General features: G+C 31.8%; 12 protein-coding genes and 1 long non-coding RNA gene across 26 annotated transcripts; 7 read left to right on the top strand and 6 right to left on the bottom strand.

The window, feature by feature from the left end:
- Nucleotides 1-533: 533 nt before the first annotated feature.
- On the top strand, nt 534-4,570 carry LOC126847468 (zinc finger protein 330 homolog). Its single transcript, XM_050587719.1, has 8 exons — nt 534-654; nt 714-860; nt 1,057-1,076; nt 1,783-1,933; nt 2,758-2,989; nt 3,057-3,224; nt 4,190-4,297; nt 4,367-4,570. Exons 2-8 carry the CDS (start codon nt 741-743, stop codon nt 4,498-4,500), a joined length of 933 nt encoding a protein of 310 aa, XP_050443676.1. The 5' UTR covers nt 534-654; nt 714-740; the 3' UTR covers nt 4,501-4,570.
- A 2,053-nt stretch (nt 4,571-6,623) lies between these two features.
- LOC126843929 (uncharacterized) lies at nt 6,624-9,954 on the top strand. Its single transcript, XM_050581741.1, has 4 exons — nt 6,624-6,821; nt 7,435-7,557; nt 8,055-8,296; nt 8,703-9,954. Exons 1-4 carry the CDS (start codon nt 6,729-6,731, stop codon nt 9,136-9,138), a joined length of 894 nt encoding a protein of 297 aa, XP_050437698.1. The 5' UTR covers nt 6,624-6,728; the 3' UTR covers nt 9,139-9,954.
- A 614-nt stretch (nt 9,955-10,568) lies between these two features.
- On the top strand, nt 10,569-18,083 carry LOC126847452 (BUB3-interacting and GLEBS motif-containing protein ZNF207-like). Its single transcript, XM_050587682.1, has 10 exons — nt 10,569-10,908; nt 11,355-11,481; nt 12,490-12,625; nt 13,646-13,793; nt 13,856-13,955; nt 15,429-15,523; nt 15,589-15,673; nt 15,735-16,040; nt 16,719-16,929; nt 17,973-18,083. The coding sequence occupies exons 1-10, from the start codon at nt 10,868-10,870 to the stop codon at nt 18,077-18,079; spliced, it is 1,356 nt and encodes a 451-aa protein (XP_050443639.1). The 5' UTR covers nt 10,569-10,867; the 3' UTR covers nt 18,080-18,083.
- Nucleotides 18,084-18,146: 63 nt separating this feature from the next.
- Nucleotides 18,147-19,180, top strand: LOC126847453 (uncharacterized). The gene is made up of 2 exons (XR_007687066.1): nt 18,147-18,466; nt 18,605-19,180. It is a non-coding gene; the product is annotated as an uncharacterized LOC126847453 (long non-coding RNA).
- A 4,329-nt stretch (nt 19,181-23,509) lies between these two features.
- Nucleotides 23,510-30,030, bottom strand: LOC126847451 (putative inorganic phosphate cotransporter). 4 transcript variants are annotated; one of them, XM_050587681.1, is made up of 8 exons: nt 29,849-30,029; nt 27,085-27,218; nt 26,320-26,550; nt 25,514-25,822; nt 24,688-24,837; nt 24,210-24,584; nt 23,888-23,906; nt 23,510-23,818 (listed from the first exon to the last, which is right to left on the bottom strand). In XM_050587681.1, exons 1-8 carry the CDS (start codon nt 29,877-29,879, stop codon nt 23,742-23,744), a joined length of 1,326 nt encoding a protein of 441 aa, XP_050443638.1. In that variant the 5' UTR covers nt 29,880-30,029; the 3' UTR covers nt 23,510-23,741. The 4 variants fall into 4 exon arrangements, with proteins under 4 accessions (XP_050443638.1, XP_050443635.1, XP_050443634.1 ...); XM_050587678.1 differs by having other exon boundaries at nt 23,510-23,906; nt 24,688-24,834; nt 29,849-30,030; XM_050587677.1 differs by having other exon boundaries at nt 23,510-23,906; nt 29,849-30,023.
- Nucleotides 30,031-31,533: 1,503 nt separating this feature from the next.
- LOC126847450 (putative inorganic phosphate cotransporter) lies at nt 31,534-38,056 on the bottom strand. 3 transcript variants are annotated; one of them, XM_050587675.1, is made up of 8 exons: nt 37,730-38,052; nt 37,616-37,657; nt 35,032-35,165; nt 33,524-33,754; nt 32,561-32,869; nt 32,341-32,490; nt 31,872-32,249; nt 31,534-31,792 (listed from the first exon to the last, which is right to left on the bottom strand). In XM_050587675.1, exons 2-8 carry the CDS (start codon nt 37,647-37,649, stop codon nt 31,628-31,630), a joined length of 1,401 nt encoding a protein of 466 aa, XP_050443632.1. In that variant the 5' UTR covers nt 37,650-37,657; nt 37,730-38,052; the 3' UTR covers nt 31,534-31,627. The 3 variants fall into 3 exon arrangements, with proteins under 3 accessions (XP_050443632.1, XP_050443633.1, XP_050443631.1); XM_050587676.1 differs by lacking the exon at nt 35,032-35,165 and having other exon boundaries at nt 37,730-38,056; XM_050587674.1 differs by lacking the exons at nt 37,616-37,657; nt 37,730-38,052 and adding an exon at nt 35,531-36,005.
- Nucleotides 38,057-38,353: 297 nt separating this feature from the next.
- On the bottom strand, nt 38,354-42,911 carry LOC126841584 (cytochrome b5-related protein-like). Its single transcript, XM_050578170.1, has 5 exons — nt 41,707-42,911; nt 40,426-40,823; nt 40,161-40,349; nt 39,896-40,099; nt 38,354-39,199 (listed from the first exon to the last, which is right to left on the bottom strand). The coding sequence occupies exons 1-5, from the start codon at nt 41,908-41,910 to the stop codon at nt 38,902-38,904; spliced, it is 1,293 nt and encodes a 430-aa protein (XP_050434127.1). The 5' UTR covers nt 41,911-42,911; the 3' UTR covers nt 38,354-38,901.
- Nucleotides 42,912-44,173: 1,262 nt separating this feature from the next.
- Nucleotides 44,174-50,000, bottom strand: LOC126845112 (cytochrome b5-related protein-like). 3 transcript variants are annotated; one of them, XM_050583673.1, is made up of 7 exons: nt 49,794-50,000; nt 47,185-47,359; nt 46,898-47,112; nt 45,600-45,997; nt 45,318-45,506; nt 44,879-45,082; nt 44,174-44,660 (listed from the first exon to the last, which is right to left on the bottom strand). In XM_050583673.1, the coding sequence occupies exons 2-7, from the start codon at nt 47,258-47,260 to the stop codon at nt 44,363-44,365; spliced, it is 1,380 nt and encodes a 459-aa protein (XP_050439630.1). In that variant the 5' UTR covers nt 47,261-47,359; nt 49,794-50,000; the 3' UTR covers nt 44,174-44,362. The 3 variants fall into 3 exon arrangements, with proteins under 3 accessions (XP_050439630.1, XP_050439634.1, XP_050439639.1); XM_050583677.1 differs by lacking the exon at nt 47,185-47,359; XM_050583682.1 differs by lacking the exons at nt 47,185-47,359; nt 49,794-50,000 and adding an exon at nt 49,222-49,731.
- Nucleotides 50,001-54,147: 4,147 nt separating this feature from the next.
- LOC126838462 (glycogen debranching enzyme) lies at nt 54,148-65,292 on the top strand. 6 transcript variants are annotated; one of them, XM_050572923.1, is made up of 25 exons: nt 54,148-54,521; nt 55,337-55,414; nt 55,503-55,604; nt 55,686-55,766; nt 55,847-55,960; nt 56,053-56,142; nt 57,479-57,582; nt 57,708-57,939; nt 58,003-58,186; nt 58,417-58,551; nt 58,621-58,839; nt 59,072-59,316; nt 59,389-59,601; nt 60,278-60,460; nt 60,529-60,658; nt 60,784-60,907; nt 61,169-61,434; nt 61,506-61,849; nt 62,065-63,003; nt 63,067-63,283; nt 63,356-63,719; nt 64,056-64,273; nt 64,350-64,535; nt 64,600-64,818; nt 64,904-65,292. In XM_050572923.1, exons 1-25 carry the CDS (start codon nt 54,496-54,498, stop codon nt 64,931-64,933), a joined length of 5,043 nt encoding a protein of 1,680 aa, XP_050428880.1. In that variant the 5' UTR covers nt 54,148-54,495; the 3' UTR covers nt 64,934-65,292. The 6 variants fall into 6 exon arrangements, with proteins under 6 accessions (XP_050428880.1, XP_050428887.1, XP_050428896.1 ...); XM_050572930.1 differs by lacking the exon at nt 56,053-56,142; XM_050572939.1 differs by lacking the exons at nt 55,337-55,414; nt 55,503-55,604; nt 55,686-55,766; nt 55,847-55,960; nt 56,053-56,142 and having other exon boundaries at nt 54,151-54,521.
- Nucleotides 65,293-66,436: 1,144 nt separating this feature from the next.
- Nucleotides 66,437-71,873, top strand: LOC126838518 (serine/threonine-protein kinase STK11-like). Of its 2 annotated transcripts, XM_050573012.1 has the most exons (7): nt 66,438-67,047; nt 67,710-67,883; nt 67,977-68,109; nt 69,111-69,247; nt 69,331-69,516; nt 69,592-69,752; nt 70,016-71,871. In XM_050573012.1, exons 1-7 carry the CDS (start codon nt 66,701-66,703, stop codon nt 70,132-70,134), a joined length of 1,257 nt encoding a protein of 418 aa, XP_050428969.1. In that variant the 5' UTR covers nt 66,438-66,700; the 3' UTR covers nt 70,135-71,871. The 2 variants fall into 2 exon arrangements, with proteins under 2 accessions (XP_050428978.1, XP_050428969.1); XM_050573021.1 differs by lacking the exon at nt 67,710-67,883 and having other exon boundaries at nt 66,437-67,047; nt 70,016-71,873.
- Nucleotides 71,874-73,864: 1,991 nt separating this feature from the next.
- Nucleotides 73,865-80,895, bottom strand: LOC126838507 (esterase E4-like). The gene is made up of 8 exons (XM_050573002.1): nt 80,581-80,895; nt 77,979-78,113; nt 77,338-77,686; nt 75,877-76,067; nt 74,738-75,079; nt 74,518-74,674; nt 74,301-74,427; nt 73,865-74,218 (listed from the first exon to the last, which is right to left on the bottom strand). Exons 1-8 carry the CDS (start codon nt 80,776-80,778, stop codon nt 74,011-74,013), a joined length of 1,707 nt encoding a protein of 568 aa, XP_050428959.1. The 5' UTR covers nt 80,779-80,895; the 3' UTR covers nt 73,865-74,010.
- A 171-nt stretch (nt 80,896-81,066) lies between these two features.
- LOC126838497 (venom carboxylesterase-6-like) lies at nt 81,067-86,424 on the top strand. Its single transcript, XM_050572990.1, has 11 exons — nt 81,067-81,293; nt 81,907-82,301; nt 82,409-82,546; nt 82,606-82,768; nt 83,450-83,635; nt 83,975-84,165; nt 84,226-84,394; nt 84,486-84,670; nt 84,753-84,903; nt 84,965-85,091; nt 85,968-86,424. The coding sequence occupies exons 2-11, from the start codon at nt 82,089-82,091 to the stop codon at nt 86,200-86,202; spliced, it is 1,758 nt and encodes a 585-aa protein (XP_050428947.1). The 5' UTR covers nt 81,067-81,293; nt 81,907-82,088; the 3' UTR covers nt 86,203-86,424.
- Nucleotides 86,425-87,386: 962 nt separating this feature from the next.
- On the bottom strand, nt 87,387-111,679 carry LOC126838489 (uncharacterized). The gene is made up of 12 exons (XM_050572979.1): nt 111,155-111,679; nt 93,835-93,990; nt 93,558-93,756; nt 92,975-93,101; nt 92,677-92,884; nt 90,465-90,685; nt 90,193-90,397; nt 89,928-90,112; nt 89,655-89,850; nt 88,991-89,206; nt 88,572-88,802; nt 87,387-88,487 (listed from the first exon to the last, which is right to left on the bottom strand). Exons 1-12 carry the CDS (start codon nt 111,300-111,302, stop codon nt 88,333-88,335), a joined length of 2,247 nt encoding a protein of 748 aa, XP_050428936.1. The 5' UTR covers nt 111,303-111,679; the 3' UTR covers nt 87,387-88,332.
- Between the last annotated feature and the right edge of the window lie 10,217 nt (nt 111,680-121,896).

The following is a 121,896-nucleotide window of genomic DNA, read 5'->3' as shown; positions in this document are numbered from 1 at the left end:
AAAAAAAAAAAAACTATATTGAGAAATTAACCGTTATGTTATATTTAATCCTAAAAAATAAAAATGCCTATATAAATTTGAAAAAATTATGTAAATCTACTGCTTTGAGTAAGAAGTAAAAGCGATCCTGGTAAAAGCATTAAGACTTGGTAAATAATTTTAGATACGAAATTGGAAAATAAACCACTAATTGTCATGTTAATTATTTTAGTTCTGAAATTAAAAATACTAAATAATACTTAATTCTATGAATTTGATATTATTTTTTTCAGTATTAATTAGTAAAAAGTACTTGGGAAGTTTGTTAACTATTCTAAAGACTATTGACATTTCTGGTTATCATTACATCATACATGTTATGTCATAAATGTAAAAAAAAATAATTCATTCAAATTTCAATTACATTTTCAAATATTTTTCTAGTTGGGGATTTATTTTTTAATTTTAACAAAATATTTCACACTCGTGTGCTTGGCCACACTGTAATTCTTATCAAAACCACTGATAATGTGATATCGTGACGTGAACTCGCCGACTGATAATAATTTAGATAAAGCACCTACTGGACAACACGAATCACAATTCACTTTTTAGAAGTGGAGACGTGACACAGTCCAGACGAATTCAGAGGTATTCTGTCAGTTATTTATCATTGTGAGTAATTTTTAAATAACATATTCATTAAGTTTCAAGTCTCATATCTTTGCTTACAGACCAGAAGACAAGAGTGTTGACTCAACATGCCGAAAAAAAAGACTGGACAGAGAAAGAAAGCAGAAAAAATGAGGTTACGACAAAAAGAGATCCGATCTGCAAAGGACAATCTGGCTTTGGCCAAACAGCCATGTAACGCGTCAATGGTAATTGAACAAACATAAATTATAGAACTTATTTACAGGCATTTAAAAAAAATTATACAATAGCTGTTAATTAATGAAATTATATTAATAGTACACAATAAACCATGTAGTTTAAAAACTACATGCTCATTATGAAAACATATATTTCATTTGTCTTACAAAGATTAATATTATTAATGTTATTTTTTTTTTCCAGGAGTGTGATAAATGCAAAAAGTAAGTTAATTTTCATGTTTTAATAAATTGGTGAAAATGTCCATAAAAAACCATTAGAGCATTGGTTGGAGCAACTTAAATGATTACCTTATATTATAGTTAGAACTTCGAATCTATTAAGTTTTGATTTATGTGATAGTAGTTAATTAATTAAAAAAATTGTGCTTACACAAACCCTATGAAAATGCTTATGACATTGTGTCATTTATATGGTACAAACAATTATTTTAAAATAGTGCCCCTTGTGCCAAACATAAAAAAACTAATTTTTATCTAAAATATCGGTATGTATTATCTGTTTCAGTCATTACAATTTTAAATTCCATTATATAATTCAACTAATCAATCAACAAAAACTTAATTAGGTATTATAAATGGTTTTTTTTATTTTTAAACTGTCAAGTGTCAACTGTCAACCTTGTATAAAAATGGATAAATTTAGTAATTCAATTTTTATTATGATTTAAAATGTTTTTTTAAATGGAACATATTACTTTTCAGTTTACTTATAATAGGTGCAATTTGTTGTATTTTTTATTTTTAGTCACACAATTACGCACACACATATTATTTAAAGTAGGATAGGACAAAATTAATTTATATACTTATTATACTATTTTAATATTGTATTCAGGAAGTTATGTAAAAATTTATGTATTTTACATTATACATTTTATATAAACATTTATACCTATATTTTTTCTAGAAAACAAAAAAATAGAGCCTTTTGTTATTTCTGCCAAAATTTACAACGTTTGCCTCAATGCGCTAGTTGTGGTAAAATAAAGTGCCTTATGAAATCCGGCGATTGTGTTGTCAAACATCCAGGAATATTTACTACTGGTATGGGTTTAGTGGTAAGTGAAATTAATTGAAAATAACAGTATTGACCTAATAATTTTTTAGTTTTGTTGAGAACATTTTTAACAAATTAAACAAATCACAGTTTATACATCAAACCTAGGAAAACCTCATTTAAATAGGAAATAACAAACAATAATTTTAAAACATTATAAAACAATTTATTATTTATATTTTCAACAAATAATATATTTAAATACATTATTTATTTGTTTTTTAAATTTGTTCAAATAATACGTTTGAAATTATTAATTGGATATTTTTTCAGTCAATACTAAAGTTGTATTTATTATTTGAGTTTTTACTTAAATAAAAAAATATTTTAATAATTTTTCTGGCTTGTATTTAAAAATAATTTATTTATTAATATTCCAGTCTTTAAAAATTTTACTTTATAAAAAATAACACATTTATGTGTATATTATAAATTATTTGGAACTAACTGATTTAAATTACCAATATAGTATATAAACGTTAATAAATTCAAATCATAACATTATTAAAATAAAAACTAAATTAGTCAAAATAATTATTAAAAATACATTATCATTTATTTAAAAAATAGAAAATAATTTATTATTGAGATTTTTTTTCATTTTGAAATCATTTTTTATTCAATTAATTCAAATAACTATTTATTTTTAAATAATTATTTGTGATTGTTTGTTTAGAAACAATACCTATTTTGCATAAAATATTTGTCAAATATAATAATCGTAATACAAAAATAAAATGTATTTATTTTTGGATTACTTAGATGGTATTTTAATTATAGTTTTTCTTTTATTATGGTAATAAAATCAAATTAACGTTTTTTTAGGGTGCTATATGTGATTTTTGTGAAGCGTGGGTTTGTCATGGCCGAAAATGCCTTACGACCCATGCATGTATCTGCCCGTTACAAGATGCCATATGTACAGAGTGTGAACGTGGAGTTTGGGATCATGGTGGTCGAATATTTATGTGTTCGTATTGTTCTGCCTATCTATGTGAGGACGATCAATTTGAACATCAAGCATCATGCCAAGTCTTAGAATCAGAAAATTACAAATGTATGTATATGTTTTATTTATAAAAGTTTCAAAATAAGTTTTAACTAAATTACGATAATTTTGTCAGGTCAATCTTGCAACAAACTAGGACAGTACAGTTGTTTGCGATGTAAGGTATGTTATTGCGATGAGCACATTAAGTGTAAACGTTTTAAGTATTCAGAAAAAGATCGCAATTATCCGTGTCCAAAGTGTTCTTATCCTACAGCCGAAGTCAGCGACTTATCATTGTCGTGTAAGTATTTACAAAAGGTCACTTTAATCAATAAATCTACATATTATATTTTCATAAACAATTTTTGGTTTAATGATAGGTTTTTTTTTTTTTTGAGGACTTTTTATAACTTTTAACTGTTTTCTCCATAATATAGTTGATGGCCATGAATCAGACATTTTTTTCCACACATAAATAAAATGGGAAAAGGTCAATAATTATTTTTTTTTTAGAGTGAAGGAAACTTCTTGCTAGGTTCATTGGACTTTCATTTTCAAAATTTAAATTCTAAATGTTGTAATGAATCTTAGAATATGACCAATTTTTACAAATATGCTAAACTCGTTTTTTTGTGGTTTTTGTTAATGCGATCAAAAATCAAAGTCCAATACAAACTGCATGAAGTCTTTTAAAAAAGAAAAAAACAATAATTTAAACCCGATTATTTTATGTGGCAGTGTCACATAAGTGAAGATAGGGAAGACGTAGATCCCATAAAAATATTTATGTAACACCTTCACATTTTCTATTGTTTATTTATTGAATTATAAATTTGAAAATACCAGACACAACAAACATGGGCATTACTTAAAAAACAATTCAAATTATTATTTAAAAAAATATATAGTGTATAATATATGTATATTTCAATAAAAATTAAAATATTAACGAAAGTAAAATAACAAAAAATTGTCAGAAATCCAATACTTGACAATAGTTCTAATCTTAACAACTTCAGAAAATATTTAATTTAAAATAGGCCGACTAAAAAAAAAATGTTCTTGCTTATTCCTTATTTTAGATCAATTTAATTAAAAAACAGTTTTTTCTATATAATACCCAAAAATTAAAAAAATATATGTTACATTAAATTAGCTGAGTTATTATACAATCTTAAAATACACAACTTATCTACTTTGTGTATGCATACAACTATACAAGTTGACTACAATCTAAATAGAAAATGTTACTTTCTATTTTTTCAGCTCGTAATCATAAATATGGTCGTCAGGCATATGAAGAAGATGATGATGATGAATCTTACTCTTATGCTGGTGGTTCAGCGTCACACCAGGGTTATAGTTACAACAAAGGTAATATTCAATTGTGTTCAAATTTTATGAATATTTAATTATTAGTTTGCTTATACTTTATTTACTTAGTCGAGTACAGTGATGGGGATGACGACGATGATGACGACTATTCATACGATGAAGATGATGATGAAGATGATGATGACGAAGATGACGATGAAGACGGTGATGATGAAGAAAATAAAGAAAAAGATAAAAAATAAATTTATGTTACGTAGGATAATTATTGATATAATAACTTTATCTATATAGAAATAAATGTTTGTTCCAAAAGCAGTGTATTAACTTTGGATATTAAATCTAATATACCTTTATGTTATCTACTTAATGTGTAGATCAGAACACAATGGTATAACTTTTTAGAATTCAAAATCATTATTAACATTTTGGCTCACTAATTATTTCTATGCTGACAACTGCAATTTGTCGGGTGTACTGTGTTTCGTTATAAAAAGAAAATTTAAGTTCTTAAGGGAACTGAAAGCGGACGGTTTTAGGGAGTTTTATATAGGCAATATTTATGAAAAAACGGTTTTAATAAGTTTTTACGATGTCTCTATAAAAAGGGGGCCCCCCTTACCAAGTACATATAAGGTATCACTTTTTAATATAAATCGTTAATTTCCTTTAAAACAATTATTATTTTAACAACATTTGGCTGATAGGTTTTTTGGGGGCGAGGAAAATGTTTTTTTTATTAAATATTAATTATTATTACTACCATTAAATAAAGTGAATGGTTAAAATAAACCATTATTCGTATACAACAATTTACAAGTTTTATTTAAACTAATTTTAGTCCGTGGTTACCACTAGGCATTAGTTTCTTAATTTGTGACTTGATAACAAAAATGGTCCAATTTAAAATCTGCTTAATGTTTTTGCTACAGAAGAGTGCCAGAGGAAGTTGTTATTGGCCAACTCAGTAAAAATCACGTGGATTTTATTTATTCTCATTGGACCATCACCGATGTTTACTCGAAGTTTGATATTTTAAATACGGTTATCTTGAACTTCGGCCTAGGCGTTTTTAACCGGCAAAACAATGATTTGCTAGCTTGGCCCATGTATGGCAGTTATGGTGGTCTAAGTGCGTTAATTGTAACGCCCGGGGCCAGAAAACGTGGTTTTGGAAAACTCATTGCTAAAGCTATTACTAAAGAAATGGGCGAAAAAGGCATCACTCCATATGCGTTCATAGACCACTACAACGTAGCGTCTCTCAAAATATTTAAAAGCATTGGGTACCTGGATGACATTTCAGATACAGTTCCGTATTTCCTAGTCGAAGAACCTGTTATGAATGATATGAGTCTCGGCGAACCATTGACAAAATTTGAACTTTAGTTTTCAAAAAGTGGAGATTTACCCTTCCTTTTACACACGGCAATACGATTCTATGATGTATTTTTAGCAGCCTTAAAAAAAAAATACTTTATACCCTTGTTGAATAATTAATAAAGTTGTCTTACCCCCCACCGATCTTAAAATGTACCGACATCATTAAACGACGGATCACGTGTTAAATTTTATTAATTATTTTGTTATACCCATGTTAATTTTGTATGTTATGAGAAATATATATACTTCATATTTCATAAAATATATTTGATATTATTTCATTATTTAAAAACGAAATAAGTGTACCTGTAAATACTTACATATTTTAGAATAAAAAAAATGAATTGTAAAATAATACTTAATGACATTTAAACGTACAATTATTTTTATTTGAAAGAAGCAATAAACTATAGTCGAAAATTACAGTATCTTTTTTTAATTACCACAGAAAAACTCGTAAAGGTTTTTTTTTTTATCAAATTTATCCAACTTTTGACACACGTAACATTTTTAGAATTCCTAAAACTCCGAAGCAGGAACCAGAATCATTGAAAATCGTAGCTTGTTTAAGGAAACAAAAAATCAAATAAACCTTTACACCTGGTTTATCCTGTTTCGACTCAGCTAAAATTAAATAATTTTCAGTTAAAAAGATTTAGCCATTAAGGGATCTCACAACTTTTAAAATTGATTATTGTCTGAGTAAAATTAAGAATATAATATAATTTTACATATTTATAACTGTTCATTCGGTTAATGTAACGCCCAATTTTGTTTGTAATAAAAAAACTAGGACGATTTACTACCGGTATCGTCAGGTATATAATAATAGAGGTTCAATTTAAAAAAATAAAAATTTTAATTATCTTCGTAATAGTTTAATTGCCTGCTGGTACTTGCTAAACGGAACCCACTCAACTTTCCGAAACATCGCTAAATAGATAATACTAATATTACACTTTATCTTCTCTGCTATTAAAACGAAACTAATCGTCCCGCCGTCATAATGCTCCTTTACTATTCGTAAATTGTGCATATTTTTTAAAATTATATTTCTTATATATTAGCTTCAGATCTAAACTAAAACATTATGGACTGCGATATTTTGGAAGAAATGCCCCAAGAAGCGATAGACTATTTCTGCGAACAAGTTCTAAAACGTGATTGGCCTAATAGTATCCTCGTATGTATGTTTTTTTTTTTTTAAGTGTTTAAAAGCTATACAGATTTTAACATAATATTGTTATGAGTTTATGACCTGTGTTACATACGGCGCTTTTATTTTTTTTTTTATAATTTAACAAGAGCTTTTTATAATTAAAATAGGTTATCACTTATCTAATTCATAGGTTTGTTTTATGTGAATATCATCATGCCAAGATTTCCTAAAATGAAAAAAACGTATATTGATGTTTTATTTTTTATACGCTATTTGGTCATATCGTCGGTAATATTAATTAATATTACCTAAATTTAAGTATAAAAATAAAGCAATATAGTTAATATAAGAGATTATATCCTCTATAAATTAAATGTATAGTTTATAAAGTAACTAATGTACCTATACATTAGCACTGACCTTCAGTTTTTAGCTTAGGTTCAACTAGATATTATATCCTTACTAAGTGCTGTTGGCTAGGGTGGGCCGCCAAATGTAAAATATTTAGTTATTTAATCAAATTTTGGTAAATGCAGCTATATTAATTTTTTTATGTTTTTAAATAACGGTCAATTTGTTTAAACTAATTAAATAAAATAAAAGGCAATATAATAAACATGGCAGTTTTTTTTTACAGGCCTACTACTTCATTAAAACAGGTTTGAAGTGGAATAATACAAATTCTGCTTCCACTTACAAACTATACTATCTATCCAACGATATAGAAAATGGTACATTTATTGGCATATATTCCCAGCCTGTAAGTACTTATCAACATACAGCTTTATAATTATAAAAGTTGTTTTAATTACTTATTTACTTCACGTGTCGCGGGAAAAATATTAACAATGCACCTGTGTGTATAATATCTATTTTTTTGAATTTAAAGGTGTTGATTGTTTAGTGACTAAAAAATTTACTTTTTAATTGATTTAAGGAGATGTAAATACATTATACAATATGTATCTATAAAAATAGGCTTATTTATGTACTCCAAACATGTATTTTCAGATTTTCCTCAGTTTAAGACAGTTCAAGGCTATTTGTTAGTGTATATATACATTCTTTTTTTGTAGTTTTAAAGCAAAACTTTCTGTGATATAACTAAAACTTAACAGTAAATAAGTATCAGTTTCAAGCCTAATGACACAGCTAGACGCCTTATTATGGGGTTTATTGGAAAATATCTCTTATATTAAACTTACTAAATTATACAGGTAATATACATTGAGCGCTAAAATAATATTTCTTATTTAGGACCAATACCCAGATGTCATCGTTGTGTATACTTGTCCAGGAAACGAAAAACAGTTTCAGAGAGTGTTGCGGAACACCAAATTTATCGACTGGCAAAAGAAACCTCTTTTTCAAGCAGTCTTGGAAAGAATAAGCGGTATTGTAGAATCGACAATTCAAGAGAAGGGTATGAAAAGCAGGATGTACGTTGATTGTGTACTAAAATGGATGCCAGCTGACGAAGCGGCTAAACTAGAAGTAAAGTAAGAAAAATATTTTTTTTGAATTTTCACATCTTATAGTGTGTCTACGACCTATAGGCTATATAATATAATTACTAATTATATCCATTTATTAACATATACCATAAATTTTCTTTGAAAACAATTATTATTTTAACAACATGTGGCTAATGAGACGGGGGTTGTAAGTGTACTTATAGAACTACTATCCTTATATAATTAAGAAATGATTATTCTTATACATTTTTACAAGTTTGAAATGCAATTTTAGTCTGCAGCTATAACTAGGCAGTAACGCCTACCTACATAATTTGTGACTCGCAAAGCGTTCAAACCTACTTTGGGCATTATGATTAAAACATAAAAATTACCACAACTTTGTCAAGCATCTTTCCAAAAAAGTATGTTTAATATTGTTATTTTACAGAGTACCAGAAGAAGTTTGTATTGGACAACTCAATAAAGATCACGTGGATTTTATTTATTCTCATTGGGGCCACAGCGATGTCTACTCCAAGTTTGATATTTGGGATACAATCATGTTGAACTTCGGCCTTGGAGTTTTCAATCGGCATAGTAATGATTTGCTTGCTTGGGCAATGAATGGAAGTTACGGTGGCTTAAGTACATTGATTGTAACACCTGAGAGCAGAAGGCGTGGTTTTGGCAAACTGATCGCTAAAGCTATTACTAAAGAAATGGGCAAAAGAGGCATAACTCCATACGCGATTATAGGCCAACTGAATATTACGTCTCTTGAAATATTTAAAAGTATCGGGTATGATACCATTTCTGAACCAGTAATATATTTTATTGTCGAAGAACCTAGAATGGACCACGGTATAGATTCAGCAAACCATTGACAAAATTAGAAATTGCGAAAAACGGATGCCAAAATTTTGAATTTCAATAATACTTCAACTAAAAGGACGTTACAAACCCGTAATTTGTTCGCGAAAATTAATTCTGCGGAGGGACACGTATGTGAGAGCGTAAATATGTAATTACACAGTGACCATATAAAATGTTTACAGTGGTTAGAGAAGAAGTTTATCTGTGCCGTATTGTTTTTAGTTTTTTGTTAACTTAAACACGATCAAATTTATTCATTCGTAAAGATTCCTTTTTTTTTCTTCATTTGTTTATAAAAAAATATTAAGTACATTATGATATCAAAAAATAATACGCTACGGCATAGATAAAGTTCTTCTCTATAAATTGTGTAAATTTGGTTTATCTACTGGCCTCGCATACTTTTCCCACGCAAAAGCAGTTTTGTTGGAGAATAAATTGTAATTTATCCTATGTATAAAATCTTCTTTGCTTATTTGAAACTGGTCTCAAAATTAATGCAGAATTTATAGTTTTTAACAGAAAAGAAAATTATAAACTGCTAATTATTGCTTTTTCAGTTATTAAGACTTTTGAAACAAAGTTTTTATTTGTGGTATATTAATGTAGAATGTAGAATAATATGAAAATAAAATTAAACAATTTGGATTTGATGGCGATAAATCCAAACACTGGCCCTAATCTAATCAGCAGAAATCTAAAAATAATAAATATATATTCCTATATTGTTATTCGGCACTGTCTACTGTTACAAATAGTCGAAAAACTATAAAATAATTTCGATAATTTTTTCGGGAAACTCATCATTAGCCAATCGCCAGAAATTGTAAATTATTTTCACTTAAACATGCAAAAAGTAAAAACTGACTTTAAAAATACATTATTTCAATTTTTGAATAATAATTTTAAAATAAGAAAAATTAAAATTAGACAACCATAACTAAAAACAAACATTAAAAAAGCAAGCACGTTCCGTCATTGCTAGTCGTTTAAAATTAGAGAATTTTGTTATATTTTATGTCCTCCGAGGACTCGAGAGAAGTCAAATATAAATACGGATGTCGAATATTTATACTACATATTATAATCTAGTCTTAAAAAACAGAAATTTTCGAACTTTAAGTCCGATTTCACAATTTTATACTTGCAAAGCAGTATCGACAACATAAACAGTGACTTCAATAAGTAATAACATATTGTTAAACGTTAAGTATTAATTATTAAATGTGTTACAACTTTATACTTATGTGATTAGTGATTACTGAATAAATGTGATTTCTATTTTCTTTAACGGCCTTATCAAAACAAATTTATCGGTTATCATTAATCATTTTCAAAGGATCATCCGTTCCATGGAACATAAACAGTGAGATTTTACCATTTCTTCCATGAGACCATTTCGTGTACGTCTTGGCCCGTCCTGCGTATTAGTGTGTGTGAGTAGGTATGACGTGTGTGCAGTGCGTGTAAACTATATTACCTTTAGCAAGATAGAAAAGTTTGCCTTCGATTTTTTTCCACTCAGTTGTGCGATAAAAATAGTAAATACTAAATACTACAAACACAATCAATCATTCACTCACCAAGTCGTAACGCGACGTTTGCCTTTCGTTCGACGCAATTAGTTCTTGGTCGTAATTGTATTTTTTTTATAATCGTTTTAATCGTGAGTGCTAAATATTGTTTGTTGTCAATTATCTTAGTGTCAGACGGACAGCACCGGACCTATACAATAATAATATGGGTCGCAAAAAGAAGAAGCAGTCTAAGCCATGGTGTTGGTATCCTTTTTTGAGTACACATTACGGTGCACAACCGTGAAATACCATTTATAATCTCTGATTTTTAACGTTTTATTTATGTCAAGTAGTAATCAAGTTTTTACATTACGTTCATTCAAATGCTTCGGTATTGATCTATTAATTGTCACTTGGCAACTGTAAAGTTTTTCTTTGGGTAGATATTCGGACAATTATGTTTGAACAGAAAATTGTATTTCACTTGACTAGGTATATCTGCTTGTGTATTTAATAACATTCAAAACATCATTAAATATGCTTTTAAAATGTTTTGTAAGGTTGCCAATATATAGCTGTTCTAAAATATATTTTTAAAGAGGGTAATACGAGTATGTGCTATCTTTAATGGGCTGAAATGTCTACTTCAAACTCGCTATCAAAAGTACATAATATGTTCCAAATGTAATTTTTCTTAACCGAGTTTTTAGGTATTGTAATCGAGAATTTGACGATGAAAAGATTCTAATTCAACATCAAAAAGCTAAACATTTCAAATGTCATATTTGTCATAAAAAGCTGTATACTGGTCCTGGACTGTCAATTCACTGCATGCAGGTATGTTATAGTATTTGTAATTTTAATACTTTGTATTTATTTCTACTAAGTTATGGCTAAATCCTTGACCAGTCGTGTACATATTATTTCCCCACTCTTGATGACTTAAGCTAGGTTAACACATGGTATGAACCACGATCGTGTTTTACGAACTTCTTAGTTGTGACTCACGAGCGTGTTTTCAAAAAGTGGCGCACGAATCAAGAAGATATTTAAACGGGAACAACATTTTTGTTATATTCCAAAGAAATATATGTTATTGTACACCACAATTGAGCTTTCACGACATGGTTTCCAACATGGTTTGATAATATACGAACCAGTCGTGACAAGATAGTGAATAATAATGCTACGATCGTGAAATACAAATTTTCTGTTTACTCAAACCAAGAGCCAAGCTTCCAAAATTCACAATAGTGTTTCACTCCCCATGTAAACCCAGCTTTAACCTTAACACGTTAAGCAATCCTAGTTCAATTATTTGGGAACCACTTAACCTGAAACCTCTGACAGTACCTATAACAGCTAATATGTTAACCTAACGGTAACCAACTCAACACTACACCCTTAAGGGGAAAATATCTAATCTAACCCAGGGACTAAAAGGACTCTGGTCTACAAGCGATCACTGATCTAATGAGTCCAAATCGAGATTAGGTATGTGGTTTTGCACTTATAATATTATTTAGATGATTGAAATGATATTAAGCATCATCCGTCTAGGTGGGGATTTTGTCGTAATAATTTTAATAATAAAAAGAAACCTGTCTAAGACTGAACATGTCGTATGAAGCAGTTTTCATCTTATTCAGTAAAATATACATGCAAAGCAGATAGGCAAAACCATACACAAATTCCGTTTTACATAGTTGATATATTGATGGCCGTTTTAGACTAACTCCATTATACTCCACAAATACTAACTCCATTGTACCTCTTAACTGCTTGAAATATTATTAAATGTATTATTAATTAATCATTAATGTTTATAAAAATATATTGTTATAGGTGCATAAGGAAACTATAGATAAAGTACCTAATGCTCTTTCACATCGTTCTAATATTGAAATTGAAATTTACGGAATGGAAGGCATTCCAGAAGAAGATATGAAAGAACATGAACGACAAAAATCTGGTGGCAAAGGTAATGCTGAGTTATAGGCTTATTTGTAAGGGCAGAATGTTTGAAATGGTGAACATAAGTGGTGCACGTCACCTGAGTTTAACTGTTTTTATCGCCACTTCATCCCGGTGACCACCCAGAATGTCACCAAACCACACGTGTTCTCACTTAACAAACAATAAAAAAGTTACAGTCTACTTAAAGCCTAACGTCTAAAATTATAAAACATGGAATATGCTTTAGCCTGCTGGCTCCTGAATAGTGACTATTTCTGATTTATAATCTTGCGATTTATGATAATAGTATAGTCTTAAATATATGTTCTGGCCAAACTTTTGCATGATGACGATGACTCGTTATTATTTCGATGGCATCTTTCATGTTATTATACGTTAAAAGTAAGCGCTCTACTTTAGTATCGCAATTTAGTGTCATTTTTGAGCTGGTGGGCCAAGGCTAAAGCATGTTTCATGCTAAAAGTTTTTCGTAGGTTTTATAATTCTTTTCTGTATCAGTGGTGTAGTAGTCATACAGTTGTAATAAGAGTGTAACGGTCATATTTAGTTGCCTGTTAATCAAAGTAAAGTGCTTTTAATGCATATTTGGAGGCAAGTGGTAACAGCCAACTAAATGTGACTGTTATAAGGGTATATACTCTGTTTATCTTTAAGACTATAATATTGGAAGTGGGTACACACAGCGTTTACCTTACGACTACACCAATAATTATTGATTAAACAAAACCTGGAGAACGAGTGCCTGAGTGGCTAAGGCGTTATTCTGTGTGGTGCTGACCTTTTCTAGTTCGACACTGAGCAAGAAATGGTTTGGTAAATAATAGCTGCCATCCCCCTCTATTAATAGACTGATGCCCTCTCCCTGATAGTGAATCTGCCAGGAAACCTCCTAAGTGATGGCCCTACATTGGCTGCTTCCAAAACATAACCTGGTTCAATAAGAACTTAATTTATAGAGCAATAAATTTTAATTTATATCTAGTAATTTAGCTTGTTTTTTCAATGAAATTGTTTGGCGTTATAGGAGCTCGATCAGATAGTGATGATGACAGTGGTCCTCCAACCAAGAAAAAGCCTGATTATTCAAGTGCTGCTGGTCCTTCTATCATGCCGTCTTATAACCCTATGATGAATCATATGCAGGGCATGGCTCCTCCTTACATGGGATCAAGGTATATATTTTTTTTATTACTTTGAACTTTATATTTAATACAAAGCTTTTTTTTTTTATTAGTATGCCAATGATGGGCCCTTCAGTTTCTGGTGGTCCGATGTCTTCAGGTCAGCCGGCTGGAATAGCAAATAAACCATTGTTTCCTAGTGCAGTGGCAATTGTGAGTATATTTCAGTTTTAAAATATTTGTATTTAACCCATTAGCGCCTAGCGTTGCCATATGGCAACATCCAATTTTTTCTAATTTTTAAGTACACAATTTTCTTTCTTTTTTTTTTTAATTCCATCAATTATTAAAAAAAAAACTCCGGCGTTAATGGGTTAAACAGCTTGTTATTTGATCTAATTGTAATTATTTTAGTTTAATGATTTCAAAACTTAATAAAAATAAATTTTCCTGGGAATGTTAAATATTATACAATGACGCTAATTGAGGCACCTAGAACACAAGGGTTATAAGTGACATTTTTACAAAATCTTAGTTAAGTCCACAGCTTAACTACAATTTATCCATTTTATTTGGTGGTAAAGATTTATAAGTGAATTATTCATTATTTGCTGCGATCTGGTAGCAAATCACCTAACCCCCAAATGAAAACGCCATAAGGATGTAAACTTTGAGCTTGATTTTCTCGTAACCAATAAAAAGTAGTTTATACCCCTTGTGTTCTAGGCGCCTCAATTTTTATTATTTTAATAGTTGAAGTTTAAATAATTTCCATGTACATAATATTATAACTTTTGGTTTATTCTTAATTATTTTGCATAGGTTTAAATATTAAATTATTTTAGGGCAATCATTTGTTTAAAACTGGAATAATGTTTGTTTTAAATTATACCTATGTTAGTCAACTATTCTTTGAGAAGTAACCATAATTTTGTATCACAATAAAATTTAGTTTGTTATAAAAACTTTCTGTTTACAAAGTAATAAAAGCTGTGTATATATGTAAAGAAGTAAAGTCGGAGCTGAATAAAAATTTGGATAATGAAATTTTCCTCTTGTATATCTCTAAACACAACATTTTTCTAAGATTAGAAAAATATAACTGTGAACTTAACATTATTACTATCATCGTTATCATCAAGCTTAACGGGTCTTTAGGCCCAACGCTGCCATCATAAGATGATGGTTTCTAGACAGATTCGCAGCTCGGAATGGGTCATCAGTCCGTCGCCAGAAAGGGGGATGGCGGTTCCTTTTCCCCGAACGATTACTCGCCCGGCAAACAGAGTGCCCGTTATGAGCACTAACACACCGGCGCCTTCCCACACGGCCACTCCTCCAACATTATTATAAAAAAAAACTAATATATAAAATGGATAATGAGGAATGAATAAGATCAAATGCTAATTCATTAAAGAACAATTTGTTTTAAATACTTTTTTTTGAAATCTATTTTTAACAAAACAGTAAACATGAACACTATTATTTATATCTCTACATTTATTTTCAGCATTGTTGTTTATAAAGTACAATAGTACTATATTGCTCCAAAAATGGTTTTCTGTGGCGCGACCTCTTAATTATAATAATTTATGATTATTTTTTTTCCATATAAAAGGAATATGTCTATTGATTTTATAGCTTTTATATGTATTGTCATTAAAAAGTTATAAACTTATTTTTTAGGCTAGCAATGCGTCAGATGCCCGTTCCAATAGTAATATGCTATCTGGTGGTCCAGTTAGCAGCCTGAATAAACCTTCATTTGCTGCATATCCAGGGTAAGATAATTAATTCTTTGAAAATATATTTTGACAAAAAGACACCTTATTTTTTGCATTTTTAGAAACGATGACTCGAAATCTAAATCTCTTATTGCTTCCACTGGATCATCAAGCAAAATTATTCACCCTGCTGAAGATATATCATTGGTAATTTTTGAAATTTTTATAATCTTAATAATTGTGTATTAATTACTATCACACATTTTAGGAGGAACATAAGGCTCGTTTTCCTAAGTATGTCTCTCATATACAGTCTGCTATACCTAATAACATTACCGAGCAGCATCAACTTGGAGCACCACTTATGTCACCTCATGGACAAATATCACCTCAAACTCATCAGCTGCAACAACAACAACAACAACAGCAGCAGCAGCAGCAACAACAACAACAACAACAACAACAACAACAACAACAGCAGCAGCAGCAGCAGCAGCAACAACAACAACACCATCATCAACAACAGCAGCAACAACACCATCAACAGCAGCATCAACAAGCTATTCAAAACGAGGTAAGATTAAAAATTACCTACGTTGAAAATGTATGTTACTAATTCCATAAAGAGGCAATCAACCTCTTTGAATATTTCAAGGCCCGTTAAAATTGCCCATTGACGGATGAAACTGCTTAAAATCATAAGGTAGATTTATTTAAATGGACTGATGTATTTGTAAGTACAAAAAAAACATGAATAACAGGGCTGAGGTTAATAGTTTTAGGTTTATAATCAATAATGTAGTCGTAAAGGTATATACTGTGTACCAGCCGCTTGTTTTATGTTCATCTACAATGTTACGAGTACACGCATACAAAGAATAGTGGTAGATGGTTACACAGGAGATACCTTGCAACTACACCACTTTTTATAATTTACTCTTTAGGTCTGTTTGTTTTTTATTTAGTTTATCATTATTTTATATTTTTACTGTTATCGAATTGTCTACAGTCGTGATTATATTTTTTACAAAAAAAAAAAGACACATATATGTATTAAGAAAAACAGGTACATAAAGTATATTCACTAGTGAATCAAAAGTGAGTAATTTTTCAGGTATTTTTGGTTAATATTTGCATCCGCTCGTGAAAACGTGTTCTGCTTTATTTATACAAATATACATTAGGTTAATATAGGTTACGTTAATTTGTAATTTACTAATATAGTATAGTAAATGTGAATGACGTTTTTTAGATGGAAAGGCAAGTAGCAGCTATGGCAGCAGTTATGCAACAGCAACAACAGCAACAGAGATTTTCCACACCAGTAATTTCAATGCCTAATATGATGCCTCAGCCACCAACTGTTTTTATGGCTCAACAAATGCCTCTTTTACGACCATCGTTAGGGGGCCTGCCTCCTCACGCAATGAGTATGCTCAGACCTCAAATGCCACTCCATCCAGGTGACAATAAACATTATATCCAATTTAGGGCTATTATTACAATGTCACAATAAATTTAATTTAGCTGTAGTGTACACCAGCACAACACACATTTTAAGAACTAGTTCATCATGTGCCGTTTTTGTGTCTAATGTTTTTTCATTGCGTTAAAAATTAAACACTATTATTATATTACTTTGAATAATAACAGCTTGAACTTATTTAAATTTTAACAATAAATTACTATAAAAGTAGTGTATTCTCTACTCTAAAAAAAGAAACTTTCTAATCAATTATAATAAAATTGTTTTATTATCATTTTACCTAATCTAACCTGCGATAAATTTATCTTGCGACAAATTATAAAATAATATATTGTTTAATAACATAACATTCAATCCTGGGAATTATTTAAAAAATGTTTTTATTTAAATAAAAATGTAATTAATTAATTTAAATGATACAATCAATTATTCAAAATAAAAATATATTTTAAATAAAAACTAAAATAACAAATACAATTTTATTTTTACAGTATAATAATAAATTTAAATAAAAGAAAAAATTGTGTAAAAAAAATATTTAAATTTAAAAATGTATAGTTGGTAAATAATTTATAAAATTCCTCCTAAAGATTTTTTCATACCGTACAAAATTAATTTAAAGTTATAGGTGCTTAGATTAAAGTGAAACAAACAGTAAGTGACCACTAAAAAAAAAAATTTAATTCATATCAAACCTATGTTAAAAACATATATTATGTTTTTTATAAACTATGGATTCTGGTTGCTAAGACTGTCAGTGGGTGCAAATCCTGCTAAAAATAGTCTTCTTTTAAGCAGTTATGCTAATTTGGGTGCTAATCCCAGATTTAGCTTAGTATAATTATAGTAATGACATTGCAATAACAAATTTTTAAAAAGCGGCCGCTAAAAATGTATTCTACTATAGTGGGAACTTAGTGTGACAGCATTGTAATAACACCCTTAGTATTCTAATTTGTAGTCATATAATTAATTTAGTTGTAATAAATGTAGAATTAAAAACTGTAATTTATGAAACAGGTTTGATGGTCAATGCTCCGATGGTCAATCCTTACGCACCGGGTGGTCCTATGGGCTTTCCGGGGGCTCAGATGTTGGCGCCAATGATGCATCCACGCTTCAGATGATCAGGTTTGTTGGGGGGCGTATTACTCGTGTACAACAACACACCCCCGACCCTTTTGTAAGTTGTTAATTTTTTTTTTTTTTTATTCAAACAAAAATAAATTGTGTATTTGATATTAAAAAAAAAAAAAAAATTAAAACCAATAATAGATACAAATAATTTCTAAATAGTATTAGGACTGTGTTACTACTACTTAAATTCAAAGTAAATTTTTAATTATTACTTTATTAAATAAAAAATAATTTACAGAAGTTTTTGATATCCCCAAGTATATAAAAAAAATAGTAACAATTATTGACACGTTTCTATTCACGCAGTTTTGTTTACAGAAAAAAAAAAAGAAAAATATTGAATAATAACTGAAACCCAGTTTCTGTGAAAAATCAGAGTAAGTCCTTTTATATTTTAAATGTTCTCAACCCCCGTTTTATTCTTTCTTTGAATTTATTTTTTTTCTTGATTTTTTTTTTTGTATATTCCCAAAAATAGTTTGGAACTAAATGTCACACGTACATTTTTTTTGTAGAACGTGTGTGGTAGTATTTATTAGTGTGACGTGGATTTCTTATAAACTGCGCTCGGCATAAAATGCACAGCCACTTTACTTTGTAAAAAAAAAAAAAGTTGAATGTGTTTTAATTGTTTATTATATAGTGTTATGTTGTGAGAATGAGTAAGTACTTAATGCTCATGTATACTGTATATGATAAAGTAAACTTTATGTTATTCTATATCTCTAAATAGCGTGTTTTTAGGTAAAAATGTAAAATGCCGACTGATATCTCAGATGACATGGCCCAGTTCTAAAATCTTCGGTATGTTTTGCATTTTTTTTTAAATACAATTATAAGCATAATGAATAAGGTTTCATTAATACTAACCAAATAGATTTAGCAAATTTATTATTATTGTAAAAAATTATATTACTCTAAATCATCTAACACAATTATCTATCATTACATTATTTTTATTGACTATGTATTAAGTACGTATGTATGATGTATAATTCAAGGTAAGAATAATATTATTTGTTTTATTATAATATAATAATATACAAAACGGTGCACAATATCAAATATTTTAACTAAGATATTTGATTAAACACTGTGCGTAATTCTTTTTTTTTTTTAAATAAATGTAAGCACATAATTGTGAAAAAAAACTGGTTCAATTATTTTATATCAAGTGATACCTCTAGAAAAATAGGTGAGTACCTAATTTTTTATTCTAAATGCATCTCAAAGTCGTGAACACATTTTAGAATGAAATTGATTTTACCTTAAATATTTTTCCTAAGAACAATTTGTAATCTACTACTTTTATACTCACTACTTTCTCATCGTAAATAAAAAAAGTCATACCACCTAGTTTATTAAAGTATGATTTATCTAAATATCTCTGGCTGCATTCTAATTCAAAAATAGTGTTTGGAACATTCACTAAAAAGATAAACTGTGATGCAAATTTTTCCAATTATATGACAGTATTTTTTAAAAAAAATTAATCATTAATTTAAGCAAAAAGTTTTTTTAAAATATAAAAAAAATCATTTTGAAAGAATTAATTTTATTCTGTGAGAATGAATGTTAAATAAATTATTTAAAAGTTGGAACTGAACTTATTCAGTGAAAAAGAAAGAATCCAAACACTATGCCAAAATGTAATGCTCGGCATAGTATATGATACTAATTTTAAATTATTGTTCAGTACTTGGGGCTAATCCTTGTATGATGAATTTATTTTACTTTCTATAAAGGACATTCTTAAGAAATTTATTGTCATTTTTCAACTATTACTGATTCATGTACTACCGAGCTCGTTGTCAGATATTGGTGTCCAAAGAAAATATTTGTTGACAGATATCATGTCATCCAAGTAACATATGAGGTACGCACACATGTATATAAATCAGGTATATGTATTGGTCTACTTAGTCCTATCGTCCAAATGTTCTACATTCGCCATCTGAGGTTGGTCGTTGTGGTCACAGCAAAGCTGTTGGACCCAAATCCGGGTCCCCTGTGTGCCCTCAGGCGAGGCAATCCCTCACAGCTGAACTGTTGGACTTGTGTTTGCAAGTCCCCTGTTCACCACAACAGGCGACACTTATATTAAAGTTTATATTAAATATACCAATATAATATGTAATCATAATATTACTATTATGTTTCGGATCTGTATACATATCATATATGTATCGTTTTAATGCAGTCAGCAATAGTAATGCATGTTATATGCGTTTTTTTTTTTTTGGGAAAAGCCGATTAAAATAATTTTATGTGGTTGTGGTATACATATATGAAAATACTCAATAAATCATAGCTTTGCACTCTACTTGGGCGTTAATTAACACTTCTTTTTTACTGTTTAAAAACTAAATATAAGTTTACTGTGTTTTAGGTTGGGCAACTTAAGGAGCGCTAAACGAATACAGTCTTTCTTGTATTTATTTATTGATTTGTTTTTTATTTTTATATTTAGTGCAAAAACAGAAAAATAATACAATATGATCATAGAAAAAAAAAATTTTAATATTATTTTTAGAAAAACTTGATTAAAATCATTTTTACCATAATATGCGTTCTGATATTAAATTGAACGTTTAATTTGTTGAATTATTTGCGTTTCTTTAATGCTATATATATCTTTTTTCGTCTCTCCTGGAAAGTAGTCATTATTTTACGACAATTGCGAATTAGGCCGTCGACATGTCCCATAAATTATTGTATATTGTAATTATAGAAGAAAAGGTCGTTAATGCAATAATATACCCTCCCCAAATATTTTCACTTGATGCAGATTATGGATTCACAGTATGCTGAATTTAAATAATTGAATCTAAAAAGAAATAAGTTTTTACATAAATTACGTGGAAGCAGTAAGGATCAACGATCAAAATTCTGTACTTGAAGGTGATTTTTGGATTAAAATATAACACAAAATGTATATTTACTCGTTTCATCACTACGTAATCTATTGGTTATAATAATAATACAATTATTTTTTAAAATGGGGAATTAACGAGTTGTATTATTTGGTACTTGCCAAATACGCATAAAAGTATATGTTATTTTTTTGGTATCGCCATAGAAGTGATGTATGAATAATGAATATGCTACGACCTACGGCTGATTTTAATATTACAAAGGTAATAATAACTGTACTAGGATACTAGGGCAAGGATTTTAATTTTGACCTTGGAATATTTTTATTTTATTATATTGTATGAATGGTTAATGATTGAATTTACTGTAATTTTATGAGTTTTAGGTAAGTCTTAACAGGACGTTATACACCCAATTGTCCAGCGTTAAAACATACCTAACTATGAAGAATGCATTTTATTTGCTCCTTGATAAGTTAAGAGCAATAATACTTTTAAGGAAACAAAAGATAACAAGATTTTGGTGATAATGTCATATCGTTTTTTTGATAAACCTAGCAAAGAAACCACATTTATTTTTAAAAGTACCAACTTTTTTTTTTTTTTTTAATTGTATATGACATTTGAGAAATGTTGTCATGTTTCGATATTATAATGGTGTTTTTGCTGTAAAACCACTATGGACCGTATAAAACGTAATCTGCGTAGCTAGTATGTTAAGATAAAAAAATATTTAATCGCTGTCAAGGACACTGTGATGTACTAAAAAAAACAGTCCTAAATTTTAAACTAATAATTATACATTACAGTTTAATCTTTAAATTAAAATTTTCAAAAAGATGCCTATACCTAATTTCTAAGTTCTAACTATTTTAGAACAGATCTTTTGATAACGTAGCTTTTCTCTTATTATATTTTGCCTCTCATTGCTTAAAATATACAAAGTTGACTGTAACATATTATACTGTTACTAAGGTGGATTTATGGACATCCATATTTTTTTTTTTTTTTGTATACTTAAATAAAGGCAGTAACCTATATTATGTAGTGGTGAGAATAAGTGTTATATTGTTATTACTACTACAAAGGGAACTGAGGAGGACAAATAGATTGAAGATTCAAAGTGCCAAATTAAAACGAAATTAGATTTTTCAATTGGTGATTATTAGAAATGATCGCAGCGCACTCTTATCCAAGTTCGTTAGACTTATTAGTAAATTCATTGACATAAAATAAAAATGAACTGAGTAGTATTCAACACAAGTCACAACTCAAGAATATTTTATTTCTTATTGCCATTTTTCGTGACGTAGGTTAATTTAAAAACACATCACATCTAATTTGGTATGTTTATTCTGTTAATAAGAAGTATCATTCAAACAAATACAAAAAAATAACAACAGTAGTATATTCAGTGGTCCTAATAGAAAGAGGGAAGCACTCTTAAAAATATTTTATCCTAATCTGGTCTCAGACTTTCTCTACGTTGTAATGCCGTTGTATTGTGTTTACTATTTTCAGCGTGGTAAGTACGTTTGAATAATTTCCAAAAATGTATTTCAAAGAGCATAGGCGGAGATTGGGGGGGGGGCTTAGCACCCCCAAAATTATCAATAGCCCCCCCCAATTATTTGATCACTTATCAAAGTAATAAATTCCTTAATTAAATGGAGTAAAAACTAAAATTATTTATAAGAATAAATTATGAAAATTATTTTAGTTCTAAAACGGCAAATCATTATAACAATGTTTTTAGTAATGTTATCATTTAATTTTAATTCAAGTGCTGAATAAAGTTATACATTTTTCAAAAAACGCAATAAATATTGATAAAATTCAAAAGGCTCTAACCCTAAATGTATTTCCCAGCTTATTCAAATTATTTCAAGTCGCCTTGTCTTTGCCAATTAGTTCAGCTACATGCGAACGCAGCTTTTTAGCTATGCGCAAAATTAAGACATGGTTACCTGACATGGTTGCAAGACAGGTTTAATAATTCATCCATATTATACATTGAAAACGATTTAAATATTGATGTAGAAAAAATTATTGATATATTTGGATCTAAGAATAGGCCTTAAAATAATATGTATTTACTTAAATAATATACAAATATTATATTATAATTATAATGTTTTTTATTTATACATTTGTAATGTTATATAGTATTATATATTAATAATTTAGGAGTGTAAATCCCTTGCTGGTCATTTTAGGTAGAAAAATGCTAGCCCCCCCAAAAAATTAATGAAATCTCCGCCTATGTCAAAGAGGCATTTTTTTATTCAATTTTTTCTTAATTTCATAACAGATCTCAAAATTCTTTATATTTCATATGGCAGCATTAGTTAGTATATATGTAAGTTATAAATTTCAAACATTTCTCCCTTTAATATTTTAGTTGGCTTCTAGTCAAAAATTTAGCTTAACATTTTATTTTAATACCTAATTTGAAAAATAAGATTATTCGAATAAAACATCTCCTCGAGTCGAAGCTCAAAAATATTTTAATAAATTTGTTATCGAATAATATTATTAGTGGTTTATTTGAATAGGCTATTATTTTTTCAACCAAATAATAATTTAGTCGACTAATTCCTAATTTTATCTATAGTGTAAATTAGGTAAATTGCTGTAATTTTATAATCCTGCTTAAAATGTATAATCATTTATGTATAGTTATTCAGTGTATAAATCTCAAAACAAGAGTTTTTGAATGTCTAATGGATAAAATTATCCATTAGTAATATGTTAGAACTAATAAATATATAATTAAAAATCACAGTATCGCGTTATCCTCTTCAGTTTTTTCTTCTTTCTGGTTCTCTGAAGTATAATTCCACGATTGCGTTTTGGCTGTCCCGAAAACAATATAGAATAAGTTGCCGGCAAAAAATACGATGGCCGAAATTAAAAACACTATACCCCATTGGTCTTTGTTGCTCTGAAAAAAATGTTTAACATTCATGTAGTTACAAATTATACGAGTACAATGCTAATACTCTTTATAACGAATTTAAAATTAAATTCTGGCGTTTATCTTAAGACTATATGTCTTGCTTTTATTAAATTAATGACTGCTTGAGTTTTGGATTTACATGTGGTAAAAATATGCTAAAGGTAATAATATGATCTCAATAGCCAATAATCAATATGGATAAGAAAAAAAGACTATTAATACAAATTTCCAATTTGTCATAATTTTGTTTAAAAACGGTGCTCGAATAAAATATGATTTAATCCTTACACTTTCTGTGACGATAAATCCTACTAGTAACGATCCGGCAATGGCTGTCAAATTTGCCAAACTGTTGGTTATGCCCATTAACGTGCCCGCAAAATTTGGTGCCAGATCCAAGTGATTGGACAGGAATCCGGTAAAAACGCCGCTGTTTAGAGTTAACGCGGCTGTCAACAGGAACATGGCTCCCGTAACAGACGTGTCAAACATATAGAGTGAAAACAGAGCCAATGCTCCGCCCCAGTGTGATATACTGTTCCACATTTTCCTTTGTACCGTGTTGGAAATACAATTTTTTTTGCTAATACAGTCACTTATCCAAGAAAAGACTAACATTGTCATCCATGTGGTCAAATACGGAAGTGCGGATAGGAAGCCGTTCTGTTGAAAGATAGCGAAAGAAATCCTGTATTATGTTTACAGTTCAGTGTATAATTTGCAATAATTTTGGTTTCTTACAGTTTTTATCAAAATGATCACTTACTGATTTTATGTCGAATTTTAAGACGAACCGCACGTACGAAGGCATGTCCATGACTAAAATCCAAAATCCCCAATTTTCAGCCAAATGTGCGATAAGAATCGCCCACACAGGTAATGACGTACATATTTTACGCCAAGGTGTTGGTATCTTCTAAAACAGTTAGAGAATTAATATAATTACCTTTATAATTGTTAAGAATTAACTGTTAAGACACTTTTATAAGAAAATTAGGGTTTTATAAATAACTTATTAAGTGAGTTTCGCCGACTTAATCAGACTTCGTCATAATTTTTAACGTCAATGGAGGAAAATAATCAAAATACCTTTTGTGATCATAACTGCATTTATGCCAAACTTCTAAACAGAGAGGCGAATTAATTCAAATATAAACATAAAAAAATTAGAGTATCATTTATTTTACTCTTTGGAACCTGATTTTTAGCTCCAATGTAATACTTATTCGAATAAACAATTAATTTTATTATTAAAATTTAATAAAATAATTCCTATTTTATTAAATGTTTTCATTATGCTAAATGCTAACTTAATTACTTAATTTAAAATGGTGAAATTCTAAAATTACAAGACATTTTTTTGATTATCTATTTTTCAATCCAATAATGCCTAACTTGACACTAATTAGTAACTACAAACCTATAGCTTGAAGATGATATGTCTAAACTACCTGTTCAATGAAGTGTAGGCCAAATCAACCTTATTCATAAGATTAATGAGATTCTAAATTCTAGTATAAAATTAGAAAAATAAGACTAGTAATTTTACACGTCATATATTTATAGGTATAGGTACATAAAAAGTTTCCTACCTTTGTACATGCAGTATTGCTTAGTGAACTCGTAATGTATTCTTTCTCTGCATCGCTAATAGTTTTATGTTCAGAAGGGCTACTGCAACCGTATATACACCAAACACATACCCACATAAGAGTAATGGCTCCAGAAACGTAAAATATCGATGGCCATCCTCCTACGCTTTCGACGAGGAACCCCGATATTGACAAAATCACTATCGAGCCAAATTGAATGCCGCTGAACACAAAAGAAAACATACGGCTTTTCTCGGACAAAGGCGCCCATTTTGACAGTAGAACATTCATCGAAGGATACAAAAACCCCTAAAAAATGTTAAATAACACTAGATAGGAATTTACAAACGTGTATACGTAGGTATATACGTATCTAGTTTATATATATGCCAGAAAATTGTGTACATATTTTAATTTAATTGTGAAAAACGTAAGCAGCTACTAGATTAGTAAAAGGAAAATTAATAGAAATATAACGTTATAATAAAAATTAACTACATAATGTATGATATGAAGTTGATATAAATAGTATAGGTAGTTAAATATAGATTGTACAATAATTATTGTACTACAAAAGATAAGTGTTAATATAAGAGATAAGTATTTCTTCAAGTATTTTTTCCTATATTTATTGCACTAACACACGAATGTACTTTATACGTTTATATAGAATGTACGAATTTACTATTCGGCGGACAACCCCCTTTTAAGTTTTAGCTGGCAGCTGCTGTTGATTTACAAAAAAAAATTATGGTTTAACAATACTCGATGAAATGGGCAATGTTAGTTACGATGATATTTTTTACCTGCGCCATTCCTTGAAGTACACGGCTTGCTATTACAGCAACGTATCCACCGTGTAATGCTACTGCTGGAGTGGCGAGTGTCATAACACCGTTAATGCCAATAGCGCCGGCCAATAACAATTTGGCACCGTATTTTTGACCCATGTGTCCAGCGAACACTTGAGTCACAAAATAGCCCCAGAAGAACGAACTTAGTATCACACTCTTTGTCTTTTCATTCCAATCAAACACCTAGAAAATTAAATTTAAAAAATAAACCATTTAGTGATTATTGTTAATTTACAAACTGAACGCTTTTTGTATATATTCAATACTCGCTTCCCAAATAAGGGTCGGGTGTCTCTCCAAGAATACTAGATGGCCAACTTCAAAACCCGTAAGTAGTTGCAAGAATCATATTCTTGCAACTACTCACAAATTAAAAATACCTAATTTTGTTCTGATTTTTACTATGCATCGACGGTCGAATAGCCTAATGAATAACGTTCATAGATAATTTCAATTAGATAGATCATTTTGGCATAGATATGTTTTTGGTCGCGGACGTCATCGTCACCAAATCGGTAATGTTTGATATAGATACGTATATTATAATAGTAAAGTTGTCTTTGAAAAGTAGATTTTCGAATTTGTTATTACTTATAATATTATACTGGTTTTTAGCGAAAGGGAGAGGAATAGGAAGAGTTAGGGACCCATTATTAACCTAACCTATGTGGAGGGACCGAGGATGAAGGCTACTCTAGTAACCCCTTTACTACTTACACTGAAATCCTTATTGGCATGTTGTTTGTCGGTCATTGCTACAATAGCCACAGCCATATTTGTTCTTAACGCATATCCGATTGACATGCAACAAAACATTAAACCCATTTGGGTGTGTCTTACTCCCCATTTTTCTAAAAAAAACAGTTTGGTGATGAATAGTCCAACATTATAGTCTTATATAGACCGGCGTTGTACACACTGGTACTGATTGTGAGTCATAACGTTAAAATAATAGATGTTTCGACACAATTTTGTATTTGTAAATGCATATATTATGTGTTCATAGTAGTTTTCTTATCATATCCTAAAGTACTCACTAATTTGAGTTTACAGAGTGATTTCTTCATAAATAAATCAGTAAGGTAATTTTAAAAGTATTGTGTACTGGTTGATTTGGATAGGACGACAATTATATATTTCCGTATCATCATTAATAATAAAAACGTTTTTTTGGCTTGTGGCTTAAAAAACTATCATGTGTTCTTGCTAAAAAGAAACAAGTAGGTATATGATAAATATAATTAATACGTTTCTGATTACATACATCTCTCTGTATTTAATTATAAAAAATAATATTACTATGATTATGATAGCAATAAAGAATACCAAATGTTGACAGTATTACTATAATTACAATAATATCTTTATTTTTATTTTTTTTTTTTATATGAAGGCACACAAATTGAAATTTGAATGGTACAAGTTACAGTTGAAGATTGGCGGTTGCTGACGAAGAGACTTCTAACGAATAGATACTAGTCTTGCACACTATCGTCAAGTTTTTCGTAAAATCATCAGCTGTCGTCCATAATATGTTTAAACTGTATTTTAGCAGTATTCATTAAATGGTATTACCAATATCAATTATCGACAAATGTTGGTACATTGATAAACAAAACATATTTATTTAATTAAAAAAAAATCAAGACTATTAAAAACTGATCATCTAATTATAATAAACATCGTAAAACATATATAGCTAATATTGTTTATCAAGCTTAAAGCCTACGACGGATCCTCTTAAGAAGAAAAAGTTTAGTGGGTGGTTAGATACCACTAAATAGTTCAAATTTGCCATTAAGAACATAACTTGGAATTCAGTACCAGCTTATTTATGAACCATATATTATAATATTACATACAATTTTGTAATAGTAATCTAATCTAGTCTTTTTGGTCTTTGAGAGGGTGGAGAGTTGAAACATTTTACTTTCACTTTAAAATTTTAAAAAGCCTCAAATTTGCTGCTTTGCTATAATTTTTCTAAAAATAGTGAGATTAATTAGAACATTTTATTTTGATTGTTGGTCCAGTAATGGCAAGGCGCTTAAAATATGTCCCTGCTAGGAAAACTAATTGTGTGGCACAATTTTAGGGTTGATAATTTTAAGTCATTTTGAGCCATAAGTTCTTGCGATACAGATTACTTTATACATCACTTTAACTGCTCATCTGTCAAAATTCAATTAGTTGGGTTTAATAGGGGTAAAATTAGATATAAATGTTAAATCATATGTTTGTGTATAAACTGTAAGACCACCAAAAAAGTGTATGAATTGGAAAAATATTAACATTTTTTTGAAATGAAAAGGTAGCTGTAAATTTTCGGAGTTGTTAAATGTACATTTTAATAACAAGAGTTTGTAAATAAAAACTTAAAACACTCGAATGGTTTGTATATACGCTTAGAAAAACAAAAAAGGAAATTCATAGGAAAGTAAAAAACAACGACCACAATAATCAAAATAGTTGAAATAATTATGTGTAAAAATAAGATAATTTTCCATTTAAATTTTTCCATAAAATTAGAAACCAGTTTTAAATTTATGTATTTTATGAAAAATTGCTCAGCTTTCTAAAAAAAAAATATTAGATAAATTCTCAAATATTGGTTAACACGAAAACACCAACTTGTTAGATTATAAACTAAAATTTAATAATTTTCTGTTACTAAAAAAAAAATCAATATTTTTTTCAGAAAGATGAGATTATGTTACAAAAGAAACGGATTTTTAACCATTTTTTTTTTTTGATGGCCAAAAATTATGAAAAAAAAAAGTAAAGAAAAAAAGTAAAAATACTTTATACGACTATACCTAAATTTTTGAAAAAAAAATGTTTAGAACATTCTTTTGTCGTAACATGCAGGGTAAGTTTTAAAAAAATTGGAGGGGGTGTTCCAAAAGTTCGTTCGTATTTGCGTTATGATATTTTCTATTTATAAACAAAACATACAATTTTGGCGCAACATTTTTGGCAGGTTTGTTCAATTTACAGAAAAGATTGTCACTCCCACACACAACTCCCCCATTCAACCGTACTTAATACTAATACAGTTTTAATATTTTTTTATATAGCAAGTATATCAAAACTAATATGTGTAGGGCCCAACATAATCTACTATTTTAGAGCTTTTAAATGTAAATACCTATTGCCAAGACGTACCCTCTGTAAGTTCCAGAATCCAGTTGTAAAAATTTAATCGTTAGATATTTAGCAGCTATAATAAACTTAATAGTTAGGCGCATGCTAATAATTTATAATATAGCGTAATAAATGTCCAAAAGTACAGCTAATTATAACAAAATTATGTCCTTTCTTGAATCAACGTTGCCACGCTAGTCTTAAAAAAAGTACACTTTTAAGGCAATTAAAACTATAAACATCTATGTAAAATATTATACAAAATTTTACTCTGAGACCTTTGAAGCTTTTATAAGAAATTATACAAATTAAAATTAAACTGTTTTTAATAGTTTACTTGTGTTTGAGGTCTGTTTGATGTTTTCCATTAGGTATATATTTATGGTGTATTTAAAATTGTAGACGGCGTAAATAAAATTGAAAAGAACTAATATTCCTTTTCAACTTCGTGTCGAAGATGAAATGAATGCATTATCATTAATACACAACTTAATACAATTTCCACCTCTTATTTTTTAATGAATGTTGTGTAATACTTTGTATTAGTTCATTATATTGTCCCAGATAATTGAAATCCGATCTATTGGATTAACATTTTATATTTAATGTCATAAAACTATAAGAACCACAACGCCTATGTTTTGAATGTAGATCAAGAGGCCTTGAAGGTTAATCGCTTCATCATGAGATTGTATTACATACAACTTAACTTTTCATGAGAACCATTAACAGTTTTTATATTTTTAAAATTACTGTAGTAATTGCTTTTAAATTATTAGAGTTGCTGTTTAATAATTTATATTATGTCACTAGCCAATAGGCCCTCGAATACTACCTTTTAGTTGATTGTTAATTTTACCTATGTTAATTGTAAAAAGTCACGTTATATTATTTGAGAAAAATGAGTCATAACTGAATATGCATATTTTTGAAGTTCAGTTTATCGTTATATTATCTATGCCCAAATTGGGCAGCCCAATTATTATTTTAACGCAAGTAATAATAATAGTAACAAATAACAGTCTTTAAAAAATTTAATTATCTACATAATTTATACATCACTGTATTTTAAATTATGCGATGCGTGAAGTTATTTAATCACCGAATTGTATTGTTATTTATACGATATCTATACACCAACAAATGATGTCGCCTACCCACCGAGTGATTGCTTTTACTATAAAAGTTATTAAGAAAAAACAGTTTATTCGTCAGATCATTACTACATTATAAAAATAAACAATTTTCTTGATTATGACGTGTAATAATTATTTACATAACATTAATAAAAAATATTATAAAAACATTTCTATCAAATCTTCGCGATATTTAGTATTATTTTTTGATAGCTGGTAATAATACTTTTTCTCTAGTACTTTGTTGGTTGTGTAATTCCATAACCGATAATGTACACAAAATATTGAAGAATACATTATGCTTAATTAGTAACTCAAGAAAAAATAATAAGCTATCTACATACGAGTATATTACTTCGGTAATTTTGGATTTTTTATGTTTTGAGTGATAGTATTTTATAGATGACTGACTCTAAGTAGGTATACACAAAGTATGTGTACAGAAGTCAGTTATATGCGCTGATGATGGTAACATTGCTACCGAAATACGTAACGCGGCAGCGCGCTGTAGAGTATTATTTTTACTCGCCATTTTTACATTTTACTATTTCTGACCATCTCATAATTTCTAATTTTTTAAAAATTTTAATAACTTTTTTGTGGTTAACGGGTTATTTAAATATTTCATTATTTTATTAATTTCTTATAATTACCACAAGTGCTTAAGTTTTTTCTAGAAGGTTTTCTTTATACTACAATCCACATTAATTTCCTTTTAATTATTTTTAATTTTTATTTATAAATTTTAAATAATTGTATTGCTTTATTTTATAACACCTAAAAATGTTGCTTTATTATTATAAATAATGAATATTCACATGGGTACAATTAAAACTACTTAGGTTTTTGATAAATCTAATTAAAATAAAAAGTAATAACAAGTAAGTTGTAAGACCATACAATTAAACAATTGTATTATTAATTACAAAATCTAAATGACTAATTTAAAAAGACTCATTAAATTACTTAGTAATATTCCATCATGATTTAGGGCTATCCTCTTTAGTGAGTTCCTTCGGTTGGTCGGTTATCGAATTATTCCATTGTTGGGTTTCAGCCGAACCGAATATAATGTAGAACAAATTTCCGACGAAGAAAACACCGCCTGATAGTAAAAATACAAGTCCCCATTGTTCTTTCGTGGGCTAACGAAAAAATGCATCGTTGTTATATTACTATAATTTTTTCTCGTTATTTATTCATTATGACTTATGAGCATCTTACATTATCTTTATCGACCATAAATCCGACAAGTAGTGGTCCCATAATGGACGTGACGTTTGCCAAACTGTTGGTAATGCCCATTAATGTCCCGGCAAAATTTGGTGCCAAATCTAAATGATTAGCTAAGAATCCCGAGTAAACTCCACTGTTCAGAGTCAACGCAGCTGTCAACAGAAACAAAACTTCCACGGTGGACGTATCGAACATGTACAGCGAAAATAAAGCCAATGCTCCACCCCAGTGTGCAACGGTGTTCCACATTTTCCTCTGCGCTGTGATCGTCATGTACTGACGTTTGTTGATGTAGTCGCTAATCCAAGAGATAGCTATAGTCATCAGCCACATGGTTAAGTATGGCAGTGCAGACAGAATTCCGTTCTATGCAACCATACATAATAGGATCTTTAATTATTAGACAATAATAATTATTCGCCATCGAAAAATTCAACTAAACAGACTGTTCTCTAACCGATTTTATATTAAACTTGAGAATTTCGTTGATGTAAGTAGGTGTGTTGTTCAGTAAAGTCCAAAAGCCCCAATTCTGACTGAAATGCGCGACAAGGATTGCCCACATGGGCACTGAAGTCACTATTTTGCCCCACGGAGTAGGTAGTTTCTACAATAATCGTAACAAATTTAGTATATACATGAGACATGACGCATTATTATTGGTAGATTGCAGTTACCTTTTTGGACATGGAGTTGCTCAACGAACTGGTGATGTACCGTTTTTCTTCTGCACTGATGGTCTTGTGTTCTGATGGGCTATTGACACCGTAAAAATACCAAACAAGTACCCACAACATTGACACGATACCAGTAAAGTAAAATATAGACGGCCAACCTCCAGGACTTCCAGCCAGCAAACCGGCCACTGGCAACATAATCAACGGTCCGAATATGATCCCACTAAATACAAACGAAAATATACGACTTTTCTCTGTCAACGGCGCCCATTTTGATAATAAAACGTTGATTGAAGGATATATAAACCCCTATAAAAACATACATGACAAAAACTATGAGGTACACTCTCGTTAACGGTGTAAGTATCATCATAGGCGTAGTTGAGACGGAGTTTGGGTGTATTTAGCACATGGTATTAAAATTAGTACCCCCCCCCCCCCAAAAAAAAACGTTGTTTCAGTTTTATACTATAGGAACAGTGAGGAAAGGAGATTTTCCAAAATTTTCAACTATATATATATATATACATATATACAGCTATGTAGTGTACAAATATTCCATATAGTACAAACAAAATAGAGTAAAAATGATTTAAACTGTTTATGGGCCAAATATATTATTAGAACATTGGGTATCACAATATTTTCGAATTATCTATTCTATACTTTGCAGTCTGGGATAATATAATAAAAGCCAGCACAGTGCAGGACAACTTATTAATTTCCGTTTTAAGCGTAGTTCATTCTAAAAAGGAAAATTAAGAAAAATTGTCCACTCCTTTTATGGTAAACTATAATTATGAAATACATATTATGAAAAAGGTGAACCTTAACTAAACCGAATAGTTTTGTTGAATGGAGCTTCAGTTAGACGAGGCTGGGATTTATTAAACTTGTAAAGTCTTCTCGCTTTAAGTCATTTTATTTGATGTCGTCATTAATTACTTATATGGGACTGCTCACCTGTGCCATTCCTTGGATCATTCGATTCGCACACATGGCTACTACACCGCCATGTATAGCCGCTGCAGGAGTTCCTAATGCTAAAATACCATTTACACCAATGGCTCCGGCCAAAAACAATTTAGGTCCATATTTTTCCGACATTTGTCCAGCGAACACTTGGGTAATCAAATAGCCCCAGAAGAACGAAGTCAGTACCATAGCTTGTGTTCGCTTATCCCAATCAAAAGTCTAGAAATAAAAACGAATTATTACATCTAAGTAGGTACGAGTGGTTGAGGTAACAACTTAATTAAATAATACATAAAAGGAAGCCACGTCGTGTTATTTATTTTTAAGTTTTATTGGTATGAAAAAACAATTTAATGGAAGTCTGCTTTTAGATTTCTTCCGAAAGCATAAATCATAATTATTGAATAACTTTCGTGCATATTTATTTTGTAAATAACATTACAATACATAATAAAATAAAAACTATTATAATTTGTTATGTGTAGATAATGTTAATATATTATGTAGTTATGAGAATAGCAACCACAAATTCTTGAATTTGCTTTAGTTACTGCATAATACTTATGTACTTTAGCGTTACTACTCCCACATTGACACATTAACACGTATAAATACAATACTTAAGCTAAGTAAGTTTAAAATTTAAATCGAACCAGAATAACGTGGTTAAATGTCGACGGTTAATAATTGTCATACAAATATCATTTGTTTTGATGTTTAATATACATTTTTTTTCTACATTATAGAATGTAAACTAAGGAAATCGGTTTATTAGTTAGAGTGATAACACGCACAAGGCTGTCAAAATCACAGTTTGAATAAATTTGCTGACATTTCCCAACTATATTCGCAATACTTAAACTTCGATGTATACATAGCACTCATGATATGCCAACGTAGTAGATATAGGCACTAAAAATTAAATCAAATACAGATGCAGCCAAACAATTATTATTACAATTTGAGTTTTACTTTTACCTCTTAACACTAATGTTCAATACTCTTATAACGGAATAAAATTAATTAGGAAGTATTATATTTATACTTATTTAATGGTGATATGAATATATTTTTTTAGACATTACTTATTCGTATTAATCTATATTGTACATACGCTATCTTCTGTTAAATTTGTTCGAAAATAAATTGTATTTTTAGTTAAAAGCAATATCTTAATTCCCTTCGGTAAACAACTGTCAATTTTAAGGTATATTTCATGTCACTACAATTTGTTTTGGCAATGTTATCTAGTATACTACTTTCTTACTTTTGAATGAAAAACACTTATTTAAAAACAGTATTAATACTTCAAAGATTTAAAATAGGTATGTAATTTTTTTTTTTTTTTTAGCAGTATACCATTTGTTTTGCTCGATCGGCGTAATAATTGTCTCGAGTCTTACCTCGAGGTGTTTTCTTTATGCACCAAATACCAATGGCGTGACGTCCTCTTCTCGTTATTACATTTTAAATTGTATTCGCAAATTATTACTTACAGTAAAGTCTTTGTTGGTGCCCGATTTGTCAGTCATGGCCACAATGGCCACCGCCAGGTTCATTCTTAACGCGTATGCGATCATCATGCATAAGAACATGAGAATAATTTGGGTATGCCGAACTCCCCATCGTTCTGCGAAATTTACAAAAATCGATAAGTCGTACATATTATGTTGGTCGTAGACTGCCGTTATCACGCAGCACAATACCGAGTAGTTATGTGATATTTTAAAGTTGAAATTGTTCCAAACGCCTAAGAAATTTACATATCAACTGTTGTGAAGTGTATGCCATTAGTGCATAAACGCCTACGATGTCCATGTTATGCTAATCCGAATGTATTGGGTTCTAACGGCTATTACAGTAGTTACAAAAACCAAACAATTCTAATGTACGCTATTGTCTTTTGAAAGAGTGTTAACAATTAATGTTAAAAATCATTAATAAAATATTTTCGGTTAAAGACACAGTAAGAAGGTGTTTGAAGTCTGTACGTACCAGTGGAAGATGTAAGCAAAACGACCTGGTCGGACATTTAAGATCTTGGATTCCAAATACAGTGGAGATTTAAATCATACATAGTATATTTGATAATTTAATATTTACTGTCCCGTAGTAAATTTCACTCAAATTGTAATAATATTTTACGATTTTCCACACGTAATTATTATTATCAACGTGCTATCAATGTTCGTCACTAGCTACAATTTCAATAAATAATCTTCAATAGGCTGTGATAGGTTGTCGGGTTTTTTATAGCTCATAATAGTAATACCGATAAAACGAATAACGATACCCCTAGTTGCTGATTATAATGGTTCTGATGTACACTGTTGTTTGCTTATAGATATTGCATGGTTTATTATTATAATTATATATTTTTAGTAGCCTGACTAGTGACTATATCTGTACTAGGAGCCTTAAATCCCCAAAAAGGCATAATTAGAATCCAGATTGTTTATTGAACATTTTTTTATATTTACTATTTAATTATTGAATCTATTTCTGTTTTTCTAATTTATTATTTTTATTTATTTATTATTATTAAACTAAAATAAATTATGCGAATTATTCATTCTTTGTTTTGATAAACTATTTGTATGGAACAAATTTATATAGTATACAAACAAGAAGAAGAACGAATTATTTTTTAAAAGAGTAAATAAATAGGAAGGAGGAAGGGAACCCACTCCTTCCTAAAAATAACGTTTACAATAATGCCTAATCTATAGTATTTAATTACTCTATTTAACGTGAATGACCAACCTAGATAACAGTTGTGAATTGGAATGATCGGGTTTTTAATCTAGATTTCAATAAAATGTAATTGGATCTAAATATTTATATAAATTAAAAAAAGAAAAATATATTTTTAAATAGGTTATGTTGTGGTTTTTTCAATAGAATATGTAACTCATTCCAATTCCTATTTTTCAAAATAAAAAGATATTACCCTTCATTTTACAATCAGCGACTTCAATCGTCATTTTTAATGGAATATACGGCCTCGCAATAGGTTTTATATAAGTATATATTATAATGTTAATCACTAATTGCATTAAATCGTAGATTATTGTAAAATTTACAATTCAAATGTTAAAACGTTAAACTTATTAAGTAGTTTTCTTATCGGGTTTTAGCTATTGTTTTAGTCACAGTTCCTAACAATAAAGTGGGAATTTACTGTATTTTTATGTCTTAAAGCTTACATTTTTCAAGTAGCCTAATATTGTCTACTTAAGTCTTCTTTTAGGTATTTTTGTTGTTCGTCACACCTATTACACATTTTGACCGCTTACAAAATGAGGTTTAACAGTTAACTTTTATTTATACATTTTAAAAGTTAAACTTTTATCTTCTCTTTTTACAAAAAAAAAAAATGATTATGTCAATAGTTTTATTTCATAACTGTTCTATGTATATTTTTAAAATACAGTTGTAATAAAAACTTGTTTACTACATTCAAAAAAAGTCCTATACATTTTTGCATCATTTATACATAGTCAAAACATTTAAATTGGTCTCAGTATCGAGTATAAATTGTTTTATGTACATTTTTTATAAAACTTTTGTGTCAAGGCTATTTTAATCATCTTCTATAACTGGAACTTTAGTATACAAGTTGTTAAACAAATGTTAAAATGTAATGTTGCGATCAAAATTTTTAACTGTTTTAAGCAATTGGGTCAATTTCTGAATAAATTACAAATTCTATACTTTGGATAACAAAAAATTGCAAATTGGTTACTAATATTAGCATAGATTTAATTTTGAAATTTGTTCTCTATGGTGCATTTGGTAACAATATGGTTTTACGGTACATTAATACCTTAAAACTTTTATTTTTTTTAATTGTATGATCATTGATCTGTAAATGTTATTTTCCACGCTCAGTATAAATAACGAATGTTCATAAGGAAAATATCAAATAAGAATTAAAGAAATTTAAGTAATTAATTATAATTTATATTGAGGTTGAAACCTTGAGTGAATACGCTATTGGTCGAACTTGGTAAAACAATCACAATTAGGTTATTTTATAAACTTTCGTTTTACTCAATTATTGTAAGATTAATTGTTTACTTGTATTTTCCGGTTGTTGTCCTTGATCGTCCATAATTTCGTCTGAGAAGAATGAAAAACATAAACTCTATATTATTATATACTAATAACACACAGCAAGCATAGATCGGTTACAGTAAAACAAATCGATTTCACATTAAATCTCTCAGGTAGGTACAACATCCATTTGTGATTTCCACTTCCCATTCACAGCTGCGGTGGCATTGCTCAACGGGTCATACGCAATAACACGGTATAAAAGCTATCGACTATTGTTGTTGTCATTTAGAAACTTGTGTTAACGTTAAAATTAATTTAGCATACAAATTAAGAAGCGATAGTTACAGTTAAGGCCAGTGTCTAATATCGACGTATTCTGTCTTCGAGTTTTGACTTATTTGTTCAAAAAACATTCCGGTTCAATGTTTATCGGACGAGCAGAGTTAAAAACGTGATTAACGCCTTAAAATAAAAAATACTGAGAATAACAGCAGCAGATAACTATCACACGTTTACGTAAAAAATATTTAATTATCAATTTTATATCAATTCGCAATATCTCATTAGGTAGCTAATCAATAAAATATTTTTGTTATTTTAATAGAAATCCGTTTCATACCTAATAATAGTAATAATCATAATCATTACAATTTTTAATAAAACCCAATCTAGAAAAATCATACACATAAAGCATTAAGTGCATTAAGTTGCATTAAGTGTATTATTTTTGTGGATTTGGTTTCATTAAAAATTATAAGATACGCTGGTTTTTATTTATAATAATCATGTTAATACTAATATGTTAGATAACATTTTACATTAGTAAACTTTTACATTTACCCTTCCGTTTCCTTACAGTGGGCAAGTCGAATACAAATATTGACTTTTCATCTAAACGAATAATTATTGTACATAATCTGGTACTGTAATAGAATAAAATAATATGTATAGTATGTTCAATAGTAAAATAGTTCACTCCATTCTCATCAAAATAGAGGAAACCAGAGTTCTCATCACCAACTATGCTCTGCCACCACTGTTCTGGCTTTCTATTATTATATTAAATACATATATTTTATAAGATACGATGATTATAATACGCAAAAGAAAAGTAAATTCATTATTTTAGAATATTTTATTTAAACTAACCACCAAAAAAAAAAAAAAAAGCCTTAACTCTTGTGTTACAATATCTCTATACTCATTTCAAGGTACTGTGTATAAGTTTCAAAATATAAGTAGTAAATTGAGTTATTGTGGAGGTTATAAAATTGATTGAAAACAGTTAAAAAATTTAATAAATTGTATTATTGAATTGAGATTTTAGATGTTTTAGCTTTTCTAGGATTTGTTCGAACCAACTGTTGAAATTGGCCACGTACATATTCTCCATACGTTCTTATCTTTAATTCTAGTCCAAATTCTTTACACGTTTCTTCAAAAACTTCTTGTATGTGGGGTAATAAACTATGGTCTAAACCCGGGAACAGATGATGCAATGAATGATCGCCAAAAGTTATCATCGAAATCACTACGCTGTTGCCGATTATTTGTCTTTCTGAACAAGAATTTATTTGGTGAAGTCCAAAGTCAATATCTTGTTGGCTGTAATAATCATATAATCATGTAATTAATAAATAATTGTCACTAATCCAACAGCATTGAAATAATTAGTGACGCAGAATGAACAAGAATTGTTTACGAGAAACATAAATAATTATTAAGAGGACGCCACACCGCCCATTTCAAGGAGTAAAGTATAGGCAATTTTTTGCAAAATCTTAATTTAAAGATTAAACTGCGATGTGTAATTATTAGTTCAATAATTAGGACTCTTTTTCAGGTAGTCAATTTTTTTTTCGGACTATCACAACATCTTTGACAGTGGTTAAAAAAAACGAATCTTAACTAAATAATAATCATAGACATTTTTCTCTTGCATATTTAAAATAATGAGAACTCTGTCTAGGTTCTCTCATAGGTTTTTTTTTAATATTATTAACCCAACATTCAGAATTTTTATTTTGATTCTGGCATTTTTAAACTTTTTTAGGGCTTGTATTTAAGGTAAAGTTTAAGGTTTCTAAGAAATACCGACGAGAGAACCAAGTTTTACTTCTTCTCTTTTTAACGAAATAAAAAAAAATTTCTGTCACCATTTCGCTTTGACTAACACACTTTTCATAAACACGTTTTAACGATTATTTTAAAGGGTATGACATCCTCTTAAGGCTTTCAGCAGAGTTTAACGCAATCGTGAACATTTTAGAGGTATAATGTGATCAATAATAAAGGTCTTACCTAATCTCATCCCCATCGTGGAAGTTGTCGGGGTGATGATGTGCTCCGTTGAATCCCAAAAAAACGAACACAGAACTCATTGTCATGATTACTAGAAGCCATATGGTCAACACGGAACCCAAAGACAAACCACCAGCTGACATCAGTACTATTGGAATGATGAAAGCTAGACAGTCGGCTTTTTCGTTGTTCAGGGTGATAGTTCTGAAATTGATAATATGAATGTATAATAGCTCTTATATAATGTACTGTCATTTGCATTTACCTTCCGATTATCAGGTAGATTGTAGAACAAGGGTAAAATAGAGGAGTTAGCTTTGAAAACCACAATACGTTCCAAGGCTTATCTTTGGTAGGATACCAATGAATAAAAGGATAAGGCAAAGCCATTTCAAGATCAAGAACTGTATTTGCATAACAGTGATGACTGACAGTATGTGATATTTTCCATTCTCTGAAGATAAAAAAAAAGAATTGTAAGTACACGTATTTAAAACTTATGAAGCATAATAAACAGGCAAAACGCTTACCTTACGGAGAACAAACCCAAATGGATGTAGTACATTCTCCAGTTGTCTTTAAGATGGGTGAAATTATGATTGGCCACTAAACCAAAGGCTAATGATACTCCAGTTAACAGTGCAATATAATAGCTATTTCTACGCGCAGATTCAACGCAAAGCAACAAAGCTAATAAAATAAAAGTGTCTACTACCAACTTAGACTTGAGTAAAACATTGCTGTGGTTTATGCTTGAAAGCTTTTTGGATACTCTCGATTTCAAAACTTTGTAAAAACCATCCGGTTTAAAAGTAAATGGTGACGTCCTAGGAGTACTTGCATTTCTAACATAAAATGTACGAAGCTTTTGGGTTGCTACGTCTCCTTTCAAATGATGCGTTTCAAATAACTCTGTGACGTCAACTCCCTATATTATATAATCACAAACTATAATTATAAAAAACTAATACGATTTGTTAATTGAATCGTATTTGAATAATAATCATGTGTACCGATTATCAGTTTGAAAAAGAAGAATAAACAATAACCTTTTTTAATTGTCATACTTGAATAACTTGAGTAATTGCTAATTTGTAGTTAGTAATTGAGTATATTTTTTTAATATAATTAGTAATTGACAAATTTATTGAATAATTCTTTTAAAAGTAATTTGTAATTTTAAATTTAAATATAATTTTTAAATGTATAGAAAATATGCACAAAACATTAGTGTCTATATGGTACAAAAAGTTCTTGAACAGATTTTGGTAAGGAACATTTTTGATAGGAGGACCCATAAAATACATGCAGTTTCATATAAATCCGCGGTCTAGTGATAACTAATTAAATTCATTTCAATGCCTCCTTCACAATTTGAAATTTTGACTATAACAAACGGTTTACTCAACTATTTGCGTTGTGTTAAAAAAAAATTATTTGGAAGGCCACTAAAACATATTTTCAAAATGTTCTTATGGCTATTGTTTGTGCATCGTTTATACACAAATAGGCACTTATTGCAAGTAATAAAGTTTGAATACAATTTTAATTTTAAGAAGATGTTACTATAAGTATTAAATCACATTTTTTGCGTCAAAAATAAAAAGATACTTAACACAAGAACAGTAACTAATAAAATAAATACCTCTAAATTTAATTATTAATTAGGAAAATAATATTTAAAGCCCGTTTAACGTTTTATAATTGATCAACTGTTTTTAAGTATTTTTTTTTTTACATAAATCAAATGTTGGTGTGAGATTTGAAACAAAAAATAGCATAAATTGTTTTTATATAACCTAGTTTACAACCTTTGTTATTTCCAACCATTGTGATCCTCCCGGGTGCTTAGGTATCCATTCTTGAAGATCGTACAGTCCATCATGAACTCTCCATAATCCTTCGGCACCATCTTCCTTACGGCGTGCATTTATCCAACCGTCCACCCTTTTGATATTTCTGTCAGTACTTGGCAAATTGTTCAATGACAGCCAACTGCTCGTTCTAGGGGCCATTGTACGATTTTTCGAAGAACAATAAGTTCTTGGTGATATTTATTTGTCAATTTGTGTAATAATACTAAAATGATGGAACTTCATTTATGTGCGTAAAATTAATATCCGACACTATCCATGTAAACAAAAAATTAACATACAAAAAAAACTACTATATAGGATGGGAGAGAACTTTAGGAAAGGTGTAACACAATTCCCTTTCGCCGTTTTTTACACGTTTTCGTCTGTTAATTTTTAAGGGGAAGGGGTTCACAGTAAAAGCTAGTCCAGTAGTCTCTATTGTTATTTTATCATAATTAATGGTAATTGTGTACTAGCGGACCCCCCTTCCCCATATTACCAGGCCCAGATTAGAACTTGAAGTATTACTCTTTGACCTCGCAGACTTTTGGACTTAGCAAACATCACAAAAATTACAATTGTTTTGTTATTTTGCTATTAAATATACTTCAGCCTTGTTTTTAATATATGTTGTTTTATACACGAAGGAGCATGCATAATTTGTATTATTATAAAGTGTTTTTATGAGTTACGTAGAAACAAAAAAATTGATACTCAACGTTTCATAGCCTTGCATGTTAGTTAGTTTTATTATTCAGAATATGTAAGCACATTACATAATTATTGTCATTACCCAAGCAGAAATTTACCAAGGGCGTAGTACTGCGCCAGTACTGACCAGTACGGGCGCGGTACTGGCATTCTGTACTGCGCCCGTACTGGCGTAACTCCTAAATGATAACGCTATTCTGTACTGACAGCCAGCACTGGGCCAGTACTGATAATCGGTACAGATTTTATGCTGGTATAATAATGGCGCAGTAATGGCACAGTGCTGGCATTATGAATAATATTATACTGGCAGAATAATAGCGCAGTACTGGCATTATAAATAATTTTATACTGGCAGAATAATAGCGCAGTACTGGCGCAGTAATGGCACAGTGCTGGCGTGTTATACATAAAATGTTGGTAGAATAATGGAGCAGTACTATATGTTTTAGGATTTAGGTTATAATTTATATAATAACATATATTTATTTATAATTTAAGCACTTACAAACCAGTTAATACAATTTTCCTTAAAAAGGTAAAAAACGTATTTATATTAAATTAATTATATTATGTATGTTACATTTTCCATGTATTACTAGTGACATAATTTATTTATTTATTATTATTGTATACGGGGTGGGCTCTTTTTACATTTATATAATATTATATATAATAATAAATATATATACATGCATATTTGTACATTAATGAAGAAAACATTAAACACACAATTCAACAGCAACTTATAAACTATAAACAAAACTTAACATATTTAACATAAAAAATTAGGCTTAAAAATTAAAATTAAAATTAGGATCCACATTGGCATTTGACATTAGCCGTCGTAATGGTTTATTTGCTAAATAATTAGTGGTGGCACGTGGGACGTAAAAAAGAGCATTAGTTCGAGATGAACGCTGAGGCACTTTAAAACAAAGTAGTGTGACAAGTGCAGACGATTAAACTTTACCATTCAACAACCCATCAATAAAACTAATACCAGTAGTGCGTCTCCGCTCGGCTAAGGAAGGTAGGCCAAGTAAATTAGCTACAGGGCTATAATCGTGCGGCGGACAAGGAATTTTAAGTAGGTAACTAGCAAAGCGCAAAAACTTAATAGTTTTTGTAATACCAGTACTTCACCAACACTCAGCCAACGTTTGGCACGAGTCTGCCGAACCCGGGCAAGCCAGTACTGTAGTTTTTGTAATGCCAGTACTGCGCCAGTAATGGCGTAACGTTGGCAGCCAGTACTGGCCAACCAGTACTGGGTCAGTACTAAGACAACGCTTGGGCCAGTACTACGTCAGTACGGGTCAGCCAACGGTGGGCAGCCAGTACTGGCGTAGTACTGCGCCCGTCGTTAATACTGGCATAGTACAGAAATTTCTGCTTGGGTAGTGTAAGTTTATAATTAACATAACTACCGTCATATTATCTATTACGTATGTGTTTTTGAATAAAATGTAAAACCACAGAATAGATGAAAGCAGAAAGGACACTTGACGGCCATGTTGAAAGGGCAGTTGTACGGTCGTTGTAGACCGTACAACTGCCCTTGAGGTCTGAGTAGTAAAAAATAATATTAAAAGCATCTTATTTTGGGAGATCGTAGTTGCAAAGTGAATAATAAAATTAATTTGATTTCTGATAACAAGTGTTGACATGTAGTAGATTATAACTGCTTTCTAAATTATGTTACTTCATATACAAATATATATATTTATGTATATTACACCAATACATCGTTATTATCAAAAGAAGCATTACTTTTAATAAAAAAAAATATCAAATTACGGTCAGCCTTAATTTTTAGTTTCCATTTAACTAGATAATTTATAAGTAATACATAATAACCAACAGACTATAGGTATAATACATAATGGAATAACAATGCCTAGTTAGCTGAGATTTTCGATCTTCTGGGTTTATTTGGGTTCATTCGGACTAACTGTTCAAACTGTCCACGGACATATTCTCCATAGGGCTTGGGCGTCAAATCTATTTCGAACTCTTTACAAGTTTCTTCAAAGACATCTTGTACGTGTGGTATCATACCGTGGTCTAAAGCTGGGAAAAGATGATGCAACGAATGATCGCCGAATGTAACCATCGAGATTAGCAAGCTGTTGCCGATTTCATGTCGTTCTGAGCAACAATCGGTTTGATGAATACCCCAATCAACGTCTTGCTCACTGTTAACAATATATATTATTAAAACATTTTTATTTATATTTTACGTATAACTTTGTGAAAAGAAGAAACTAGAAAGTGTACGTTTCAGAGTAAACTTCAGTTAAACAGGTAATTTATTACTTATCAATTATCATTGACGACAATATTTTTAAAACTATATCTTAGACATTATCCTTGTCGATAAATATGTAGTAGGAACAAATATTATAGGATTTACCTAACTTCGTCTCCGTCGTGGAAATTGTCGGGATGATGATGTGCCGCGTGGAATCCAATAAAGGTGAATACCATATTCATCGATGCTATTATCAACAGCCACATACACAACACAGAATTCAGGGATAAATTTCCGCTGAACATTAATATCATAGGGATAACGAAGGCCAGACAGTCCGCTTTGTCGTTGTTCAAGGTTATAGTTCTAAAATTAAGTTTTAAAAAAATTACCACTTATAAATTATATATATATATATATATATATATAATATACAGGGTGATTCAAGGGAAAGTGTGGCCTGTGCGGTGCTAAGCTCCCTGAGGCTCCGTCATACCAACATTTTTAGCCACTACAATATTAATGAGTAGTGACTTAGTTTCACATTCTCTAAACGGTACAATGGACACTTTTTCTCAATTACAACACTACTATGGCTTACCTTAGAACACTTAAATAGAATGTGATAAAAGGGTAAACTATAGGAGTTAGTTTTGAAAACCAAACCACATTCCATGGTTTATCTTTGGTAGGATACCAATGAAGAAAAGGATAAAGTAAAGTCATTTCAAGATCTTGAACCGTATTCGTATAAATGTGATGGCTGAGCACATGCGATATTCTCCATTCTCTGATAAAAATAAATAAAATGAATATTATATACGCAAGTTGATTACATAATATGTACATCTATTTAGATGTTAAGAACTAATAAAATCCCTACCGTATGGACATCAGACCCAGTTGAATATAATACATTCTCCAGTTATCTTTAAGGTGAGTAAAATTGTGACTGCCCACTAAACCCAATGCTAAGACGGTGCCGGCTAATACGGCAACAAAGTAGCTATTTCTTCGCCCAGCTTCGGCGCAAAGTAACATCGCTATCAAAATTAAAATGTCAACTACCAGTATCGTCTTTAGCTTAGAAGTGGTAGAGTTTGTGTAAGCAAGCTTTTTGGCCACTCTAGATTTTAAAACGTTGTAAAATCCATCAGGCTTAAAAGTAAATGGCGACATCCTGGGTGTATTTGCTTGTCGGACATAAAATTTGCGCAGTACTTGAGTGACTGCTTCACCATTTACGTGATATGATTCAAACAATTCCGTGACATCAGTGCCCTATTTAATGTAAGCATTTCATAAAAATCGTATAACTTAGGAAGAGCAAATTTGAAAATATTGAAAAAAACTACACTTATAAAGTTGGTCACAAAAAATGATGTTAAAAAGTTACAATACCAATAGTTAAGTGTTAAAGCTAAGGTGTTGTGGATTTTTAAACGGATTTGTTTTAGAATTTCTAATATAATAATTAATATATTATCTATAAACTAAGGAAATATAAGTTCTGAAACACAAACATGTTTGTACTGAAGAGCATAGAAAAAATAATTTTAGACCAAATCAAAAAGCAAGAAAGAATTTATTTTAGATAGATTTAAACTAAAACTTTAATTCTTATTAATCAGATATGAATTTGTTTACAGTTTTATAATTGTTAAATATTTTAACGTATTTCATTATGTTACTTTTTTTTAGATAATAAATCAACTATATTTTAGAAATAAATATATATTAGAAATGATTTCACTTAGTGAGTAGGGGCCCCGATTATTGTTTTGCACCTTGACCCAAAAATCTCTAGTTGCGGTACTGCAGGGGTATAAATAAGTAGATACAAAACATATATTAGCCTTTGACTAGACTGATAAAAAAGTATTAATTAAAAGAAAAAAAGTTCATCGTTTTATTTATAAATATTAAAAGATGATAACTAGTAATTTGGTTAATAAATTTTGTTTTTATAAATTATTCTTCTTAGAATAAAAAATCAAAATTACTATTTTACCACAAAATAAAGTCATTATCAAAATATTATTAGTAATTTTTTAACCAGTTTACTTTAAGAATTAAAAATGTACATTAATAAAGTAATATTATGTGTTTCATAAGTATGTTGGATATGCTTTTAAAGGCTTTTTGCAGTTTTTATTTTATTCAAAATTTATTTGTACATACTTTTGTTATTGTTAACCATTGTGGTCCTCCGGGATGTTTATGTATCCATTCATGTAGATCGTATAATCCATCGTGTACCCTCCATAGTCCTTCTGCACCCTCTTCTTTACGACGAGCATTTAACCAACTGTCCACTGATCTGGTATTTTTGTCGGTGCTTTGCAAATTGCTCCATGCCGGCCAACTGCTCGTTCTAGGAGCCATTAAAGATTTTTCTATGAATTTTAATTTAAATTAATTAAAACATATAGGTTTTGGAAATATACCTAGTTTGAAACAACACACACGATATTTATTTACGGTTGGTTTGAGTTGATATTTTCCACTTTCTAGGACTACAATTCTGTTTCTCGTGAAAAACATAATATTGTATAATTTAATGGGGCAACGATTTCGATTAAAATAAAAATCTGTTTGTGGAGATGATACTTTCGAGTAACTTAAATAATATGTGTTCTGTAACTTTAATAATATAATCAGTAAAAATAAAATTAAAATCATGTGTAAAATAGCATTCTATTACCCCAAAGGAATTGCAGGAATAAAAAAAAATCTTAATATCGTGACAGTTAAATTGTAACAAGATTATTAACGACTTAATTCTATACTCAATGACAATATGTAACACTATGTAATTTTCGAGGAAAACAGAAAATTAACTTTCAAATCAATTTAAACAAAACAAATCAAAAAATACATAATGAAATTTAATTAGTTTCTTAAAAATGACAGTCGTATCCTTCTGATTCTCACCACATAAATTATATTATAATTATCATGTTCATTGGTCCATAGACAAACATCCGTTCAAATATGATGGAGACAAATTTAAAAGGGCCTCTAATTTGTCTACAACACTGTTGAACTCTATTTTTGAAATATATTGTATAACAATGTCATTTTTATTATGAATTTACATCGTATTAATGTAAATAACTAATGCTTTAACTATTACATTAAAGTAGACAATCGGGATACGTACTATGATGATAGGTAGGTAGTATAAATTTACCCTAAAACAAGTTTAAATTATGAAAGCCCTCTTAGAACATAATACGTATGTATATGTTTTTGATCTTTAATATTGTCCTACAATTCACTTCTCAAATAATGCTAAAATGGGACTGTTTTCTATACTAGTGAGTTATCGAATGAAGTGATTCATTTATGAGAATACCACTGAACATACTGGTTTCTGACGTCTTTTCAAATGAGCACTAATGTGTACTTAAATGTAAAAACAAGCCAGTTGTTTTTATTAAAAAAACTAGTTTTTGTTTTCATGGTTTCAGAAAGGATTCCAAAAACCATATCTTTAACAAAATACATAATTACATTTATAATGAACAATATAATTTTTTTACACGTAGGTATTTTGGTTTTAACAATTTATATAATTTACAACAAGTTATAACAACCTTTATCATAATATATTTCAATCGAACTTAAATACAAAAACAAAGAATTTCAATTAAAATACTTTTAAAAAAACATTATAAATTTAATGTCAACGTCAATCATAATTTTGTTCTACTTCCCAATACTAAAATATTAATTGTCAATTTCGTTTGTTATTTTATTTTTTATAATAATTGTAGCATACTTTTTTTAAGAAATTTCAACGAGAAAGAGTCCTATTGCTGGTTAATAGTATTTATAGTATATTTGGATAGACAGTTTTAAATATTTTAGAAGAGGCAAATTTAATTGGAAAATTTGTATAAATGAGTTGCGTAACCACTCTGATATGATTAGGTTATAATCATTATAAATATAATATCTACTAAACATTTTATCATTATACATATTTTCGTTATAAATATTAGGTATATACTATTATACTTGATGACTAGGTAATTAATACAGTTTAGGCAAAATTGAAAAACATTTTTTACTTTTGGTGGAAACGATGATCTTCCAATTTTACATTTTTAGCGCCAAAAAAAATGATTCCCCATCGAGATAATATGATTGTCTAATTGACTAAACATTTTACAATTGAGTATAACTACTATTAAATTATCCTGTATTCAATTTTTTAATCCGTAGCGGTTAATTATATATCCATTATATATTAAAAATAAATCATTATTGAAAATTATTCATGGAAATGTTATATAGTGACTGTGTTATATAGTGGTAATATAAAAGCTGGGAATGTAAAATGTGATAATTGAAAAAAATGAGTTGCATAGCGCTGGAAAAGCCTAACCCACAGTTAAGCTTTTCTGGTGCTAGGCGCTTAAAATATTGTCAAAATAATAAAAAAACTCAGACACTTATATTTATATATTACGTACTTGTTAATCCCTAGGTTTACTTACCTAATATGTAATAGGTTCAGCAACAAACTAACAATTAACAGCCTAACGATTAAAAAAAATAGTTTTGTTGTTTAAATACCAAAAGATATATTACGATTGATTGAATAATATTAATTGTCGTTTATTCGTATTATTCAGAAAAGGAACAACTGCAGGCGCCGCAGTATATACAGACTGATTATTAAGTCCTGTTATTAACCAGCTATGTGTTGTCTAAGCATGGCCATGAAAATATACTCCACTACTCTTTTTTAATACCTTTTAGTAATCACTAGATGATAATGTTACTCGCTGTAGATACACAAAAACCGGTTCTGCACAGATTTAAAGTGCACATAAAAAATAAATTATTTATTGTCCATGAACATGTTCATGACCCATGACCTTTTTGCAAATTCTGCCTAAACAAAAAACAACTCACTGCCGCGACTAATTGGATTTCCGGATAATTATCACTTGACGATTTATTTTAATCAAACTTTCAATATCTCAATAAAAATAAATTCTTATAAATCATATAATAAAATATTGCATCAATAGAACATGTATTTAAATATAATACGAGTACCTACCTAGAGATGTATGTCTAGTATTCGGATTATTTCATCAGATGGTGGCGCAGATGATCTATTTTGTGTAGAACACATATAGCGTTAAGCCGGTTAATCGTAAAATTTTAAGTGTAATTGAATAGCAAGTTGTGCTAGTAAAATGATGTTAATATACACTGAATTCTGGAATAGGCGACCATTCCACACGTCATTGCCTTCCACTACTGTGCCAAGTGCACTGTACAAGTCTGTATGTGTGTAACACATAATGCCATTGTATTAAAACTTGGTAGGAGCAAACAAATATCTGCCAACGTATCTGACGTCATCGTGCCGGGTCGTCGTCCGTTGAATTAAACGCCGCTTTGTTTCATTTTGTCTTTTGCTCTTTTTGATAGCTCAAACTACACTGCATAATAAAATGTTCCTTCTTATTGTCGACAAAATATAAAGGACACAGGGGAAACAGGGTAGTAGTCCATTTATGACAATTTTTCAGGAGAGAAAAAAAAGTTAGTTTGAGCGTACAAATCTATGTATCAACCGTTTTTAAAGTTGACCCTACTGTAACCTTTTTTCATCAAATGGATTTTGACATTTAATAGTAGTGGGTAGCCCTAAGGTAACCCTTGTATGGTGCCCTTATATTAAAATTGAAAAAAATGGACTACTAACCTTCTTACCCTATGCCCTTCATATGCATTTTTAGCTTCTATGTGGAGCTAAGAAGGTATTGGTTTTACAATGCGTTTTCTATATTCACGTCTGGATCCACGACAACTCTTTAACCGTCGGACCGATTTCTCCACGAAACCAGATTTTATAGATAAGAAATCGTACCCAAAACGTATTTTATAAGACCAATAAATCCTTTTTCCTAGAAAGGGTGTAAAATATTTTTTATTTTAGTCGGATTTTAGGCTTAGGGTCTAAAGCGTTGAAAATGATTTTGTAACTTTCATTTTAGTAAATAGTTTCTAAAGACCTGTGATCTCTTCAGCCCCAATATCCTCCGCCCACCACTAGGCCCTGACCCAACTGTGTTTGTGTGTCTTTATTTATTGAATTGAGATCTGGTATTAAAATTATCATACGATTCCAACTTGATTTTTTTTGTTGATCTCTTTATATCTGAATATGATCTTATGCGATCTTATAGGTATGCGTCAGAGATTATTCATAAATCTGAAGAACTTTTTATCTGCAAAGTTATTAGTTGAAAAAACTACGTTGAAAACCAGATTTCAAATAATCAAAAACAAATTGTGTTAAATAATTATGAAAAGTGCATTAAAAAAATAGCAAACAATATTGTATTTTTTACTAGACAATATAAAGACGATTCATTAATACAAGAATACCTACTGAATCTAGACAAATATTAAGGCCAGATTTGCCAGTATACAAAATATCACATACACTAAAACCCGTTTATAATGACATTGAAAAGGTAAACGTTTAAATCGTTATGTTGTACTAAACAATTTTCAACGAAAATATTCTAATAATTATTGTAATTTAATTGCTCTATAAGTATTAATAAATGTAACAAAACAGTTTAATAAATAAATTATATAACCGTATAATATTTTAATCGTAAAATACACCGTATAACAATGTTTTGCAATACAATACAAAATACGGTAGAAATAAATTAGGCGTATAGTAACAAAATACCATTTATTGCTAGAATTTTATTACGTAAATCATATAGAGTAATATTATACATAATATAAAATTGTATGTTTGGCCAATATCATACATAACTATTCTATTATTTGATTTCAAATTACAACCCTAGTCAAAACATACTTTGACAAAAAACAGTTAACCACAAGCAATTCATACAAATTCAGTTTGTCAAATATGAATTCCTAGGTCAAATTGGACTTCATCGTGGAGTAATTGTCAAAATAAAATATATCGATGGAATAGTGCCCAAGTGCCAATGCCTGTGATATGGTATTCATATTAGATTAATTTTGTACTATTGTATAAAAATGTAAAAAGCGAAAGAGAATGCCAAGTAAATTTAACCTCGCCAAACGGTTTATCAAAGAATATAACACACAAATTCCAGTATGAAAATTATATTCGAAAATATAATAGTAATATATATTTATTATTTATTTTCTTGATTAAGCTGAAAGGGAATTTATGTGCTGAAAATTGGCTACATAAGCGTTGGTTTAAAATGCGTTATTATTTTTTTAATTCGTAATATGTAATCAGGACACTTCTTCTGCAAATGTACATATTTTATGAATGTGTTGAAACTTTCGCGGATTGAAATATCACATGAATGATTTTCGGCTATATCCGTAAATCATTCATGTGATACATATTTTATGTCAATAACCTTGATAAATAATTAATTATAATGACCTTATAAAATAATATTTTAAAAGATTATTCATTATATGTTATACCTTATATTAATACAGTTGAACTTCTGTTACTATCACGGAATAAATTTATGTCGGGAATGAATGATCAAAAAACTATTTATTTATTTTTATAAAATTAAGCTTATTTTCTAATAAGTAAACACAAAATCACTTTTGCAAATAGCATACATTTTAATTGCCTAAAATAAAACAACCCCTCATATGATGTTAAAAAAAATTGCTTAATTATTTTTATGTTCAATTTGGTTCAGTGGTTCAATACTCAAATATTTTCTTAAAACAGGTAGATGAGGTTGTAAGCTATCACAAGTTTGTTGTTATGTACAAACTGATATAATACCTTTATGGTACTATTTTATTATTGTAAAAACTATTTGTCAATAAAACATTTGCTATCTATTTGCAAACAGCAAAGATATAATTACATTACAATTTGGCATAAGTAACATATTATTATACTATTGTGCGATTTGTAATTTGAAAAGAAAAACAAATAAATTATGTTTATTTTAAGGTTTTTCACGAACTATACTAAATTACATAATATGACAATCGCAAATTTAATTCACATATCAATTTATAAATACTTTAACCTTCACAGATATTAACAAAACAATTTAAAGTGTAATGTAAATGTTGCAAAATAAAAATATATTTCAGCTATTATGACGATTGTTTCGCTACTACAGTAATTTCGGATTTCCAACCAGGTATTTTAGGGTTTGACATAACTATAACTGTAAAAGTGAAAATATCTATAATATACATACATCAATCAATCTGTGGCAATGTTCAGCGTAATACCGTTTTTTTACGGTGATCTATTTATTATTTACAATATTAGAATTCGCACACACCTTTTCTTTTCAATTGATGTTGTAACTAAATAAACATGGATGATAGTGTAATGGTATATTGGCCAGTTATCAGGCGCAAACTTTTTATATTATAAAGGTATTTTTATCAGATTTTCTTTGATCGGTTTTTAGAATTAATAGTATAATAATTATAAGTTATTTTTTATACACAAAATAAAAGAAAATGAGAAATTTCTGAAATTTCTAATTAGAAAATTCTGACTTTGGTTTTGTTAGCTATTTACAACTTTGGAGCGATTTAAAAATAAAATTTACGATTAGACCAGATTCGGATCTAGAGGGGAAAAAATCCCAAAATAAATAAATGGATTTTGATTGTTCTGCAGAAATTGTATTGTACAGTGCTATTATAAAAAAGCTAATCTATATATTTATCACTTTATCTAGATAAAAATGTATTTAAACGTTTAACTCTGTATATATTAGTATACTTCTTAAATTTTGTATAATAACAATATGAAAAAACAATTTTCTTATTAAACCCTATGAGATATTGAGTGGATCACCCTGAAAACATGAAACTTGCACAGTTAAAGTTCTAATTAAGTATATTTTAACCATATTTAAAAAAAAAAAAAAAATTATTTTTTAACCCTGGGAAATTTTTTTTAATTTTTTAATTTTTCAAAAACTGTTTTTGGGGTCAAAAAGTTAAAAAAAAAACAAATATTTTGTTTGTTTACAATTTAAGTTATATTAATCTATATAAAATCTATTCTATTCAAAAAATAGATTTGATTTTTGAAAATTAGTGTTTTTCTTATAGTTTTGTTACTATTCTTGTCACATGTGGCGAAATGTGTAAACAGCATACAAACGTCAGTTGCAAAAAAAGGTTACAGGACCACGTGAGCACCGATTAATAAGCAGCCAGCGCAAAGTGCGAACTGATGATTATAATGACTAAACAAGACTATTATAATTTATAGTGTGAACTCATATTGTGAAAAACATAATAAGAAGTGGGGTGTTATGTCGAACACACTTTATACGACGACGGTCACTATAGTAATCACCGTATAATGTATATGATTTAAAGATACAGCTATTGTTGTTACTATCAGTTATCATTTATCAATGCAGGTATTTCGCCTTTTTGGTTTTCCATCATCAAGTTTTCAACCGTTATCCAAACTCCAATGTCCGTTACTGGTCGACCGATCACCGTGACCATTTATAAATTATCATTATTATTAGAAATTCAATTTACATAATAATCGTGTGCGTGTGTGTTTGTGTGTATTTTTCTTTTAGTTATTTAACTTGTTTTTTTCCGATTTTAACGTCTACGTATCACACGTGATTTTAGTTTGTTTTTTATTTAGTAATAACCGCAGTTTTAAGCCATATCTATTAATAACTTATTGTATAATAAGCGGTGTAATACGTAAGGAAACAGTGCTTTAAAAAATAATTGCTGTTTTAAGTATTTCCGGGATGGGCGGACAGGCCACCAAATTACCGTAAGCTACAAAATAAAGTATTATTATACCATAATTTCATATCGACTGCCCCAACGCATCTCGTTTTTTGAAACTTTTCAGGATGAGCCAAACGAAAATTTGGATACATGTTATAACATGTATCTAAATTTTTCAAACTGGTATGTTAAAAAACAGAATAAGAATTTAAATTTGAATGTTTGTTTGGTTCATCCTGAAAAGTTGCAAAAAACGAGATACGACCCTTTTCGTCGGGGCAGTCGACATATTATAATATTAGCAAAAGTATGTTTACTAAACGCTTCATTCGAACTAAAACGATTTTTTGTTGAACATTAAAAAAAAAAAAATTGATTTCATTAAAAAAAAGTTTCATTAGATGTATTTGATAAATATGTTTACATTGCCGACGATGAGCAATTTCCTCCAATTTATTCGTATTCGATTGTAACATTTTTATAAAATTATAAGTAAAGAATAGTTTTAATTTTAGTTTAATCCGTTTTAATAGCATCAAGGTAAAACATACTAATGTTTGACATACGTTAAATTTATTCAAAATGTACTCTAAAATCTAAATTTAAAAATATAGTAATTATTATTGATTTTAAATGTCTATTTCGCTGATTTATGTATGTTAAATGCCTTTAATACCTTAAATTAACACGTTAAATGTTTTGAAATATTATATCTGAAAACTTTTTTGGACATATTGTTGGTTATAATAAAGTATCGATGTGATTGCGCTATGAATTTAAGTACTGAAACTATTTTAGGCGACTAATGTAATTTTCCTTTGGTATTTTCAATTATACCTTTTAAATAATTCGTTTTAGACCGTCGTCTCCATTGCCAAAACACGATGCTCTCAAAAAAAAATCTACAGAAAAAGAAAAAACAGAAAACAAATCTAAGTTAGTGTTTTTGTTTGGTTTTTCTACACTCGTTCTCAAATAAAATATCACGCGTTAATATAATACATAAATGTGGATTTTTTTTTAGACCTGCTGGGTCTTCGGCCACAACCCCTAAACAAGCGGAGTGCAAGAAAGAGCTTTCTGACAAACGACTTCCGGTCCCTTTAGAACTTGTCGAAAACAAAGTGTGAGTCGTTTAATGACCTCGGTATCGCGATTAATTAAAAAATATTAATATTTCTTTGTGGAAATTCGCAAATTTCTATAGGTCGTCTTCGGTGACGCCAAAAGATTCTTCGGGGGACGAATCCTTTGAAGACGCCACGGCCGAGATTAAAAATGTCAACGAGTGAGTTGTTTTTATTTTTCGAAATGATTTTTACAAATCGTTAGGTATGATTTTAATATCAACATGACCGCTTTTGTCAGACTGATGGTCAAAATGTCCAAAACCGATTCTCTCTCCGAACAAGTCGACAAAACTTCATTAGAAGGTGACAACACTTTGTCTGAATACGAAGTAATCCCGAAAACTTCGGCCCGGTAAGTCGTCTCAGATGTCGATAGATTTTTTTTCGAAATTACATCAATTTTTTATTTTTTTACAATTATTTGTGTTATGGATGTTTACTAAGGACGTCCCCCTCGCCGAAAACCGTTGACGATGTGCCCGCTGAAAATCTTAAACAAAACGCTAAGGCGGAGAAAAAAGTCGGCAAAACGGAGTGAGTTTTACATTGTATGGATTCTGTGTTGGCATTGTGTATGATATTTATATGGTTAAACGGTTGTCGTTTAGTGTTTTATGCGTTTTCTGGTGTGGCGTGTGTCGTATACGGCTTTTCTATACAGCCTCGAACTGGGTGCGATAAATTGAAAACGATTCGTTCAACGTTTATGTACAATGTGTGTACACGTTGAACGAATATATTATTATATTAATTATTCATGTGCAAAACTATCGACTATTTCATAACTCGATCGCTATGTAGTTTTGCCGTTATTGAGTGGTGGTATTTCTATTTATTTTTATGCGGCACGCCACAAGTACTGTACGCGGTTCGTCGAAATACAGAGAAGTGCTGTCGTTTGCTTATCAGCAGCCAGCGGAGAGCTATAAATAGTACATTTTTTGACGGTCAAGAGCCTTGTTTTCGTTTGCGGGTTGTGATTTGTGTGTACTGTGTTCGCCAAAGGTTATCAGTTTATATTTACTGCATACACTAGAGCCTGTCAAAACTAAATCCCTACAATATTATCTTCCCGCTGACTCCTGACCGCTCAGACTTCAGTATATTACCTACTTTATGATATACCAGCGGGCGTTTGTATCGTTTTTTTTTACTTGAACAGTGTAAAAAATCTTAGAAGGATAATAAGTTTTCCAACGAACGTTTGACCGGCCGACGCTACGTTTTCGTTAATATACTTTTCGCACCAATATCGATAGAATATTATTTATTATAGGTATTTTTTTTTATCAGGTATTGGTCATCATTTATTGTTTATTGTACCGTAGAAGAATAATATAAAAACAATAATAATAATAATAGCATGTTCACTGCGTGTATTTATGAAATATTGGTCGTGTGTGTAATAACGTGTACACAGTACACACATGTATTCTACCTATTCAAATTGTTTTTATTGTTATTAAACACGTTTAATCATAGATGGCCTTTGGATGGGCACTATGGAATAATACTTTTGATTGATATTTTATTTGGGAATGGCTTTATTACTTTACTAACCCTACTTGTCTTGCCTGTTGTATTGTACGGCTTTATATGTATTTGGTAGGGTATATAATAGCATTTTTGTACTCACTTCTCATTGATAGACATAATATTATAATACATAGGAATCAGCCGAGTTAAAAGGTCGAACAGATAAGGTAAAATAGAAATTTGAATGCTATTAATAATAAATTATTCCCCGAACTTGCAATTAAATCATGTTTGTCCTATTTTTGCTTCTTATTTCAATTATGTTAACAGTTGTCATTTTATGGCCAACAGTCTATAATTTAATCATGTTAGTGTTTAAATCCATATTTTACAGAGAAAAAACCATGGAGGTTAAACGGTCATGTACTAATCAAACACGAATACTCACTCTCAGAGACAATCAATCACTAGAAAATACTTTATATCGACTTAAAAAAGGTATTTACATTTATATAATATAAACATTAGCATGTACATCTTAAATCATATGAGAAAAAAATCTGCCTAATTATTTTTATTTCTCGTATTAGTGTAGTAAATAATATGTCTTATACTTTTTATAGGATGGTACTTGGAGTTCCGTATAGGTCCTTCACTTTTTGGACAGGACGTAGTTCTTTATACTGACATACCGGCCGACGGGCAATTGTTTAAAAGAGGTTCATATCGACGTCTAGAATGGATTCGGGAATGGACTACAGATGAAATAATTAATGATGATTCTTCGTTATCATGTCTTGTCCTATTGAACATGGCTGGTTCTTTTCATTACTATTTTGAGTGCGAAGGAAAAAGGTATAATTTTATTATTTCTGTTAAGTAATATTACCTAGTAATTAAATATCAAAATTATTTTAGGAAAGGGAGTGGTTATGTTTGCGTAGATCCAAACTTATCAGCTGGAGGAAAAGATATTCCTTTAAATTCAATTCAAGCAGTTTCCGTGTTGACAAAATGTCTGGGACCGTTGTCTTCTTGGAAATCAAAATTGAAAGTTGCTAAGGAAGCGGGTTATAATATGGTGCATTTTACACCCATTCAAGTATGTTAAAAAAACCGTATTATTTATAGTAAAGGACAAGTGCCTGGTTTAGGGTCTGTCCAGCATTTTGTTTTGGTTAGAGTATTGGTCAGGATATCTCCCTAGAAAGAGGGGACAGCAATGGTGTTACATGGGATGCTTCAGCTGTTTCTATTCTATTTTATTAATTAACTTAATTTATTCAGTTAAAATATTTTATATTTATACAATAAAATATTATTGTCTTTAAGGAATTAGGAGGTTCAAATTCATCTTACAGTTTAAAAGATCAACTCGCTTTGAACCCATTGTTCAATTACGACAATCATAAAGTCACCCACAATAATATTAAATCTTTATTAGATGAGATCAAAGTTGAATGGAATGTAAGTATTTTTCATAAGATTTTATGTATAACCCATACAAATGTGCTATTATTTTTTTTTTTTTTTTAGGTAATGAGTATTTGTGATATAGTACTGAATCATACGGCTAACGAGAGTCCTTGGTTAATGGAACATCCCGAGTGTGCTTACAACTTGGTAAATTGCCCTTATTTAAAGCCAGCCTACTTGTTGGATTATCACTTGTATCACTTTAGTGTAGAAGTTTCAAAAGGCATGTGGGAATTTTCTGGTGTTCCCGTTACTGTCAATAGTGAAGAGCATCTTGGAGTAAGTTTTAATAAAATTGTTGTTTACACATTTTAATAACGGCTCTTTATTTGTGGTGTAGTCACAAGGGTATATGCTGTGTGTACTCGACACTTTTATATATATATAATATGTATTGTATACATAGAAAAGCAGGAGGTGGGTACACTCAGCATATATGACTGTGGCACTGATTATGTTGATATTGTTTTTAATAGAAATACGTTATAATGTTGATTATATTTTTTATAAGTCTATTAGACACGCTTTACTGACTACATTGTTACCGAAAGTGAAAATTCACGAACTGTATCAACTGAATGTTGAAAAAATTGTAACGGAGTTTCAAAATATGGTTCGTTCCGGTCCACCACCGTTAGCCAAAAATTCAAAAAATGATGACAATGATGAACTAGCGCTTATTCCTGATCCGGAATTCCGAAGATTAGCTGCAACTGTTGATATGAATAAAGTTTTACCGTTATACAATATATATAGGTATATTAGATAACAAATAATAATTACTCTTTTATTCTAAAAATAAATAACTTTTTAAAAAAAAATTTTTAGGAGTGATTGTTTTGATGAAGATACAAGACTTCACCGTTGTAGCTATGAATTGAAATTAAAATTAGAAGAAATGAATAGTGCCGTTTATGATAGAATTCAAGCTCATATAGTAGCCGCCGTAGATAATTGTATTGCAGGTATTCGATATTTCAGGATACAGCCAGACGGTCCAAGAATACCCAAAGTATCTATAAAAGAACCCTTAGTGCCGAGGTAAAAAAAATGAAAACATAATATGACCATTTTAGTATGCATTATGCAGGCCTAACATTTTTAATTAAAATACAATTTTTTATAAAATCTTATTATCTACATTATGACTAATTTCACCCTGAAATCATTCACTAAAATTAATGATACAATTTAAGTTTTTTTAGAATGCATACAATAATTTGTTTTCCTCATCATTTTTGTACTATTGACAATTTTACATAATTTACGACTAAACCAATTGTCGAGGAACAATTTTATCTTTTTTTACATACTTTGATTTCGCTGCTTCACTTGTTTGTCAGAGATCAATCTTCTAATTAATATTTGGCTCACTTCCTGATCAGCAGTTGCTCTGAAATGTTGTGGCAAAGAGACATATTCTGGTTGACATTACAATAATTGAACATTAGTTTTAAAAAAAAAATCAGCTATGTTTTCCCCCTAAAAGGGGTAGAAACACATCTACCTATTTCTGGTCGGATGTTCTTTCATTCAGCTTTTAAGGTGCAAAGGCTTTACGAGTTAAAAATTCTATCTTTATTTCACTCAGTTAAGAAAGCACCCCTTGCTATACTTTTAGTGACTAACGCAAGTACTGTGATCGCTTTAAGTACTGTTGCTGTTAATTTCTTCTTTTTGAAAGAATATTACATTTATGTGTTTAATGATTTAACAGATACTTCAAAGATTTTGAAGACTTAAGTGCTGAGGAAGTGTTGTACTCCTCAAATGGTCGTTTTGTTATGGCACATAACGGATGGGTAATGGGTGGAAGTCCTATTGAAAATTTTGCCGGTCCAAATTCTGAAGTATATCTACGCAGAGAGTTAATAGCATGGGGAGATAGTGTTAAATTAAGGTAGGTAAATTTCTAAAAAAAAATGTTGATCTTTTTAAATTGTATTTTTTGTTTCCATTATTTCTTAGGTTTGGAGATAATCCTGAAGATTGCCCTTTCCTTTGGGATTATATGAAGCGTTACGTTGAAGAAACTGTGAAAATTTTCGACGGGGTCAGATTGGATAATTGCCATTCAACGCCATTGCACCTTGCAGAGGTAGTTTTTATAAATATTTTTTCATTTTCTACCTACTTAAAATTAATATGAAATTATGTTAGCGTTAAGGTATAAGGTATTTTGAAATCTTTATATATACATATATATATTATTAAAATGTTTAGTATTTGCTTGACGCTGCCCGGAAAATTAAACCAGACTTGTATGTTGTAGCAGAACTATTTACAAATTCTGATTCAGCTGATAATATATTTGTTAACAGACTCGGCATAACATCATTGATTCGAGGTAAATTTGCTTTAGACACTAGTTGATATGTCTTAGCATTAATTTTATAATATACAGTAAAATGGCATCCGATTTAACTTGGCTTTTCACCTATCTGTCTAATAAATATGACGAGCTAACTTTTATGATTATGTCAGTTGTGTTATAAGATATAGTTTTTTCTCACCAATATAAATTATATTTTATTTATTTATTATTATTTAAATTATAATAATGATAATAATAAAAAAGGTATAAAAACATTTTATGTACATTTTTTAGAAGCCATGTCTGCGTGGGATTCGCATGAATTAGGACGTTTGGTTTATCGTTATGGTGGTGATCCTGTCGGTGCTTTTATGAAACCACAGGAACAAGATTTGCGTCCATCGATAGCACATGCTTTGTTTATGGATCAAACCCATGACAATCCTTCTCCAGTTGAAAAGCGATCGGTTTATGATTTGTTACCCAGTGCAGCATTGGTATCAATGGCATGCTGTGCTAGTGGAAGTAATATGGGCTACGATCAACTAATACCACACCATGTATGTTTTTATAATAATATATAATAATAATGATATGATATTATCATATAATTAAATAAATATATTTTTAGATTGATGTTGTCAAAGAAGATAGGCAATATATGTGTTGGTCTGACGAGTTTGTCAACATGAACACGGGAATAATGGCTGGTAAAAGAGCATTAAACGACCTACATTATGATCTCGGACTACGTGGATTTGATCAAGTCTTTGTCGATCAAGTAGACACTGATATTGTTTGTGTAACACGACACAATAGTAAAACACATGAAACAGTTGTATTAATGTCTTATACTGCGTTTACAAAAAACACGAGTTCTCCCTTTTTACCTTTACCACAAAATGGTTTGGGTAAGGGCATCACCGTGGATGGTCAAGTGAAAAGTGTGATCATTGAAGCTTGCGTTCAAAATAAGTAAGAATTATCTTTACTTGGACATACTTATATTTTTATACATATTCAGTGGTGTAGTCATAAGGGTATAAGTATACTGGTATACCCACCTCACACTTTTCAGAGTAAAAGAATGTATAAACAAGTGGGAGGTGAGTACTCCGTGTAGTACACCCTAATGACCAAACACTGTATACTTTACAACACTACTATTTTGACATATTATATTTTCTTAGAGAAATTCGCGGAGAAGTATTTGTGAAAGATGAAAAAATAATCAATGGCCTCACAAATTGCACTTTACAAATCAAGCAAAACATTAATCCCTATGACTGTACTATGCTAAGTATCGTACCTATAAATGAAAGATCAGTACGTTTTAACTTTACCGAAAACTTCAAACCTGGATGTATTGTAATAGTTAGCGCCGTACCAAATGAAAAAACAATAGCTACAACTAAACAATTGTTGACTGAAATCAATTTAGTGCAAGCAGTCAGTCGTTTGACTTTAACAGACTTGAATTATGTTTTGTTCAGATGTGCCGAAGAAGACGATGGAAAAGCATATGATATACCAGGATTTGGTAAACTAGTGTACTGTGGTATTCAAGGTGTAATGTCAGTTTTGGACGTCGTGGCTCCTGACAATGATCTTGGCCACCCGTTGTGTGCAAATTTACGCAATGGTTTCTGGATTATAGATTATATTTATGAACGTTTAAAGCAAAAAGAATTTGAACACAATCCACTGTATCAGTTTGGAGATTTTTTAGAAACATTTTTACAACCGCTTAAAAACTTACCACCTTTTTTAGTACCTTGCTATTTTGAACTTGTCATCAGGAAAGTTTATAACGCATTGCTTGATCGTACATGGTCATTGATGCACAGCGATATAAAAAACGGATCCTCATTTTGTAAAAGTTTAGCGCTCGCTTCAATTCAGTTTGCAGGGATAGTTAAATCAAGCCCTCTTCCACCTCTTTCCCAAAATCTCTTGGCTCCTATGCTCAAAACCTACACAGCGCATGACGGAAAAACTCGACCAGAATGTGTATCTATTTCGGCTGGGTTACCACATTTTTCCACTGGATACATGAGAATTTGGGGTCGAGACACTTTTATTGCAATCAGAGGACTATTATTACTTGCTGGACGCTACGATGAAGTCAAGTACGATATTTGTTTAGAATTTCATTATTAAAGTTCTATTAAATTATTAATTTTATATTTTAGGTATATAATTTTGGCGTTTGGTGGTTGCTTGAGACATGGTCTAATTCCAAATCTTTTGGATGGAGGTATCAATCCTAGGTATAATTGCCGCGATGCAGTTTGGTGGTGGCTGTATATGATTCGGCAGTATGTCGAAACTGTACCTGGGGGTATTAGTATTTTGAATGATCCAGTTAATAGGATATTCCCTACTGATGACTCTGAACCAACCTCAGTTGTATGTTTAGATAACTGAGTAATTTTAAATAAGTATAAAAATGTAATTAATGTATATACTTATAAATTCAAGGATCAACCATTATATGAGGTAATCCAGGAAGTTATGTCAGTACACTTCCAAGGATTGTGTTTCCGTGAACGCAATGCTGGCATCGCAATTGATGCTCATATGAAGAGTCCAGGATTTGACAACCAAATTGGAGTACAACCTTTGACGGGTTTTGTTTTTGGTGGTAATGAATGGAATTGTGGTACTTGGATGGATAAAATGGGTTCTTCGGACAAAGCCGGTAACCGAGGTCGACCTGCTTCACCACGTGATGGATCAGCTATAGAATTGGTCGCTTTATCCAAAGCTGTTGTTGGGTTTTTGGCCGACTTGAACAAATCAAATAAATTTAAATATTCTGGAGTAACTCGTAAAAATAAGGATGGTGAGCTCTAATAATTTAAGATATATTTTCAGTAGTGTAAATGTAGGTTTACGCTGTGTGCATTGTTTGGAAATTATTGGAAATGTGAATGATTTTTTAATTATATTTTCTTTTAGAAAAACAATTTAAAAATGTTCAAAATGTTTTTTTTTTTTACATTTAAATAATATGTTTTAAATTAATGTTTTATTGAAAACTTACTCATAACAATGAAATTGTGTAAAAACACTGATAGAGTATGTCTACATTATGATTACATTAATATTAATTATTATGTATAATTTATATTGTTTAAGTGTTATATCAAATTTAAATGACGAATGTTTATTTGTTAAGGTTCGGATACTACATGGACATATAAAGAATGGAATGGAAAAATTCAATCAAATTTTGAATCATACTTTTGGATACCAACAGAAAAAGTCAACCATACTCAAGTGGAACCATATCCAGAACTTATTAACCGCAGAGGTATTTATAAGGACACTGTCGGGGCTTCAAACAAATGGGGCGATTATCAATTACGGTGTAATTATCCAGTTGCAATGGTAGTGGTAAGTATTAGTAGTAATAATTTATAAATAAGTTTTTTCAAATTATAAATTTGCCAACATACACTATAATTTCTAGGCTCCAGAATTGTTTACACCAGAAAATGCACGAATAGCCATTCTAACAGCGTCTGATGTGCTTCTTGGTCCACTCGGTATGAAAACATTAGATCCAACTGACTGGGCCTATGACGGTTATTATAATAACGATAACGATACAACCGATTCTAAAGTGGCCAACGGTTATAATTATCATCAAGGACCGGTAAGCTACTAAGTAACTAAATGAATGATTATTTAACAATTTTTAAAATATATTTGTTTTCCAGGAGTGGTTATGGCCTGTTGGCTTTCTTTTAAGAGCTAAGTTTATATTTTCAACAAAAAAACGAGAAACACAATCGGAAATTCAAAGTATTCTCGCCAAACACTACGAGCATTTAAGAACTTCGGTGTGGAGAGGACTACCAGAATTAACAAATAAGGATGGAGCGTTCTGCTCAGGATCTTGTCCAACTCAAGCTTGGAGTGTTGCTACAATTTTAGAGGTAAAGAGAAATTAGAATAGAATACACTGGTTGGTAGTGTGAAGTATATTTGTTTTACAATTTAATTTGTATTTTATTTTTCAAGGCGCTGATTGCAGTTACCAATTTAAATTGATATTAAACTTGTGTGTTTAGTATTAATTTTATTGTCAATTTGTTTTTAGTAATAGAATATTATATTTAATGAAAAATGGAAGCAAGCAATGACAGGATTTAATCAAAAAAATTGTAACATAATATTATTCTTACTTTTAAGTTATTGAATTACATTGAACTTCTTATTTTATAATAGAAATTATTTATATGTGTATATCATTGTTGAATATTGTTTAAATTATATTTGTATGCTTTTATTTTTTTAATTGTTTTACGTATATTATTATTTACAAGGTAATAATTTTTATTATAATTTAAGTCAAAATTTATAATATTTCTGCACTTTTATTTATAATAAATAAATTATTTTTTAAAAACTTTAAAGAATATTGCACTTATGAAAATCCTTATGAGAACAAAAAAACTACATTGTTAGTGAATATATATTTTTTTTAATTTCTCAATGTATATATCATAGGGTTATTATTTAGTAATTAATTGAATAATGTAAAACATTTTAATTACTGAATATATTTGTTTTTAAAAATATAGCATGTTGAGAAAAAATACCTTAAAAAAATAATGTTTAAGAAAATTACCCTAAAATTATAAATAGTTTAAAAAAAAAACAAATCCTCATATTAGTGTTGAAACTGACAAAGTCGACATACCTACATTTTTTATTAATTCATAATTAATTTAATATACATTTACTATTTATAAATTGTTGATTTTAAATTTAAAGTTTAATAACTGTAATTTAATACATAAGTTAACAAAGTAGAATAATGGCATATTTGATGTTACCTACATACATCAAAATAGCACTGTATTTAAAATACATCTAGTTAAAATTTTTGTTGGTTAGAAAAAATCTAGTATAGTTAAATTTTTTATTATAAATTACAGTTACCTATATTTTACTTGTTAATGATCAAAGTTTAGTAGATAAGTATAAATAATTAGGCCATAACTAAGTTATCATAATTATGTTTTTAAGCATTTATTTATACTAATTCCCTTTTGGCAAAACAAATATTTTTAATATTAATTAAAAATATTTTATTATCGTTTTTTTGGTAAATGTTTCGAAAATACTAATTACAAAATGTATTAAGTATTATGATGATATTTCTATATTTTAATAATATTTAAAGAACACAGTTAGATTGATATTATTTTTTAAACATTGATTTTCTTGCCAAAACATGATTTAAAAATAATAAAAAACATTTTGAAACAATTTATATTTGTTGCGTTATTAGTGGGCTTTTATTTCATTATAACATGAATTTTGGTTATCATTTTAAGTATAAGATATAAATTTCTTTTATTTAATATTTTATGCCGCTTTCAGTTTTCACAGTCGCTTGTCGAGAAACTGTACTGCAGTCTGCAACTTGCAAGTATTAAAAATTGTGTGTTTTTTTTTTTTAATATCTTTGTACGGGACGACCTTGGTCGGATCATATGATTGTTCACTCGGTGTTTACTCTACAATGAAAATTATCAAAATGTCAACAACTAAACAACAGTGATAAAACAAATTCCAGACCTGCGACGATAGTAAAATAGTATACTGAATGCGCTATTGCATATTATTTTACAATATTTTGTCACCATGGTCGTTGATTTGATATTTATTTTTTAACGAACTTTCCGATATAGTTAGAATGGTTATTTTACACGCTCAATTCAGGGACTTGAAAAGAACAACGACAGACTATTATAGATAAGTGATAACTAGTACCGATAAGTTTAAATTGAAAAAAAAAAAAATGGTTTAATGATGATGGAACAGCGGGACTATGACGGGGACATTACGCCCAGCGCGATAGAAGAAGACGAGGATGTGCTGAAAGACTTGTTAAATGTTCCACCTGACTGGTCAGCGGGCAATTGCCTCCAGACGGGTCTGTTCAATTCGTTCGATCCAGACGAAGTGGTGTACCGTGCTCAAAAGAAACCGTGTAAAATGGTTGGCAAATATGTTATGGGCGATTTGCTGGGCGAAGGTAGTTACGGCAAAGTGAAAGAAGTACTCGATTCGATAACACTAGTGCGCCGTGCGGCCAAAATATTGAAGAAGAAGAAACTAAAGCGTATTCCGAATGGAGAGAAAAATGTCCTCAAGTAATTATGACATATAGTTTATTATGTATTTAACAGAAAAATGTATAAGCACTGTCGTTTGTCTATTCATAGTTTTAGTTGTTTAAATTGACACAGATAACATAGTATTTATATGGTCATTCATTTATGCATTTCGATCAACAAAGCATTATTATCATATGATTTGTTAATAGTCAATTGTCTTTTAATGTTTGCTATTAGACTATAATATATAAATACCTAATGCATCAGTATGATTGCATAGTTGTGTCTTTTTAAATTAAACAATAAGACTTATTTTAACGCATTTATAGTTTACACTTTTTGCTATTACAAAAATAAGTTTTATTTGATGTATTTATACACGTCACAGTATCATACATTTTTCCCCTTAGACAAATAATAATTAAACCGTGTCACACACGTCATTACGAAAACTAATATGTTTCATTTACCGATGAGAAGTAGTGTAATTTGTTTTTTTGCCATATAGAGTAGTGTATTTGCATATGTAACGACATTAAGTAATACTCTCCAAATGTGTTACTTTTCACGGGCAAGTGTTAGACATAATAGTTTTATAAAATTATTAGAAGTATATTTTAGTATATAGTTAAAAAATAAGTCAAATTATTTTTTCTGTTTATTAATTACAATTGTATTTTATATATTTCTTTTCCAAGTGAAATTCAATTATTGAAAACATTGAGACATCTAAATGTCATAGAATTAGTAGACGTAATAGTAAACGAAGAGAAAGAAAAAATGTACTTATTAATGGAGTACTGCGTTGGCGGTCTTCAAGATATGCTTGAGCACTCTCCAGGCAGTAAATTTCCATGTTGGCAAGCCCATAAGTAATAAGTGCATTGATATATTTTCATATAAGTATAACATGTTATGTATATTTTACAACTATTCATTTTTATTTTTAAAAATTTTACTTTTAGTTATTTCAGTCAATTAATGAACGGATTAGAGTATTTACATAGCCGTGGAATTATTCACAAAGATATAAAACCCGGGAACTTATTGCTCACCCTGGATGAAACTCTTAAAATTTCCGATTTTGGGACTGCTGAGGTTTGTTTTATATTCACATTAATAATTTAAGTATATGGCGGAGCGATGCGACCGATTGTGTCAGTTTTTCTCACACTACCTGCAGTTTAAAACTTAATGGCTGTTCCTCAAATTTGCGGGCAATTGTCTGTAAAAAAAATGGACATCCCCCATCTTTTATGTGTCCATTAAATTACATTTTAATCAATAAAAGCCAGTAGTGAAGTGTGTCTTAAAATCAAACAGGAGATTAAACAAAAAACAGTTGAAATTTGTATAAAAACATTTATTATTTAAATTAAATAAAAGCGGTTGGATATACATAGTCTTCTTTGACACGTTGTTATTGATTAAAACCTAACTTGGGCATTATTTAAGTTATTTTTTTATTTAAATAACAATTCAGATGATTAAAATAAAAATTATTTAAAAACTATAACTAAATAATAACTATTTAGTATTTACACACCTTGCGGTATATCCCATTTAATTATCTGATAATCAAATGGGATATACCACAAGGTGTGTAAATACTGTAAATATAATACCCCATTCAAGTTTTAATAATTTTTTAAATAATTTTAAAAAAATTCTAAAATAGTAATTTCAATAAAATTTTTATTTTAACAAATTTAAACAACAAAGAATAACATCTTAACTTATTGAAGGAAGCTGTTAAAAAAGGATTTAAGTATTTTTTCAATTTTCGTCTAAAAATTGTTTATTTAAATTAAAGCATAGATAATAAAATTTTAACAAAAAAATGCTTTAAAATAACTGGTTATTTAAAGCAGTTTAATACAAATGTTTTCAAATATATTATTATTTGAAATTATAAATTATTTAATAAATTATTTCAAATAACTCTAATTTCTTATTATTTTTAAATTACTTGTTATTTTTTATAAATAAAAAAAAGTCTAGGTCTGATTTAAACTGTATGCTGTTGTTTGCAATCTCCTATTATAGCCAACTACATTTATCTAATAATAATTATTATTATTTTTTTAATTATAATTTAGGCATTGTCACCATTTGATCCGGAAGGTATTTGTGCATCTAGTCAAGGTTCACCCGCATTTCAACCTCCTGAAATCGCAAATGGGGCTGATGAATACTCTGGCTTTAAGATCGATATTTGGAGTAGCGGAGTAACTTTGTAAGCTTATGATAACACTGTAAAACTGATACATTTTAATAGTATTTGTATGTGTATTTAATTTAGCATTATTTTATAAACAGGTATTATTTAGTTACCGGAGAGTATCCATTTGAAGGCGACAATGTATACAGGCTGTTTGAAGCGATCGGTAAATGTAACATAAAAATCCCGGGCTACGTAACAGAACCATTAAGATCTCTTTTAGTTGGAATGCTTAAAAAAGACCCAAAGAATAGATTTTCCCTGCGAACAATTCAAACACACCCGTAAGAGAAAGAAACCATAAAATAAAAACTTTATTTTGGAAGTGTAAAATATCAAAATATTTGTACGTGTTGTAGTTGGGTTGTTTGTAGACATCCTAAAACGTCTGAAAAAGTACCTATACCTCCGTTACGTGGGGATACAATGCATAATATGACTGTGCTGCCGTATCTGTTCAACTATCTTGACGACACGGCCTCAGAAAACGAAGACGAATATGTTACCGAAATGTTAAGAGGTCAGTAAACTGTAAAAGTTGTTAATATTGTGGTTGCTATAGTTATTAGCATAGGCATAGTCTTAAGGGTTTAGCTGTGCCACCTCCTGTTATGAGTATTCATAATATTACGCATCTGCAGATAGAGTACACAAATTTTTGATATTCGTTTACATAGAAAAGTGGGAGGTGTGTACATAAATGTGTACCCTTTTGACTACGCCACTAGACTTATTAGCGATTTATATTAACTCATTGTGTCACTTGTTTTACACATATCGCAGATCGACAGAATGGGAGTACATCAGCTCCTGTTGATGATGCTAACGATCCATCTAAACGAGCCTGGCACAAGCCAATCATGTATAATGTTAAAAAAATGACTACTTGTCGACTGTCGTGACGTCAGTCGCATATTCTTGTGTTTAATCTTTCATATTGTTTTATATTATAAAATCATTTTTGGTAAAAAGTTCTAATTATGTTTCAAGCGGAGATGAGCAAAGTGTTTTTTTTCCTTTTGCCATTTATCAAGTCTGATATTTGATGAGTTTTCACGAGGCAAGAGTAAAATATAATTTAAGCTACTTATTATTTATGTATACATCTGCCTCAATAATGTTTCGGAAAGTATTTATTAATATAAAGTAAATTTTTGTTATTAACCTCTGCATGTGTTTTTTTTTTTTGAGAATCTTAAAGAACGCATAAAAGACTGTTAAATCTTGAGGTACTAAAGGAGAAAAAACAAGTTGTCACCAACTTCAAATATTTTGTTTATTCATTTTTAACTTTTATATATGTATAACAAAATTCTAGAAAGTAAAAAGTAAATATTGTTTTTCCTTTATAAGATTTATTTTAAATTAACTAAGTTTTTTATTAATATAAATAAGCATTTAACAAATTATTATTATTTTGATATTCGAGTTCCTTGTGGTTTAATAGTATTTAATTAATAAGACAAAACTAAGCGAGCGAATGGAAAATACAATGAGTTAATCTCATTAAATATTTGAAATAAACTTTAAGACTTAAAAAAAAAAATAATACAAATATATACTGCCTTTTTTGAACATGTCTATTATCGCCATTATTCAATTTATACATCACTACAATTATTAATATCAGTGTAAAGCGAAAAGAATCATTTAAAATGCACTCTAAATGAAGTATTGTATATAAGAATGTAAACTGATGGTTCTTAAAATATATACAGGGTGCATAACATTCTTACAATATGTGTATAGATTTGTTTATATTAAAAAATAAATCGCCCTGTACATATTTAAAAAAAATGAAACGAGAATCAGTTTTCTATTTTTTGTTATATATACTGCCATGGCCAACCAATGATATATATTTTATTAAATTGTTCATAGTTAAAATAAAAGAATTGCTTTCAAAGATAAACTCAATTTTTAATACTGTAAAGCCAAGCGTATGGGAAAAAATTAACTAAATTGATTGTATTATAATGTCCAATTTTTATTGTAAAAAATTGTTATTGGAAATAATGATATCTAAGTTTTATAAATGCTTAATTTTATTATTAGTAATAAGATATAAGCATTACAAATTTTTATGAAAAAAAATTTACTGAAGCTTAAGATTGTTCACAATTACATTGAATTTTATATTTCATATTGATCCATTCGATCGTCAATAGTTTTCAAACGGTTGACTGACTGTTAAAAATATTGACACTGATTAGTAACGATAATATTGTGCTTTGCTTCTTGTACATTAAGTTACGCTTATTGAGGGTGTCATAAAGTGTTTATGAATTTTAATTATAAATTGTACCACTATACCCAAAAAATTTTTTTATACTATTTACCTGAAAAAGAACAATGTTGAAAGTTGACTATAAATTTAAATTATTATCTATTATTTATGTGTTAATTGTATATTTAATTATTTAATGTTAAGAAATGAGTATATAATATATATTATAATTGTTTACATTTAGTTGGTTTTTTTTTATTTTAACGGTAAACTAAGAGACATGGGAAATGCGGCTTACACAACGATTATATAATAAAATGTATAAATATGACTTTCACATGCATAGGAATGTGTTAAATAACACATTTTTTAAAACATCCAAAGAATTATATTATTTAATTAAATTATAATTTCGTCATTTGTAGGTTAATAATTATTCAAAATGTATTCAAACTTCAATTGGTTTTAGCTAGTTGATTTGATTTTAAAAATAAATATTATATTTAACAAATAGATTTAATTTGTTCTGGAGAGAAAAATGATCTAATGACCTAATGATAATTTAATATTATTAAAGGCAGTGTCAATAAAAATGTATTTTTGGTGCCGAAGCAGCAAATATATTAGGGGTTGTGTTTTATTTAATTGTGTATAACATTTTCATTTTATAATTAAAATGAAAAATCTTAAATTAATTTAAACTAAACTCTGTCTAGACCCTAATAAGAGTTAGACAATTAATTAATATGATAGTTTTGTACCAATTATCGAGTGACCTATTTACTTGAATTGCTTAGAGGCTAAAGGTTAAGTAATAACGATTAGTTAGTTAGGATTGGTTAGGTATATTGTATGATTCGACAATCGATGGAGCGGGGAGCCTCGTGCGTACCTACGTTTAATTAATAAATAGTAAATACAATTTTACTGGTTAATCATGAGATGATCATGATTCATGGGTAACTTAGTAATAATTTGTAATATCTCATGTTATCGGTTGGGTAATTCATAACGAGGACGATGTTGGCACTATGATGATAATATTGTACACGTAATGATGTTTGGGTATGCTGCTGAGTAGTACAATAATAACAAATACCTAACTAAATGAAGTATTAAAATATTTATTATATAGGTTAAGTATTCGATTACTTTTTAACCCACGCTGATCTTCACCCCATTACAAATCATTGTGCAGCTAGCTTAAGTACTATTGTATTTGTCTGTAATTACCATTTTAGTATTTTATATATTAATGAATTATAATTTTTAATTATAAATAAAAGATGTATTTTTATTTTTACAAAGACCAACCTTGGTCGTTATTTAGTACTATTATAGTCGATAAGTTTTTTTTTAAAAAGAATTGTATATGACGATTAATTAACGACAAATTTAGAGGAATGACTCATTATTTACACTGCTTGCTCGGGCGATTTATGTCATTGTTCTTTGTGTTACATTGTTCATATTTGTGTTTTTTTCGTATTCGATAACGAATAGCGAGACTCGACCAAATCTCGAGGGTAAAAGAACAAGGACCCTTGCACGTTGTTGATTTGTGATCACAGCACTCCAGTGGCGTATTTAGGGGGGGGGGGGTCAGGGTAATAATTTTTATAAATATACAAGCTGTCCGGACCCGGCGTTGCCCGAGATTTAGTCTGCCAGGGCTGAGTGAAATAATTCCCATTCACCCATTCCCACCCGCATCTCAATCTCCATTGGAATTTTCGAAAAGTATTATGCCAGTTAGGTTCGCGGGAGTGTACTCAACAACTTCCCAAAGTATCATGGCGATCAAATGAATGGTGTACTAATGCATATAGGACAAACAGACAGACAGACATTCATTTATATATATATATATATATATATTTTAATAATCTATTAGTTAAGTAAAAAAATTCCTTACGAATTTCACCTAATGAACAAGCTTTTCTTAATAAATTAAACTTTTAAAAAATAGATATAAAATACATTTTGTCCGATTGAAACTTGAAAACCACAAATAATGTAGATAAACAAACCGTTACCAGTTACAAACTGTTGTGTCTTTTTTTTTACTAATTTTTGGTCGGCCATAAAGGCAAGATTTACATAAGGTAGCCGGAGGAAAATTTTTTTGTTGTATTTAACTCCCTACCGTTAGATTTAAAAACATAGGTTCAGATTTTAGCTACCCTATAGTTTCATATTCTCGTAGTAATCGAAAATATTATTCTGTACAGCTCGATAAGTCAACAAAAGATACTATATTGACGCAATTTGTAAACTTCTATTAACCGTTTCAGTCGCTGAGTTTGATGATGGAAAAAAAACTACGCAATTATTATTAATACAAACAGTAATAATAATCGATGTACATTAATAATAATAATATTTCTAAAAAAATTTCAAAAAAGTATAAGTATTTATATATATATATATTTTAATACTGAATTATTTTTATAGTTTTACATGCAAATAAAATGCATTAATTTTCTAAAATACAACGGTGTAGGACGACCCAAAGACAATGAATATGTGGGTTTTTTAAAAAATAAATATATTATAGTTCATTATGGCCTGTAGCAACTGCCGGTAAAACCGTAGCAAATTCGGTTAGCGGCAGACTTTTCCAAAATGCGTTGTTACCGGCATCAGGCAGTTCCGTCGGTTCGAAAGTCTGAGTTTGGGTGATCTTAATTAGTTGCAACGGGTCTGCTGGATTCTGAGACACTGGCGACCAGGAAGTGCCATTACTTGCTTCCGGAATACTAATATAATAATTATAAGTTAGTTAATTATTAGTTAAAAGTCAGCAAAGCATAGGCATTCTGACTTATTGTTGTTACTCACCCGGTTTTTATGAACGACGCCCAAACGTTTACCATGACTGGAATTAATTTGGTGTCCTCCGCGACTTCGTGCGGATTACCATACAGAGTCTTTATGATATACATAGTATCGTCGCCATGTGCCACACCTTAATGTTTTTAAAAAATCGACAGAAACCCAAAAGCAGAATAAATAGGAAGTTTTAGTTGCTATGACCGTATCGATGATTACTACTTACCCAGGCCTTCGGATGTACCGGTCGCAGAGTATTTGTCCGAAAGGCTGTCTCGGCCTCTGTAAGCGAATTCATAAAAGTGCACCGGAGATGTATTTTTCGAAGCCAAGTACTTAGCAGTCCGAGCTACGGGTTCTTTGAAAAGTCTATCGGTGACCATCTATGTGCATTGTAAAAACATAATACAAAAAATCGTACTACACAAATTCTAACTGCTACTTACTTGGACGATTTGTGCCGTGGTGGCGGTCGATATCGAGCTGTTGCCAAAGTAGAATGTTTTTATAGTTTGAGCTATTTCGGATCTTCTTGTTTCGTCTGCGACGGTGTAGTTGTAATCCAACAAGAACGGGGCAATTTCTGACCATTTAGTGTCCAACTCCACGAGGGCTTTGTCCTGGGTTACCAGCTCGGCAGCAGGGTAAAGGCCGTCGTCTTGGGTAAAGCTGAATAACGCCGGCACGTCTTGGACCGGTAGGTTTTCGGGTACGTCTGGCAAAAATCGTTCGACGCCCGCCAACTCGACCGTCGGACCGAACACCGTAAACGGATTGAACATCCAAGGCTAAAGAGTAAACACCATAATTTTATATTTCCTATTATAACTTTTAGGGTTATTAGCTACTATAGTTGATAGTATATTGCCAGGTAGCCAATATTTTTCATCTTACTTATGACAGGTAAACCGTATAAGGTAAAGTATTTATTTATTTTTATAATTTTTCATATACACTTGCAATTATGATCTGACATATTTCCTACGATTTTATCATCGGTGTACCTTAAGAAAAACTCTGTATGTTTTTGTTGTACAGTGCCATTATAGATATCATTTACAAGTTTTTTTGAGAACTAAATTTGTAGACATTTAAAATTGTAATATCTGTTCCTTTTTTTTTATTTGGCGATTCTGAAATTCTAGTTCTTTAATACAAATATAAAATTGCATGAATTAAATAAAAATAACAACTATGACGATAGCCGTCAAATCGACCAATCCAATCCACTTATTACATCAATACTTTTTATATCAATCCACCTTGGTGGTCACTTCAGCATAAAGTATTGCATATTCTATTATTACCCAAAATAATTACTAATACAAATTTATTGAAAATCAAATATTCTCAAGAGGCAGTTCTGATAAAAAGGGCGTCATTCTTTAAAATTTTAGACGGGGCAAGGTTAGATTAGGACTTCTTTTCATCCAGCTAAAATAAAACAACCCATACTAAGTCGCTCCTCCGTTTATAAAATCCGATGATTATTGTTGGAGTAATTGCTGTTACTTGTTACCCTCTTACATTAAGTCTAAAATATATCAATGGATTTAATGTGGTAGTTGGAAATATCTTAATTCACCATGAAATTCTTTAACGATTGGACGATAGCAACTCCTGGTCTTGACCGAAGGCACTTGATAGTGTCTTTGGAATAGTATGTGGGACATCCCAGCAGATCGGCCAAGTGTTTGGTTTTTTGTACAACGTTTTCTGCGTATGCCCAAGGACAATGTATGCTTCCACTCATGGCGACGGCTCGGCTGAACAGACCTTTAAGCAAATATGATACGAGTCATACAAGTGAACCATATATAATAGTATGTACATATTTTAATTCTTGTATAGATAATGTTATATAGTTTAATGTTTATGTTATGTGCCACGCAAGAGATTAAAATTTTGTAATCCTTATACGTATGCAGTGGAACCTCCCATCATTAACCCTCTTTATCAAAGGGCAAACTAAGAAGACTTTATGTGTCACTTTTAAATGTTATCTAAAAACGAGGATTAAAAGATTGGCGCCAAAGTCTGTGTACACACGCCGTGTCAGATTCGTGCGTTTATCTCATAACACTGTCAACTCTAAGCTCGTTTACAAACGAGTAACGTATATATCTGTAACAACTATGAATAAGTGTGTAAGTATAATTTTGATAAAAATTGACTAAGTACGATAGGATGTAGTCCGAAGCGCCTAGCACACCTTGAATAAATGTCTAACTCGTTGGACCAACAAGAAACCCTTGAGAGAGATGTGAGTTCTTGATTATTACATGCTGATTTATGGCAGCTGGTCAGTTTAAAATCGCTGCCCTGTAAAATCACTGAAATCGACTTACACACTTATTAACAGTTGTTACAGATATATAAGTTGGCTCGATTAAACGGGTTTTGCAGTTGAAATGGTATTTACAGTCGGATAGTTTTTAATAGGAAAAAAAGAAAGACACAAGTCGTACCAACCGATCAATGTCAAATAATAGGAACAGCTGTTGTTGAAATAAATGAAAATTTTAGATGTAGGAAGTGAAGAGCAAAATTAAAAAAATTTAGATTACCAAAAAAGCATAACAGCCATAAACAGTGAAAAGGAAAACACAAATAATATGACCATATGACCCATTACGACACCACTTTCCGGTAAGTAAGACCGGTAGGAAACAAGCGAAGCTGGATGCACTCAATATAATCGCGACAGTGCTGTGAAACGGTGACTATCTCTCTAAAGATTGACGGATGGACCCGTCAGTGGTTTTAAAACGCCAGCTAACTAATGATAACATGGATAAATCCGAAAAATGATCAAATTAATAGTTCAATCCATGAAAGTTCTAACACGTTTATAGGTTTTTACTGGTTTTCCAAAAATAGGGTATTCATAAATTATGCAATTTCTCAAATGACTGATTCAATCAAGTGCTGTGTAAATCATTTGAAATGTTCCGTTTCCGTCAGGGTATTTGTTTAGATATATTAAGAGTAAACTTTCTTTAAGATTCTGGAATTCTAATTATTAAGGAACATGTGATGAACTTACCAAGAGACATTGGCGATATCATATGGTAGTTGACGCTAACTGCACCGGCTGACATGCCGCTAATGGTGACGGCTCCTGGGTTGCCTCCGAAGGCGGCTATGTTACGCTGTACCCATTTCAAAGCGGCCACTTGATCTTTTAAACCATTGTTACCGGGTACTATTTCGTCACCGGTGGAGGCGAATCCGAAAGGACCTAACCGGTAGTTGAATGACACATAAACCATGTCTTGTGTGTCTAACAGATATTCGGGACCGTAATCTTTGCCGGCTCCGAATTGGAAGGCTCCGCCGTGAATGTACGCGACCACGTTCATTAGACCCCCATTCAGCAAACCGTCTTGAGGTAACTGTGGGATTATTATACGATATTAAACGTGGAAAGGGATCTCTCAAGAATTGCATAGCAAAAGCGTTTTCCAGACGAACTAATCAGAAGGAGACAATTTCGAATGGAACAACAAACGCTTTTAGAAAATTCCTTTGCTTATCCTCAATACTTTTCTGTTTGTACGTCATCTGGTTAAACGTTCTGTGTCTGCCGTCTTCCCCTTGTTATCTCAAGTGTTACTTAAAATCTACTCGTTATTAGTAAAAAATGTACAAACGATCGTCTTCAGATCTAAAACGGATACAACTTACCTTGGTTGTGTACACGTTAAGGTACAGACAGTCCTCTTGGCCCGTCGCAGTGAACTTGTGAGTTAGGCCAAGACAGTCACTTCCGTGGATGGTGGCGTTCCATACTCCTATCCAAGGTTTTACGGGTTGTGGTTCCTGAAAGCAAATAACTATGTACTAACATGATAACAATCTGTTAATATATGACGGCAACATAGTTTTTTTTAGCGTAACATAATCGAACTTACCTAGAAATTATAGATAAGAAGTACAATTTTAGTATACTAGGAAGTAAGCTTGAACACATAATTTATTTAAATAACCACAATATGTTATTTTTATTTAAAAATAATACTATATAATTTTATAAGAATGTAGTAAAAACAATGTAAAGATTAAGCTGACAATGGATCATTTATGTTGGGGACGAGACTTTTAAATCTGGATTAACAAAATTCTACTAACATCTTACTATTTTCAAATATGGTAAACATCTATATTCATATCTTTTGAGAAATATTATACGAAAAAAATTGATCAAATTTGAAAAATTCTAATTGACTGATTTTAAAATCTTACTAAACTGTTCTTTTATTGTACTGACTTTGTTCTAAACGACTAAGTACTCATACTTAATTCGCGCCTATTCGTGTTTATAAATTATACAAACACAATTTTGATGTTATATTTTAAATAAAAACGTGGTACATAAAATACAGACATCACCACTGTGTGTAAATGCTGTATGCTATTAGCCAAATGTATTTGCAGTATAATCATTAAGACGTACATGCAGTCACATTTTTTACCGACAGTCAACAAGTCGCTTAAAGTAATATTGGTATAATTTTAAGATTATACTGTAGAATAGAAAAATACGCTTTTCTGTTATCTTTATTCTGTTGATCAAATGTATGTTTATTGGTAATTGACACTAATGAAACCTAAGTACAGACTTCTGTTTAAGTATATTTAACATTCGATATAGTCGAGCAGCGAGTTATACTACAAAATATTTATCAATAATGACAAGTTTACAATTTAAGTCGCTGATTAATGTGTACAGAAACAAACACGAGTGATGTGTCTAGACATTTTATTTAAAACTAACGTTTAAATTTAAATTTTACTACGGGATTTAATTGAGAAACGGTCTGCGCAGTTATACAGAGTGTATATCTGTCAGATGACAGATCGTGTGTATACCCCATATAAAATATTTACGAACATTTGACAAGTTATTTATGATTTCCACTCCTTAAAAAAATTATATTCATAAGTTAGCCGTTTGTAGTCATTTGGAAAAATTGTATCAACTGAATAGATTCTTGACTATAGACTACTCATTGTCAGTTATGAAATTTGAAGTTTTGTATAAAACGCAATAATCGTATATCTAGTTGTAAATTTGTATGCAGCGAAATATTATTTTAAAGGTAGAATATTATGAGTGGCATTTTATTTAAATTATTAAAAATAAGAGTTCAATATGTATTTTGTAATTGATTTGTTTTAGGAATAGTACTACACATATATTAAAAATGTATTTCTACATTTCTACAATTAGATTTTTCTAATAATGAAATTGTTCAGTGTTTTAGCGACAAAAATAAAAAATATTATTGTCTTATCTCAAACATTAACATAAACTAAAATTGACATTAAAAAACTAACTATGAATAAAAGCAATTATTTACAAAATGTATTTAATTGTGTTGTTCCAAATGTTTTATGCTATTAGATAGCCTATAGCTAAAGTTGATTGTTGATATTGAGGTGGGATAATTATGTACATAATTTATAATATTAAAGTAAAAAAATGTATAATATTAAAGTTTAAATTGCTAATGATTTACATTTTAAATTTTATTAATAAGTTTTGCAGGGTGAAGAAAATAGTGCACTATAAATTATCATATATTTTTCTATTCAAATAAAATAATGCATACAAATATACAAAATTAGTGAAAATTGTACTAAGTAATACATATTTTTTAATATTTAGAATAAATATTGTTTCAAAATATGTGTAAAATTTGTTGTGTCGATTTTACACGAAATAACTCAAATTTAACTTGTAAACTGACAATTTAGTTTATCAAAACGTATTTGCTTTTCAAGTATTTTAAATAACTTAAATACTCGACCAAGTGTGTATTTCGTAATCTGTATTTTTAACTATGCGTTAATTATTATTTTGTACTTTATAGTTCTAAATAATAATATTAATAGTTAATTATTTTGAAACTCGCTAAGTTGTTGGTTCTTAATATAAAGTAAAGTATATTAATTTTATAGTATTTTTGTTCGTGTTGTGTAGCGAATTTATTTAATACTCATTCTGGTTAATAATTTTTAAAATAGCTTTGACGCGTTTCATGAGTGGTTCACCTATTGAGTTGTATATTTTATTTATTTATTTTTTTTTAGTTGCACTCGACTGTAGCGCTCTCGTGTTTCATAGCTGTTATTAGTGTGGTGATGGTAATAGTGTTTACAATGTATTTCGGCTTGCCGGCGTTGCAACGTTATCACAGTGCAATATTACGAGTAACGAGTATTAGCTGTTATATAGTAACAATGTTATAGAGTATCATTTGAAACATCTTATATTCAATTTTACCTTGAACCGGTGTTTGTGTACAGGCGGACTGGCATAAGGTATTCCCACGAAAGCGTATATTTGACGGCCGTTGATTGTTTGCTTGAAACTGCCGGCTAACTCGCCGGACTCAACCCGAACTCTGGGAACACTTGCCAAGTTTTGGGCATGAGCCCAAGTTAAAAAAAAACAAACGGTCAACCATACAATTTCCTTCATATCTTCAAAATCAAAACGCAGAAATTTTTTACTACAGAATAAAAAACGCTGTTATAACACCGTTTGTAGCTCTTGACGTTACGAGACTGTCGACAGAAATGCTTTGATCTGTACGAGCCTTAACTGTTATCTCGACACAAAATAAATAAATTTAATAGTATAATAATTCCAAGGTCAAAATATGCGCTCCAATCAAAAACAATTATTTGCGCGGTAAACACACAGCAAGGCGATAACGGTTAATAATATAGTGTTATACAATAAATCATTCGTCTGGTGTTTGGTTAGACTAGTGTAACTAGCAGACACATTTTCAACATTTATACTTACTTGTGAATAAGATTTATATTTTAAATAAATAGAGAGAAAGGAGTAAGAGACGGGTAGACAGTAATTTATACTTTATTATTCCATAAAACTGGTTGTTTTGAATTGTAAACGATCACAGCCGAACCTCGCCAGCGTTGATGTATCAAGATAAGAATTCAATATTAAGTAACAAGTGCGTTATAAAGGTAATTCACATGTATATAAATGAATAACCATAGATTTTTACAGCAAAAAAATTCAACTCTAATAATTTTAATATCTAAAAATCAACATAATAATATAATATATGTCTTAGGATAAAAGATAGCCATTATTCAGAATAAAAAATGATTTATGAATTTTATTAATAAATACAAATTTTTAACTAAACACTTTTATTTATGTTATTTTTATTTTGTGATATCTTGGAGATGCTGATAGTACCCGATGTTGTTGTTATTATGGATGACTTTTATGGAGCACTCCTGTACTTGGTCTCACATTGCAGGTAGCTGTTGTGTAAGTTTGGTGTGCCTTATTATTTTTGCTCTTGGCAAGTTTCCACTGTATTTTTTATGACTCTTATAATTCACACACACACATATATAAAGCTGTTATTTTTAAACTTCGAGTCTTAGATTAGAATATCATTAACGACTCGTGGACTTTGTATCTTAATATATTGTGTTTGTACATTTTGTTAGCAATTTATTATTTAACTAAAACAAATTAATAGCGATCAATAGGAATGAAAAACAAACGTATAATGATAGATAAACACTGTTTGGTAGTTATATAACGCGTGTTAATACTTAATAGGATTATCATAAAAAGAAGCGGGGTACAATGATGGCAATGTAATTGGAGAGAGTCGCGATAAAACTGTTTGTGCAGTGTGAACACTCGCCCATTCGACGACTGTTAGCTCATCATTTACCTTATTAGATACATTATATTATTATTTTAATACCATAACACTAAAGTGCTAAAAAAACACTGATATGCGGCTGCTGTTCGGATGGACGTTAACGACTGTGGTCGTATTGTTGTCGTGCAATCTTAGCTGCGTCCAAGCATTTGATCAAGTCCCAGTAGTAGAAATCGACAGTGGACTTGTGTCGGGTAAAGTGTCGAAGACTTGGACAGGAAGGACCGTGTTCGGTTTCGAAGGAATACCGTACGCCGCACCTCCAATTGGACCGTTAAGATTTCAAGTGAGTCTGTACCGAAGGCACATAGATATTACAACAGTTTAGGTACCTGTACTGTAATTTACCTATTAGTTTGATAATAATAACAATAGTATATTTGATGATTTCAGGAAGCTCAACCGTTAAAACCATGGCTAGGGATTTGGAACGCCTCGACACCGGGTAGTAGCTGCATTCAATACTCACATGAGACTTATGATATCGAAGGCGATGAAGACTGTCTGTACTTAAACGTGTACACCCCAAGGGTAAGTCATACGAGTGCTGTGGGTGTGATTTACAAAGCTTTACGGTTTCTATTGTGTAGCTTCCCGACCAAGACGACCTCCTACAAGGTCGTCTACTAGACGTGTTGGTGTTCATTCACGGTGGCGCTTTTATGTTTCTCGAAGGGTCCTCCTTTAAACCAGACTTCTTGTTGGACAAAGATATATTGTTGGTCACGCTCAACTACAGACTGGGTCCCATAGGTAACGTATTCGCTATGCACTGAAATACTGTATTGTAAAACTGCATTACTATATACAACATACAAAAATGGTTATTTTTCAAAAACATAATATTTTGCCTACATCTCAAAATTGTGTTAGAATTTATAAAATAAAGAATAAATGCTAGGTACGATTTTCGCATGTTTTGTAAACCTTTATAAATTTCCTTTACCTTAAAGTCTCTATGGACTGAGCTCTGAGGTATCAGGTATCACATCTATTACTTTTTATCACTATTAATCGTGCGATTGGAGCTCCTAAAAAAATATAAAATTCTGGAATTTATAAGTGTTACATTAATAATTTGTAATAATATTAGACGGCTGCGTCAAGTATTCTTTATGATAGAGCATTGGAGATGTCTGTATATTTTGTAATCGTTTGCTTTTAAATAACAATAAATGAAAATGAATTAACAGCAGGGAACTCTTGGAAGACGATCAACATTCATTAGTGTAGTTGGTACAACGTACTGTTAGCAATAGCGTTTTTAATTAATTCATATTAAAAAACGCACACAATCTTACATTGACAGCAAACGAGAACAATGTACGCGTCTGTAGACCTTGACACAAAAACGGCCACAATACCACAATTTGTATTTTTTTGTAAGTTCCCACTTGTGGTTCATTTTAAACGATTAACGGTTTTTCACTACAGGTTTCTTCAGTACCGGAGACGCTGTAGCGCCGGGCAACAATGGCCTAAAAGATCAAGTGCAAGCGCTGAAATGGTTGAAGAGGAATGTGAATCGATTTGGTGGTAATCCGGACAAAGTCACCATAAGTGGAATGTCTGCAGGAGGCGCAAGCGTTCATTACCACATGCTGTCGCCGTTGTCTAGAGGTCGTGCAATCTAAAAATTCACGCTTGTGTACTTTGGGTCTATAAAGGCTAATTTTATATTAGACAATATAAATGGGAAATATTTATCATACACTTAGTTGGTTTTATTGCGGGATCCTTGGGGAAAATATTAAAACTTATGCGTGAGCCATCTGTGTAAGAGTACATTGGGATACAGTTTATATATTTCTGAGAGTTCCTGTTAGACTTACGGTCTAAAACGGAAAAAATCATTAAATGCGAAATCAGTATTTATAAACCTAAGGTACAAATGTTATTCTGACGGCATGTTTAACTGGCGATGTTCGTTTAAATAAATTGTTTCTCTATACCATATAGGCCTATTCAGTAAAGCATTTTCACAGAGCGGATCGGCCCTTTGCCCATGGACTATCACCGAAGACGTGCCGGCTAAATCGGCAACGATCGGCGCTTACTTAGGTTGTCCCACAAAACCTTCGTCAGTATTAGTGGAGTGTTTGAGCTCTAGACCGGCGAGGAAGATAGTAGAAGCGGTCAAATTATTTATGGTAAGTGATGGTTAACCTAACCCTCAAAATCGTCTGATCCGTCGTCGATATGTCTTACAGCCTTTCATGTACAACCCTTACTCGCCTTTTGGGCCAGTGGTGGAGCCTCCCGACAGTGAGATACCCTTTCTTTCCGAACTGCCTTACCGGATACTGGCGAAAGGAGAAGCGGCCGACGTCCCATGGCTGTCGAGTGTCGCCACCCACGAGGGCCTTTACCCGGGATCCGGTAATAATTCTCAAATCAATAGCATAGTTATTGTCGTCGCATGAACCTGTAGTAGGTCTCATCTTTACGTGTTACACGATACATATTATAGAGTACGTCAACAACGAAGCATTGCTAAATCATATCGACAAGAACTGGAACCAAGTGATACCGCATATACTAGACTACAATTACACGGTACCTTCGTCCAGGATAGACGAGGTATCCCAGAGGATAAGGATTGAATACATGGGTGAACAACCGTTGGTCAAGGGTAAAACGGCCGAGTTCATCCAAGTAAGTACGAGTAAAACCAAGTTAGCCGGCAATAGAGGGAAAGTGACCGTGATAATGTAGTATCGTTTAACGTGTAATCCAGATGATAGGCGATCGGTTGTTCGTGGTGGATATCGTAAAAGCCGCCCAGATCCAAGCTCAAGTAGGCACGTCTCCGGTGTATATGTATCAATTTGCGTACCGTGGCCGCCATAGCCTTTCGGAACTTTTTTCCCATTCTACAGAGAATTACGGTAGCGCTGATAAAGAGTGTTAAATAATCGTTTCAAAGGTCACAAGTTAACATTTATTTAGGGGCGAGTCATGCGGACGATACGGCGTACGCGCTTCGCACTAAAATCATAAACGTCGAAGAATCTGAAGAAGACAGGTCTTTGGTACCGATAATGGTGGAAATATGGACTTCGTTTACTAAGACTGGGTGAGTTTTTAATTTACGCTTAAATAACATGCACAAGTAAACTTTATCACGTTCAGGGATAGATAATAGTTTTTAAGTATAATAATTAATTACTAATTAGTAATTGGTTAACAGATATTGGCTACAGATATTTTTTGATTTTTGAAATAATCTCAAAAGTTTAAAAACACTGTTTTGCATAATTTTCAGCGTGATTGTAAATATTATAAACTTTCTATATTTTAAATATATACTCTTTGTTGAATTTAGAACCAGTTTTAGAAGTCATGTAGAATTTTTTATTTTGTTTTAAGCAAAGACAAATTTTCGTTTTCTACGTTTTTTTACAACTTCGGAGAATTATTTAAAAATAACCAAAAGTCCTTAAAAAACATTGAGGCCAGAAAAAAGTCACCTTTTGGTGTAAAATATCTTAATAATAATATAAATTTAATAACTCAAAATAATTTTACTATAATTTTGGCTAAACTCTTATCTGGTCAGACTTTTCAACAAGTCTGTTTTATGAAGTCGCCTTCAAAGTTTTCAGAATTTCAAAATTGTCTATTAGGTTGAAGATTAAAACAAATGTAATGTAATTTGTTATTACTTATTTTTAATTGAATAACACATGTCGTTGTTATTTTTAATTTTTTAATTAAATACATTTTTTGAGATTTTTACTCAATTTAGCCATAACTCATATTACTATGCTTTTCTTTTTACGCGTCTCCCACCCCACTTTTCCACATCCACATAAGTCTCATAAGTTAAGTCTACTTACACGTTATTTCATATTTTCCTTGCTTCCCTTTCAATGAATGTTGCTTCTTAGTATTTAGGTATGATCAATGGTAAATATTAGTATAAATTGAAACGTGTTGATTATGCATAAAGGAAACCATCAACGGGTGACAGTTCTATCGAATGGGATCCATTGAGTAAAGACCTGAACGAGACTACTGTGCCGTACTTAAAAATAGCGTCACCAAAAAACATATACATGGAATACGGCGAAGAAATGGGCAGAAAAAGTTTTTGGGATTCGTTGGGGTTCAACGAAAACGAGCAGTACAATTTCTACATGGGGCATGTATGCAGTGAGGACGAATTTTGTTACACTATTTCATAAGTCAATGCTCAATTGTGACGTCACTAGACAACTTTGTTGAGTACGGAGTACATATAAACAAATATTATAATAATTTAAAGTAATATTTTGGAAAAAGGTTTTTGTGATCTTGATTATATTATTTAGATGATCTTAAGATGCCCCAATGGCTACTTTACTAATTTTGTAAGTTAAAGTCTTTTATTATACTTCTTTATTTAAAAATAAATTTAAGATTTTAAATTTGCTGTATTTATGTTATATGTTTAAACCATTTGGGTGGGTATTGACGTTAGTGAACAGTCCTCTAAAATAAAATAAAATATTAAAAAAGAACTCCGTAGCTTAAAAACTGATACACAGTTATTTACCTCAAGATATCATTCAAATATTCTCAGATATTGGTACTATAACAAAATGTGATTCCACCTACCACATCTTAAAAATATAACTGATATACATAAAACTCCAGAAGAAATGCAATTTGTCAACACATTTTTACCAATAAAATTAACTTTTATCATTAAATGATAAGTTCAACCAATTTGAGATATTTATGTTCAATGAAAACGTGTTTATGGACGGGACATACCAATTTCGATTAGTCAGTTGGGGTAGTAGTAAACAAATGAGGCAAATGTAAATGCTGTTTTCTAAAAAAAGTAATTAACAATTTTCTTTTTTAACTGCAGAACTTACATAAGATGTAGGTAACAGTGTACTACATAATTAAATAAAATACAAACGTTGTTGGTTCTTTCTATAAAAGACTTGTTCTTATGTATGCTATACTGACCCTAATTTGTTTTTTACCCATTGAGGTCGAAAAGGCATTCGTTTTTTATTTGATAGCTGATAGTAACATACAGTGAATAAGCTAAAAATCGTATTTTGTCTCTTATACCTGCTGTTTTATTAAGTTTGTACTCACTTTGTTATTTCTAAGATGTAGTTTGTATGCGAATTTAACAACCTTAAACCATAACAGTGCAAGGTTCACACATGGTATTGACTAATAATTTTACAAATTATAAAAATGATTTTTTTCCAGATAAAACACTGTTTTGCAAGTGAGGTTTAAAACTGCTTACCTGCTAGTTAAGTCATGACATATTTAACATTTCATAATATTACTAATAACGATTGCATGTAGACGGTTTTTTTTGTACTTTGAAAATATTGTATTTCTATTTTGATTATTTTAGATACAAATAGTTTGTAAAAAAATAAGATAACAGTGTGTGAATTAAAAGCATGTGTAAACACTACACGGGTAACAGTTAAAGATTTTCTTGAAATTTAATGGACTTAAAACACGAGACCGAAACACTCGATCGACAAAAATAATAAAATTCTTATCGACTTCTTAATACAATTCGACGAATGTATGGCTCATTTAGTTGGGTTATTATTTTTTTTACAATAAAACAAAACGTTTATTCTAATTTATACAATGATGATGATAATAATAATAAAAATAATAATATAATATTAATAATTAACTAGAGACTAATAATTATTATAGAACATTATGTACACGACGTATTAGACATTAAAATAATAATAATAAAAGGTAATAAGCACAAATATTAAACTATAAATAAACACATTGTCTTAAGTTATGGTATTGGCAAGCTTTGGTGAACTTAGAAACAATATAGGTATATTATTTATTATTATCATTTAAAAAAACGGAGGCAAGACCAAGGAGGGACTGACGAATTCGATATTTGCTTTAAATTAAATTTCTGTTTGACAGAGTTTTATGACTTAGACAAAGTGATTAATAGTAATAATAATAATTAATAAAGTAAAACAATTGAACAAGTGACTAAATTATTAACACATTTAAATAACATACATATTGTTATGGCATAACACATTATTCTAGGGTATAAAAAATGTATCGTAATCTAATAATTGTATTAATTACACGCACACAATTATATATTATATATTTTATATAATATATAATTTCAAATAAAATAAATATAGAAAATCTAAACTAACAAACGCCGTTTAGGTTTTTTTTCGTTTGACGGGTTTTCCCTGTCAATTGCGTCGTTTGTTTTTGTTATTCATTTATTTTTTTTTTATATAATATGAGCACTTAATTCGGACTGACGTTTACAATATTAGTATGGGACGCGGTCAATGTCCGGTCAGACTGACCGGAGGTAAGAAGTCTCCGCACTGAGGGAAGTTGTCGGGCACTGGCGGTAGGTCGGCGTGCGTGCCCACGTGCAACACCAAGTTCATACCGATGACGATGTGGAACAAGAAGTGACAATGGAACAGCCAGTATCCTGCAAAAGAAACGAAATGGCAATAAAATATATTGTAAAGTGGAGAAAATTGGGTGGGGTGGAGCGGTTTAATGTATCTCTCACCTGGGTTGTCGGCTCTGAACCTGAATACCACGTAACCGTTGTTGGGCACTGCAATGGTGTCCTTTGACGGTGGTAAGTTGAAGTGTCTGTCCAAGAGACCTCTCCTGTCCAAGTCCAGCGCGTGTTTCAAGTTGATTTTCTTGACGTTCTTGTCGGGCGACCGTCCCATACCGATCACGTTAAACGAATAACCGTGTAAGTGGAACGGATGGCTGAGATTCGGTTGTTGGACTGGCGGACAAAATTGTTTAGAGTTAAAGTATTTGTGTGTTATCAATGTAATTAAATCGCTAAAATTGTGCTAAATATTTCAGGACTCGTGCAGACAAGTTAAACTGCATGAGCATGCTTGAGCAGTGTACATGCACTATGGCTCTGTCACAACATTGATTACACTTAATATTAGTAGTACTATTTACCTTCGTCGACCAGTACGACTTCTACGACGGCGTGCATGGGGATGTCGACCTTGTGCGCGCACATGCAATTTCTGCCACAGTTGGCTGGTTTATTGTCTCCGTTACAGAACAACTCGGGTGGTATGTCGTCGATCTGGGAAAGCATGGGAGATGCAGGTGACGTGTAAGATATTTCGTCGACCAAACTTATGACGTGGTCACCACCGCCGGGAGCAACTGCAAATAAACGTTAACATTATTTGCTACCCTCGAAATCTACGACGGACAATATCCACAGTACCGTTACAGTTTATGAGGGTAAAACTTACTTTTATTGATCAACAGTCGAGCGTGGCGAAAATGAAAATTAATTTTTGATATGAGAAAACAGGTCAAAAAGTGAATATGTAAGAGGAAGCTCAAATATAACTACACAATAAAGCAGTAGTACTTAGAATTAAAGCGGGAGAAACAGAGGGTGGCCAAGAAAAATATGATAAGATTTTAATTCACAATATTTTCGAGACGGCTGCTGTAGGTGCGGGTATTGTGGAACACAAAGTTTAAGTTTTGAGCAAAATTTATGAATAATTTTAGAATGGCCGTTCCCAAACATTTTGTTGAGTAGTGATAATTAAAAAAAATGTACCGACCTATTGAGTCGTACGAATAAATCGAATATTACCTAAATATCTGTTGTACTGGTGGGGCTGGAAAAGCTCTTCTGGCCTGTAGATCAAGAACTTGAACGGCAAGAAAATTTTTACGTCCGGCCTCTCTTGCAAAAGACCCTTGTCTACTGCTTTAGCGTTTTTGAGTTGATTGACGCACACGGCGTCGGTCCTGGGTTGATCGCACACTGCGTCCAATGGGTTCAACACCTAAATAGTCGATTAATCATACTTTAATGTATATTACAAGAAAGATGTCTATCCGAGGACGGACGGCGACAACTTACCACTCCCTGTGGCAAACCGACGTCGTAAGTGGGTCGTTTGGACTTGGGTACGTACGGACCTCGGGCGTATCTGAGTATGCCCAACTGTTGAACGCGTTTGATACCGCACTCTCCCAGAGCTCTGAATTGGATCCAGTATGCACCGACGGGCTGTTCGGCGTTTATCACGAAATCGTATCTTTCACCTAAGCGAAGCGGACATTATTGTTGTTATAAACACTCAAACCGATTGCCTTCGCTATGAATTATTTTGATTCGCTCTTACCCGAAAACGAAATGATGGTGTTGACAACTACTGGTTGGACGGGCTCTCCGTCGGTGGCGATTAACACTAACGGGTGTCCTTGAATGGTGAGCTGGGCAGGGCAGACGGATGCCAGCGAGTTAATCATACGGAACCTGTATCTCCTGCCGGGCGTTATGGTGAACGTCTCCAAGGGAGTGTTGGTGCTGAATCCAGTGTTGCGGTCCTGTACGAAAAGAAGATTGCAGTTAACATTGTGACAAGACGAAAAAAACGTTATGCAGGACACTCACGGTAAACTGTCCTTTGCCGTTGATCAACACCGACTCCGGGTCTTGACCTGTGTTAGCGGCTAATCTGCCGGGGAATCTCTCCATGGCGTCCTCGTGCAACCAGTCGGACAGCAGCATGACGTGTGTAGTCAGATCGTAATCGTACAGATGACTGTTGGGATCTTGTGAAGGCGGTTGACGGACCACGATGCTACCGTAGATGCCGTCAATCTTTTGCAGACCTGACCAAAAATACAAATTCTATAAGCCCCAGTGTATAAAATGTACGCGTTTTTAGACGGAAATTCGTGTCTAATTGATTCGGTTCGCCGAAGCTCGCAATGCAATGGTCTTAACGTTGTAGTGTGAAATGGACGGTTGACAGAGAAATAAAAACGGCAGTCAACCGAGCCGCGGGCAAAAAGCAAAATGTTCAAAGTGAGCCCGTTAACGATAATAGTTACTTCGTGTCCTTATTGCTAAGATAACAAGATTGTCGAAATTCAATGAAGCCCATATCTATAAGATATGACAAGCTGTTAATAATCGACGACGTTTGTGGTTTATGTATGCACCGTGTTACAATAATTTATCGATCTGCTTGTCACCAAGCATAACAATAGGCCTTGTGTACACAATAGATATACTGAGTTTAGTTTGAATCACAATGTAGTGCATATTTAGTAATAGGCTACGGTGATTTTACTGAACACAGTCCTAAAATACACAGTGTTCTACCGTTTGTCAACAGTTTAAAATGTTGGAAATTTAAGTATAATACTACACAAGTCAATGCAATGTAGACTTCTGGTGTGGATTCCATAATCCTCACTATCAGGGATTAAAATAGTTATTTTTTTTAACAAATGAGTTCAACTATAACTGTTTGAAAAAAACTTTTATTTATAAAAGTTTAATCGAAACAGTTTTTTTTAAACTGTTATATACAAGTTCTAGCTTAAAAAAAGTTTAAGTTAAACTTTTACTTTTTCCCTCTAAAATAAAAGTTATATGTAAAAAGAAATTCAATTATAATGCAAGATCGTTATTATTTGACTTCTCAGCACTAAAAAAACTATTAAGCTCTATCTTACTTTCTTACTATCTTACTGGGGAAAAAAAAAATTTGAATACCAAACGTTGTATAAATTAGCTTTGATTTTACATAATTCCCCTGCATTTCAAGTATCTGTAGAAAGGGCATTTTCATCTTTAAAATATGTTTTAAATGATCATAGATACAACCTAGCCAATGAAACCCTTGAAAATATTTTGTTAGTTAAATTTAATTAATTTTTTTTGTTAGTAAATTTAACTTAAATTTGTTTGTTAGTAAGATTATTAATATAAAAATTGAAATTTTTATAGTATAGTAAAATTATTATTAAGTTGTATGTTATATTTCCTATTAATAAAAACGTAAAAGCATAATACTTTTTTCATTAAACTTAATCATGTAAATGGCTTATAATAACTGTTAAATAAAAACTTTTATAAATCCAGTTAGAAAATAAAAGTTATAAAAATAATAGTTTTGAAATAACTTTTATCGAAAAAAGTAAACGTAAAAAAAAAACTTTTATACATCAGCATGGATAAGTAAAAGTTAAACTTTTACTTTTATTAATAAAAGTAACAGTTTCATTCGACCCCTGCTCACTATGTTTTCACTTCTTACCGTTTACTCGGGTTTTTATGCTTAATTAACGGTAGCGTGTTTTGCAGTTGGCGATTAAAAATCAAAATAAACTATCTGAACAACGATGAAAAAAGCTCTAGTGGACGGCATTTCAAAGCAGCCGATATGATCTGGAGTTTGTGTGGAAGATTCTCGGATCACGTTTCCGTAGATATTAGATACTATATGCTTAAACCCGTTTTCCGTACAACTTTTGAGACATACATGGTGCGCGTCCTCACCATTTTTCATTTGAGAATATCGACTACAAAGCTGCCTTATTACAACGGCATAATGACTTTCACCGCCATTGATACATTATAAGTACTATTGCATAACTTAACGTGACACCGGCCACCGTTATCGCGGACCGGCAACTGGGTTAACGTGTGTGAATAATGGCCGGCTGGACTTTTGTCGTACAACGTGGGATTATATCGGTTGGATTTGTATACACGGGTACACACACGGTCGCGTGCACACACGCATACGAGCATTTTGTAAGTACACGCTTTTTTTTTTTTTTAATTCACCATTGCAGGACGGGTGACTTACCGGAATGGGCGTGCCAGAAATGCGTGCCGGCGTTGGTGTCGAATTGGTATCTGAAAGTGTTGCCCTCGTGGACGGGACATTGTGTGACATAAGGTACCCCGTCGTAGTACTGAGTGCCCTTCTGGTGAATACCGTGCCAATGGATGACCAACTCCAGACCGTGCATGTGATTCAACATGTCCACGACGACTTTGTCTCCCTCGCACACCTGTTGTTATATAAAAAAAAAAAAAAGAAAACAGAATGATGAGTATACGCGTTCTTAAACCTGAAAAAAAACTTCTCCGTCTTGTTATACCTGTATACTTGGACCGGGCAACATACGGTTAATGGCCAACATTCCTCTCTCGACTCCATCCGCCAATATACACTGGCAGTGGCTCCACAGAGTGTTGGTGGCGTTCGGCGTACAAACCTGACAGGCCCTATGTGAAAAATAGAAAATTAATGATTACACAATATATGTAGTTATTATAAAAAACAAAGAAAGAAACTGTAAACTAGGCGATGAGCATAATTTCAAGATGTTAGTTTCACCTTAAGATTCTCATTTTAGTGTTTAAAAACGGAAGTAAACATTTTTAATTGGACCGATTTTCTCCTTCGTCGAGAAGTTTTTTTTACAAACTTTTACTGTGTTCCGTGGTGTATTATCATAATCACGGCTTTAGAGAATAAAAAATTAGGTTGTGATTTCAACTAAGCCTAAGTTAACTAAGGCATAGAAAAAAACCGCAAAGATATGTTATGATAGGTCAACGTTATCGCTTTCATAAGAAATTAAAATTCATGTAAGGCCCTGTAAAATAAATTTGAACGAAATAGGCATTTTCTCCAGGTTAGGTTCGCCGCATAGGTCTTAGGTCTAAATGTGTACTTACGCTCCGAGTACGTTGTAGAATTCGGCGGTGAAATGGTAATAACATATCTTCGGTGGCTCTCCTTCGCGGCAAGCTCTGGCGCATTCTTCCGGCGATGATAATTCAGGATTTTTTCGCAACTCTTCCAGGCCTCTCCTATCGAAGTCCAATGACGAATAACCCAACGGCGGTATGTTCGTGTGCGAAGGTTCGGAAATACCTGAGATGCCAAAATGTGCGTTAGATTTCTCAAGAAAATGGCTTTTAACCAATAGCTGTGTGTCAAACATGTACGTACTGCCGAATCCATTGAACGTGGCCGGATGAGTCTGCACTAGTCCGTGAGCGGCAGAAAAGAAGTCTTCGGGCGGTGCATAAGCTGCCGCATCTTCTTCGAACCCTCCTTGTGGTGTCCAATGCGATTCTGCAGTCGCCTGGTCATCCGAACTGCTTCCTGAAAAGGAACGGACCGTGTTAATATCAAACCAAGGTATAATTAATGGTAATAAAGTGGTGATTTCACACAGCGAATTCGCTGAATCAGTTCGTCTGGAGGAGGCTGTAAAATATACAATTAGATTAATCGAACCGAGTACATGGAATTATGGAACTCTGATGACTGGATAAGTTAGCTACCAGGCCAGTTAAACCCGTATTGTTCTCAGCGAATTTCTTTTGCGCTTAATCATTTTGTGGTTTCTATAAATCAAAATTAATAGTTCTACACTCCGAAACGCCGGTGTTGTGTTTGAAAAATAAAATACCGGACAGCAGCAATAATACTAACAGTGTCTAGTAGTACAATGGTACAGTGTATTTAAGCCATAAAATAAATACTATTTTCTAACAGCTGCATGTCGACTAAGACTAAGCGCTAAATTCATACTTTCTAATTTCACCTATCCGCGTTTTTCAATTGTGGCGAACTATAAGAACAATTTTTAAGACCCGGCACATTTTAATCAATGTATTGACTATTGTGAGCAATTAAAATGTAATATATAAAATATACAATTTTATATTTAAGGCATAACATATTAACATTTGCGTTTGTGTAAATGCTTAAATAGCATTATCAGCTCTAGTCACTTTGGCCAAGGCTTTACGCCTTTACCGTTTGGCAAACAATGTAATCTGTGTTTCTTAGTATGTTTTGTTATGTGGTTACACGTCTTGCAGATTAACAGGTTAAGTTTTTTTTTTAAATTTACATTCTAAAAAGTGTGCAAATTATAATGTTACACACCAGCAAATAGTCATATATTATTTTTTTATTCGGAATATTATTAACATTTTACAGTAGCCGTTTACGACAATTTAACAGCAGTGTAAACAATAAAAACATTACGTCGTTGGTCAATCTATCCGGATTTGAATTCGAAAGTGATGTGATTTAAAATCAAATAAAAACTATAACAATACGTAATCGGTAATAGTATGGGAGAGATAATCATTGCCAGATGGAAGTTATAAATAATTAACCAATAGATGAGTAGACGAGTTTTAATACATTTAATTTTTAGACAAAAGTGTACCTTATGAATAATTTGTACTTGCAAATGTAACAAATTTATAAACCAATATGGTTGTTAATGAAAGTAATGCATACACACGTACTAACTGATGTACATTAAACACTGAAGTTGAAGAATAATTGTGTTCAAAAATGTATAAATAAAATATTATCATTTCATAAATACGATGAGAAAAAGTTGTATGTATTTACAAGATCCAGATCTTCAACTGCTCACTTTCGACTCAAACGTGACTGCTTTGGTTTTTTACACGTGCTCACGGTGGCGTGACAATTTGATTTCGAACGCTGTAAACACTATAATAAGACATTTTTCCTAAATAGAAAATGCATAAAAACTATCATCGGTATGTTCTCTGTAACAATGGTCATGCCACAGGATTTTGGAAATATTTTGTACTCTAATAAATAAATTTAAAACATAATTTCAGATAGTACTGCGGACCAGTTTATTTTTAGGAGGTGCTAGAATTTGGCTTTCATTTAGGTACTACCCGCGGCCTGAAATTAATTGGTCTGATCTTTGTTTAAGGTCTTAGTAATTACTAATTTGGTTTTTGGAGCCAGTTAAAAAAATGATCTCTTCATAATAAACTTTATTATCGATTTAAATATTTGACATTAATAATAATTATAGGTATAATATAGTTCAACTGTTAAATAAATAATAGGTTTTCCATTCTAGGTTTCAATGATAATATGTTAATGTTTGTATATTAATTATAATACTCTTAAGTTTTAATTGACATAAGTATTTCTGATGATAAAAATGTAATTAATTTGCATAGAGGAATTTAAACTTATTCATCAACGATTGGGATAAATTAGATAGTCATAACAATCAACATTTCTGATAATTGATACATGTGTTAGGAATTATTCAATTATTCATCACAATATTACTTAATATAATATCTAAACATTAGTGATCAAATGTTTCTAGTCTGTTTATCCGAATGTGAGAAGGTTAAGCCGGCTTGCAACATATCGACCTGCGCACGTTGAAAGCGTCGACTGTATTATTCTAGACTTGGGTTGTAAAAGTGCTATTGGATTGAAAAAAAATTAGCATGATTGCGGTTTAATGCAAGTATTTGTAATGCAACAATAATGGTTAATGTCGTCACATAAAAATACAATTAACGATGGTGCTCAACAATCAGCATTTACCTTTATATTCATTATGTGACATCTCGTGTTGAATTTCTTTTAAAAGGTAAAAACGACAATCTAAGGTTTCCCCTTAACGCGTACTTGTCGTTTCTCAGAAAACTATTTACTTTAAAGACTGAGCAATGATGATAACAATTATTGTGTGACCGAAACGTTTATAATAATTGAGAACTTCCGAAAAAGTACACACAAGAGCACATTCAGCCGTTCTTATTTGTATTTGACAGGTTGTGTAACTGACGACGTTTTCAGTTTTATATTATAGTACATAACAATAATAATAATAATAATATAATTGTATAGTGTACACGCTGACACCTAGCCACCCGGAAACAGGATTCCCCGTCGTTTTCGACACCCTGTGCCGTAATCGTCTTAACCTTTTCCTTCACGCACATACTAACAATCGAAACCATAGTTTGTATTATATTATTATACCATTATCGTATTGCTATTGTATTACGGTTCAGTGTTATGTAAAAAAAAAAAACCGAAAGTGTAATAAGAAGTTAAATCACATATGTATGTAGTTCATTATAACAAAAAAAAAAGAATCAAAGATCAAATTTGGGTCGCAACCGAAAGTCTAGGTTGCTGTTGTTATGCTAAAACGTGCGGTTGCGGATCAGTCATCGATCCGAAACGCTCAACATCAATAGGACAAAGTCATAATGAACGTTTTACCGGTGCTTTTCGATTTCAGAGAATGATTTTGCAGGTTTGCGCACAAGCACCAATACATTTGAACTATCCAACCGATTGGTAAAGACGCGCGGAGTTAATAACATCTGCCCTTTTCCTACATTCATTGTAGAGATTCTTGTACGGATAATATGGTGAACTTTTAATTGTATTTCATAATCGCTTCTGACCTGACCGAAAGCATTTTTTTAAAGGGCAAATTTGTCAAACGTTTAAAGTGTTCAAACAGGAGACACAACATAATTATAATGTCATTAATATTATGTTCAATAAAGATGTTGTACCTAGTGTAAAAAATGTGTAACAAATAACATTATAACATTATTATAATCACAATAAAAAAAAATATATATATTTCAATACTTTGGATAAATTCATTCTTCGTTTACATAGATTGTTATCCACTTGTTCGGTGTTTTGCTCCGATTTCAAACTATAACTAGGCGTGTATGATATCAATTGTATAACACGGTTCATGCAAATTGATTTGTTACAGATAGGAAAAAAACACAGTATTAACGCAGATCGATAAGCTGTTAATCTAAAACCGTTGTAATAATTTCGTGTTATTGAAATGAGGTAATTATATATTTTTAGCTTCGATGCGGAGCAGCGATGCTATTTTTTACTAGACTAATTGAATGTTTGGGAGCGATTTTCGATAATTATCAAGAGAGTGAATATTATACATAGTTTACAATTAATTACCTACTACATAATATTATTACCATTATACAAAACCACATGGGGTTTTCGTTAAGAAAGAACATTTTATTTGACATTTTTTCTTCTCATCGCCAACCGCTCGTTTTCTTTTGCGATTTCATTGTTGTTCTTCGATTGATTAATGGCCGCGCTAGACTTTCCGATTTGTCTTCATGGCGGACTAAGGCTCCAAGAAGCATCTGGATTTGATTGTGTCGATTTTGTTCTTAACTATCCTGTTGGTCATGCGCATCTGCCAGTTCCGATGACGTTTACCGTAAACGCGTCGTTCGCCTTAGCCATATACTGAGTCGTACAGCGGTCCAGTCGGAGGGAACGGTCGCCCATCGTGAAGGTTATTTTTTAAAAACTGCGAGTGAAAATGAAACAAACCGACGAAAATGAAAAGTCAAATTGCCGCGTGCGAACCGCTGTAAGTCAAACAATTAACGAGTTCAACACGAGAGAACGTAAAAAATGTGTAAGTCATATGGTGCAACGCAGGTTTGTTGATGGCGCAAACAGAGGCCAAAGAAATGTATACATGACCTGACAGCATCACTCTCGCCCCGGTGGCTTGTGTGTACAGTACAGCGGTATTCGATTTGAACGTTAAACATAATAATAATAATATATTAACGCGTATAGGTACTCGCTATGTAATGTATCATTAAAAGACATTTGGCCGACTTTCCGGAAAGGTAATTTATGTAAGACGGTGAAATCTAACACATAATTATTCCGTTCTGGAAAAACCGTGTGCTCGACTCCGATTTGCGTTTACTGTGTAAGTAAATCATTATCAGCTATTAGTCGTGAGCCGTATTTTTTTACTTTTCTAAACAACGGGGCTGGATTAAAGTAAAGAAGAAAAAAAAGAGAAATTCGTGGAGTTCAATTGCGTGCATATGGAATAGAGTATATTATTTTTATTTGTACATAATATATTACTAAGAAAGCACCGAAATCCGTCGGGTTAAACATGGCGGTTTTCTACGCCGTTCGGCATTGTAATCGGCTGTATAAATTATACGGCTGATATTGAAGCGGCTACGTTTGTGACGTGACTTTGTTGACATAACAACGCTTTTGGAACTGGATGTCGATCGTGACAAGAGATCATTCGAGATAATAATTGTAGGTACTCCGACAACGACGACCATCCGGGACACACTCCGAGGGAAATCTAGCTTTAAAAAACTCAGTGCGCGACCTGCGACCGGCGGAGAGATAGTGATTTTTTTCTTAATACACCGCCTTGGACGTTCGGGTAAATCTTTTGAACGGCAACCGGTGTGTTGACTGTGGAGTCGTCCCGCAGACGATAGCTACCGCGGTTTAGAAAAAATAACAAATGTGTAAATAGCGAGAAGGCAAAAAAAAAAAAAACACAATCGGGCACGCGCTGCAGTGAAATTGTGTGATTAACGGCCGACGGCGGTTTCCATGATGTTATTATAACAGCTCTCAAAATGTGTTTGTTTATTTGTTACCGGCCGTTTTGCCGTAAGACCGTAAATTGGCACCGTAATAGCGAATTGCATATTATACAGAACGGGTATACTTCAAGTAGGCACGTGTTTTTCTATTCCTTTCTATATGTAATGCGTATAAGTGTAGTTTGTTTTTATAAGAAAACGGCATTGCCTTCGTTTTCTAACCACCATGCGGACGTCCGCTGCAGTTGTAGTATAAATAATAAGTAATTCTCCAGCGTGCTGGCACGGTAATAATATTGGTAAATGGGCCGTGAAAGAATACCACTAATTGTAAGTACTACAAAAACAAATTTCTTAGGCCAACAAGACCGACCACCCGTTGTCGAAGTTGGCTTTGCCGGATACGACGGAATCAATATTTTCCGTGTAATTATCGAATTCGGCTTACAATCGGATAATGTGTAAATTATTGTTCCACTGTGTTTGTCTAAGATTGTTATAGTATAGTTATAGCTGATGTGAGTATAGAATAATAATTTAGCATAGCTTTGTGTGTACCGCGCGCTGACTAAAAAACATCCATCCAAACGCCATTGACCCATAAACCCAAAACTAGATAATATGTTATATTATTTTTGTTTTTAAACAAAAAAAGCGTAGTCCTTATAGATCCAGCGGTTCAACCAATAGTGTGTTTTAAACTTTACAAATTGCAAGACTTGAACGATTGGTGTTTTTTGGTCTATTGCCAAACTTAAAGCTCGCCCGTGCGAATATACAGTATGTTTATCGGTTTCCAGATTTTAAAGTACAGCGAATCATAAATCAATTCAACATTGACCATTGCATATAAATCCTTAGTGTTCTATGTTGCATGGAGCTTGGGGACAGTTAAAAATATCACGAGCCGAAGTTCGATACGCAAATCACATTATGCATTGGATGCATAATGTATGAAACCCCTGACCTGGTTTAGAATATTAGGACCTTTAATACTTGCGTTGGATAAGCTATAGACGCTTTAATTCTGTATAGTTACATTGTATGTTACTTATAAACGCAAAACTTACGTGGAAATTAAAAAGAAAGTTTTGACCAGAAAAAATGGTTCAAAACAGCAACAAAATAGTAACAAGTGAAAAAGATTTCTAATACTACAAACATTTTGAAACTTACATCAACAACACCGACCGGCTAGTAATAGTGGTTTTTAATTTATGTTTCTCGAATTCTATCCCGAAAGAGGAAACTAAATTTTTCTTGGTGCGAGTCTACTTACTAATACAAATGTTACGATCGGTCGTCTTGTCACAGAGTCTCGTTTGTTATCGACGGATCGGTTTTAATTGTTATTCACTTGCTCCCATCTACATCGGTGGTTTAGCACCGCAAGACCGGATGTAGATTATATTGGAGACTTTCTCGTATTTCGGTACAGGTTTTTGCGGTCCTCGGCCGTGTGTCTTTCACGTAACGGGACGCGGTGAAATGGTCGCGAATTACCTGTTGATACTCGACATAATAATAATCGGCCGCCAAAGATGCTGCTCGGATCGCGGTTCATAAATAAGATGTGTTAATTACCTTATTGCGGTCCGACGCTACGTCAAAACAGCCCGGGGATCGATAACAGATTAGCTGTCATCCGTGTAACGCGTTGCACTTATAAAATAATATGTTGTCTCTGTTAACGTTATAGCAGTCACGTGTCATGTGGACTTGTCGAATGTCGGATTTCACCGGGCAGACCGGACTCAGAGGCGTAATCAGTCGTTGAACTTTGATTTTGAACTTCGATTCAATTAAAATAATAATGCGACGTTACGCCATGTCGCGTAAATGAACGGCAAATTTCTACCGTTAAACCAGTCGGCGCGGCAGTTGGTAGGCGGGCCACCGTTGGGTTAAGATTATTATTATTATATTTTTTTTCATCTTAACAACCGCGACGGACCAAACCAGTTTCGCGGTCGTTTGACTTGTCTAAACTGTTTCAGGAGATATCACGCTGCTGTTGGCGCGCACGTGTGTGTGTTGTTCATCGATTACCGCGTTAGAGACGGATACACTCTATGATTGGACGGCGAATGTTTCGAAAACGATAGCGTATGATTAGTAACAGTAGTGCAGTTGTTGTTGTTATTATTGCTAATCGCCAACTAATAACCACTAATGACGTATTGCAGCAATACCTCGAAGTCAGTCGTGACAAGACGTGCACTTCACCAAGTGCGTAAGTCGAACGCCGTTTGATATTTAAAACGGTCGACAAGTTTTGATCGTCCGCCAAATTTCACACTTCTGCCAAACAAACCTGACCACGCGCCGCTTTTGTGTGTTGTCGCCGGGCAGAGTCCTGCCGGACGCACCATTAGTTTCACTGGCGCCAGAGCACATCAGAATTTCTCTGCCTCGGCCCTCGCATATAAATCGTTTCGACCGGCCGACGGAATCGTGTCGCGCAAAGACAACAATAACGACGACAACTAATCATAATCAAATTGACCGCCCAAAAAACCGGAACGCCTATTTATCTATGCAGATTGCAATACTGGCTAATGATATTATCATTATTTGTGGTGCAGCGCGATACTTTCACGAGCCATCTCGGTCGCTTTATTGCCTCGAAAATCGATAACATTTACACAATCGTATTTTCAATTGGTGCGTAGTGTCATACACACACACACACACACACAATATACGGTCAAAGGATCTTTATATCTGTTTTCGTCGTAAAACACGGACAAGCCTAACGAGACCACTTTAATACAAGTGTAAAAGACGCCGCGCCGAGCCTTAAACGTCGCGATCACATCAAACAGGTCCACGCTTGAAATATATTCATCATAATGTCTTGTACCCGATGGAAATGCTGCGGATTTGCATCAAAGTAAAGTGAAACTTTGTCGAGCCTATATTACGCAAATGATGCTTTCCAACGTTTATAAACGTAACATATATATGCACGAGTTCAATTAGGGCGGACAGCAATAAGACGTTCTTCATTAATTATTTAGTAATTATTATTATTTTTCAATTTTCACCAAATACTGTGTACACACACCGGAGGACCGGTCAGCGCGGTGAAAACTAATGACGGGTTTGACCGGAATAAGTTATTTTTAATATACGCGGTCGTTCGTGGCGAATCTTTATAATGTCATATCGTTGTAGCCTAGCAGATGCTAATTTAATATAATATAATGTGGCTACGATATCATAGAGCACATCGCGTACGTGATGGAAATGATAACTGCATTAAACACTGGACGAAATGATATACATTTACGCATAATACGTATATAGTCACGTATACTTGTGTCCGTAAGAAAGCGTGAACGTTCTATATGATTATTAAAAAGCTATTCCGGATGTTCGTAGTTGACGTATTCAGGAGATTTCCACTTGTTACCTTGTACACTTGTTTATTTGTGCATAATAAATAGTATAGATAATAATCATTGCCAATACTTCTACTTATAATTGTATTTTATTTGAAAGCAATAGCCCGCACATGTCACATGCTCGTTTGTACAGTAGCCATAACTTATTGTACCTATTTACTTGTGCGCTCAAGTTCCCGTCATATGTGGACACACGGAATTCCGCTTGAATATTACATCAGTATACACTCACCGTATTTTAAACACAGTTATTTAATTTATATTTTTATGAACTGCGTGGTGTAAATAGTATGTATTGGACGGATGATTTCAGATTTTACAATGTGAATACAAATACAATACAAAAAAGTTTTTTTTTAAACAAATATTTAGATACTACACGACAGTTGTGATTTTTTTTTAATTAAGATTTGTCCACCTAAAAATATGCGTTTCGGACCACTGCGTGATGAGCCCTTTGACTAGGCGGGCCCTTGTGCTCCAATGATTGGTATGGTACTGTTTTACATTTTAAAACGAAAATACATAGTGTAAGGTTCTTTTCGCGGATGTTGAGGTAACAGAAGTGGGGTTTTATCCATTTTCAGATTTCGCACAGCATGATTTTCGTTTTGGGTGTGATGTCAAAGATGATATCAGATAATGGTTTGGACATGCCCGTATTGACATCTACATTAATAATTTATTTTATAATCATATGGTACTTGGTAGCATCGCAATATCATCTGAATCGCAGGACATACGCCAATGACCAAACAAGGAACACTGTGTATTTCGAGTGTAAGATCTATGTTCCTGTTTTGCATATTGTCAATTCCACTGTTATAGGTCGTTCTCGAGGCGCTAACGTTTGTCTTTTGACGCCGCGAATGTTTCGCTTAACGAGCTCACCGGCTTTACGTCAATCTAGATAATAAACGAAATAATGTGCTCGGTCTTTTGACAACTAATCGCAAGCCGTCATCCACCACACTGTGGTTATCATCAACATTATTATGCCAAGGCGTACACATATTTCGGCACCTTCGTCGTCGTGTCACAGCCCGTTGACTTCGCGGCATAAAAAAAAAAAATCATCGCTAGTACCTATTTATTGTACGTGCTCGTGTCTGGATGCCGATTTAAACAACATAAAATACAAATAACACACACAACAAGTGAAAACCAACTCGAACGTTCGGTAAACGGTTGTAATTGTTGTATTATTACATGTTTTTTTTTCGTTCGTCAGCTGCCGAACACCGTCTACATGACACTTCCTAGTTTTCATCAAGTGCTCGTTACACAAACGTCAGCCTCACGTTTCTCGTTTGACCGTCATTTCCACCATCGTTCTCTTAGGCCACATGCTAAATCTTCATCGAAACGCCGATCTATCGCCGATGACGTCACTCGTCGATCAGAGAGCATTCTTTTTTTTTTTTATAAGGCTACACGCGCCGTCCATTGAACGCGGTGGGTTGATAATTAACGCTGTGCACGTTAAACATGAATATTGTTCAACGGTCATGATTAAAAACGTAAGAGAGCAAATTTAGTGAAGCCATGCGGATCCATAACGTTTTATTGTAAACGACGAAAAAACCAATAGTCGTTTTTATCGTTACTTAGTCTTATACATTGCATAATAATATCAATAGTTATTATTGTTACATTACTATATTTATGCGATCGTTTAACACCATTATCACAGTCATCACAATGCGTCTGGTTTTTCATGTTTGTCTATCGTCCATTTTTTTTATTATGCACCAGGTGAAAACTAATATTATAGTAACGTATCGAAAATGATGCGCGTACATGGCAATTCAATGCAAACGTGACGCGACAGAACGCGTTGACGGAACCGTCTGCTAAAAATAATTTAAATTTGAAGAATACAACATTACCAAAGTTATCTAATAATGCGTTTTTTTTTATATTACGTTACATTCCTGTGCAACAAAACCGCAACGTTTTACGTTACAACCGATTGATCTGTTTTTAGAGAACGCTTTCTTCGGTGGTTTCAACAATGCTCTGCGCTCATCACACAACAGTGCAATAATAATCTTTTAGCGATACGGATCAGGTAGACTTATAATATTTCTTTAGTACCCTAAAGTACACTAAATATTATATTGTAGCGTAGTCAACGATCATGTCATCGTGGATGAAATGGACTCGACTGCCCGTCGATGATGCAAGATATGCGAGCATTGAAAAATATCACAAAATGTATATTTAGCTGTTAGAGTTTTTCGAAACAGAATTTGATTTTTGTCAAGGTCTCGCTAACAGGCTAAAAAGTCAACGAGTATATTATTGCTGTTGTCGATAAACTTGACTTGTGTTATAATAACTGTAAACTGGAAACAGTTACTAGAAACAGATCTTTACGGCGTGTTAGAACGGAACAGGTTGTGGGTACCGGTTGGACGTCCGAAGGAAACTGTAATTCCCGTCGGCGCCCGTTGACAAGTATAATGATTAATCCGGACACGACCGTAATAGTGGATCCTACCGACAGCAGTTGCTCGACGTCTTTGGGCACAACGTAATAAGACGTGGATATGTGCCGAAACGCATTCGTTCGGTTAACGTTATGGCAGTGACGCTTTGCACTCTGGTGATAGGTTTTGCATCGAACACGAGCGATAAGTAGGTACATTTTGACGACAGCGATATTTAAACATGCGCGTGGCCGTCTTAAACGCGCGTTAAATTTGCCGTGCATTTTTCCACTGCCGCCGGTTTAATATGTACACACTAAGCACTAGCCAATGATTAGCAAATAACTCGACGTTGACACCGCGGATCCGTGGCCAATCGTTTAGGAGGCGACAGTTAAAGACACAAGTGCATTAAATCGTATTGACGCGCGGCCGTCGTTTGGCGGTCACAATCGATTCGTTTCCCGGCAGACTGATTATCACCGCAACACACGCTTAAATTCTCACTCGGAGCGGATGTGTAGCGTATTATCATATGTACCAACTACCACGACACTTCGATCCGGCCGTTATTGGTTGCTGTTTAAACTGTATGACATGATTATTTATAGTTTGTAACGACAAAAACTAGTGGCCGGCCGAACTTTGTAGTTTCAGAAGAGGTTGAGTCTCGAGGTATCTGGTAGATTGTGGGTCACATCTTGATCAAATGATCTTTAGCAGCCGGCAAACGACTGACGTCAAGCCGATGTGCATCGTATACGAACTGACGATGATGACGTTTAGGAACGCTGTCGTTCGTTTAAGTCTCTCAACGGCAGCTATAATTGTCATTTTAATGACGACGTTGCAATGGTTAAAAAAATGTTTACACCTATAGAATACTGTATACGTTAAAATCTAGCGCCTGCCGTGTAATCGTTACCATTCGGTTATCTATTATATTATGTGCAATCATTGTTCTGTTCTTAATATTATAATGCTAGGCGAGTGGTAAACGCCAATAATTATTAACAGCGGTATGTACATTATCCGCACAAGGCATACTCAAGACCGAGAAACAAGGTACATTATTTACGGCGTGAATTGTTTTCTGTCCGACGACATCACGCGTGTAATTTATATAACAATAAAGAATAGAAAAATCCTTGCTCCAAATGTATCCACGGACGCAGCCGGGACCTATGACCCATGCCGCCATGCGTTGCTACTGTTGAGATCATTAATTGGGTTTAAGTCGAGCTTAAGCGAATAACAATTATATATCATGTAGCTATGTTTTTTTTTCATCAGTGGTCACGCGCATTTCTGATATTCACGCATATATGGTAACATGCTATATTCGACAGCACCGCAAAACCGACAGCGGTCATCTTCGTCTCGTTAAACTATCGACCGTTTATTATTTTTCTTTGGGCGCATACAATCATATTTCTTAATAAGTATTGACGGCGGGAATGAAACAGAAAAAAAAAATGAAAGTGCATGTTTCTATATAAATCCGTTTCCCGTTGGTCTTCTGTAAGGAGTTACCGTAGTAACCATGTAGTATATATATATATATAAACACAAGTCGGCCAACGAAAACTGTAGCCAAAAATACAAAATGATTAATGTAATATTACGGACGGAAAGGAAAAGTGGCCGGGTCTTCCATGCATGGTAAGACAATTACGCCAAGCCCAAAACAACAATTATCACAGTGACCAAGTTTTCATTATTTATTTATTACCTTTTTGAAAATGTTTAACATAAGGCGACTGTTATTATAAATATATTCAGTTCTCAATATAATTGCAATGCGAATTAATGGAATAAAATACAATATTCAATCTTCGGACGCACGATCTCCAATTTTTCCAATCAACAACTGTCAATGCTCTATGGCGCAATCAATAATCGTTATATTTCGACATATCATATACAAGTAATTTCGCTGCATTGTCCATGTGTAATATTATTTTTTTATTGATTATTATAATATAAAACAGGACCGTGGCTGTACTGTATATACAACATCATCATCATAATCGTTAAATGCATACATAACTGTTATTATTGTAATAATAAGCGTACAGTGGCTGTTTTTTCGTCGAGACGTTACTTGACACGACTTGGGCATAACTTCGGCTGAACCTTAGGATATTAAAGACATACTTCGGTTACCAAAATCTGCCTTTGCCGTTGTTGTAACATTTTATCGGTTCTTTAACATTTGATTAAAAAACAAACCGTTACCGTAGTTTTGCAAACACCTAATGTATATTAAGTCGTCATACTCGCTCAGGCACTTATTGTATGTTTACAGCATAATGTTACTATTTTCCAGGTGTGTGGTATATGAGAAATTGGCTATTTTTGCTGGAATTCGATAGTGAGAGTACCAACCGTACACTATGATTACAACACGCGTACATAGGACATAATAGTATGTATAGTTTTTTTTATGGGGACACACATTGTGTCAATAGTAAACGGTTATCAAAAAAAAAACCGTTTGTACTATTTTAAGCGCGTATTCTATTTCACACATTTATTTTTTTAAATATATTTATTTATTTATACAATCGTTTTACTTATTTGAACAACAAGTATAATGGATCTGATATTATTAAACATGACAAGACCGAGTGAAGTAGTCTGCCAGTGGAGGTACTTCAACGAGAATTTATAGTGTTGATATAAATGGATTAAGTTAATTAAATACAAACGATTAAGATTTATACATTTCTTATAGTAAAACATAATAATAATATACGAGTACAAAACATAACGCTAGTTAACAAATTATATTAGTTATAATAGATTATCTGTCTGCGAATGATTTTCGCAATAATGTATATTTTACTGAGAGAGCCTAAGTATCCCGTAGACATTAGTTTATGGTACTACGATACCATATTCAATAGGAATAAAGTAAACTATAAAAATACTACTACTATGTGTAGTATAGATATTTTAGTTACATATAGATAATAGTATTAGGTATGTTTGAATTTTAATAATATAATATTGTGTACCGTGTACACAGTGTACGCCATGTATAATTTTACAGTTTATCGCTTGCGTGTAATGTCATGTCTTAATCCCTGGCCCTAAACCTCTGCACGCTTCCATTTTATATTGCAATTGAGTAATCGAAGAACGATAATAATAAATAAGAACGTACCTATACCTATTATATTGTTGGCTAATATCATGACTAATTGACAGTTTAACTGCTTTAACATCGATTTAGGAGCATACAATTATAATAATAATAATGTAAGTACATGGTTGTGCGCGTACGGACCACGAAAACTGTTCAGATGTCGGCGATTGTGCCATTATCGTTGTTTTGACATTGTTTTGTTTTATTTATTTATGTTTTATGTACCTTCCGGCCACACTAATGGGGAGGCGTATCCTTTTCCAACTCGCCCACCACGGGGCACGCCAACGCCAACGCCTCGGACCAAAAGCGTGGACATCAAAAATCATAGGACAGGAACACGCTTTTTAGTTTATCTAGATTATAAAATTAAAAAAGAAAAATATTGGGACTCCGGACCGTTTTCTGTCTCTCCGGCCAGAGAGAATCGAAAAAACTTTTAGCGAAACATGTTCATTGAATTTCGAGTCCGATAACGTTGATCGGTTATTACTTTTTAATAACAAAAAAAAACCTTGCCAACGGGCTATAGCCCCTATCCTCCCTATTGTTACGGTGCAGTGCGGTACCGTTACTCTATGATTTCAGTCATTTGAAGTAGTTCGATCGTGTGGTATTATAGGTGACCAATGAGGGTATAATACATATGGCCAGCGTTAACCAAACAAACTGTCGGCATTGTTTTAAACTTAATACAATTTGACAGCACGTATAACCTTCGCCTCTGCCACCGACGCAGCCTTATTAATTTCACTTTCTATCTGCTGACAAAATCGTTAAACTAGTTCAGAAACAGTATAGTATTCGCGATCAGACGGCTGGGGTATCTGCGTAATTCATGAAATAACATTAAAAAAAAACAAACGGCTGTCCATTCATACTGTGGTGCGATGACAAATGTTTATCGGTTTTCTCCTTAAACGTGACGACCGCGTCAAGGTCCATTAGTCTACTTAGCCGAGAGGTTTATATTTCTTGCCCCTCTCTCTATGTCTCTCTTTCTCCCCTCGTGAGGATTGAACAGGCGGCGGTCGAGTCGTCCTGACCGGGTCGGGTCTAGGTCAACGCTACCATAAATAAGTACCATAGGTTTAGATATTGGGCGTCCCTCAGCTTTTGTATAATCGTTTTTGCGCGTTCCCCTGTCGTCTACAGTAAATAATATCCTAACCGCGCAGACCGCCAAGGATTTATTCGCTGTGGTGGGTTAATATACTGTCTTTACCCTCATCTAATATACATGATATAATGTGTGTGAGTGCGTGTATAGATTTGACCGTGACACGAAAAACGCTGGTTCAAAAAAAGAAGCCGGTGGTCGGTTGCGACAGTCACGATTCAAAAGGTGGAATCGCACGGAGGTCGGAGGGCTTCTGCCGCAGGAGCCGTCGTTCTCTGACCGGTTGGGTCAATAAAAATGCATAAATGCTAGGAAACATATTATAGTGATGCATAGAATCTAGCTATCTCGCAGGAGATTGAATTCTAAAGTGAATGATAATAAGGATTTCAGGATAGTGACGAAAAGATTCAAGTGCGCCGTCTAGAGAAAAGAATCATACTACCTATAGTGAAGATTAGCTTTAAATCAGAAAACAGTAAATGATAATTTAGGACAGGTTTCGAAATGACAACAACAGCACATATAAACATTGACAGAATATACAAGAAAACATATACACTACTTTAAACACATGTTTACTTTAAATTAACATTTGTTTCATTTAGTATGTTTCAATTACTTTTATCTTTACGGTTTTTTTGGGTTTCTTAAAGGGTCCCCAAACTCTGTGTGCTCAAGGGCCCCTACATAGCCTAAGACGGCCCTGATAATAGTCGTATTACCTTAAATTCCTTTCCTTTATAGTTAAACTAGTATTGTCTGAACTAATATTATTCATCGGTGGACGTTTGTTTAGTGAATTAAGTTAGGATTACCTACTGGAAACTTTCAATCATTATTTATGTTATTTATATTTTTATTTATAACTTGTTCATTAGTCATCCAAAATTAAAACACATTGTTAAAACCACAGAAAGTCCGTTTTTTTTAGGAATAATAATTTTACTAAGTACAGGTAAAATTAAGTCAATAGGATATTTTTTAAATATATCGCATGAAGCAATTGTTTGCGACATTACTACATATTATTTAAAATGATTTTTCATTCATTACATTATGTACTTTACTGTTGCGAATCGTGACTTAAAAAATGCGACATAGGTACATTAGACCGTGTTCGTTTGATTCGATCGGTAATTTGTTGTTTTATAGGTAAAAAAAAATATATATATATATATATATTAGATACCTATAGGTACTGTAGTTGAACCCGGGTTGGGTCTCGCTTGTTAACGGTGTTTAACATTAATTTGTATATAGTGTAGGTTTGATTTCGTTCGACAGTGGTAACGTTGCGCTGAAAACCGTTTTGCCGCGGTTATTGCGAAATCACGTCAAACCAGCTATTCCCCGCCGTCATCAAATCTAACCGAGAGCAACAGACGGCGACTAGGAGAGAAGATGGAAAAAAAAAAATGAAAAATTACCGTTTTCACGGCTGTTATACGTATAGGACGGGGGGCAACGACGCGACCGCGGTGTCATCTCGGTGTTATGAATTATAAAAAAAAATCTCTAAATATATATATAACAGTAGTAATAACACTGATAATATTAAAAAAAAATTGGCGGTTATCAAAGAGATAAATCGTAGTGTTCGGTTTTCACTTTACGTTTCTATTTCGACTCTTCATCCAATTGCCGCGCACGTTTAAGACGATTATTATTAATTTCCTTATCCGTAAAGCCGTTAGATTTTTACTAAAGCATAATAAGTGCGAGAATAAAACTGTTGAGAGTATATTTTGTTCCTTGTAACAATCATACTATACTATGAGTATTGTAATTCGTATTTTTTTTTTCTATAAAATAATTATAATTCACAAAATTTAGAAAACAGTTATTGTTATTTTTCGCGGTGTATTTTCGAGTTCAGTTTTTTTTTTTTTTTTTTAATTTGAGAGACTCAAACGGCATTGATAAGTAGGTATAAATGTAACAGATTTATTTACCGGTACGTTTCTTGATTTTCACTCCGTCGTATGTGGTGCAGTTCTCCGAGTTGGTGTTCGTCACGACGATGGTGGACTGTACCGTGGCATCCAGCACGACCAGCGCCAAGACGGCCAAGAGGCACACGTGGTAACTACTTCGGTACATGGTCGATGCGTTTATCGCGACTTTGAAATTGGCGCGTTTCGTGTGCGCAAAAAAAAAAGGAAAAAAAAGGGAGAAATTATAAGTACAAAACACACTACGGTTGCCTGCACGAATGTGCGCGCATTTAATATACGGAACGGATCAAAAACAAAAAAAAAACCGAAAACCGCGGTAAACGTATTACAAAAGAAACCTAACCGTACGGTGATTGGAGCGATTTTCGTACTCGAGCTTATTATGTTTGATGTAAATATTATATTCCAGCGGTGGCGGCGACCGGGCAGCAGCAGCAGCACCGTGTGCTATTCAGAAGAAAGTGGGTCCTCGTGTCGGACCAACACTCGCGAATGGACTGAATTTCTTGTCGGCCGCGATTAATTGACTACACTACTCTCTTTTAACGACCTCACCACCACCGCCACCACCGCAGTCATCGCACGCAGCGCCGTCGTCAGTGTGTTTGCCTTTCCATTTCTTCGCCTTCCGACGACGGCTCGCGCTAATACTCGCCCGGTTTTACCTTCGATTTTTATTATTTTTTTTTTGCCACCAGATCCCGTGTATATGATGGCGGTGTACACGCGCTGCCGTTACAATCGTCATTATGATAATTATAACAATAATTACATTGACGTGCGCAGTACCGTCTAACGGCCGGGACGTTGTGCCATCCTCCGGCACGGATGTCGATAGATGACAGATAGTCGTACAATATGGTAACACTAAGCGTGTGCGCGCTGTGATTACCACAAAAATCATATGACGAATACCCTTTGTAAGACACTCAATACCGCGTTGCCCGAGTGCGTATGTTATAAAAAGTTATAACACAACACTATACCGGAAATAACTACACGCGCAAGGTTAGCCGGATGGACATCCGTGCCATCCTCCGGTACCGCGGATGACCATCGATCTATAAATAGATAGTCGTACAATGTAAATAAGCAAGCACACTGTAATTACCACAAAAATATGAAAAATATCCTTCGGAAAACATCCGATACCATGTTGTCCGGCTGTATAAGACTATAACACAACACTAAACATTTTAGGTTGAAATAACTAATTATTCGCCAAAAATACATTTTCGATTTATAATAAAAATATAGTAACTTACTTTCTTAATATATAAAAATATATACAACAAAAAAAGTTTTAAAAATCCAGCACAGTGCGGTCGGGGCATAGTGACGTCGGTGTGTATGACTGTACTAGGAATAAGCAATAAAATCACTAAGATAAAACCCTTCAATGCGAGTCTGTAGATAGTTCAAATATGATACATCGATAAAAATCATTGTAAAGACAATAATGTACCTTGTAAGTTGTATTTATATTGTTAGGATACGATTAGGGTTTATACAATGTGGCAACCTGAAAATTAAATACGGTGTAATCTCCTAGTTTTTTGGTTTCTAAAAGAAAGTTTGAATATAGACTTTTTTGAAAATTGCAATTGTTATAGCCACACTCTAGCTTCAGTCCAATATTCAGACTTTTAGTCTCAAAATTATGCTCGAAAAATTTACCAAAGAATATTTTTCTATCCCTTTTAGAAAAAAGGGATTTTGATATTTTTTTGGTTTGACAGATTATATCGATAATCTAAAGAATATTCCAAACACGTTTGGTACAATTCGACAGTTAAAAAAAAACCTAGGGTGCCGTTATTTTTAATTTAAAAAATATATGCATTTTTGGGGTGTTTATGAAGGGGAACGGAAAGAGTGAAGTTTTCAAGTGTTGGCTATCAAAATCAGAAAAAAAATAGATGGAACTTTGAGATGATTATTCGCACATAGGTAACAAATATGATAGTGGTATTGTGAAAAAATTGATGTTTCCACGGTATGTATATTTCTCTATGTATTTTTTCTCACAACCCTTCTCCCCACCCCCTAAGTTTATGTTGTCTACTGCATTGGATCTCAGTCGTGGGAATTAAGTATATACAATCACATAGGCAGGCAGACGTTCTATTATGACTTAATGAACTATACATATATTATGAAATATCGTAGAAATGATATTATTACATTCTCTCTCGTAGTAAATAGGATATACAGGAAAAACATATTATGTTTTCCCCTTGTATCCGCCCCTGTTTTTAATTTAATTTTCTACATGACTGTATAAAATACTCTGAATGAATATATCACTGGTCAATTTGGTATTTACTGTTTAAGGGATCGCTAAATATTACTAATCATAAATGTCTAATTCTTAAATGTTTAAATTCCCGTTATTGATCTATATCATTCTATGTTACTGTAAAATTTAATAATTACAAATGACTAGAAAGAACGTCATTCATAGAATGTATCATTTGAAAACGGTCGACATAATTTATATTTAATTGACAATATACTACTATAGTCATATTTGATATTAGTATATTATAATAATAACTACTCGCCCATTAGGCAGATGACCATTTAAAGTGAAATGAAGGTAAAAGAAATAAACAAATAAATAGGCATCTAGTAGGTAATCGGATCGTTAAAATAAAACATAGAAATAAATGTCATCATATAAACATACATCTACCTGCTGTTGGATTAAATCTAAATGGGAATATTATGTATAGCATGCGTATGCATTATTGTATGTATGCATACATACACTATGCTTATGTTTTTTTCTTAATGGAAGTAACTGCATGCACTTTTGCTCGTGTCCTGTTTTATCATAGGAAAAACGCTGATGCACGTTAAAGCCCGTTGCCCTGTTCTATGTATGTCAAACTTAATGATGATTTTTGTCTTTCATTATTTTTCCGAGCTGATAGGCCTTGGATGGTTTAAATTGAGCAACTTAAATAATCGTCGCATGGGAACGATTTGATGAAATCATGTAATTCATAAAAAAAAGTAAATAATTATTTGGGTATTAGTATTATATACGTGTTAGATATAGGTAAATTACGTGAAGTGAAAGTTTTATACATGTGACACTGTTTAATTTGAATTGAAAAAAAAAAACAAAATCTCAGCATTTAAAATATACTTATTTAAAAATAAAAATCATTTTTCAACTGTATTGTTACGTGTAATATATTGTGTACGTTGAAAATATATATTTTATTCTAATGAAATCTTTGTAAACTGTTAAACATTATAATTATTCATTTCGAACGATTTTTAATTAGTAACAATATGATAAATACATTTTGTGTATGACACTTACATTAGACAGATACGTTCCAATCAATTAATAATTAGTTTGTTAAACCAGTGCAAATTATAAGAAATATAAATATTTTGACTTTTTAGAATCATAGAAGTTTTAATGTGACGATTATAAAAACATGTATTTGTGAAACTTAACTGTTATTTGGTATTGATTTTATAACAAGCTATGATATTAAATAAAGATCTAAAATTTTAAATATATAGTATAACTTTAAAAGGTTAAATGTTTATTAATTAATATTCACTTTAGGAGTGAATACACTCAATACATACAATACATCAAACATACAATTTATTTTACAATATAGGTAACTTTAAACAATAAGAATAATGATAAGACATTTATAAAGTTTTTCAATCGTCATAAAATATAATTAAAGTTAATTACGTAAAAACATAATCTATATTATTTATTTATGAACTACAGTACTTTACTATTAAAATTTAAATTGACGAACTGTAACAAACAGAAGTATTAGATAAAAATTACAAAACAAATGTAAACAGAATGATGCTATTATTGGTCAGACAACATAAAAAATACAATTCATCGGCTTTTTTAATGTTAATAGAATTAATAATTAAGTTTCATAGAAAATTACCGTTTAGTAGAAATGAAGATAAAAAGACAAACTATTGCATTTATAATAATCATTGTTTTAATCTGCATGTATATAATAATTATTATTTATCCTTTTGGGATGTATTAATGCTCAACTCAAAGCTATTTTTTAGCTGTTGAAATTCTATTCCATATAATGTAGACATGTAGCTAACTAATATTTACAGTATGCCAAACTGATCGTGTTAGAAAGCCAAGCTCTAAGCTCACTGCCATTACGCTAACTTCATATGTTTCATTTTGTATATGTATTTACCTGATAGATTTGTGGTAAAGCATAAGAGTTTTTGTTAAACATGTGTTAAATACAATATTGAACTGTTAAAGATCAAACTAGTAATAAGACCTTAATATTTACAAAATTCTATATTGAAATTATGTATGATTTTTCTTAAGTAATTTTAATGTTTTTACTTATCAAATTAGCAGCAAGTAACCTAATTTCTTTGCTTGATTCACCACTTTATGAAATCGATCGTGCGATCAATGCCACTTTCCAGCAGTTTATATTTATCAAAATACAACCCAGAACCCTATTAAGGGTTTGATACTCGTATAAATAGGGTTATACGGCTGAGATAACTTCAGTTATAGACTTAAGTTTTTCTCAAACGTTAAAAATCTCGGTTTTAAAAATATTCTCTCTTGTCGACCTCGGCAGCTACCCTTTTTACACTCTGATGGCCGTCTTCGACCTTGCACCCATTTAGCCCGATGTGAGCCGCACGGCGATTCACTTTCGATCTACGTTCCCAGGAATCTGTCGCCTGCCCGAATAGTATGTAATATACAAGTAGGTAAGTATTGTATTTTTTTTTTCTGCTTCGGTTACTTGTATCGATTGACCGCGGCGATTTCGAAACGATCGGTGTGCGTTGTGCTCCAGTTTCATCACACCGCGGCAATCCGCAAGAGCCCATCTCATCTATATACGTTCCTGGCTGCGTTTCGTACGTATTTGTCCACTCTTGTAATTTGCTCGAGCGAACCCACAACAAACGGCTGTCGGTCGTGGGAACCAGAATACATTTTAGACAAATAAGGTAAAGACAGGGCTCTCCGCTCCACCGCGATAACTGTTCGATTCACGACGTTCGCCAGATGCACCGTCTTCCGAGTACGCAGTGGGGAGCAAATAATGGGAAAAAAGTAAATATATAAAAATAATTATAAATAGGTTCATTACCTGTACAACTTGCAGCGTCCGTGACTTTCTAAATGGTATAAACACCGAAAACGCATTTCTGTCGTTCGGAAAGAGTGCGGCAGAGTATAGTATAATTCGTATTAATGGCTAATGATCTCATTCTTATCAATACCGATGGCTTAATAACCGATAATTACTTTATTGATCCGATCCGGCTTACGAGGAAAACAAATATTATCTATTGTCGTTTTATATTGTGTTACGCTTGCGTAATCTATCGCAGCCTTTATGTATGGTATTTCTCGGCCGGTCCAGGATGTATGTTTTACTATTGTCGCTTTGGGTAGAAGATGTCTGTACCTACCCGGAGCCAAGCCACGTATAGTCGGCGAAGATGATAAATAGATAATATCGCACTTAAATTGTAATTCGGCGGGACATCACGTCCGTGTGTACGGTGTAGGCAGACCGTATGACTTGTGCTAAGTGTACCTCGCACGTGCCACCCGACCTGGGTGTCTCAACTCCCAACACTGGCGTTCATTAATCTTTGTTTGTCGATACGAAGAAATAGCTGATAATCGGGGACATTGCAGAATGTTGAATTTCACACACGAACGACTTCCTATTTTGTAATTTATAATTCGCAAAATTATTGTACCTTTTACATTATTGAACGGGAAAAAAACACTAATTCGACGCAAGGTCACCAGTACTAGAAATTAAAAAATTCCCATACTAAAATGTCAACACACCGCAGCATTCAAAGAAATTATCGAATTGAGTCATCATTGATGAAAAATCTAAAATCTCTCTAAATGTGGCTTGTGTGACATTTTAAAGTTTCGCCCAAAACGAGTATAACACTTGACTACAAAGCTTCTACATAAAAAAATGTTCTATAAAAAGTAAAAACGTGGTACCTTTATTTTAGGCTATACTTGTTAAGTTCAATTGTACATTTCTTCCTAATATTTAAAATGGCTAGTTAGACTTGACTTCTTTTTTTTTGTTAAGCGTGTATTTTATTATATCTGTTTTAATTTAGTGAATTGTTGTTAGTTCTATATGCATTATACAATCATAATATACTATGTGTAACTTACCTGAATGCTCTATTCAACTAAAACATATTTTTTGATTGAGTAAATTAATATTTTCAATAGTGTTACTGATTCAAGTCTCGCTGCACAGAGAAGTGTACGCAAAATAGCCATTAGGTAAAAACGAATTTATAGTTAACAGTTTATTTTTTTTTTGTAAAAATAAGAGACTTAGTTAGGCATATACTTCAGAGTGCTTTAGACTTGGGACGGTTGCCAGCTCTTATAGAAGGAGCGGCGTATAGTAATTAATGATCTATCTTAAAAACTGTGCACACATACAGAGCACAGTTTATTACGGTCGGAATGACTGGTGATCTTGTGATACGAAATTGTGCGAATAAACCATATTTGCAATGATCCAGAGATCAACTAGAATAGTATGTTTATTATATTATTTATTATGTTCGTGTAATGTCATCACCGGGTCTGAGATAGTTCTCGTTAAATGTACGCGTTGCGCAAAAGTAATGTATCTATAACGTGAACTGTATTGAAATCGTTTAGCGCATGGTAAGGAAGAGTTCCATAATGGACGTCAATTAAAAACACTGAAGATATTTTATAGAACGTTCGAATAATAATGACATTCGAATGCGGTACACGAATATAGTTCAATAGATGTATAGATATAGGAAAAACATAACTTTCACGGTTGATTGATGTAATTCATGCGGTTCGAACCGGGATGGAAAGCATAAAACATATACGTCGGTAATATGCAACACACAGTTAAACCCAATATTTACCTGTTGGGTTTACTGGAAATAACCCTACCTGACCAGTGCATTGTTTTCAACTAAAGGTTGTCGCATGTATAAAATATATGTAACATAGTATATCATTCGTAGGCGTGGTGTCGTGGGTAGCGTAGAATGGACTTTTGCAACACTTGCAGATATAGTTTAGGTTCCGGGCTCTCTACCACATTACTGACAGTGGCGCATATGTAGGTAATATGAGTAAACACGTTCCTTCAGCGACATACTTTAAGGAGCGGCAAATTTGCACAAATCCTATTCGTTGGATCTAACTACCTATCTACTTATGTATATAAAAAAATCGTATTGAAGAATTAAGACTAAATAATAAATATTATCAGCCCATTTTTCTCAGATGTCATTTGAAGTAATAGCATAACATGATTATTGACCGTTCACACTAACTAACTAGTTTTAAGTATAATTAATGCAATCGGTCATAAATAATTAGGAAATAAAATTAAATGTATTATTGTGGAATATAGATGATCTAGTAGATTATGAGTTAGATGCCATATATGAATTATATAGAATAAGATCTACCGTTGGATGCAGTAAGACGATAATTGTATAGATAATTGCATTATAAAATTACTAATAAAATAATTTTAAATGTTTGAGCATTTCAATTTCTTTTAGATACCTTATTATTTCGAATAAAATTAAAACTAGTAATAAACTCCAGGATGGCTCTTAATAACCTGTATTTTTATTACTAACATTATCAGACTGTCTTTAGTCTTTACTCACATAAAATAATATGGATCATATTTTTTTTTTTTTTTTTTGAGGAGGTATCTGGACTGCTTAAAATCATTAACTATAGATCAGCAGTAATTGATTAACAACTATATGACCGATGACTTTGGGTGTTTTCGGTATGGAAACCTTAATGTTGTTGACCGTAAGACAAAATATAGGTAATGATAATCCCACGCCAATCGTCAAAAATTTCCATTGAAATGCAGAAAAATTGGGTGCAGTCAAAATGCAATACCAACTAACAGAATTTGGGTTTGGAATGCAACTGAACGGTGCATAATTTCTTTTGTGATTCAAGTGCAAGCACGTGGGACATATGTAAGTATTAGGTAATTTCGTAATAGTGAGCCCGCGGTGTATATGATATTTTGATTTCGGTCGACCTCGCCAATCAAATAATGCACAAAAAACAACAACTATAATAATAATAATTACGTTACATTACAATACGGCACAAAAGTGATCAGAATGAAAAAAAGTCGTTATGGGGTGTACAGGACCGCCGGCGTCTGGATGTCAGTTTCTGTGCACGTGTGTTGGGTAAAAAAAAATACTAGGCACCACTATACGCCGTCATATTATTATAATTGGTAGGTATTGCACAATACTGGTCTAAATACTTCTTGACCCACAACATACTCATATGATATACATTTATGCGCGCAACATACAAAAATATATATATATATAATATATTGTCTGCAAACGACAATAATATCAATTATTTTATAGTTATATACAATACAAATAACATAAAATACTTTTTTTTTCTTATTATTATTTAAAATCAACGTGCTTAATAAAAATAATAATAACGTCGAGACATAATTTTTTATTTTTTATTCATCCTGTCCGATGCTGTGACATTCTGACACACCGCCGCGCCGGTAATTGCCGTAATGAAATTTGTTCGAATGAACCAATGCAAAATTAAAATAATTAAAAAAATTGTACCCTAACACTTCTATTTCCACTAAAGTCGGCGTACCAGTTGACTAGCTATATAATGTAACATAGGTACGACTTGATCGTCGTGCGTCGTCGACGTTAGAAAACCGACAAAGACAAATTCATTTCGTATCGAATGCGCACGTTGGAAAAATAATTGGATAATGAGAGTTTGTCTCTTGTACAATAATTTACAGATATATCATGTTTCTTTGGGGGGAAAAAATCCAATAATAATAATCACAACACAACAATAATGATATTAAATAACGACGCCCTATATACGTGACTTGAGGAACGGTCGCGACATTGCGACACTTGAGAGTTACCATTATTATTATTATTATTATTACGGTTGGTGGTGAAATCTGCCAAATCGGACTATCGATAGAATTCTATTATATTTGGTTTGTACTGACCTGTAGCCCGGGCAGAATTATGTGGAACTCAATTAAAAAAAAAATCAAGTGAGCGACTTATAACTTATACAGTGTACACCGTTAGATGTATTTTTTTTTATTTCAGGTTTAGTTGGCTTGATCATAATCAAATGTGTAAATTCCTGTTGAGAGAAACGAGAGTCCGCTTTATTAGCGTATTATTTTATTTAAAAAATATCTGTAAAAAAAAATTGGTAACGAAAAAATAACATGAGAACTCGACCCACCCATCGTCAAAGCATAATTCCAAGTAAATAATGCGAATAAGAAATTGTTCACTTAAGAGGGCACCACATACCTGTTTGTTAAAAAACACAATATAGGTATTTTTTCGATAACTACATTGCTCCGATATGTGTTTTGCGTGCCAAGAATAAGCGGTGTGATGCGCCGTTTATTTGTCTAAATTTGTATTATGAATTCAATGACCTCAAAGTCAGCGAGAGAAAACTGACAACACTTAAAAGCCTTATTGATTACATGAAAAAATGTTAGGTACCTTATGAAAATGGTCAAACGCGAAAAGATAAAAAAGGAAGGAAGAAGATGCTGCGATGTTCGTCAATCGTGTTGTTTTGATTAATGAAAGTACCTAGTCAATACAAGGAAAATGAAATTAGTGAAAGTTTCAGGCCGTCATTCACATATATCATATTTTGGACTGGATAATTAAAAGCTGACAAGACAACATTCTTCAAACGCCTTCCGTTTCGGACTATCATCGTTTAGACATCAGTCCACCGTGGTGATGGGCATGTTGATGACGTTATTAGTTTGTAAGGTGGCTACCTCAGTAAACAAAAAGAACTATGTGTTTAGCAAAGTGATCGAACAACTCGACTGTCGAGATTAGACTTAACGTGGAAAAAGTATAATCCTTAGAACCTCATCAAAGTTAAGAAATCCGTTAAAATAATTAATAGATTCCACAAGTAATATTATAACGTTCCACTCTAAAAGGAAATTGATATTTTCTGTAATTTGATTGTAACTTTTAGAGTAAAAATTCTACTTAATTTATACGTCACCACTAGAAAACAAATTTCGAGTAAAAAAATATTACTTTTACTGTGATTTTTACTATTCTTGGGTAATAATTCTTTAAAGTAATTTTATCACTTTTAAATAAAGTAGTAGGTAATATTTACCTCAAACCAGTATTTGTTTCTCTATCAGATTATTATCTTACCACACAATATTTTTCAGTCTTGTTTTTTAAAAACAGAATTTTTATTTTCTCAATAAAATTCATTGAATTATATTTCCCCACTCGCTTGTTAAAGACGACTGTGCTAGTAATATTTTATAGTTCCAGTGTAGGACTGCGGTTCATGAGATATAACAAAAAAAACAGGTAGGTATATCAAATGAATTTTTATGATAAAATACAAAATAAATTAGCCAGTATTATGCTTAGCTATACAAGTCTTATATAAGATACCTACTTTACTTACTTAATTTTCTGTAACGCTTTTTTTTAAATTTAATTATTAATGACTGTTATTTTCAAAAAACCCAATATAAAAAACGCGCTTGGATTTAGTATTAAATTAAGTACAGTTTGATGAGCAACTGTATAATAGTTTTGTGTTACAGAAGTGTTTCTATAAACGCCTT

This window comes from Adelges cooleyi, unplaced genomic scaffold, assembly GCF_023614345.1.
Source record: "Adelges cooleyi isolate 19-005CV unplaced genomic scaffold, UGA_ACOO_1.1 ACOO_flye_CR_arks_rails_tigmint_CR_PRNA_108, whole genome shotgun sequence".
In the NCBI taxonomy this organism is placed as follows: domain Eukaryota; kingdom Metazoa; phylum Arthropoda; class Insecta; order Hemiptera; family Adelgidae; genus Adelges; species Adelges cooleyi.
This window is presented reverse-complemented; position numbering and strand designations above follow the sequence as displayed.

Coding starts and splice junctions, on each gene's coding strand:
- LOC126847468 (XM_050587719.1), top strand. CDS start 741: ATGCCGAAAAAAAAGACTGGACAGAGAAAGAAAGCAGAAAAAATGAGG. Junction 1,934..2,757: donor CTACTGGTATGGGTTTAGTG/GTAAGTGAAATT, acceptor ACGTTTTTTTAG/GGTGCTATATGTGATTTTTG. Junction 2,990..3,056: donor AGAATCAGAAAATTACAAAT/GTATGTATATGT, acceptor TAATTTTGTCAG/GTCAATCTTGCAACAAACTA.
- LOC126843929 (XM_050581741.1), top strand. CDS start 6,729: ATGGACTGCGATATTTTGGAAGAAATGCCCCAAGAAGCGATAGACTAT. Junction 6,822..7,434: donor ATTGGCCTAATAGTATCCTC/GTATGTATGTTT, acceptor TTTTTTTTACAG/GCCTACTACTTCATTAAAAC. Junction 7,558..8,054: donor TTGGCATATATTCCCAGCCT/GTAAGTACTTAT, acceptor TTTCTTATTTAG/GACCAATACCCAGATGTCAT.
- LOC126847452 (XM_050587682.1), top strand. CDS start 10,868: ATGGGTCGCAAAAAGAAGAAGCAGTCTAAGCCATGGTGTTG. Junction 11,482..12,489: donor TGTCAATTCACTGCATGCAG/GTATGTTATAGT, acceptor ATATTGTTATAG/GTGCATAAGGAAACTATAGA. Junction 13,956..15,428: donor TTCCTAGTGCAGTGGCAATT/GTGAGTATATTT, acceptor CTTATTTTTTAG/GCTAGCAATGCGTCAGATGC.
- LOC126847451 (XM_050587677.1), bottom strand. CDS start 29,879: ATGGAAAACATCAAACAGACCTCAAACACAA. Junction 25,823..26,319: donor TACTTCAAGGAATGGCGCAG/GTAAAAAATATC, acceptor AACATTTTTTAG/GGGTTTTTGTATCCTTCGAT. Junction 23,907..24,209: donor GATTTATCGTCACAGAAAGT/GTAAGGATTAAA, acceptor CATTTTTTTCAG/AGCAACAAAGACCAATGGGG.
- LOC126847450 (XM_050587674.1), bottom strand. CDS start 35,567: ATGTCCGACCAGGTCGTTTTGCTTACATCTTCCACTG. Junction 32,870..33,523: donor TGATCCAAGGAATGGCACAG/GTGAGCAGTCCC, acceptor ATGTTTTTATAG/GGGTTTATATATCCTTCAAT. Junction 31,793..31,871: donor TTATGGTCGATAAAGATAAT/GTAAGATGCTCA, acceptor TTTTTTCGTTAG/CCCACGAAAGAACAATGGGG.
- LOC126841584 (XM_050578170.1), bottom strand. CDS start 41,910: ATGGCCCCTAGAACGAGCAGTTGGCTGTCATTGAACAATTTGCCAAGT. Junction 40,824..41,706: donor AATGGTTGGAAATAACAAAG/GTTGTAAACTAG, acceptor TATATAATATAG/GGAGTTGACGTCACAGAGTT. Junction 40,350..40,425: donor TTGGGTTTGTTCTCCGTAAG/GTAAGCGTTTTG, acceptor TTTTATCTTCAG/AGAATGGAAAATATCACATA.
- LOC126845112 (XM_050583673.1), bottom strand. CDS start 47,260: ATGTTTTTCACGAGAAACAGAATTGTAGTCCTAGAAAGTGGAAAATAT. Junction 45,507..45,599: donor CTGGGTCTGATGTCCATACG/GTAGGGATTTTA, acceptor TATTTTTATCAG/AGAATGGAGAATATCGCATG. Junction 44,661..44,878: donor CACGACGGAGACGAAGTTAG/GTAAATCCTATA, acceptor TATTGTTAACAG/TGAGCAAGACGTTGATTGGG.
- LOC126838462 (XM_050572923.1), top strand. CDS start 54,496: ATGGGCGGACAGGCCACCAAATTACC. Junction 55,767..55,846: donor GAGATTAAAAATGTCAACGA/GTGAGTTGTTTT, acceptor CGCTTTTGTCAG/ACTGATGGTCAAAATGTCCA. Junction 58,552..58,620: donor AGATCAAAGTTGAATGGAAT/GTAAGTATTTTT, acceptor TTTTTTTTTTAG/GTAATGAGTATTTGTGATAT.
- LOC126838518 (XM_050573012.1), top strand. CDS start 66,701: ATGATGATGGAACAGCGGGACTATGACGGGGACATTACGCCCAGCGCG. Junction 69,517..69,591: donor CGAACAATTCAAACACACCC/GTAAGAGAAAGA, acceptor TACGTGTTGTAG/TTGGGTTGTTTGTAGACATC. Junction 69,753..70,015: donor TGTTACCGAAATGTTAAGAG/GTCAGTAAACTG, acceptor CACATATCGCAG/ATCGACAGAATGGGAGTACA.
- LOC126838507 (XM_050573002.1), bottom strand. CDS start 80,778: ATGAAGGAAATTGTATGGTTGACCGTTTGTTTTTTTTTAACTTGGGCT. Junction 76,068..77,337: donor GATATCGCCAATGTCTCTTG/GTAAGTTCATCA, acceptor ATTTGCTTAAAG/GTCTGTTCAGCCGAGCCGTC. Junction 74,675..74,737: donor CCACGGCACAAATCGTCCAA/GTAAGTAGCAGT, acceptor CAATGCACATAG/ATGGTCACCGATAGACTTTT.
- LOC126838497 (XM_050572990.1), top strand. CDS start 82,089: ATGCGGCTGCTGTTCGGATGGACGTTAACGACTGTGGTCGTATTGTTG. Junction 82,769..83,449: donor CTACAGACTGGGTCCCATAG/GTAACGTATTCG, acceptor TTTTCACTACAG/GTTTCTTCAGTACCGGAGAC. Junction 85,092..85,967: donor ACTTCGTTTACTAAGACTGG/GTGAGTTTTTAA, acceptor TTATGCATAAAG/GAAACCATCAACGGGTGACA.
- LOC126838489 (XM_050572979.1), bottom strand. CDS start 111,302: ATGTACCGAAGTAGTTACCACGTGTGCCTCTTGGCCGTCTTGGCGCTG. Junction 92,885..92,974: donor TGCCCGGTCCAAGTATACAG/GTATAACAAGAC, acceptor ATATAACAACAG/GTGTGCGAGGGAGACAAAGT. Junction 90,113..90,192: donor CACCATCATTTCGTTTTCGG/GTAAGAGCGAAT, acceptor CGCTTCGCTTAG/GTGAAAGATACGATTTCGTG.